Source organism: Dermacentor variabilis, chromosome 4 (assembly GCF_050947875.1).
Source record: "Dermacentor variabilis isolate Ectoservices chromosome 4, ASM5094787v1, whole genome shotgun sequence".
NCBI lineage: Eukaryota > Metazoa > Arthropoda > Arachnida > Ixodida > Ixodidae > Dermacentor > Dermacentor variabilis.
In genome coordinates, this window is record NC_134571.1 from 212,065,241 (window position 1) to 212,209,419 (window position 144,179).

At 46.4% G+C, this 144,179-nt stretch overlaps 1 protein-coding gene and 1 pseudogene across 1 annotated transcript; both read right to left on the bottom strand.

Annotated features, from left to right (window-relative positions):
- Positions 1-6,593: 6,593 nt before the first annotated feature.
- LOC142578514 (uncharacterized) lies at positions 6,594-51,404 on the bottom strand. Its single transcript, XM_075687891.1, has 4 exons — positions 51,319-51,404; positions 36,283-36,424; positions 17,392-17,543; positions 6,594-6,923 (listed from the first exon to the last, which is right to left on the bottom strand). The coding sequence occupies exons 1-4, from the start codon at positions 51,402-51,404 to the stop codon at positions 6,902-6,904; spliced, it is 402 nt and encodes a 133-aa protein (XP_075544006.1). The 3' UTR covers positions 6,594-6,901.
- A 10,605-nt stretch (positions 51,405-62,009) lies between these two features.
- On the bottom strand, positions 62,010-117,816 carry LOC142580103 (cytochrome P450 4c3-like; annotated as a pseudogene).
- Positions 117,817-144,179: the final 26,363 nt, after the last annotated feature.

Consider the following 144,179-nt stretch of genomic DNA (forward strand, 5'->3'; position numbering starts at 1 on the left):
AACATACAGGAATTCTATAGCATTAACGAGAGGGCGCAGGTCTTGATGTGAAACTTAATAAGGGGTGCAAATTGAAGGTCGTACACGTCTACGCCCCTGCATCCAGTCATGGTGACCAGGAAGTCGAAAGCTTCTATGAAGATGTGGAATCGGCGATAGGTAAAGTCAAAACAAAATACACTATACTGATGGGCGACTTCAATGCCAGGGTAGGCAAGAAGCAGGCTGGAGACAAGTCAGTGGGGGAATATGACATAGGCTCTAGGAATAGCAGGGGCGAGCTGTTAGTAGAGAGTTTGCGGAACAGAATGATATGCGCATAATGAATACCTCCTTCCCCAAGCGGGATAGCCGAAAGTGGACGTGGAGGAGCCCGAACGGCGAGACTAGAAATGAAATAGACTTCATACTCTGCGCTAACCCTGGCATCATACAAGATGTGGACGTGCTCCGCAAGGTGCGCTGCAGTGACCATAGGATGGTGAGAACTCGAATTAGCCTAGACTTGAGGAGGGAACGGAAGAAACTGGTACATAAGCCGATCAATGAGCTTGCGGTAAGAGGCTAAATAGAGGAATTCCGGATCAAGCTACAGAACAGGTATTCGGCCTTAACTCAGGAAGAGGACCTTAGTGTTGAAGATATGAACGACAATCTTATGGGCATCATTAAGGAATGTGCAATACAATTTGGTCGTAACTCCGTTAGACAGGATGCCAGTAAGCTATCGCAGGAGACGAAATATCGATGGGGGCGAAGTGCGAAAACACCCGTGTGCTTAGATTTAGGTGCACGTTAAAGAACCCCAGGTGGCCAAATTTCCGGAGTCCTCCACTACGGCGTGCCTCATAATCAGAAAGTGGTTTTGGCACGTAAAACCCCAAATATTTAAGGAGACGAAATATCTGATCAAGAAACGCCAATGTATGAAAGCCTCTAACCTTAGAGCTAGAATAGAACTGGCAGAACTTTCGAAGTTGATCAGCAAGCGTAAGACAGCTTACATAAGGAAGTATAATATGGACAGAATTGGACATGCTCTCAGGAACGGAGGAAGCCTAAAAGCAGTGAAGAAGAAACTAGGAACTATTATGGAAGAGAGAATAGACTAGAGAAATTCGAAATCCCACAAGTAACGCCGGAAGAGGTGAAGAAAGCCCTGGGAGCTATGCAAAGGGGGAAAGCAGCTGGGGAGGATCAGGTAACAGCAGATTTGTTGAAGGATGGTGGGCAGATTGTTCTAGAAGAACTGGCCACCCTGTATACGCAATGCCTCATGACTTCGAGCATGCCGGAATCTTGGAAGAACGCTAACATTATCCTAATCCATAAGAAAGGGGACGCCAAAGACTTGAAAAATTATAGACCAATCAGCTTACTGTTCGTTGCCTACAAAGCATTTACTAAGATGATTGCAAATAGAATCAGGAACACCTTAGACTTCCATCAACCAAAGGACCAGGCAGGATTCCGTAAAGGCTACTCAACAATATACCATATTCACACTATCAGTCAGGTTATAGAGAAATGTGCGGAATATAACCATCCCTTATATATAGCTTTCATTGATTACGAGAAAGCGTTTGACTAAGTCGAAACCTCAGCAGTCATGGAGGTATTACGGAATCAAGATGTAGACGAGCCGTATGTAAAAATACTGAAAGATATCTATAGCGGCCCCACAGCTGCCATAGTCCTCCATAAAGAAAGCAACAAAATCCCAATAAAGAAATGCGTCAGGCAGGGAGATACGATCCCTCCAATGCTATTCACAGAGTGTTTACAGGAAGTATTCAGAGACCTGGATTGGGAAGAATTGGGGATAAGAGTTAATGGAGAATACCTTAGTAGCATGCGATTCGCAGATGATATTGCCGTGCTTAGTAACTCAGGGGACCAACTGCAATGCATACTCACTGATCTGGGGAGACAAAGGAGAAGGGTGGGTCTAAAAATTAATCTGCAGAAAACTAAAGCAATGTTTAACAGTCTCGGAAGAGGACAGCAGTTTACGATATGTAGCTAGGCACTGGAAGTGGTGAGGGAATACATCTACTTAAGGCAGGTAGTCACCGCGGATCCGGATCATGAGAATGAAATAATCAGAAGAATCAGAATGGGCTGGGGTGCGTTTGGCAGGCATTCTCAGATCATGAACAGCAGGTTGCCATTATCCATCGAGAGAAAAGTGTATAACAGCTATGTCTTACCAGTACTCACGTACGGGGTAGAAACCTGGAGGCTTACGAAAAGGGTTCCACTTAAATGGAGGACGACGCAACGACCTATGGGAAGAAGAATGATAGGTGTAACGTTAAGGGATAAGAAAAGAGCAGATTGGGTGAGGGAAGAAACGTTAGTTAATGACATCTTAGTTGAAATCAAGAAAAAGAAATGGGGGGGGGGGCATGGGCAGGACATGTAATGAAGAGGGAAGATAACCGATGGTCATTAAGGGTTACTGACTAGATTCCAAGGGAAGGGAGGCGTTGCAGGGGGCAGCAGGAAGTTAGGTGGGCGGATGAGATTAATAAGTTTGCAGCGACAACATGGCCACAATTAGTACATGACCGGGTAGTTGGAGTAATATGGGAGAGGCTTTTGCCCTGCAGTGAGCGTAACCAGGCTGATGATGATGAAATCAAATTCCAGGAGCCTTTCTGCAGTGTACAATGTACAATCTTTCTAAAAGTGTACAATGTATTCGCTTCGTGTTTACAGTAGGGATTCTCAGCCAATTATTTATTTTATTTATTGAATACTGTCAATCCCGTCAGGGATCGTAACAGAAAGGGCATTCAAAAAAGTACACTGACATACAAACATGACAATAATAACGGTTTGGAAATACACATTAATATACAGAATAAACTTATACATCAGTAGCAGTAAAAAAATATACAATCAGGTTCACGCTGCAAGATTTGGGTTGGGCAGATAAATGTGTTAAAATGCAAAACAAAGGTAGTAACCAAGTGATACTGACAATAAACAAAAATAATTACTGAGATGTAAGTAGATCGTTTTCAACAAGCATGATAAAAGCAGTTAGTGATGAACTATTAACAGAGCCCACGTTCAAAGTGTTCCAATCGCGTATAGTCTGTGGAAAGAATGAGTACCTGAAAGTGTCAGTGCGGAATGAATACTCGTTTAGTGTGTGTGGGGGGTTATGACGTGTTTTCCTCGTTTGAGATTTCGTTATGTATCGTGAGGTATCCAGATTTAGTTGATTATTTATGAGTTGGTAAATGGTTTTAAGGCGCGCTAGTTTTGCTCTGTTTTGGAGGGTTAGCATCCCGGCTTGTTTGAGTAGTTCTGTCGGTGAGTCTGATAGCCTATGTTTGTTAAAAATGTATCTGAGTGCCTTTCTCTGAACGCCTTCAAGTTTTTTGATCAGCTTGTTAGTGAAAGGAAACCAAACTACGTTTGCATACTCTAGTACCGGTCTGACAAATGTTTTATATGCTAGTAACTTTATATCAGATGGTGCTAGTCTGAGGCGTCTATTAATGAAAAATAACTGTTTTAGTGCGGTTGCCGTGACTTTGTTAACGTGGGCATTCCATCTGAGGTCAGAGGTTAGTATTATGCCTAAGTATTTGTATTCACAGACAGAAGCGACAGGGATGTTGTTTAGTGTGTACTGAAAGAGTGATCTGTTTTTTCCTAGTTACAGATAATACAACAGATTTATTAACGTTAATAGTCATCTGCCAATCTGCCACCATTTGGTTACTGATGCTATGGCGTTATTTAAAGCTATATGGTCGGCGACAGAGTTAATTTCCTGATATAGCACGCAGTCAGCGGCAAAAAGTCTAATGTTGTTAAATATGTTAGCAGGAAGGTCGTTTATAAAAATTAGGAATAACACTGGGGCTAAGACGCTTCCTTGTGGTACACCTGATGTGACATCAGCTGTTACGGATTTCTCGTTGTTAATTTCGACAAACTGAGTACGGTTAGTGAGGTAATCAGTAATCCAGTCTAAAATTGGGCCAGTTCCTAAAGTTAGTTCAAGCTTCCTAATAAGTTTTGGGTGTGACACACGGTCGAAGGCTTTCGAAAAGTCTAGGAAAATAAGGTCAATTTGTTTCTGGTGATCAATAGACGTGGTTACGTCATGCACGAGTTCAATTAGTTGAGTAACGGTAGAAAGTCCCTTTCGAAAGCCATGCTGGAAAGGCGTTAGAATTTGGTTATCTTCTAGATAGGTTGTTATGTGCTTTAAGATGATGTGTTCAAGTAGCTTGCATATTGTGCTGGTTAGTGAGATTGGTCTGAAGTTTGAAGGATCTGATTTGCTTCCTGATTTATGTATTGGTGTTATTTTCGCTGTTTTCCATTCTTTAGGAAGGGTGCAGGATGACAGGGATTTGTTAAAGAGTATTACTAAAAACTTCGCAATCCACTCGGCATATCTGCGCAGGAATGTGTTAGAAATGTTATCAGGCCCCGATCCTTTTTTAGTGTCTAAATTTAGCAGTAGGTTTAAGACTCCAGTTTCAGTCACAGTAAGGGGCCCTAGTTGCTTGCCGAGGCAGGGGCTATTGCGGGGTGCATTTCCATCGTCTGTAGTAAAAATGGAACAAAAGTAGTTATTTAGCGTGGTTGCAGTATTTCGATTTTCCTCCGAGGACGGATGACTGTCATTGTGTACTTTAGGATTTAAGTAACGCCAGAACTTCTGGGGAGAATCTTTTAGGAAGTTTGTTAGCGTATTTGAAAGATAGAAAGTTTTAGCTATTTTGATTTTAGATTTTAAATCGTAAGTGGCTAATGCTAATTTTTCGGCTGTTCGTTCTGATTGGTGGCGTCGTTGCGTTTTTTTCAGTCTCCGGACCTTCCGTTTGGCATGAATTACAGTTCGAGTAATCCAAGGATTATTCTTTCGCGTTATTTTAGTCTTAGTAGGAACGAAATTAGTAATACAATATGATAGAACATTTTTAAACCTATGCCATAGAATTTCCATATCGGTATTAGTGTCATCTGAGAGTTGATGGAACAATGATAGCTCTTCAGATAATGTGTCAAATATGCTAGTGTCGTCAGCTCGGCTGTAGTCAGGAAATGTTATTGTTCGGGATGAGGGTGTAGTGTAATGAAACGGGACGGAACACATTAATAGTTTGTGGTCAGACAGACCTTCAAGTACTTCTACATTCGCGTCATGATAAGGGAAATGATTGCTCAAAAACACTAAATCTAATATGTTAGAGCTAGTTCCTTGTACACGGGTAGGTTCTGTTACGATCTGCGTGAGGTTGAAAGAAAGCATCATATCGAAAACAATTTCCGCGCAAGGTGAATGATGTTGCAGTGTACTCCTGTCGATATCAGGAAGATTGAGGTCCCCTAGAAGTATTAGTCTGGTGCTCTTAACATGACGTTGTATATAAGTACATAGTAATTGAAATATGTCTGAATCGGAACAAGGGCTGAGATAAACGCATCCCACTATGATATCGCCACTAGAAAAACAGAGTTTGCAAAAAATCGCTTCCACCCCTTCAACTTCAGGCATTGTAAGGAAAGGGACTTTATCTTTTATTAACAAAGCCACGCCTCCACCACGTGTCGGTCTGTCCTTACGAATTATAGAGTAGTTTGGGGGAGTTATTTCAAAATTGTTAATGTCTTTTGTTAGCCAGGTTTCCGTAATGGCTAAGAAGTCCGGCTCGAAACCCTGTAGTAATGATTCAAGGTGACCGAGCTTGTTGACAATGCTACGCGCATTTATGTTCATGAAAGTTATTTGGGACGTTGCTGGCGGCGTGGGCGAAGGGTTCGTGCTTCTGTGTCCTGGTTTTTTGTTTGGTTTGAAGCACTTGTAACAAGGCACACGTCTTTTTTTACATCGTCCCAAAAATATAGCTCCCCGTTTATCTTTAGTTTGTCGTAAACCAGAGAGACTTTATCGCCGGAATTTTTTTTTGGTTTGCCGTATTTCCACAAGTTTCTTCTGATGTCGCGAACGGGGGGTGAAAAATCTTCACTGATGGCAAACGCAGTCGCCTTTAGTTTGTGACAATTTCGCAAAATTTTTGCTCTGTCCCTGAAATCTAGAAGCTTCAGTATTATTGGCCTTGTTTTGTTTTCTTCCGGCCTACCTAACCTGTGAATCCGTTCGATCGCGACTTCATCCAATTTCAAGGAATCTTTGACAACCTTTTTATTCACAGAGCGCTCCAGGGACTCGTTATTTTCATCTTCTTCTTCTGACATGTCATAGATTATGAGATTCGACCTTCTGGAGCGATTCTCGAGGTCGTCTAGCCTTAGTTCCAAGGATGACACCACCTGCTGTAAGTTGGTTACCTGTTCCGTACATGAGGAAAGCTTGCCTTCTAGGAAACTTAAGTGCTCTAATTTGTTGTCGATTGCTGTTAGTCGTTCTTCTTTTATTTCTTTTATATTCTCTGCAATCTGTTTCAGCTGTCGTGAAAGTTCCGCCATATCGGTCCAGGGTTAGTTTCAACATCGCCGGCAAGCAATAGTAACTTTGTTATGTACACTACGTCAGACATTGTATCGAGAAGTACCGCAGGGCACGGCAGCACGACAGGACAACGCTCGCTAGAACGAAAGCATTTTCCAAAACGCTTTCTTACCTGCACGAGGAAGACAAGCGGATTATTCATCTGTGCGCAAGCCCAGCTGCCGTGCCCTTTGGGTTGCGATGTCTCGTTGACAGCTTTTATAGTCCAGGTGGCCCGCAGCACCGCTTCACACGACTGGTAGACTGCACTGTTGCTGCCGCTAGGAGTGGACGATGGTACTTCACGGAAACCATCCGAAGATAGTAGTATCGTAGGCGCCGAACAACTGTCATTCTGGCGCAGAAGCAGATGGGCGGCTTGGAAGTGTTGACACGGTTGTTGGTTTCCCGCCAGTATCACCAGCAGGCTGGCGATGAACTGCACGAGGAAGACAAGCGGATTATTCATCTGTGCGCAAGCCCAGCTGCCGTGCCCTTTTGAACCTTCAGTAGAGCTAAGCGTGACTACAAGCTAGGGCAGTTAATCTCAGACTTCGCAAGCCTTCTTTCGTCCAAAAAGGCTACGAACCCTCAACCTTTGGTGCTGATTAAAGCGAAGGTAATCAAGTCGAAGACAATTAAGCTGGTTAATTACGGCTCCTGCGAAATCACTCCTAGGAACTTTGGTGGGAGTCGTACCCACCAACTATGGTACGTATCGAATCCTGAACCCTAGGTGAGAGTCGAAGCCCCAACCTTTCGTGACTGAGAGCACAGCCATCCCGCGGTGGTGGCAATGCTTTTCCATTCATCCACGATGGAATAACTAAGTTCCTCTTGAATTTTTTTAGCCTTGTTTGTACCTTGTCGTCATTGTCGTCAATTCGGTACAGGTTGCGTATTTGAGTGTCGAGACAATAAGGCAGCAATGCAGGAAGGATAAAGGACACAAGAACATACACCTGAAGTGACGCGCTTCACTATAACATCTTAAGTTTTTATTTCCTCAAGGAGCGCCAAAATGTTCTTTCGTCCCAGGTTAGCGTCCGACAGGGACTCAAATGTGCCAGCAGCAGTACCTTTTGACGCCTGTTGGCCAGCAACACCATCATAGAAGGCCATCTGAGACAAACACGCCTGCCTTCGCTCCCGTCTCTTCTGCCCACGCTTTCTTTAAGCTTTCGTCCGACCGCTGCTGGGTTCGGAGATTTCGCTCGCCAAGAACCTCGTCAGTGTCTGCGTCATCGGCTGCTTCTGCTGCCTCCCCCTCTGATGTGGACACTGCGGCTACGGGTACCTCCTCTGGGCGAGTCTTGTTCACACATGCGCAACTCCCACATGGTGTTGCGCCTCTGGCGCCTGGTTGCTCAGGCTCCGGTATTCTATATACCGATGCGTATTCCGCGTTTTTGTTTACGCCGGCTGCGCGCAACGTCGGTTCCGCATGGCTGCTTTCCACGTCAACGAGTAGCTCCCAGTCTTCTTTAGAAAGTAGACAATGGGCTTCGGTAAGCTTGTCTGTTATTGCGCAAACGATCGATCTGCACGACGCCGGGGCATTTACGAATGTTGTATGCTTCAGGCTAGCTAGCTTGGCCTCGACCGTATCGTCGAAAGCTGAAAGGAGCTTAAAGTACAAACCCCATGCAAGCGATTTCTCACGCGACCGCGAGAAGCGACGCGATGGAGATGGCTGTCGCGTTCGCTCTTCGCCCAGAAGTTAATTTTTCCCGACAGTTCCTGAGCTGCATAGGAAACGAGGCTCTCTTTAACAATGGAGACCTCGCTGCCAGTGTAGAGAATGGCGACTATGGGCGTGCCGGCGCACTCTAGCTCGATCTTCTGAAGCTTAGACTCGTACCTCTCCAGACGACAACGGCGAGTTGACGCGAGCCACCAAAGCTGTGTTTTCGTCATCCTCCGAATGGCCATCGCCCGTGTCCGGCTCGCCTGCTAACACTTTTCGTGCTCGTGCCCGTTGTTCTGGTTTATGTGCCACATTCTGTACCGGTCAGGGGCAATCTTTTGCTTGGTGCCCTTCACCTCAGTATACATAACACAGCTGCCGTTTGCTGCTGCTGATCGTCTGTCGTGGGGCGACCCTCTCCTGCTTGGTACTATTTGTGGCCGTGTTGCATGACCCTTGCCTTTCGCCTGCTCGAAAGTCTTAACACGCGCGAGATCTCAACCGGCCTTAGCCAGCCCTCGCCTTCGCGTAGACGTACGTATCTTGAACCTTACGAACCCAGGCTAGCCTTCATACAGTCAGCGAAGACTAGCTGAATGACCTCGTCTTTTGACTTCGCTTCTCTCGAGCGCAAATAATAGTCAAAGAATGTACGAAGAATGTAAGTAAACTATGCACATGTTTCATCTTTTCGTTTTGCGGCCGTCTCGAATCGATCAAGATTTTCAGAAGGGGTGAGCATCAGTTCATTGTGGACAGCCGCCTTGACCGCATCGCATTCGCCGCACTCGTCCTCGATGACACGGCGAACCAAGTACCTCACTCCGTCTACTAACACTGGCATTACCAAATCAACGCATCTCTCCAACGGCACGTCGTACGCTGTCAACATGCAGGCCTCATCAAACGGCAGCGGTATACGTCCGTATCGCGCGGAAGCTTGAGTTCCTTGAGGACCCTTCCGCGTTGGACGGTACACTCTTAGTCTGGATCCACATAAGATCCACTTAGTAGCTGGAACTTATTTGCAAAAATGTTCCAGTTATATATAACCACGTTCCGCATACGTTAAGAAGTAGGTGGAACAGTGCACCACATAGTTTTACTCATTAATTATGTGGATCGTCGTTCAACATAAGTGTATATGAAACCCTGTTCCAAATAAAAGGGTTGCTTCATTCACTGGAACGTTGATCTACATAAAATAGTCATGGCTCTAACCTGTGCGCCGTTCCAGGTATTTTCAGACCTGCTTTTTATATAAAAACGTGTTCTAATAGACGGTTAGGAAACTGTCTATGGGTTCCCACTTCTGCAGTATTTTTGCTTTCCGTTGTCAGTACAAACTGAAGTCATATGCCAAGCTGGCTGATGCATTGGTGTCAGAAGGAAACCACCGGCATTGTTTTGACATTACAGCCTTGGCATGTGGCCTGCGGTGATACCAACAATTGGAAAGTAGAAATTTAAAATTAAATAATGGGGTTTTACGTGCCAAAACCACTTTTTGATTATGAGGCACGCCGTAGTGGAGGACTCCGGAAATTTCGACCACCTGGGGTTCTTTAACGTGCACCTAAATCTAAGTACACGGGTGTTTTGGCATTTCGCCCCCATCGAAATGCGGCCGCCGTGGCCGGGATTCCATCCCGCGACCTCGTGCTCAGCAGCCCAACACCATAGCCACTGAGAAACCACGGCAGGTAAGTAGAAATTTTAGCAGCAGCGTGGTCCCCGACAGTTCCCGACAGTTGCCTATTAGAGCACAGTTCAATATAAAAGTAGGTTTGAGGTACCTGGAATGGCACAGTGGAAACTTTGGCTTCATCTGCCGGATCCTGTTCTGGCCTTTAGCTGCATGTGAAAGAAACAAGGTACCTAAATTAAAACACCAATGAAACAAATTATTACTCTGCTTTTAAAGATGAGTAAAATTTATTGAGTAGCTGTACTGCATACACTTAAGACACGTTTATCTCAAATTTCATAGAAAATGACTGGTCAACAATGAACAAACACCAAAAAGAAAAGAGACTAGGCTTTAAGTGGCATTCAAGCGTATGCCCCTATATTAAAAAAAAGTGGGTAATAAAAATGGCCCGACACATAAGTGCACCACATGCAAATAACTTTGCACATCGGCTGTGGAAAAAGAAACATTAAACAGGGCTATAGAATATGCTGGCTTATCACAGGAAATAAGGTAACTCAAATGCGCAAGTACCCCTCTGCTATTTACCGAGTTTGCGCATCCCCGTTCCAAAAGAATTCGGTACTCTAAGAATTATACGAAAACGGCATAAAACAATGGGCTTACACAGTTGGATTATCGCAAGGCCAATGAGGAACGTAGGGGATAAGTTATTAAAGGTAAAGATAGTGCAAGCCAAAGTAAACAATAAAACATTTGCACACGAAAACTAGCCAGAAGCATGTGGCAAATATCACAACAAATACATGACACTTGGCAGCAGTGACAGCTGATCGGCGCAACGTTAAAAACTTGATCCCTGCACTGCAGATATCACAAACCTTGCTGGCCACCAGGAGCCTTGGTCTGCTTGCGTCGCTTCCTTGACGGTTCTTCCGCTGAGGACGTCATCAGGACAAGCGGTACAAAACCCGGCTGCCTTCGCTGGACCGACACTTGGCAACAGTGACAGCTGATCAGCGCAACGTTAAAAACTTGATCCCTGTACTGCAGGTTGGTGTGCAAATTATACATGCTTTGTAACTAGATAGTTTATGCTGTCGCTACTGCCTTTCTGTATTGCTGTGTATCTCTTGTACATTTATTATACCTTCTTTCCACTTGTACTGTTCCTCCTTTGCAAAGGCATGAACAAATCTACAACTGAAAGAGAAAGCCGATGCGAAATCCGAGAACTTGTGTGCTGAAATGAACTCTCTCACGGACAGCGTTAAAATTACGAGCGCTGAATTTGAGGACATGAAAAATAGGCTTAAAGAAGCTACAGAAGATAGATAAGCCTTGAGAAAGGCGAATGAAAAGTTACGTTCTAAGTGCAAGGAAAATGAAAACGTTATTCAACAACTTCAGAAGAGGGTTGTTCAATCGGAGCAATACTCGCGCAGGTCCAATATAGAAATCAAGGGACTTGTGCAACAGGATAATGAATGCGTCACTGAAATTGTTGGGAAAATTGGTGATGTGATAGCTGAGCCCATAACTCCTTCTGACATTGAAGTTTGCCACCGTGTGCCCACCCGAGAAACTGGCAAATCTAATATAGTTGTCCAGTTTAAGAGCAGACAAGAGGGACAGTGTTCTTGAAAAAGCGCTGAAGGCTAGGTTGCGAAACAATCAGGTTGGAATTCCTGATGATACCAGAGTAGTTAATAATGAGCACCTCTGTCCCACCTTGAAACATCTTCTTTCGCTGGCATTAGCAAGAATCGTCACTTACAGAGCATACATAGACGAGGGACAAAAAAGCACGACGAAGACCTTTTGTCACTCGTCTATGTATGCGCTGTAAGTGACGATTGATACGATGGAATATCAACTAGCCCGTACCCAAACCTTGATTAGCGAGAAAGCGCGAATGTCAGTGGCGCTTTGTCTGGACGCGAAATGGGAAAGTACTTGCACGCAAGACTGAGGCCAGTAGTGTCGTCCACATTGCCTCAGAGACTGACCTTCAAAAGACCGCCTAAATTGCAGTGTCTAAAGAAGTTCAACTTTGCTCTCTTTTTACTACACGATGTATCGTGAGTATAGCTTACCAAGTGAAATTGCTCTGCCTGCACACGCAAGAAACATTTCTGCGCTTCACGTGAATTCACGTTCGCTTGCCTAAAAGCACGGCATACTACGTTTCTAGCCGAGTTTACTTTTCCATTTGACATTCTCATGTTCTCCGAAACGTGGTATCAGGAACACAGTGAAACGCTGATGGTTACACCCGTTTTTGTATTAATCGCACCGATAAACGTGGGAGCGGTGTAGCATTGCATGTCAAGCGCGGCATGCAGTGTGATGTGATTGAGGAATTCACCTGCGTCACGCCACATTACGAAGTTCTAAGCGTTAAATATGACAATAATCTGTTTGTTGTGGTGTGCCGACCACCTACTGCTAATATATCTAATTTTTTAGAATTTACTGAAAAGCTGTTAGAGCATGCTACTTTTCACAATTACAAAGTGCTTCTTGGGAGTGACTTCAGCGTTAATGTACTTGATGAAAGCGCTCCAACTCGTTCAATAACTAATGTAATGAATTCTTCCGGTTTCTGTAGCGTTATTACGACGCCTACTCACGTGACACCGTCTTGTCAATCATGTCTCGACAATTTCATTGTTAACGCTGGCGCAGATATATACACAACCGGGACTATCAGCTATGATATCAGCGATAATTGTCAAATATTCATAATATGCTCATTTTATATTCACGAAAGAATTTTACCTGATACCACGTTCAGCCACAGATGTTTGTCAGGCGAAAATATGGAACACTTTCGCGCACTTGTTTTGTGCACAGACTGGTCTTCTCTTTACAACAACAAAGATGCTTGTGAAGCGTACGACAAATTTCTGTCCATATTCAGTCGCCTGTATAATTTGTCTTTTCCGCTTAAAATAGGAAAGGTAAAGAAACGCATTAAAATGCCGTGGGTGCAGCCACATCACGTTAGAATGATTAAAAAAAAGGATGTTCAATAAATTTCTGCGTGCGGGTCAGCAAAGCTATCTTGTTGCATTTAGGAATTTAATGAATTTACTAAATAAAGAACTGCGAAAAGCTAAATCAATCTATTACGAGAGCCATCTTGAAGCCGGGAGAGAAAAAAATCCAGAAAAGACTTAGACAATTATCAATGATGCAATCAGACAGGGAAATGTGAATCGTAGTTTGCGTGAAATAACCATGAAAAACGAAAAGGTTTCGGGCGTCCTTTTAACCGAGTGTTTGAAAAAACACTTCGTGAACATGATGGCATCATCAAAAAACGCGGTCAGTGGTACTACTGTTAAGAGATGTACGCATAGCATTTTTCTCGAGCCGACTGACGATGCTGAGATTTGTCGTACATTTTTCAGCTTAAAAAAAAGAGCAATGCTGTTGATCCAGACGGCATTCAAATCAGACCTATAAAATGTGTAATCGATATAATAGCAGTCCATCTCGCATTTGTGTTTAACCTTGTTATGGAATCTGGCCATTTCCCAACAAGTATGAAGAAAGCAAGGGTGTCGGTTATTTTAAAAGATGGGAACCAAAATGGCCTGGCGAATCATGGGCCCATTTTAATTTTATCCGCATCTTCTAAGGGATTATAAAAACTGATTTCTGCTTCACATTAACGATTTCTTTGCGAAGAATGACATTATGTCTGATTGTCAACATGGATTCCACCCGGGCAGGTGAACCAGAACAGCTTTGTTACGCCAAAAAGAGCTAATAATTAATAACATTGATGCGGGAAAACTAACGTTGGGTATTTTTATTGATTATAGCAAGGCATTTGATCGTTTCAGCCATCAAATTTTAATAAGCAAACTAGAAGTATATGGTATCCGTGGCGTGGCAAATCAGTTCCTTCAATATTATCTGTCTGGGCGGATATCTGTTGCTATCGAAAAATACTGCTCTTCCTATAGTGAAATTAAATCAGGTGTGCCCCAGGGTAGCGTTTTGGACCCGATTTCGTTTACTATCTGCGTAAACGATATTGCTGAAATAGTAAGTGACACATCCATTGTACTAGACGCTGACCATACGAGCCTGTTTGTCTCTGGCAATGATATTGATGATCGGTTACAGAGATCTCGCAGTATCCTTCCCAATTTGTCGAGTTCGACTCGTGATAACGCGCTAACAATTAATAGCTCCAAATCAAAGGCCATATTATTCAAGCCAAGAGGCAAGCAGTCTTATTGAAATCAAGAATTATTGTTGGATGGCGCGCCCATTGAGATTCTAACCAAATACAAAGTATTGGGCGTTACGCTTTCAGAGGATATGAACTGGACATATCACATTGAACTAGTTATTAAATCATTGTCATCTGCCGCAGGTGCATTGTCCCGTTGCCGTCATTTTTTTCAAGAGAAAGTGAAGTGACAAATAAATTATGCCTTGTTTGTATCGCATCTGAATTATTGTGCGCTTTGATGGGCGACCCCCACGAAATGTAATCTTCATGCTTCATGCACTTCTTCAACTTCAAAAACGAGCACTTCGACATGTAGCGAATGTACCTTATCTCCATTTTACTGCGTAACTTTTTGAAACTTATAACACAATTCGAGTAAATAACCTTTATGAATACCGGCTACTGTATTCTTTTTTCCTCGGCTCCGGAAATTTTAAGACATTCTAAAAAATACGCCACGACTTCAATATGAAAGTAGTGATGCGCGTACCCGTGGCAAACACAGGTGGCTAGTACCATACAGGCGTACACATTACCTCATGCAGCCGCTAGGACCTACACTACCTTCACTGTTAAATAAATTTCGGAAAGAAAATGTTATCATAAGTACCTTGACTAGAAAACAGATTAGAGCGTATTTTTGTAAACGTGTTTTTAAAATGTAATCTTTGTAATTAATGTAAATGTGAGCCATTGTATTTGTATATCCTAATAGATTAGTGTTTCCATATTTTGACTTACTGCTGCCATGTGAGGGCCTTCAGGCACATTCAAGCTGTATGTCGCAGCTTTTCGCCTGGAGGACCCCCAACAAGTTTTGTCGGAAATAAAACATTTGATTTGATTGATGCACACTAGGAAAAATGTGGTTGTCAGATCACAGATGTACGTATAATACAAAGCTAATCCTGACCAAAACACTTTATAAGCGCTCTGAAAAAGCCTCCCACGCGAGGCAGGTTACTTACCCCAGCATTGTGTAGTTTAGGATAACTCATCTCGACCATTACCATGCTTATAAAACTTTTCGCACTAAATAGCTGGAAGCATGTTACACATTTCCAAAATTCAACAAGGCAAAAGCGAAATATAAAAGTAAGAAACTCTGGAAAACAAGCGAGAAATTTTTAAATAACCAAACAACTCAGCCTTGAAAAATACGAGTGAGATATCGTAAAAAAAACGAAAAAAAAACAAGCCCGCCATGAAACGCACGGCTGACACTTTTCCCTGGCGATAAAAAAATTGCAAAAGAAGGCACGACTTCACAATGTTGAGTTATGCTTTAATACATTGCATTAGCTTTGTATTATACGTACATCTGTGATCTTCCAGCGGACATGCCGCTTATACCTACCAAACATTTAGCCCGTCAATATTAGGCCTGACTGCTTCAAGTTTTTCAACAGACTTTACCTTAAACGACATCAAGTCACGGTGAAAAGGCTCACTCTTCACAACTGTCTGCACAAGTCCCAAAAACTGTCCAAAAGCGTATTTATTTATTTATTTACTTATTTTCAATACCCTAAAGGCCCCGAGAGGCATTACATAGGGGGGGATACAATTCACACATGATATTGTAATAAAAATGACTGAAGGCAACAAGCACAGATTTCGGTAGAAGAAACACTTTGTAAAAGAAAGATGAAAAAAAAGAAAAAAAAGAGGAAAAAAAAACGAAAAGTAATTTGGGCGAGAGTACATGGTACAATTCATATTTGCTGTACATGGCACTTTTCAACAAGGCACAAGTGGCAGGTGGGTGCGGGTAAATGGAAATTTAGAAATTATACATATATGTAACACAGGCCAGTCAAGAAGTGGCAGTTGAACATTTTATACATTTAAAAATGTGCGCAGGGCTGATTGGAAGGCAGACGGGTCAGTGATTGTTACAATATCTTCAGGTAGGGCGTTCCATTCGTTCACTGATAACACGAAAGGGGAATTTTGGAATTTTTTGGTCCTAGCAAATATGGGAGCCACTTTGCATACATGGTCATTGCGGGTGGACAGATAATGGGCGGGTAAGATGGGTGCAGATGAAAAAGATGAACCACTATAATAAAGGGAGTGAAAAAAAGACAGACGGAAATATTTCCGTCGTGTGTCAAGATCCGGAAGATTAAGGGTCTGTTTTAATGCTGACACACTTTGATATGGAGAGTAGGAGCGCAAAATAAAGCGGGCGGCCTTATTTTGAATTGATTCGATGCAATCAGAAAGGTTAGCTGTGTGAGGGTTCCAAATAATTGAGGCGTAATCGAGGGTTGTTCTGACAAGGGAGATGTATGCACGAAGTCTTGTGTCACTGTTTGCAAGGTAAAGACGGCGTTTTAAAAAGCCAAGTTTTTTTATTGCCTTGTTAGTAATATGCTCAACATGCATGGCCCAGCTTAAGTCAGATGTAAGAATAACGCCCAGATATTTAAAGGAAGAGGTTCGTTCGAGTATGCAATTGCGTAAAGTGTATACGTTAGATGGAAAGGTTAGCTTGGAAGAAAATGTCATGACCTTAGTTTTCTCTGCATTAATTACCATCTTCCATACACGACACCATTCAGCTAATGTGGTTAAATCTTTTTGTAATTGGGTATGACAGGTTTAAAATATACAGTCAACAGCAGGATGCCTGCCTTTTCAGGTGATGATGCAGGTGGTAAAGCCACAATGTTTTCCTTGCAGGCAATTTTGAAGTTACCATTCTCTTTCAAAATGCATAGGCCTATAGTGGAGACCTGTTGCCTAGTTCTTGTGCCTTTAAAGAAAAGATAAACAGCAAATTTTACCTACACAATGGCTTGAAATTGTAGTGTTCGTGATGATACCCTTTTTATAAAACTAATAATTTATTTCGCTGATTTCTAGGTTTCCTTTCTTTCAAACCTGCAAAAGGTGCCAGTGTGCGCAAAGATTTTGAACCATGCCGGATCGATGATTGCTTTGTGTGATTGGAATCGCTGCTTCATTTCTGGAAAAAGTGTTACGTTTTTCTGGTTGAATGACCTGAACAGCAATCGGCTTTTCCAGCCTTGAGGGATTTTAGTTACCAACCAAACAATATATTAATCTTTGCGCATTTCATACTTCATGCACCTTCCCACTACAAATAAATGTCCTCTTTACTCCATTATGTGCTTTTCAGTGCTGTTATGACGCTCAACATAACTTACAGGTAAAACATGATTTAAAAAGTCTGATTTAAAATTCACCTTGCCATAATTTTTTAGGTATTTTGTATACGATACTACAGCCCTGAAGTTCTTTTTTTATTTGTCCCTTTCCATTCAAGATATCAGAAAGTGCCGCCTTACCGTAGTAAAAACTGCAGCACAACCTTGTTGGGTCGAAGAAATTCTTCAAGTCCCATGAGACTTCCCTGGTCCAAAATTTCTTGCATTTTGCTTAGCTTGGCCTCCACAACCTCCACTGTGTCTCTAAACCTTATTTCTGCTTCAAAGGCAAGCTGAAAGAAAGGAGATGCACATTCAATGATACTTTATGGCCCACTGAAACAAAATCAGGCCCTAGGATAGCTTCAAATACTTTAATTCGGCTGACCTATACGATGAGAGGAAATATCACCTTCAGAGAACTGCTCAAGCAGCGGAGTTGATTCTATGTTCATCTTGACTTAGATGAGATCTTTGAACATTCATTGTGATAGGAATGCTTTTTCACCGGTGTTAAAGGTTATAAAGTGCGAGCCGGTCTGTGTAAATGAGCACTCACTTTTTACCTTTTACCTTTTACCTCAAATGCTACAGACAGAGCACAGCTGACTAAACATAAATCACAGCTTACAAAATAAAACACTCTTAATCTTGCACAGCAGGCCCACACGATTTGAAAAAAAACATGAATGATTTTACCACGTCAGCATTTAAAAAGTACGATGGCAAATCATGTGGTGCATTAGAACTGCAGGCCTCTGCAGTTGCGGCCAAAAGCATTTTCATTCGCCCAAGAGCCATACAGAAGGGGTCCCTGACCAAGTCCTCAATTGTCTAGGCCAAAAAGCAAGGCAGATAAGTAAGTAACTGTGCACATCAGCAAAGCATAGATTATAAAATAAGCTACGTTTTTGTGATTCCGACAAACCACACATAGTAACATCCATGAGAAAACGCCTGACGTTAACACTTAAAATGGCTAAATGCATTCCACCTGATCGCAGAAAATGTATGCACATAAATGAAAATTTATAGCATAGTAGATGAGTTGGCAAGCAGATCATCAACCAAATAAATGCGAAATTCTCCTGTCTGGAAGCTACAGCCTAAATAAATGATGGTGAGGCACCACACAGGAAGTAAAGGCATTGAACCAATAAAGCATTTTCATTCGAGAATCTCAAATTGTTTTGCGCAAGTGCAGTTTCCGAATTGAGTAGCAGCACAGGCATTACATTCCTTGTCTGCCACAGCTGCGGTCAATAGGCTAAATGCTTGGACTTACAGCCGGCACAACCCTCAATACCTGTTAACATCTAGTATTTGCACAAGATATCTCACTTTGCCTGCCGAAAAATGGTTTACCAATGCAAGAAGTAGCACGTGGTTGCTTATAAGCGTAATATCATCAGCTAGAACTTTCACCATAGAGGTAACTAACATGTTGTTAGGCAATGTTTCAACAAGGCCTTTGAAAAATGAAATTGTCACCTTCAGTCCAAGTAGCGCGTCAGGACAAGGGATTGGGTTGCTGGAAGCATGGTAACTTTCTGCAGGCTTTTAAATACTTTTTTCATCCGAAGCAACCGCATTTTCCTCGTTACACTCACAGATTGCATGAATGCCTTCTGAAATAACATGAGTCAACGTTGAAATACATAGCGATATGCACCTCACATGGTAGTGGCCTCTCCAGATTATGCAGGAATCGAGTGCTCAATGTGGAAGGGTTATAAATCTGCCATTATACATATAACATAACAAAATACATAACAAATGTATTCAGAATGTGTTTTTAATGCTGCTACCATGTATAAACATTGCTGTTCAAGTCACAGGATGTGAAAAGTTTTGTGTTGCGGAGCAAAATTTATTTTGCAAAGGTGTGTCCACCTCAAATCTTATCATCTAGGTAATACCCTGTGTCGTGGCATGAGTCAAACTAGAACTGCTGGTGAGTTAAGCTGCTGCATTAGATTCTCACATATCATGAAGATTGAAGATTTGATCGTTGGATCACATTCTGTGGTCTGGTCAATGTATTTGTACAGAGGAATTAAACCTTATATACCCGTCCAATACTAATCTAACACTAGCGTTGCTTATGTGCTCCACCTGTATTTGGGGGTACCACTGATTTATACCACTTCGTTTAACAGCAGCTTGCACTGGTATGCCACCCTGACAAACTAAATCAACCAGTTTACAGGGCGATGGCAAACATTTGTGAACATGGTTTGCGACTACTTTTTACAACATAATCGACATTCTCAGGGTAGCAAAATACTAATTTAGAATTTATTACCTATTTATTCTTTCTTTTACAGCCCGTTTTAAGCACAAATTGACGAATTAAAAAAATCAATATATCAGTGGCTTGTTTGGTCACTGAAATTAACTGAAAAATTGATTAAATTTCATGTTCGTAATAGAACTGCAGGCTTTTTCTTATGAACACAAATGCCAATGTACCTTTAAGCAAGTACCGTGTGAAAGTAGGTGCCCCGTGACACTGCAAATCGAATTGTGTTAAACAGGCTGCAGTAAGCAGGGACCGAAGAAAGTGCGAAGCAATCAGTTTAAAAGACCTTTGCTGCACATTGAGACAAAAATTACCGGAAGCGCGCTAGTGTTTGTAGTGAACTGTGCGGCACGCCAACAGGATAAAATATTCGATGGAGCAGATAAACCGTGGTCACGCTTATGGGCCACGTGAGCACCTGGTGCACTGGGAGTCGAAACTAAACAAACTGAGCTGAGACCTAAACCACATTAAAATCAGTTCCTGTGAGGCCCAGAGAAATGGCAGCAGCTCTTTAATAATTAGTGGAGCAAAAAAAAAGCTGAAAATTTTACCTTTGAGTTACTGCCACAATGTTACGGCAGCAACCATGTAGGACATGTCCGCAATGCCATAATATTACAGTACGAAGCCTCAAAGGGTGAACATAACGAAAATGCAAAATATTAGTCATTTTAACCACCTGCTGCATCTAAAACAGGCTGAACGTGAAACTAATGCCAGAGATGGTAGTTCTCAAAGAGCAGTGAAAATACCGACGTTCACAATGAATTCATAAGTTAGCATTTACTATGATGAACACTCATATGAATTGAGTCGTGTAACAATTAAAGTACTAACTTACCCAACCAAATTAAGATCTGCATTTTTTTTTCCAAAGCCTCTTGCCTCAAACTGCATTTCTGGGAAAGTTTCCGCCAACGTGATACCAAAAGCTTCGTGCTGCCACCTTCTGACTGCTGTTTTTGTACTGTTGATCAAGTTGTTTTCACTGAAAAGTTGTTTGACAACTGATTTGTAATGCAACAATGCCACAACAAAGACAATCGAAATTCCAAAACTGATGGTGCCTACTTACTTCAAGAATGTAATCATTTCGTCTCTTAATTGGTCTTTCATGTGCTGCCTTGTTTCGACAGGCAAATCATGCCCATTCATAAATGGGTTCAAATAAGGTAAATATTGCGGTATGCATTCCTTGTTCCATTGCTTATCAGTCAGTGTTTGCCCTCTAGCTTATAGAAAAATAACCAAACATCATTTATGCTTTTATTCGCACACAAAGCACTACAAGGCCTGAAACTGATTTATTTATTTATTTAGAAAATACTGCAGGCGAAGAAATGGTCGAAGCAGAAGTGGGGTAGTTACAGAAAAAATGTACAGGCGTGGCAAAATAAGAGCCAGGTCTATAACATAGTAAGGTAAAAGATCAGAATCAAAGTTCACAATAATTTTCAATAGATTTTAGTATGCTCCCGGAATTAGAAGTATGGTGCGGCAGGTTGTTCCAATATATTACCGTACGAGGAAAAAAAAATATTTAAAATTGTTAGTACGGGCCAAGAGAGAGGTGAAGTTGTGTTAATGGTATAGTCTTGTGGGACGCGAAGATAACGGAGCAAGTATGTCTGTTAGGTCTAGAATACAATTTTTGCAAATAGGTGGAAAGAATTTTAGTCATTTAAATAACAAATTATAGTTTCATTAGAAAGAGCAAAAAAAGGACTAAAGCATGTTCTTGCTTTCACATTACATCAGTAAGGTCTGGGCATATCCTAACAAATCACAGCACCTGTGGGCATGTTGGAGCAGCAGGGATGCAGCCGGCCATAAACCCGTCCCTTTTCTTGGTGCAGTTCGCTGCACTTGCGTCGGGATGGACCAGCTGCCCGACGGTAATCAGCCGACTTGCTGTGACGCTTTCAATTTTGCACTGCGCAACTGCGTCACCGGACCAGCTTCACGGAACCGGAATGACGTCATCCATATCTGATGCATTGTCAGACACCCAATGCCCTGCTTCGGCGTCTAAGGCTCGATGCGCAATACCGGAGATGTTCATCTACGCATGAGTTCTGCTTCTTCATATTGATGCTTCACTATCGTCAGTGCCATCAGACCTACGCGACTATTTAAAACGTCAGCTGCTAGCTGAACCTTCCAGGGGGCATGTTCGAGCAGCAGGGATGCAGCCGGCCATAAACCCGTTCCTATTTTTGGTACAGATTGGTGAAGCTCCTTCTTGTTATTGTAAATAATTGAACAATGGGTTTCTGGTGCTCCTACCATGCCCCAGTGTTTTTTACACCATTACTTCTTATTGTTTCAATGTTATCAAGCTGCTAATATTGTGTGGGAACACAGAAGAAAACCCTGGACCTGATGACCTGAATTTACCACCGGAGTTCGGCGTTGTTGTTAAAACTATTGCTGTACATGTTGACTCGCGTCATGAACTAAGGGTAATGATTGACGACGTCAAAAAAAGTCAAATCGCCCTGGAACAAACTGTGTGTGGCATTAACGCTAGACTTGCCATCGTAGAGGACCGCGTAAATAATTTAGATGAGTGCCAAACTAATGGCCTGCAACAAGTAGTTGTGGACACAGTACGCGAAGAAGGTGCCGAACTTCGGAGCAGGCTAGATGATTTTGAAGACCGCGCACATAGGAAGAACCTAATTTTTTACGGTCTTGCTGACTCGTCAAGTCAATACTGGGCTCAATCGGAAGAAAAAGTTAAAGCTCTTGTATTCAGTAACTTAGGTATGCAGTTATCATCTGACAGTATATCTCGAGCCCATAGATTAGGAGCATATGTAGCTGCTAAATGTCGACCAATAATTGTAAAATTTACAGGCTTCAAAACAAAAGATGCTATAATTTCTTATCAGGGCAAACTTAAAGGATCAGGTGTAAGCATATTTGCAGACTTCTGCAAGGCAACCCATAATTGCCGAAAGAAACTTACCGAGTATGGCAAGGCAAGCGGACAGCCCATTTCCTTGCGACACAATAGGATGTTCATCAACAAAAAATGCTTCATGTACTCCTCGCAAACCAATAGTGTACGAAATTCCCCAGATTGCAGATCGTTCTGCGCTTTCCTCAATCGCTTCTACGTCATGGCAGGATAACCCGCCAAAGAGATAGCACAAGTCTTTTAAGAGGGGCGTGCCTACCGTGGGCAACATATCTTTTGTCTTTACTAACATTAGAAGTGTCATTCACAAACGAGATGATTTGTCTTCTATCAGTGATGATTGTGCTGCAGATGTGGTTGTACTGGCAGAAACTTGGCTTTCAAGTAAAATTGCTGACAATGAAATTTTACGCTGTCACAATGATTATAAATTCTTTAGATCTGATCGAAGCGGAAAACGCGGTGGTGTGCTTACTGCAGTATCAACGCGTCATTTCTGTCAAGATATTCCAGCCATATCTCCACTAGAAATTGTGTGCACATGCGTTCGTTTCAGACGTCACGAAGTAATTATTTGTGCCTGTTACCATGCGCCTCAATCTTGTTTCACGTTCTGTGATTCTTTATATGACGCTTTGAATAACATTCTTGTACGATACCCAAATTCTCCCCTTCTAATTTTAGGTGATTCTAATTACCCAGTTATTTTGTGGTATTGCAGCCATGACTTTATTTGTACGTATACTAATGAAAGCTCTGATTTTGTTAATCTGTCATGATTTCAATTTACCCAATTAGTAAAAAAACACAGGCGAGTTACTACTAACTCATCAAACGTGCTAGATTTAGTCCTTACTTCAATCCCAGATGTGATTTCAGCATTGACATATTTGCCTGGGCTAAGCGACCATTGTATCCTTCACTTTCTTTGCAACTTTCCTTTCGAGCGAGCGCCACAGCACAGCAAAATCACAATTGATTATGCTAGAGCGAATAACGCTGCTATTGACGTCGAAATGTAATCTTTTTGCGAGTTGTTCCTGCGCTTAATTCTACACGTATAATACTGTAGAAGAGAACTGGGCAATATATTGTTACGTAGGAAGATGCAGACGAAAAGCTATATACAAGAATATTTACAGGGAAATATGCCGCACTTGGCCGAGAGGCAACAGCCTGCGCTAGCCTCTAATCGTCGTCGTCGTCTTCACACTGCTGGCCTCTCCGTGATCGCAAATACTGTTTCGTAGCACTACCCCGGCGGCAAAAGCGTCGTCCCGGAGCCACTAAAGGCAGGACTCGGAAGCAGTGTAGTAGTCCTTGAGCCTACTGACGTGCACGACATCACTAGATGCCAGAGTAGAGGACGAGGTTGAACGTACAGGAGCAATTTCGTACGTCACAGGCGTCACCTGGCGCAACACGTGGTAGGGCCCTGTGTATCGCGAAAGGAGCTTCTCTGAAAGTCCGACCTGACGAGAGGGCGACCACAGGAGCACGAGCGCACCAGGCGAAAACTGTACGTCACGGTGGCGGGCGTTGTACTGACACTGCTGAGTGGTTTGCGAGGCCGTCAGTCGAGTACGGGCAAGCTGGCATGCATGGTCGGCGAGGGCGATGGCGTCGCGCGCATACTCGCTTGTGTAGATCGCAGCAGGAGGAAGTGCCGTGTCTAGGGGCAAGGTCGGTTCGCGACCGTAAAGTAGACAAAATGGAGAAAATCCGGCGGTGTCGTGCCGGGAAGAATTGTACGCAAATGTGACGTAAGGAAGGGCAATGTCCCTGTCGTGGTGGTCCTTGGAAACGTACTTGGACAGCACATCGGTAAGAGTACGGTTTAACCACTCTGTCAGGCCATTGGTTTGAGGATGGTATGAGGTAGTCAGCTGGTGTTGAATTGTACAGGAACGCACAATGTCGGCGATAACTTTCGAGAGGAAGTTACGACCACGCCATGAAGCAAGATAATGTCACGCAATAGGAAGTCCGCAACGTCAGTGGCGCAACTGGTAGGGAGAGCCCGCGTGATAGCGTATCGGGTGGCGTAATCAATTGCGACGGCTACCAATTTGTTCCCGGAGGATGACGTGGGAAAGGGACCGAGGAGGTGTAATCCAACACGAAAGAACGGTTCCACAGGGACGGTGATCGGCTGGAGATGACCGGCAGGTAGCACCTGACGTGTTTTTCGACGCTGGCAGGAATCACAGGCAGCAACATAGTGTCGGACGGAGCAAGCGATACCAGGCCGATCGAAGCGGCGGCGGACGCGGTCGTACATGCGGGTTACCCCAAGATGTCCAGTAGTGGGTGCGTTATGCATCTCAAAGAGCACAGTCTGTCGTAGATGTTTTGGCATGACAAGAAGAAGATCAGAGCCGTCAGGGAGGAAGGTCGTTCGGTACAGAATGCCGCCCTGGAGGACATATCGGCGTACGGATGCGTCGGTAGCTGTAGAGCGCAGACGCTCGATGAGTGCTCGCAGCAAGAGGTCTCGGTACTGCTCATCGGCGATGTTAGGCAGACACAGAGAAAATGCCGTTGGCGGTAATACTCTCGGCGTCGTCAGGCTCGTCGACCGGGTAGCGAGACAGGCAGTCGGCGTCCTTGTGTAGTCGGCCAGATTTGTAGATGACAAAATACGAATATTTTTGGAGGCGTGAGGCCCAGCGACCAAGTCTTCTTGTAGGATCTTTCAGTGAGCATAACCGGCAAAGGGCGTGATGGTCTGTGACAACGGAAAAGGGTCTGCCATATAAGTATGAGCGGAATTTCGCAACCGCCAAACTAGGGCCACACAATCACGCTCAGTGATGGAATAGTTGCGCTCCGCGGGTGAGAGGTGCCTGCTGGCGTGAGCGATAACACGGTCGTGGCCGCGCTGGCGTTGTGCCAGTACTGCGCCAATTCCGTGACCGCTGGCATCAGTACGGACTTCGGTAGGCGCAGAAGGATCGAAATGGGCCAGAACGGGAAGCGTTGTGAGAAGATCGATTAGATGCGAGAATGCAGAGGCCTCGTTATCGCCCCACTGGAAAGGGGCGTCTTTTTTTAAAAGCTCGGTTAGTGGTCGTGCTATGGCGGCGAAATTTTTCACGAAACGGCGGAAGTACGAACAAATGCCGATGAAGCTGCGCACATCCTTGCCACACTACGGAACAGGGAAGTGCATAACAGCATGGATCTTGCCTGCGTCCGGCTGCACTCTATTCGCGTCAACGAGATGTCCAAGGACGGTAATCTGGCGACGGCCGAATTGGTCCTTTCATGCGTTGAGTTGCAGACCGGCTCGACGAAAAACGTCCTGTACTGCTGAGGGGCGCTCGAGGTGGGTAGCGAACGTTGGGGAGAATACTATAACCTCGTCCAAGTAGCACAGGCATGTGGACCATTTGAAACCGTGAAGAAGGGAGTTCATCATGCGTTCAAAAGTGGCAGGAGAGTTACATAGACCGAACGACATCACTTTGAATTGATAAAGACCCTCGGGTGTTACAAAAGCAGTCTTCTCATTGTCGAGATCGCCCACGGCAATCTGCCAGTAGTCGGAGCGAAGGTCAATAGAGGAGAAATAGCGTGCACCGTGGAGGCAGTCAAGGGCGCCATCAATCCGAGGTAGGGGATACACGTCCTTTTTGGTTACCCTGTTAAGGGGCCGATAATCCACGCAAAAGCGCCATGAGCCATCCTTCTTTTTTTACCAGTACAAAAGGTGGCGCCCATGGACTACATGACGGTTCAATAATGTTCTTGGCAAGCATTCTGCGAACTTCGGCGTGAATAACTTGACGCTCAGCCGGTGACACTCGATACGGGCGGCGATGAATAGGAGGGGCAGCGCCGGTATTAATACGATGTTTAACAGCTGTAGTTTGGGCCAAAGGACGATCGTTAAAGTAAAAAATATCGTGGTTGGAAAACAGAACGCGGTAGAGCTCACGATCATGCTCGGACGGTATGTCGGGCGCAATCATTTTCTGTAAGTCGGCGATGGTACAAGTTGCCGATTGCGATAGTAGAGGAGGACCGGCTGAATTGTCGTCTACTGCAATAGATGCTATTGAGTGATCCTCGAATGAGCAAAGCTGGGCCAGAGACATCCCGCGTGGCAGTACTTGTGTCGTCAAGCCAAAATTGACTACTGGCAGGCAGACGCAATTCGCCGTAATAGATAAAACTGTATTAGGTACTGTGATCCCGTGTGTAAGGAGGACGTCTTGTATAGGAGCCGCCATGTAGTGGCCGTCGGGGACGGGTGGGGATGACACTAAGTCAACGTAAGTCAGTGCCGAAGGTGGCAAGCGAACGAAGTCGACGGAACTGAGGCGACTGGGGTGTGGTTCAGCAGGATCCAGAACAGGCAGGTCAAGGCGGAGAGTACTGGCGGAACAATCGATGGGAGCAGAATGTGCGGAGAGGAAGTTTAAGCCGAGGATGATGTCGTGGGGACACTGGGCGATGACTGTGAATAGCACGATAGTGGAGCGATCGGCGAAGGAGACGCGGGCGGCGCAAATACCAATTACGAGGGCTGTTTCGCCATCGGCGACACGGACAACAGGCGTTGTGGTTATTTTCTTCAGCCGGTTACGAAGGTCAACACTCATCACCGACAAATGCGCCCCAGTGTCGATAAGAGCAGACACAACAACACCGTCGACTCGCACGTCAAGAAGGTTCAGATGAGTGGGCAACGTCAGTAGAGGATTTGGCGGCGTAGGGAGCAATGCAGCGTCACCTCGAGGCGCTGCATCGTCTAGTTTTTCGGCTGGGAGTGGCGTCCGAAAGGAGTCGGCGAATAGGAGTTACGGGGCTGGGGGGAGCAAGATTGTCGTCGTTGGGGCGAAGGCGAACGAAAATAGGGGCGGTTCGGCGCAGGAGAATCCGTGGCGGCATTATCGGAGCGTGCGGCATAGGGACGAGAAGGGCCACCTGGGGGGCGAGGGTAGGCAGTGTAAGTACACCGGGTCGGGGAACTCCAGCGACTGCGACAGTGCCGAGAAATGTGCCCGATTCGATGGCACTGAAAACAAATGGGCTTGTCTTCAGCACTGCGCCATTCAGATGTTTTGCGGTAACGTGGTGGGTAAGAAGATGTGGGACGGGGCGGAATCGAAGAAGCCTGGTGGGTATCAGGGCGATGGGCCGAGCAGATGGTGTGAAGACCCATGTTCTCGAACTCCTGGCGGACAACTGCCTGGATCAGGGAAACCGTGACTGCAGGTGCGTTGGTGGGGCTGGAGTCGAAGGCAGCCGGATAGGCGGCCTCGATCTCACGCCAGACAATCCTTGTAACATCGCCAGTGGTGTTGGGACGAGGAGCGTCGGCACAGGAAGAGGTCGCTGGAGTGTTGGGCAGACGGCAAACTGCTTGTCAATATTTCGGCTTTTAGCGAGTTCCAGGCGGCGGCACTCCTTTAGAACTGCATCCAACGTCGCCACGTTGTTGAAAACGAGCAAGTTGAAGGCGTCATCGGCAATGCCTTTGAGGATGTGGGAAACCTTGTCTGACTCAGTCACGTGTGCGTCAACTACTCTGCACAGAGCCAAGACGTCCTGAATGTACGTGACGTAGGGCTCCGTTGACGCCGGCACGCGGCCGGATAACGCCTTCTGCGCGGCAAGTTGGTGACCGTAGGGGTTGCCGAACAAGTCTCGGAGCTTTTGCTTAAGCGAATCCCAACAGGTGAGCTCATCTTCGTGCGTCGGAAACCAAACTCGAGGTGTGCCACCGAGGTAACAGACTACGTTGGCGAGCATGAGGTAACAGACTACGTTGGCGAGCATGATAGTAGGGTCCCACCGGTTATTGTGGCTAACGTGTTCGTACAGGCTGATCCAGTCCTCGACGTGTTCCCCATCTTTGCCCGAGAATGCGCCAGGATCACGGGGAGCGGGAAGAGTGATGTAGGTCGTCGAAGTGGCAGCAGGTGTCGGAGCCGGCGGAGTCGAGTTGTCGTCGCCGGGAGCCATGAAGGAAGGCTCGATGTACCGTCCGCTGTGAAGCTCCGTGACAAGGTACAGGGAACGTCCACCTCCGCCAGATATGTTACGTAGGAAGACGCAGAAGAAAAGCTATGTACAAGTATATCTATAGGGAGATACGCCGCACTTGTCCAAGAGGCAACAGCCCGCGCTAGCCTCTAATCGTCGTCGTCGTCTTCACACTGCTCGCCCCTTCGTGATCGCAAATACTGTTCCGTAGCAATATAAACAGGAATGCTTTCCCTTATTGAGAAATATGTGCCTTTGCGTAAAATTCATTCCAAATTTCTCTCTCCTTGGTTCACTCCACTGCTCAGCCTTCTACGAAACAAGAAAAAAATATATACAGAAAAGCAGTATCAAGTGATAAGGCTGGGTGCTGGGCACCTTATCAAGATTGCATCTCTGATTACAAGCGTGAACTCGAAGCGGCCAAGCGCCATTTCTTTTCAAGCACTCTTCCTTCGCTACTTGGAAATAAACCGCATAAAATTTTTGGAAGTGATTAGCGGTAAACCGAAACAAGATATCCAACTATCTGATGAAACGGGGAACGTCATACCATCTGATATGTGCTATGTTGCTCTGCATAACGTATTGAAATGTTCGTTTTCTGATGATCAGTCTTTTTCATCACCAGTATTTAATAGCCCCTTGTTTCCCACGATGGATCCCATAATCATTGACTGGGTTGGAATAACAATACTCATCTAAATCTAAAGGTATGTGCACCCGGCCCTGATGAAATAACTGCTCAGTTTTTGAAATGCGCTGTAACCCACTCGTCTATCATTTCATCTAAACTTTCAGGCAGTCTTTAGAATGCGGTGTGCTGCCAAACGACTGGAAGGCGGGGAACGTGGTGCCTATTCCAAAACAAGGTAGCGCTTCATGTGCTATCAACTACACACCCATCTCGTTAACCAGCATTCCCGGGAAACTTCTGGAACACATCATTTTCTCTAATCGCGTGCTTTTCCTTGAAGCTAACAACTTGTTTAGTAAATATCAGCGTGGTTTCCGAAAAAAAATTTCATGTGAAACAGAACTATTCATGTTTACTAATGACCTGTTCTCATCTCTAGACCGAGGTTCTTCCATTGATTGTATCTTTTTAGACTTTGAGAAAGCTTTTGACAGAGTATGCCACCGTCTCCTCCTTCTGAAATTAAGCAGACTGAACATTGACCCTTATTTACTTAAGTGGATTGAATGCTTTCTCGACAAACGAACTCAGTTCGTATACGCTCACAATGCCGTTTCACCAGCCTGTTTCGTCACTTCCGGTGTGCCACAAGGCTCGTCCTTGGGCCTCTCTTATTTCTTATTTCCATTAACGATCTGCCGGAGAAATTGACGTCTAACATCCGTCTTTATGCTGATGGACGGTGTTATTTATCGTGAAATAACTAACCCAGAGGATTCCTTTTTACTTCAATCTGATCTTAACAGCATTTCTTCGTGGTGTAACCAATGGTTAATGAAATTAAATGTCAACACATGTAAAATTTTCTCGCGATAGTTTTGTTTCTACATCCTCATACAAAATTAACAACTGTACTCTGTCCTCTGTCACTTCCTATAAATATTTAGGTGTTCACATTACTAACAATCTAACATTACTAATTTACTTACTAACATACTTACTAACATTACTACAACTATTTATAATGATTCACCACATCTCTCTGTAACGCCATCAGGCATTGAGAGTATCCTAAATAAAATAAAAAAAATAAACAATGACAGAGAAGGTTTGCTAGTGATTACATTGTATATAACTTTCTCAATGTGGCAGGTGGGTGTAGTAGCGAGAAAAACAGCGGAGAGAATTGATAACTGTATACAAAAACAGCGGCCATGGGAGAAGAAATTTCTCCTTTGTGAGAACTGTCTCATGCCCAGTCTCCCTTAAAACAAAGCAGGATCATACAGATCATACTTAATGTCAGGATCAGACTGCCGCAGCATTAGCACGTTGCACAGAAAGAAATCTCGGCTTGAGACACGAATAATTGTGATGATCTTAAGAAATCCAATGCCCCAGAAGAGGTCCGAGTCATCATCACGCTTTGCAGTGCCACCTGAACGTTTTCGCACATGACAGACTCCAACGAGCTGCCCACAGATCCAACGAGAGAAGCCGGGAGGCCCACTCGAACAAAGGCGGGCGTCAGCAAAAACAGCTCATCAGTAATGGTTCCACCATCTCGATTTAGGAAACCACTCCTTGCCTCACCATTCCTATGCCACATAACATGCGACAGGTTGAGTTGGTGAAACTAGCTCACTGAGAATTTTGAAGTTAAAGATTCGAATGATTTTGGCAGGGCATTTTTGCCTTCGAACCTCATAGTCAAGTGATGGTAACCAGGACCATGCTGTCTTATCTGTTTCGCTAAGTGGAGCAGCATGTGAAACTTTGATGTGAAACCAACATCACCATAGCAGGCACGGTACAGCTTCTGATGTTTAACAACCTCTGAGTCAAGTTCACCGACTGCTGCAGCACTCACTACTGTCGATATTACTAGCTGGGCAATTTTACACATTATGATGTAGCACCCAAATGTTGAACCCATGTTATTGGTGGCGACAATCTTCTCCATCAATAAAGGTAGATGCAGCATGAGGATTGCCGTTGCACTCGCTGATGACACTAACGTGACGGAAGCATCAAACAGCCTTGGGTATTCACTGGAGCTGATTGCCTTGTCAAACTTAAATTTAGCTGTTGCATCATTGAGTTGTCTCCAAGTAAAACTGCGTCGCTTTTATATCTGGTAATGCAAAAAACATGCTTATTTTCTTTGGAATAACGCCTTCGAGGAGTTCGAGTTCGAGTTGCAGTTGCCGGGAAGCGTTAAAAGCAGTCAGGGACCTTGGAATACTATCTCGTTCCACTGTTGAAGGTGAAGTTTAAGCGTCCTCCAAATTTTATGCACCAAGCATGGGAAACTTGAGAGAGAATGATGGAAGTGGGCCGTCCACCCGAAATGCAGACTCAGCCCTCCTAAAGAAAAAGCCTGGCTACGTGCCTGACTGAGCTGTAACACAGATGTTGCCCTTATACGGGCAAGATCACATGAGGTTGATCACAACGTCATTTGATTTCATAATTTGAGAGGCATTTGCAAAATTCTTTGACTGAAATCACAACATAGTCAGTATACATTTTTTAATTGTTCATGCTTACACCGTCACAATCAAAAGCTGTTTTGCTGTTTTCAGGTAATATGCAGAAAAGGGTCCTGAAACTCAAATATCTAGTAGTGGATAAAATGGAAGACCAATGCAGCGATGTGAAAGCTCTTTTACAAACTGCTTACACAAGGGGAACACAGAGAGGTCACGGCGTTTATCCATCACAGGCAGAATCCGTTCTCTGCTACTCACAAGTTGTTGTGGTCCCCACTGAATTTTGTTAACACCGTAACTTTCTCAAATTCTTCCTGCTTGTATGTAGTACAAATGACGAGGACAGAATTCCTTATTTTAATGCAGTCAATGAGCTCATTATCGACGGAGAAGCCCTTCTTTGATTCTTTTGAGCAACTTGTGCTATCATCATCATCGTTAGCCTGGATATGCCCACTGTAGGGCAAATGCCTCTCCCAGACTTGTCCAACTACCCGGTCATGTGCTAATTGTGGCCATGTTGTCCCTGCAAATTTCTTAATCTCATCCGTCCACCTAACTTCTTGCCGCTCCCTGTACGCTTCCATTCTCTTTAAATCCAGTCCGTAACCCTTAATGACCATCGGTTATCTTCCCTCCTCGTAACATGTCCTGCCCATGCCCCCCCCCCCCCATTTCTCTTTCTTGATTTCAACTAAGATGTCATTACCTAACGTTTGTTCCCTCACCTAATCTGGTCTCTTCTTTTCCCTTAAAGTTACACCCATCATTCTTCTTTCCATAGCTCGTTGCGTTGTCTTCAATTTAAGTAGAACCCTTTTCGTAAGCCTCCAGGTTTCTTCCCCTTAGGTGCGTACTGGTAAGACACAGCTGTTATACACTTTTATCTTGTGCGATAATGGCAACCTGCTGTTCATGATCTGAGAATGCCTACCAAACGCACCCCAGCCCATTCTGATTCTTCGGATTATTTCATTCTCAAGATCCGGATCCGCGGTGACTACCTGCCCTAAGTAGATGTATTCCCTTACCACTTCCAGTGCCTGACCACTTATCGAAAACTGCTGCCCAATTCCGAGACTGTTAAACATTACTTCAGTTTTCTGCAGATTAATTTTTAGACCCACCCTTCTGCTTTGCCTGTCCAAGTCAGTGAGCACGCATTGCAATTGGTCCCCTGAGTTACTAAGCAAGGCAATATCATTAGCGAATCGCAAGTTATTAGGGTATTCTCCGTTAACTCTTATCCCCAATTGTTCCCTGTCCAGGTCTCTGAATACATCCTGTAAACACGCTGTGAAAAGCATTGGAGATATCGTATGTCCCTGTCTGACGCCCTTCTTCATTGGGAGTTTCTTGCTTTCTTTATGGAGGACTACGGTGGCTGAGGAGCCGCTATAGATATCCTTCAGTATCTTTACATACAGCTCGTCTACACCCTGATTCCCTAATGCCTGGATGACTGCTGACGTTTCAACTGAATCGAACGCTTTCTCGTAATCAATGAACGCTATATATAAGGGTTGGTTATATTCCGCACATTTCTCTATCACCTGATTGATAGTGTGAATATGATCTCTTGTTGAGTAGCCTTTACGAAATCCTGCCTAGTCCTATGGTTGACAGAAGTCTAAGGTGTTCCTGATTCAATTTGCGACCACCTTATTAAATACTTTGTAGACAACAGAGAGTAAATTGATCGGTCTATAAATAGACCGATCATCTTAAAGTATCTTATCCATATTAGTAATGATATTGCCGGCTTTGCTTCTGGCTTTGCCGGCTTTGTCTGGGCAGGATGTTTTTTCAAGCTGCACTTGCAGCTTTTCTTCCCTGTCTCCCCCAATCTGTTGGAAATAAAGATATATTCAATTCAAAAAACGCATGCATCTGATTGTTGCCTATTCCTAATTTCTTCTTCACTGCTTTTAGGCTTCCTCCATTCCTGAGAGCATGCTCAATTCTATCCATATTATGCTTCCTTATGTCAGCCACCTAACGCTTGTTGATTAACTTCGAAAGTTCTGCCAGTTCTATTTTAGCTGTAGGGTTAGAGGCTTTCATACATTGGCGTTTCTTAATCAGATGTTTCGTCTCCTGCAATAGCTTACCGGTATCCTGTCTAACGAAGTTACCACTGACTTCTATTGCAGATTCCTGAATGATGCCCATATGATTGTCGTTCATTGCTGCAACACTAAGGTCCTCTTTCTGAGTTAAAGCCGAACCTCTGTTCTGTAGCTTGTTCCGGAATTCGTCTATTTTACCTCTTACCACTAACTTATTGATCGGCTTATGTACGAGTTTCTTCAGTTCCCTCCTCAAGTCTAGGCTAATTCGAGATCTTACCATCCTATGGTCACTGCAGCGCACCTTGCCGAGCACGTCCACATCTTGTATGATGCCAGAGTCAGCGCAGAGTATGATGTCTATTTCATTTCTAGTCTGGCCATTAAGGCTCCTCGACGTCCACTTTCGGTTATCCCGCTTGCGGATGAAGGCATTCATTATCGGCAAATTATTCCGTTCTGGAAACTTTACTAATAACTCTCCCCTGCTATTCCTATAACCTATGCCATATTCCCTCACTGACTTGTCTCCAGCCTGCTTCTTGCCTACCCTGGCATTGAAGTCGCGCATCAGTATAGCGTGTTTTGTTTTGACTTTGCCCATCGCCGATTCCACGTCTTCATAGAAGCTTTCGACTTCCTGGTCCGCATGATTGGATGTAGGGGCGTTGACCTGCACGACCTCCAATTTGTGCCTCTTATTAAGTTTCTCAAGAACACCTGCCACCCTCTCGTTAAGGCTATGGTATACCTGTATATTACCGTCTATATCCTTATGAATCAGGAATCCAACTCCTACTTCTCCTCTCTCTTCTACGCCCCAGTAGCACAGGACGTGCCCGCTTTTTAGCACAGTATATGCTTCTTTTGGCCACCTAGCCTCACTGAGCCCTATTATATCCCATTTACTGCCCGCTCATTACTCCAATAGGAGTGTGAGACTCGTCTCACTAGATAGCGTTCTAGCGTTAAGCGTTGCCAGGTTCAGATTCCCGCGACTTTCTGGACCCAGAGATTCTTAGCACCCTCTGATGCGTCACAGGTCTGACCGCCGCCGTGGTCAGTTGCTTTGCAGTTGCTGGGGACTGAGAGGGCCGGAGTTTGATTGCTGTATTCATATAGGAGGTTGTGGCCAAGTACTGCACCAGGGTGGTCAGTCAGGCTCTGGTGAGGGAATGCGCTAGCGGTTCTAGTGACCGGGATCAGGCTGCACTCCAGGCCCGTTTATCAACACGATTTCTTTTTAATCCGATGGAAAATTGCGCGGCACAGGTATTCGAACCACGGTCCTCTTGCATGCGAGGCGGATGCTCTACCTCTACGCCACCGCTGCAGCTTTGCGCATTCAGGATACCTTAAACTCGAATATTCTTCACTCTGTTTCCAACAAAGGTCTTCATTTTTTCTAGGCTTGAATTATTCCACCCAAAACAACTGATAAATCCAACCAATAACATGGTCATATGCACCTGCAAGTTCCTTCCAGTGGCATAACTTGGTCTACTCTCACACTTCCAAGATTGTCTAGTTGCGAAAATTTCAGCATTTTCAAGGATGCTAGTTGGTTTGGGCATGTATAGATAATTTTTGCAAAAGGCAGTTTACATAGCAATTTTGTTGTCCTGTTCAGTGCTGTCAAAGTTGTGCATACAATATGCAGGATGTCCCAGCTAACTTGGACCAAGATTTTAAAGATACCTAAGAGCGCTAGATAAATCGTACCGACTGCATAGTAGCCGTAGTCTTATGTACTTACGGCAAGTATCTTTTTCATCACGAAGTAATGCTTAATTGCTTTTAATTAGCGAACTTTTTAATGACTGATTGAATCGCATATATATCAGTTATAAAGTTGTTGGGCACCTGAAATAACCTCCGAATCAAGCATTTATTTAGTGCTCAGCTTTGCCTCGTTGGTGAGAAAAACAAAAGCGCGTGAAACATCCAAAATACGAAATAGAGAGGCTCTCGCGCGCCACTACTCAAGAGCTCCCAAGCGAACAGCCACGCATACACGGCCTGACTAGCGGCGGAGCTCGATAAAGAGCTTCACGCTATGTGATGGTCGCGGCATCAAGAGAACATGCCGCTGACGCATTGATAAGCGTTTCGGAGCCTTGTACGATGCGGCGATAAGAGAATGCAGCCGTTTATGTTTCAATGGTTGCTTGTAGGCGCTTGAGTAGCGGCGTGCGAGTGCGCATCTATTTCGTATTTCGCGGGCTTTTGTTTTTTCTTGGAAGAAACAACCAGGACCACTTCAGCACAAAATAAATGCTTGATTCGGAGAGTACTTAAGGTGCCCTACTACATTTTACTTAATGTTCGCGATTGAAGCAATAATTAGGGAAGTTCACTAATTAAAAGCAAATAAATAATTAATACTTCGTGACGAAAAAAATACTGGCTGTAAGTACATACGAAAGCCGCTACGATGCAGTCGGTACGATTTCACTAGAGAGCTTGGGTGCTTTAAAAATCTTGGTCCGAGTTAACTGGGACACCCTGTATATGCAAAACGCACGAATCCTTTCACGTTATTAGAAGAAAGTCTGACGTGCACTCGGATAAAAGACAACGTAGATGGACAAAACAAGTCACCTTGTGCCCACCTTTTTGTGTCTGTGTCCGCATGTGTTTTTGTGTACCTCGGAGAGGAAGACGTGGCCTCTGTTACTGAGTAATTCCCGAGGGGCTACATGGCGAAGGATGATGTGGCGCAGGAGAAACCAGGTGACGTCACGTGCAGAAGCGCTGGACGAAGGGGAAGTTTCCGCATATTGCGTAAGAGGGTCGGTGGCCACGATTACCCAGCGATTGCCGTCTGATGTGGTTGGCAGAGGTCCATAAATGTCGATGCCTACTCGACCAAAAGCACGTGCTTGGCAAGGCAAATGCTGCAATGGGGCGGTTGAACGACGAGGGGGATCTTTGCGGCGCTGGCAAACGAGACAGGAGCGGACATAACGACGGATGAATCGATACATCCCTCGCCAGTAGTAACGAAGGCGTAAGCGCGCGTATGTCTTCAGTGCACCTGCATGCGCGCACTGGGGGTCGTCGTGGAACGTCGCACAAGTATCCGAACGCAGATACCGAGGGATGGCATGCAACCATTTGCGGCCGTCCGGGAGGTAGTTACGATGGTACAAGAGCCCGTCGCGAATGGAGAAGTGATGTGCTTGGTGACGTAATGCGCGATTGGTAGTGTGTGTCGATGGGGTGAACAAGAAACTCAGCACGGACACAATCCATGGGTCTTTCTTCTGCTCTAGAAGAATTTCCGTGGCAGCAAGGGAAGACTCGGACAATGAGGCCTTCAGGGAGCTAACCTCGTCTGCTAGTGACGAACGAGACAAGGCATCCGCATCCGAGTGTTTTCGGCCAGAATGGTACAGCACTCCAATGTCGTACTCCTGCAGTCGAAGGGCCCATCGAGCAAGACGACCGGATGGTTCTTTTAAGGACGGCAGCCAGCAAAGCGAATGATGATCAGTTATCACGTCAAATGGGCCGCCATAGATATACAGACGGAATTAGGTTATGGGCCCAAATTATCGCCAGATATTCTATTCTTTTTCTGTTACAGAATTGTTCGATTCAGGTTTAGTGAGTACACGACGGGTGAAGGCGACGACGTACTCACCGAAGCGAGCCTTTCTCTAAGCGAGAACGGCACCAAGGCCGACGCCATTGGCATCCATGTGTATTTCAGTTGGAGCGCTTGGGTCGAAATGGCGCAGGATTGGTGGTGACGAGAAAAGACGACACCGCTGTGTGAATGCGGCATCGCATTCCGGGGACCAGGTCGAAAGTTTGTGGCGACCACGAAGAAGCTGCGTTAAAGGTGCTAATATGGTTGCGAAATTGCGGGTGAAATGGCGGAAGTATGACGCTTACCCAGTGAAGCTGCGCAGTTCTTTCTAGGTCGATGGTCGCGGAAACTGGGTAACAGCTTGTAGTTTCGCCGGATCAGGGGGTACACTTTCTTTCGACACGACATGGCCGAGGATGACCAGCTGCCGGACAGCGAGCGAAGCGACACTTCAAGTTAAGCAGGAGGACAGCATCGGCGATGCACTTGAGGACGCGTTCAAGTCGAAGTAAGTGGGAAGGAAAGTCCGGTGAAAAGATAACGATGTCGTCCAGATAATACAGACATATCTCCCATTTCAGGCCGCGCAAGATATTGTCCATCATTCTTTCAAATATGACAGGCGCGTTACACAGGCCAAATGGCATCACGGTGAATTCAAATAAATCGTCAGGTGTGAAGGCCGTTTTTGGACGGTCTGACTTAGCCACTGGAACCTGCCAGTACCCGGATACTATGTCTAAATGTGTGAAGAATTCGGCACCTTGGAGGCAGTCTAGCGCGTCGTCAATACGGTATAACCCGCCGTGGTTGCTCAGTGGCTATGGTGTTGGGCTGCTGAGCACGAGGTCGCGGGATCGAATCCCGGCCACGGCGGCCGCATTTCGATGGGGGCGAAATGCGAAAACACCCGTGTGCTTAGATTTAGGCGCACGTTAAAGAACCCCAGGTGGTCAAAAATTTCCGGAGTCCTCCACTACGGCGTGCCTCATAATCAGAAAGTGGTTTTGGCACGTAAAACCCCAATTATTATTATTATTATTATCAATACGGTATAGTGGATGAACGTCCTTGCGGGTGATCTTATTGAGTGACCCGCAAGACAGCGCTCGGGAGAATCCAAGGTGCCCAGCGGTTAGATCGTCATGTAGGGCATGGAGTACTTCTGGACGCAGCGCTGACGGAACAACAAGAAGGTAGCCGGCGTGTACTGGTAAGAAGTTCTCCTTTACAAGCAGGTTGTTTAGTAGCGTGAACGAATACAATCCGCGCCTAAATGCCCTAGGAACTACGTCGGCGTTCACTTCCAAATACTCGACGAGACCTTTTAGCTCCAGGTCTGCTCATTGTTGTTTAGTGAAGTCTTCAGCGCTTATTATTCCAAGAAAGGCGTCGTCGTTGTCTTCCGGCGGGAGATCGATGGTGGCGCGAGATAGGCAGTCGCCGTCAGAGTGTTTTCATCCGGTCTTATAGGTTACCGTGACATCATATTCTTGCAGTCTAAGGCTCCACAGCGCCAGCCGTCCTGAAGAGTCTTTGAAGTTAGCTAGCGAACAAAGCGCGTGGTGGTCGCTGACGACTTTCGATGGCCTGCCATATAGGTATGGACGGAATTTTGCTGTAACCCAAATGATGGCGAGGCATTCCTTTTCAGTCGTAGAATAACTGCCTTCCGCTTTTGACAGAGACCGGCTAGCGTAAGCTATCACCCATTCAAGTCCGTCTTTCCTCTGGACCAGGATGGCACGGAAGCCTAGGCTACTGGCGTCAGTGTGGATTTCGGTATCGGCGTCCTGGTCGAAGTGCACAAGTACCGGCGGCGACTGCATGTGTCGTTTGAGTTCTTGAAATGCGTCCGCCTGCGGCGTTTCCCACTTGAACTCGACATCACATTTAGTTAGATGTGTTAGTGGCACCGCGATGCGTGAAAAGTCCTTGACGAAGCGCCTGTAGTAGGCACGCATGCCAAGGAATCTACGCAATGCCTTCTTGTCGATGGACTGCGGGAAGTTTGCGATGGCAGCTGTCTTCTGCGCGTCGGGGCAGACTCCAGATTCGCTGATGACCTGACCTAGGAACAAGCTCATAGTAAGCGAAGCGGCACATTTCCGGCTTCAAAGTGAGCCCTGATGACTTGATTGCCTCTAATACTGTCGCAAGCCGCCTAAGCTGATCGTCCAAATTTCCGGCGAAGACAATAACGTCATCCAAGTAAGCAAGACACGTCTGCCGCTTCAATCTTGCTAACACCGTGTCCATGACGCGCTGAAACGTTGCAGGCACCCAGCACAGTCCGAATGGAATGACCTTGAACTCGTAGAGGCCGTCTGGTGTGACGAAGGCGGTCTTTTCGCGATCTCTCTCTTCGACTTCTATTTGCCAGTAGCCAGACTTGAGGTCCATCGATGAGAAGTAGTCAGCGTTGCCGAGCCGATCCAATGCGTCGTCTATCCGTGGAAGGAGGTATACGCCCTTCTTCATAATCATGTTAAGTCGACAATATTCGAAGCAGGAACGTAGGGTTACGTCCTTTTTTTAAATTCGAAAGCATGTCCTTAGGCCTAATACAAATGATGTTAAAAATGCACAAACAGATTCGACTCGTGCAAAAAATCTAGGAGTGAACGATGATGTGGTCCATGAATCCGACGTTTAAGGTCGGGTGGGCGGCCAGGCCGAACGCCTGTTGCCCGGAGGTGGTTGAGACGGCATAGATGAAGTCCTGGGCACGCCTATAATAGGCGTGTCACAGTCACATTTTGGATTTCTGTGTTACAAATAGGGCACGATGCGCCGTAAGGACCATGGTACTGTTGTGGCCAGAGAGCAGTCACAGACGGGGTGAGCGCGACCCCGACACGTAGCCTCCTTAACGTAACCTCCTCTGGGCGGGTCACCCCACCAGGGAGGTCTGACCCACACGGAGGTATGAGAGCTCGTGTGGTACGTCGGAGATTTTCCTTTTCCCAGATCAGTCGTCCACAGGCGTCTTCAGGAAAATGTGGAAGTCGGTATGTTATAATCTGTGGGTGGGTTGCCATATCTGCTTCAAGGAGACCCGGCAGGGCTGCTCGAGGCACCCACTGGACGCCTATGAGGATATTCCTAGTGACAGCAAGACGGTGAATGCTATCTGAGAATAGAGTGGACCGAGATACCCTACGTATGTCATGGATGGCTTGAGTAGAGTCTGCGCGAATGATGAGTTGAGAGTATCGAGCATCTTGAGCAGTAGGTAGCAACGCGGCCAAGCCGTCTCTTACGGCAGCAAGCTCGGCAAGGTAGGCCAGTGGTGCAGGATCGGCAACATACGAGCACATCTGGCCTGCCTCTGGTATCAATGGACCCACGAGAGCAGTATGAATCATGGTGCCATTAACACATCAATGTATGCTACAAGAGTCGCATCGTCTTGATTATCATCGGCGCGGCGAAGGCGGGAAACTTGGGCATTCGCCTGACGAGGAACCGGGTTTCATAGGGTCTCGGGTTCCATCGGGTCTCAGACGACCAAGAGGCTTATTGTCAGTTAATTGTACCGTTTTCCACGGAGCTACATCGGGTCTCATAGATGCTGCATTGTCTATTTCGTGTCCCATGTACTAGGCCAGTGAAGCAGCCGAGCAGTAATTTGATGGCTTTAGCGCGCGCACGCATCGACGGTGGTGTACGAATTCGTCGATAGTGTTGAGTTGGGACTCGGCCTGTAGGGTTGGCAGCGAAGTGAGACGTGGTAGTCCCGTTATGGCCCGCATGGCTTCGTTATTATTGACCTTAAGGTGAGCTCATTGTGCCTTTGTGAGGTGACGAAACTGGACTCTGTAGACGAGTCTTGGTTGCAATACAGAACGGACAAGAAGGCGAGCCATGTTGGTGCTCGCTCCGCCAGATTTCTTCGCAATCCGACGTATCAACTGTAGCGTTTCTGCGGCCTGTTTCTTTGCATTCTTGAACCATGCTTCCCCAGACCCGGAGGAAACCATTTCAAGGCCGAGTACAGGGAGAGTTGAAGCCTCGTGTAGTGGTTGCTGATCCATAGTTAACTGAAGAGGCCGGAGTGCCAGTAGACGGCGCCCATACTTGTTCGCTACTGACATGTACGTCGTCTTGTCCTTGGAAATTTCAAGGCCTACCTGAGCACACCAGTTGAGCGTCACGTTTAGGGCCTCTTAGTGCGCTTGTTCTTGGTGGCAGATTTCCGGATCAACTGACCACACAGTGCTGTCATCTGCGTACCTTATTCACTGTGCGTTATGTATCGTCGCTAGCTTCCAAGCTAGTTGTAGAGAGCAATATTGAAAAGGACTGGTGCGAGCACAGATCCTTGTGGGACACCTCGATGTGCGACGAACTGACCTGCGGCTTGGCCATCCAAACGAATGGAGAAGGTGCGAGCGCTCAGGAAGGCTTCGACGAATGTGCAGACCCGGCTAGGGAACGGAAGCCAATGGAGAATTCCGACAATTGCTTCGTGACTTACATGGTCGTACGCTCTACGAATATCCATTGCCAGAATGGTGCGAATTCTTCGGAAGCGGCCTCCAATGAGAACCATAGAAGATAGGTACGCAAGGCCATCCTCTGCGCCTAGATGAGCACGGAATCCGATTTGGCCAGGATGATACAATGAGTACGGCTCGAGCCACCTTGTAATACGTGTGGTGAGCATACGCTCCATCAACTTGCCTAACGTTGAGGTTAGTGCTATTGAGCGCACATGAGCAATATTATCTTGGGGTTTTCCGGCTTTGGGAATAGGGACCATTTCTGCATGCCGCCAAGAATCGGGGATGACTCCTATAGCCCAAGCTTCGTTTATGGCCCCCAACAGCAGTTCGAGAACCATGCTTTCCGTGTTTTTATAAAGTTCATACGGTATGCCAACCGGTCCTGGTGCCTTGCATGGCTCCGACAGGTCTATTGCCCTGAAAATTCCGCCATAGTGAAGACAGCTTGTATACCCTCGATGTCTGAGAGCGTGGGCGGCGTGCCTGCGTCCGCGGGAAGGCAGTTTTGAGCAACCAAAGGAGGCGGTGCTGTGTCCAAAGCCGGAAAAAGGTGTGGGCGACAGTTTCTGCGAATACTGCTAGTGCCTGGCCCGATGCTAACAGAGCGCAGGCTGCGGGTTCTGGAGGGTGCCGACCACGTTCCATTACTCGGAAGATGCGCCAAATAGACGCATCGGACGACGAAGGTCCGAGAGAAGAGCACCAGTTCATCCAGCGGCCACATTCTAAGCGGCGTTTATGGCGCCGCGCTACTGCAGTTATGCGTTGGGCCTCTAACCGAAGGATATTTGATGCAGGGTCACGTTCTGATGCAAGTTCTGCTTGGCGGCGCGACGCCCAGAGACGCAGAAGGTGCAAATGAGCAGGAGTTCGCGATTTATCAACCCACGACGTACGTGTTGCCTCAACTAATGCCGCCTTAAGACAATGGGACAGGTGCAGCATGGAGTTGGATACAGTGTTTTATGGTACCGCCCTGTATCGATCCCAGTCCACCACTCGACATAGTCGGCAGAGGCGGCCTGTTCCACCCGAAGATAAGCCAAGGTGAATCGGATGGGCCGCTACCCTAGCAGTCGGGTCAACATGACCTCGAGACGGTCGCCCTTCCTAGCCACCAAGATAAGTCCGGTGAGTGTGGCGGCGCGCGAGGTTGGTCACGTCGACGAGTAGGCACTGACACATTATTAAGCAGAGTGAATTGGGCGTCCATAAATGTGTCCAGCACACACGTACCACGCGCACTGGAAATAGCGTATCCCCATGTGATGTGGGGCGCGTTAAAATCTTCTGCTACCATAATGGGGCAACCAGGATGTTTCTGCCTTAGGTGCGCCAACCAGCCGAAACACAACCGAGCCGCACGACCGCTGTAGGGGCGGGCATAGTACGAAACAAGGATAACGTCCATGGGTTGGAGACGAACCATTACGGCCACGACTTTCTGCCATGAAGTACACTACTGTGAAAGATCAACGTGGGTCTGATGAAGAGTGCATATTACGTAAGCTGCCGCCTTTCCTGGAGGCACATCGGGCGTAGCACTCCTACGATCCAACATTGAAGGCGATGAGTATGCCACAGATTTTCAAATGGGTGGCAGTCTATTGGATTCTTGAAGCAGTAGAGCCCAAACACGCAGCTTCCCATAACTGAGACGCTGACGCAGCTCTCCGACGTTCCCCGCGATGCCACGACAGATCCACTGTAAGATGCCTTCTGGCACACTTGAAGACGTAGCACCCATCATAGGTTAAGATTGGCCAGTAGAACCGAGGTGAGATGCTGGAGCTGTTGAGCAACGAAGCGCAAGAGTTCTTGGGGGGAAAAAGGTTTCGACACAGATGCCGGGTTAGCCATATGAGCAGGACTAGACGTCGACGACGAATGCGACGACCGCGCTCAGTCATCACGACGCCGGTTCACTGTACGGCGTTCCTTGAGACGTTGTATTTCCTTTTCAAGGGTGGCCAGGCGAGCGTCGATCTCGAACTCTTCATTTGCCAGAGGAAACGGCATGTCTCCTATCGATTGTGATGCCCGTTGTGGTCGCGAAGTGGACGCCCTAACAGCTGCGCTATATGTAGGAATGGCAGTATCACTTGTTGCAGTGCTTGCTATTGTCACCTGGCTAGCGTCCTTTCCCAGCGAGGCCAGAACGGCGTAACGGTTGCACGCAGCAACTTGTTTCATTGATTGTACTCGAGGGGATCTTGCTGGCTGTAGAGAATGGCGTTGTCGAGCCTTCTTAGTGGCCTTCAACGTCGTAGGACACGTCGTGGAAGTGATGTCGTGATCGTTTGTTTGGCATCGGCCACATCTAAACGATGCTGACGGTTCAGGCTCCATGGTGTCGTCCTTGGGTGGGTAGGGGCAGGATAATTTCATGTGTCCCTGTCTAAAGCAAGAGTAGCAGTACACAACGGAAGGCTTGAACGGACGCGGGTACAGTACGGAGCCGCAATAGAGGATACGATCAGGTGGGGAATTAGCACCATGAAGCGTGATTAGGCACGTACGACCGCTACATAGGTAGCGAGCAGCCACGACCTTGTGTGTGGGACACGATAGTTCCTGCAGGAGCCTCTCGGGTTTTTCGTCAAGGTCAAGGCCATTAACCACGTAGCGTCTTAAATCGGTACCACTGGCGAGGTACGCCTGGACAGGAAAGACACACTCTTCTGAGACTTGTATTTGTTGCATTCAAGCGTCCAGGGCCGCTTGAATGATACTGTTGTGCAGAGTGGACATGTCATATCTAGCACGAGGCTTGATAACCACTTTGTACCACGATGTCGTTAGCGTCTCCGGAGACGTGCATGTCAGTCATGCAGGCACGCGCTGTGATGAGCGAGGTTTTTCGGGGCTGCTGGAGCTACATTTTCATCCGATGGAAGGCCAGTAGCTTCCTTCGTTCTCTTGACCGAGGTGCGCGCCATCACAGCAGAGCTTTTCTGCTCCATGTTGGTGGTATCCATCCTTAGGGTACCGCCTTCGCACGTTGCACTTGTCCCCACGAAGGAGACGCTCCTGACGTGGATGGCATTTGCATCGGTAATGTTCCGCTCCCTCGACGCAGCGGACAACAGCTTGGATGCTCCGCGCCGACGCGGCGAGTGCTGCGGGGGCACTCGCAGTCGCGAAGCCGCGCAAGAACTTGAGCTGGACGAGGCCGCAGGAGAGTGTAGTTGCCGACGGACCTTGTATTAGGCGCCAGTAGTAATTATGAACCGCCAAAGCGGTCCATAAGCAACAGAGTTCCAGTAATGGGGAAAAAACCAGAAACGGGGCGAAAATACGGAGATACGGAAAAAAAAAACGTCCTAGCGGAACGAGCGTTGGAAACGCCCCCCCCCCCCAACTCTCTCGTCCCTTTTCTTTACCAAGACTACAGGTGATGCTCACGGGCTTTTCGACGGCTGGACGATGTCGTCGCGCAGCAATTCGTCGACTTATTGCCTAATAGCGCCACGTTCTCGCGTCGAAACTCGATAAACGCTCTGGCGGAGTGGTCGAGGGCATTCTTCAGTTATTACGCGATGCTTTGCGACTGGTGTTTGTCGAATCCTCAATGACTCCGAAAAACACTCTTTGTATTGTCGGAGAAGACTTCTGAGCTATAGCTGCTTCCTCACGGGGAGACTTGGATATATGTCGAAGTCTGGTGCGGGAACAATGGTCGTCAGGGTAGATGCGGCAGAATCCGAGAGGAGAAACGCATTGCTGGTTTCCACAATTTCCAACATGTACGCGATTGTGCATTTGTTGACGTGCTTGAACTCCTGGCTGAAGTTTGTCAGCAACACCTTCGTTTTTCCTCCGTGCTGTCCAGCGATCCCTCTTGCGACACAAATTTCACGGTTGAGTAGTAGACGTTGGTCGCCCTCGATGACGCCTTCTACGTCAGGGGGTGTTTCGGTGCCGGCGGAAATAATTCTGGAGCGCGGTGGGATGCTACCTTGATCTTCGAGCACACTGAAGGCGCGGTGACTACGAGTGCTCTCCGGTGGTAACGCTTTATCTTCCGACAGCGTTATCGATTTCAACTTCAGGTTGATGACTGCGGCGTATTACTTCAGGAAGTCCATGCCGAGATTGACGTCTCGTGAACATTGTTGGAGGATAACGAAGGCGGCAGGGTAAGTACAGTCATGAACGGTAATTCTTGCTGTGCAGATTCCAGTCGGCGTTATGAGGTGCCCTCCAATTGTCCGAATTTCAGAGCCTTCCCATGCAGTGTCAACTTTCTTCAACTGGGTGGCGATGGGTCCACTCATGACGGAGCAATCGGCTCCTGTGTCTACCAAGGTGGTGACGGCCTGGTCGTCAAGAAGAACGTCGAGGTCGGTGGTTCTTTGTTTTGCGTTACAGGTGGGACTTGGCGTCGTATAACGGCTGCATCGCGTTGACAGGTGGCTAGAAGGTCACGTCTTCAGGTCGTTTTTCATCGGCGTATTCTTTGCTGCCAGACTTCGTCGAGACGGCGGTGTGTCGTCGTTGTTATGTCGTCAAGATAGTCTCTTCGGCGTCTTAGTTGCTAGCGGAGGATCTTCGTCAGTTCAACGAACAGCAACCGCACCTCCATCGGTTGCTGCTTTTACTTTTCCCGGATATGGAATCGCAGACCGGCCCCGGGCTGGGCCAGTGTATGGTCGTTGTTGCGCCGACAGGTAGCGGCCTGGTGACAGCGAACGGTCGTCGAGAGTTTCACTGAGTGGCGGCTAGGTAATCGGCGATGTCACGTGGGCTCTCCTCAAGCTATGGACGCGGTGCGTTGACGGCGAACTCTCTCAGTTCAAAGTCGCCGTATGGGCGTCGGCGCTACACATGGCCGGCTTCTCCGCAGTGATAGGAGAGCGGCGGTGGTCGGGGGCTCGCAAAATGTCCGTCTTCCTCGCGTAGGTGCGCTGGGCGACTGGTGGGCGACTGGGCGACTGGTGGCAGCGGCGGCGGACGACAGAATTGCTACGTTACAGGGCCCTGGCGCGGTCGCGGAGGGGGACCTTGACGGCGTGCGACGGCGGCGTAGGTCATCGCTTTTGGCTCAGGCTGCGGTAACTGAGGTTGCGCCTCATTGACGGTCTATTCAAGGTCATTGGAACAAAGTCCTTGGATGGCGCACTACGGTGTGAGCACCTGGCGGTTATATTGCCCGGTGCGCATTTCCAGAGTTTTCTCGATCGTCGATGCCTCTACAGAAAACTCAGCTACGGTCTTCGGCGGGTTGCGAATCAGTCGAGCGAGAAGTTCTTGCTTGACGCCCCATATGAGGAAGCGGACTTTTTTTCGCTCCGACATTTCCATGTCGCCGTGCGGGAAAAGACGGGCCATCCCGTCCGTGAAGATCGCTATGGTCTCATTGGGAAGCTGTACTCGGGTTTCCAGTAGCGCTTGGGCGCGGTCATTACGCACGACGCTTGTGAAAGCTTGCAGGAAGTCGGTTCGGAACAGGTCCCACGTCGTTAAGGTGGCTTCTCGATTCTCGAACTACGTCCTGGCCGCATCCTATATTTGCGACATAGACACGTCGCAGCTTGTCGTCACTGTTGAAGCTGTTAAAAGTAGCGACGCTCCCACACGTCTCCAGGCAGCTTTCTGGCTCCTCAAATTTGGAACCGCGGAACGTCGGTGGCTCCCTAGGCTGCTGCAGAACTCTTGGGGCTGCTGCGGCTGCCATTGCGGCTGTCGTCTTGGTCATCTCTGGTAGGAGTCCGTGTTCCGGGGGCAGCTGCTGTAGCCGGCGACTCGCTCGATGTTCAGGGACGACGTTGATGTTGTCTTTGCTGTCCGGGCTTGGATTACGGCTTGTCGGCGGCGTCCGGTCGGTGGCGTCCGGCTACTTGTGATATGACTAATAAAAATCGGACCCCTAGGTTAATCCCCTTTCTTCTCGTTTATTACATAACGAGGGTCTCGAATCCGGCAACATTGATGCCTTCAGGTAGCATATGTGGATTTATTGACCAGTTGCCTTCACCCTAAAAATCACGTTCTCGTGACGCCTGCGGCATTAAGGACGTTACACGTCCGCCGCCAAGGTCTCTGAGTGGTGGCGCTGGCTAACACTCGCAGGGTTCTACTCGGACACATAAATACCCAAGAAAGTGGATGGGAAAACGGTGCCGCGGTAGCTCAATGGTAGAGCATCGCACGCGAAATGCGAAGGTTGTGGGTTCGGCTCCCACCTGCGGCAAGTTGTTTTTTCATCCACTTTAATTTACATTAACTTATCGTTTCCTTATTTCATTTATTAAGCACAAGTAATTTCCCCTATGTTGTCCTTGGTGTCAGTGTTTGTTGGCTACTTATGATATGACTAATAAAAATCGGGCCCCTCGGTTAACCCCCTTTCTTCTCGTTTATATATATATATATATATATATATATATATATATATATATATATATATATATATATATATTGACGCGTCTGTTCTATGCAGAAGACGACAACAACGACGCACTCCGTCTAGTGGGTGGCTGATATTGGGCGATGACGAAGAAGACGTGCCTCTGTTCCGTTTGTTTTTGAGCAGGTTGTCCTGTTCTTGAAGAGCGTCTCCCTGTCTTCTGTTCGCGTTGTACCGTGACACTGATGAACGCGCTGCGTACTGAGCCCGCCTGATGCTCCGGAGTCCTTCTGAGAGTCGTTCATCTAGCCCGAACGCATGGTCACCAGTTACGACAACCGCGTAGCGCTTTAGTTGTCGACTGCTAGGTCTTGGCCCGGAATTCTACCCTCTTCAACCGCCTCTCTCGGGGATCTGCACACATCTCGCAATGACCGAAACTAGCCCACCGCAAGCATCCCAAAGTAGCCGGTTTCCCAGTCCACAACAGGTAACTGTTCTGCATCAGCTGATTCCCGATCGCTATCGCGGTGCATTCTTCGAAGACATTGAAGACTGGCTTGACAAGTATGAACGCGTCGCACAGATTAACCAGTGGTCTGAACAACAAAACTCTCCCACGTCTATTTCGCTCTTGACGACAGTGGCCGTACTTGGTAGAAGTACCGTGAAGCTAGCCTAAAGACATGGAATGACTTTCGGCAGAAGATCACGGATGCATTTGCAAGTGCCGACCGATGCGACCGCGCCCAGCAGATGATGGAGCTACGGGTGCAGTAACCTAATGGGTCGGTCACGATGTTCGCCGAGGACATGGCCCGCCTCTTTCGTAAAGCCGACCCGAACATGACCGAAGATAGCAAGTTACACTATCTCATGCGAGGTGTAAAGGAGCAGCTGTTCGCGGGGTTTCTGCGGAATCCACCAGTCACCGTCGCTGATTTTATCAAAGAGGCTACGGCTATTGAACGGGCCCTTCATGAACGGTGCAGGCAATACGATCGACTGTCCACCAGCAGTACAATCAATGCCGCCGGAGGAACTGCCGAGTATCAGAATTCCTTGCGTAAATTGGCCAGAGAGGTTGTCAGAGAGGAAGGGCAAAAGACTCTGACGCCGACATTGGATAGACCGGTAGCATCAATCGCCGAAGAAGTGCGCGACGAAATCTGGCAGGCGTTCCAGGCAGCCGATCTTGAAGATCGCCAGCGTCCCATGACTTACGTCGCCGCTGTTCAATCTCCACCACCCGTCACAATCACACCGCCGTACCACCAGCCTCCGACAGCCGCTCCTTGGTCGCCGCCGCGAGAGGAGGCTTCGAGGCAGGCACCCGTTGTGCCGCTGCAATCACACCACCAGCCGTCGTTCGCCGCGTCTTGGTCAACGCCGCAAAACGACGCTACGGGACGGCTGCAATTTCGGAGAACCGACGTATGGCGCACCGTCGATAGGCGACCAGTTTGTTTTCACTGCGGAGGCGCCGGCCATATTTCGCGTAAGTGCTGCCATCGCGACACATCATTTCGACCTCATCGTCCGTGGTCCTATAGTCGACTTGCAAATGACCATTGTATGCTACACAGCGACGACGTTGCTTTTCGGGACCTCCAATAGCGCACCCGAATGACGAGTCCGTGCCCAATGATAGGTCCGATTTCAGCTGTCGGTCGCGCTCTCCAACCCCTCCACGTCAGATGGCTTCACCTACTGGACGTACTTTTGCTGACCTCCGAGGACAAATGTCGCTCAGCCCACGCCGGGGAAACTGAAGGCGGCGACCTCTGGGGGTAAGGTTGCAGGACCGCCGCAAGACAATAAAATGCCCCCAACACTGCCGCTGGAGAACGCTGTGAAGCCGAAAAACACCGAAGAAATTGTGAGCGCCGAAATTGATGTTTTCGTGGACGGGCAGCCGGTGACAACGTTAGTCTATACTGGTGCCGACTTCTCTATGATGAGTCAGGAACTCGTCCACCGCCTTAAGAAAGTAAAGACACCACGGACGGGACATCGCATAAGGATGGCAGGGAGCCAATTGCTGATGCCTCCTGGAAGATGCACTTCTAAAATTAATATCGCGGATTCTTCTTTCGTGACCGCTTTCATCGTTCTTCCTGTGTGCTGTAAAAATTTGATTATTGGAATGGGTTTTCGGAAAGAATATGGCGCCCTAATTAACATCCTGGATCGCATGGTGACCTTGTGTAAGAGTCCTTGTTTAGTCTACTGCTTATCGCCGCAACACCACTCCTTTCGTCAAACAGAAGACGACGTTGCCTACCCACCTCGATCTTGTACCCTTGTTTCGGTAGCATGTGACGTACCGTTTCATTGCGAAGGCTTTGCCGACAAAATAACCACGTTGTTGTTCACTCATGGTATTTTGGTCGCAAGAGGAATCGTAAATGTCACCGAAGGGCACGAACCCGTTGCAAGTAAATTTTAGCACAGAGCAAAGGCACCTTCTAAAGGGCACGCTGTGGCTTATTTTGACGGTGTTGCGCATGTCCACGACTGCTATTCACTACTCGAAGAAGTGCTTACGCAAGTCCCACCTCCTGTACTTGACGTCAGCACTGCTTTGTCGCCGCAAGAACGAGAACGGCTTCTTACGCTACTGGCCAAATTGAGCGACTACTTTGCGTCGACGTCCAGCTTCTGTCGGACACCCCTAACAAAGCACCAAATAATTACATAGGATACGGCAAGACCAACTCACCAAAACCCTTACCCTGTTGCTCCCAGAGAACGTGAAGCCATACAACAACAAGTGGCAAACATGCTTGAAGACGACGTGACCTAACCATCAATGAGTCCCTGGGCATCTCCTGTAGTTCTAATCAACGAAAAAGACGGCAGCTTGCGTTTCTGTGAGGACTACCGAAAACTAAATCAGGTGACAAAGTCGTGTAGCCGCTTCCTCCGAAAGACGATCCACTCGACAGGCTTTGACACGCACGTTGCTTCTCTGCGATGGATTTAAAAAGCGGATATTGGCAAATCGAGGTAGACCCGAGAGACCGTGATAAAACTGCTTTTGTGACACCAGACGGCCTATATGAAATTAAGGTCTTGCCTTTCGGCTTGTGTTCTGCCCCTACTACGTTCCAACGCCTTATGGACACTGTGCTTTCAGACCTGAAGTGAAAAACCTACTTAGTGTACTTCGACGACGTCATCGCGTTCTCCGCACCATTTGAAGGACACCTTGAACGGCTTGAAGCGGTTCTGCAGTCCATCCGGTCCACCGGCCTTACCTTGAAACCGGAGAAGTGCCATTTTGGCGTTGCGGAACTACATTTTCTTGGTCGCAGTCGTCAGCCACGCAGGCGCCCGCCCACATCCTGAAAAAATTGCCGCCGTCGCACAGTTTCCCGTACCATCCGATAAAAAGGCTGTTAGGCGCGTCCTCCGCCTCTGTGCCTATTAGTGGCGGTTTATTGCAGACTTTGCTCACATTGCGTCGCCGTTAACTCGCCTCACGAGAGAGGTCGTTGCTTTTGTATGGGGCGACGAAGAGCAAGGTGCATACAACGACTTCCGGCAACGTCTCCAGCCACCTCCAGTGCTTGCTCACTTTGATGAGACCGCTCCTACATTGCTCCACAATGATGCCAGCAATGTTGGCTTAGGAGCTGTTCTTGTGCAGCGGCAGGACGACATAGAAAGAGTGCGTGCATATGCAAGCAAAACACTCTCAGGCACAGAGCTTATTGCTCCACAACCGAGAAAGAATGCCTCGCCGAGGTATGGGGGGTTATAAAATGTCGCCCATATTTGTATGGTCGGCTCTTCACAGTTTACAACGACCACCATTCACTATGTGGTTGACAAACCTTAAAGGGACACTAGAGCTTACTATGAAGTCAAGTTAAAGTGATAAAGCAATGCTCTAGAACATCTAAGGCGTCAATATAATCGAGAACAGAACTTTAGTAACCGAGATATTGACGCAAATGCATGACACGATTTGAGACTCCCCAGCGACATTCCGGTACTAGCCCGATGACTAAGGCACTCCTCATCATAATTTATGCCACTAGTACTCAACTACTCGTATTAAAAAGATAATTTCATTAGATTATAAGACGGAAGAAAATGCTGCTTGTCTACTTCGATTCTAAGAAAACATTTTGACGTTACCCTTGACTAGTATGGGTGGTCGAAAGGTTTCGCTGTCGCTCGACTCTGCGTGCTCGACTCTGCGCCGCGCGCGCTTTGGAGTTTCAGTTGTTTCGTTATCGCGCCGTGCTGCGCTGGTTCTGTTGGCTCGTGAAACTTGCATCTGGAACAAGCAGCGAGAATGCCACGTCCATCTGATGTCTTGGGATGCGCGAAAGGACCGCGGAACTTGGCCAATGGCAGTTTCAGCGGCGAATCCAACGTTACTTAACACTGTGTGCCCACGAGTGAACCTCTCCGTTCGAAGTGGTGAAGTGCCGTACCTCTGCCACAGTGCGTTGGAAAAGAGCCGAAAAATTGCATAGTGTGCTCGCTGCATTTTCGTCCAGAGGATTACGAGTTCAACGCCGACTTACTGAAGTCGTGTGGAGTGCCTTTCACTTTCCCGTAGCGCTGTTCCGTCGGTCTTGCCTGCATTCTCCGAAGCGCAAGAACAATTGCAGGTCGAAGACGGGGTGGTGAGTGCGGCATTTGGTTTTCCCGAAGGAAAAGCTACAAATGTGCAAATATGTACAGCCATGACGTACAGTTGCCGTCGTGGTACGCAACGACGCCGGCAGCGCGAGCCCTCAGCAGCAGGTCACGTTCATCAGTGCGTGAATCGCTGAAGTCGAGCCCAGCATCGCGAGCCAATGTATCGTTGTCAGGGTCGTCCATTGCAATGAGCGTCGAAGTTGGCGTCATAAAATAAAGAACCAACTTATCGTGGCGCGCTTTCCCTTTCGCGCTGTTGTCGGCTCTGTCTCTGGCCGCGCGTTTGCGTTTTGCGCAGTAAAGCCGTAGCGCCGTCTGTGGGCGCCATTTTACTCACCGACGGCGCAACGTCACTATGAGACCATGACGTCACCACTCCTCAATCGAAGGACGGATGATTTTAACTGCGCTAGAGGTACGCGGACGCTTCAGAACACATTTTCTCCTAAGTCTCTTCTTCACACGAAACAAGCGTTTCGAGGTTTTTTGGATGGTATTTCAACAGTACACGTTGACTTAACATTAACCTTTAGTGTCCCTTTAAAGATCCTTCTGGACGACTGGCGCCTTGGAGCCTAAGGCTGCAAGCGTTTGACATGACTGTCATGTAGAAGTCGGGGAAACGGCATACGGATGCTGACTGCCTGTCTCGATCGCCGATAGAGTCACCTGCTCCACCTAAAGAAAAATACTTGGCATTTCTTTGTGTTCTCGACACATCCACCGTCGCGCAACCACAACGGGACGACCCTGAGTTGCTTGAACTCATCAATTACTTAGAGGGCAGATCTGCCAATCCCCCTAGAGTTTTCACAAGAGGGCTGGTGTTATTTTGTTTGCGAACCGAAGTCTTTTACAAAGGAAAGTTTTCTTTGACTGGGTCCCCCTATCTGCTTGTCATTCCAACAGCTCTTCGCACGGAAGTACTTCAAGCCCGTCAAAATGAGGTGACTTCTGGTCACTTAGGCTACACGAGAACGTTGGCCAGAGTGCAGCAAAGGTAGTACTGGCCGAGACTTACCACCGCCGTAAAATATCACGCTCGCAATTGCCTGGACTGTCAGAGGCGCATGTCGCCTCCGTCGAAGCCAGCCGGTCTCCCACAGCCGGTCCAGGTTCCTCGAAGACGATTTTATCAAATCAGAATGGATATTTTGGGCCCACTGCCTACTTCTACTGCAGGCAATCGCTTTGTTATCGTCGCACCCGCTATATCGCACGTTACTCTGAAACAAAGGCAATCCAGAGAAGCACAGCAGCCGAGGTGTTCCGCTTTTTCATTGAGCATGTCGTGTTGTGACACGGTGCACCAACCGTCGTCATAACAGGCCGAGGAGCCGCATTGACGGCTGCACCTTTAGATCACGTCTTGCTGCTAAGTGCAACGGCTTATCGGAAGTCAACCGCCTACCATCCATAAAGCAATGGACTGACAGAGCACCTAAGCAATTGAAGACATGCTTTCAATGTACATGGATGTAGAGCAAAAAAATTGGGATGACATCTTACCTTATATCACCTTTGCGTTTAACACGGCTAAACAAGAGGCGACGTGAATGACTCCGTTCACCCTTGTTCACGGACGGGATGTACGAACGATGTTGGACGCGATGCTTCCACACGACTTTGACGACACTGACACGGACGCCGATGGGTTTACCCAACGCGCAGAAGAGGCTCGGCAACTCGCGCGCTTGCAGATCTGCCAGCAGCAAGACTACGACCCGGGCCCCTATGATATTTATCGTAGAATAGTAAGCTATAAAGTCGGCGACAGAGTGTGGGTTTGGACACTCATACGGAAACGAGGCCTCTCCAAGCAACTGTTAAGGCGATACTTTGTACCTTATCGAGTATTGAGTGGGCTTGGCGGCACCGTTCGGCGCACGATGTTAAACTTCGTGCTCTTCTTTGTCCAGGTGCTCGTGTATGTACGCTGGCCAAGCAATGGCACCTTGCCGTTGCTCTTGGATTACCACAGTTCGACAAGCAGCTATCAACCGGTGATGCCTCGCCCGATAGTTAACCTGATGCCTCTACGGACACCATCGCATCACGAGGAAGCGCTGCAGATAACTTCCCGACTGGACCCGCCCTTCGGATTACCAGCGGCATCGATAACATCGTGGGAAACGCTTAAAAACCCAGAACAGCGGCACGGACAGGCCAGTGGGCTTGGCGGCACCGTTCGGCGCACGATGTTAAACTTCGTGCTCTTCAGAAGAACTTGACTTTGGCCTAGTTGGTATTTACTGCATATCATATTGACCGCAAATAAAGACGGGGACAGAGCGAGAGAACACACAAACAGCAGCGCCCGTGCTGTTTATGTGTTTTCTCCCTCTGTCCCCGTCTTTATTTGCGGTCAATAGGATATGTTCGTGCTCTTCTTTGTCCAGGTTAGTGGCAAATGGTATTTCTACAATTGCATAAAAAGCAAACACAACATTAAACAAAAAGTTGTGAAGGGCGTTATCAGGGATATATTGGGCGTTGAGGTACGTTCGCTTGAGCGTATTCACAGAGTTAGCTCTAATAAACAAAATCGAGCACGTCCTGTAATCTTGCGCTTTTATGATTTCACAGAAAAACTTTCAATCTTGCGCAATGCTTTCAAGCTGAAAGGTAGTTCGCTATCAATATCGGAAGATTACTCTGCCGATGTTCGCTAGAGGCGTAGAAAGCTATGGCAGTCAGCCAAAGATAATCGTGCAAATGGTGGTAAAGTTACGCTTGTATTTGACAAACTTAAGGTAAGCGACGAGCTATACATGTGGAATGATCGCGAAAGTAAGCGAGTCCAAGTTGGGCGGGCAAATCGAGACATTGACACGGGGTGTAGTGGTACGACCGCCTGACGGAATGAAAATCATGCCTCACTTTCGTTGCTTTGTTTCAATGCCCGTAGTATCATTAATAAAGTTGATAAATGTGAAGAATGAATACTACTGAATTCTCCAGACGTTATCATCATCACAGAAACCTGGCTCCGTCCTGAAATTCATGATTCAGAAGTAGTCCCCTCCTGGTATACATTGTTACGCACAGATCGTGACGGGCGAGGAGGCGTGGAGGTGGAGTGGCTATTGCGATAAAAAAGTACCTACCCTTCCAAAGAGAAATAGGCATAGCAAATCACGAGAGTACATGGTGTAGGGTTAAGCTTAATGAAAACTCGCTCTTAATAGGCGCTATTTATAGATGTCCAGGCGCGCCAGATGAATATCTAGCACAAGTGCATGACTATCTACAGAGCGTGACAAATTCACGCACTAAGATAATGCTAACAGGGGATTTCAACTTACCGGGCATAAATTGGGAAGACCTAACGGTGGGCACGGAAGGAAAGCAGAGTTCTGAGCAACTTTTGGATATAATGTTCAGTTTTTGTTTATCTCAAATTGTCAAAGAACCCACACGTGTGCAGGGAGACACGTCGTCGCTGCTAGACCTGGCTCTCGTGTCAGGATCATTATCAACAAGTATTAGCATTGCTGATGGTATCTCGAATCATAAGATTTTAGTGCTGACAGTACGCAACACAAATATGGGCCTAAACAGTTATACTAACCCCTCGCGTATTGAAATTAAAAACAACAACCAGACTGCCGACGAAAGCGTAATCGATTACTTAGAGCAGGCACTAGATAATTTTTCAATTGAGTCTTTCGGCACTGTTAATGAGCTGTGGGTGAAATTAAAAGAAACTATCGTGCACTGTGAAAAAAACCTTCATACCTACAAAACTAAAGAGAATTGGGAATAGGTCTCCTTGGATAACACGCCACATAATCAACCTTAAACGGAAATTAAAAACAATGAGGAATAAAAGGAATACCTGCGCAGACATACGTGAACTTTCGCAGGCGCTAAAATCGGAGATCAGAACTGCGAGAAATAAGTTCTTTTCAAATACCCTAGTGAACTTCATGCAGAACCAACCACAAAAGTTCTGGAGGTATCTATCGAAGCCAGAGGATCGTGCTAGTAACTTAGAAATTAATGGCTCTGTTGTAACAAATGAAAAGACTATAGCAAATACATTTAATAATTATTTTCAATCGGTATTCACTCGTTCACCTGTATTAAGCACATCCTTGGCTGAACCTGCCATCGTTATGCCAGAGCTTCTGATAAGAGAGTCAGGCGTGTTGAACTTGCTTTCACAAATTGATACCAAGAAAGCGGCCGGTCCTGATGACATATCTAACACGTTTCTGAGACGATATGCACAACAGTTAACACCCTTCTTACACACCATATTCACCGAGTCGATTAGTACAGCCACGTTACCTGCGGACTGGTTATGCGCAAAGGTTGCTCCTATTCACAAAGAAGGGAAAAAGACACTGGTAGACAAATATCAGCCGATATCACTTACAAGTTACTTTTACAAATTACTCGAGCATATAATTAAGAAAGCAATCATCACACACTTAGAACAAAATAATTTATTATGCCCAATGCAATATGGTTCTAGAAAAGGGTTATCTACAGTAACACAACTTTTAGAGATTACAAAAGACTTCGCTTCAGCAATTAATGATAGGTCACAAATCGATGCTATATTCATTGATTTTTCAAAAGCATTTGACCGCGTTATACATGTTAAATTAATTTAGAAACTTAGGTCTGTTGGAATAGAACCAAAATTATTAGCCTGGATCATTGCCTATCTGTCGAATCGTACACAATATGTGACCATTAATAATAGTAAGTCTGATTTACTTGAGGTGTACTCCGGAGTACCAGAGAGATCAGTGTTAGGGCCACTTTATTTCTTATTTATATCAATGACGTTGCTAATTGTGTTGAAGCAGGCGTGAAAGTTCGGTTATTAGCTGATGACCTGTGTGCGTGATGCTGAGGATCAGAAGCTCCTAAATGCCTCCTTAGATAAAATTACTCAATGGTGTGTAACCTGGGGCATGGATATTAACATCATAAAAACTTTTTGCTTTATCATGATTGCATAAAAATAGATAAGCACGTCCACTTGAAACCGCCACATCGTCATTCCCGTAGAAAGTGCCATGATAAACATATCAGGCAATACGTCACACGCTGCAACACGTTCACATTTTCATTTTTTTCCTGCTACCATTGAAATATGAAACGCTTTGCCCCGGGAAATTATCGGCATGGATAGCGTAGGGAAATTTGTGGAAAGGGTAGAAGAATACCTTCTTATGCTATACCACGGACGTGTTATACTTAGTTATATTATGTCTACTTATGTTTTATGTGTACTTATGAGGCTTACGATTTGTTTGTTATCGGTTGTATCGGATTTTGTATCGATTGCTGTTGTATCGGTTATCATTACTGATGTATAGTTGATAAATTGTACTCCTACGTGTACCGACCCATCCACTCCCTGTAATGGCCGGTATAAGGCTGACAGTAATTTTCAAATAAATAGATAAATAGTATTGCGGCGACTCAGTGGTGCCACGTAGGAGGTCCTTCCCGACAGTCTCAATTGTACGCAGCACCGCACACACTGTTCTGAACTCCTGCACGTTGTCCGAATGAAGCCGTATGTGCGCGAATAACTATGCCAGAGACCCTTACTTCCACCAGCGACATTTCTGGTTTAGCATCGGGGCGATGCTCTTTTAGGGAGGGACAGATGACGCGTGTATTCTATGCAGAAGACAACGACGATGGGGGCATTAACTGACTCCGTGTAGTGGGTGGCTGAGATATTGGGCGAGGACGAAGAAGACGTGCCTGTGTTCGGTTTGCTTTTGAATAGGTTGGTTTTATTGTTCTTTAACAACGTCTCCCTGTCTCCTGTCCGCGTTGTACCGCGACAATATATATATATATATATATATATATATATATATATCTTTGTAGCGAAGAAGAGGAACACCATACAAGGCTCCCTCCAGCGCTGTTCCCAGTAAGCGCCGCGCGTGCTGACTGTCCGTGCCCTGCTCTAATGGTCGGTCCCAAACACTAGTGACTAATAAACGCCTTTACACGTGGTGGAGGTTGCTTCGGCCGACAACTTCAACCTTGGAATTTAGGTCCCGCACCCTACACTCAACCGTGCCTCAAGACGCATCCCAGCAAATGCTTTGGAAAGTACCCATGGCAGACGCCGTTCGGGCGAAGACAGCTTTTGCCAGCCCCGACGGCTCATACAATTTTAACTTAATACCTTTTTTGGGTTTTGTAATGCACCCTCGAAATTTCAGCGCATGATGGACACACGTCTGCGCGGCTTCAAGTGGCACACGTGCTTGTGCTATCTTGACGGCGTTGCTGTTTTTTGCTCTACACTTCACCACCAATCTCCAGCGGCTCCGGTCTGTTTTAACATGTTTAACAAACGCAGGACTACAACTAAACCTCAAGAAGGGTCGATTTCCTGCTAGGCAGCTGCTAATTCTAGGTTACGTCGTATCCAAGGATGTAATTCTCCCCGATCCAGCGAAACTTCGGTTCGTCGTCGAATTCCCTAAGCCAACGCCCGTCAAAGAATTGCGCTCTTTCATCAGTCTGTGTTCCTACTTCTGAGGCTTCATTCGTAATTTCATCGCCATCGTATCGCCCCTGATGGACCTACATAGAAGCAACATAGAAAGCCTCGTCTGACTTCGTGTGATGAGGCTATTACAAAGCTCCGTCGTTTGATAACGTCTCCACCAATTTTGCGCCATTACGACCCGATAGCCCCTACCGAGGTCCATACAGATACGAGCGGTGTTGGCCTTGGCGCTGTTCTTGGGCAGCGCGAAGAGGGGTTTCTTGAATATATGGTGGCTTATGCATGTCGTACGCTTACGAAATCTGAGACCAATTACACTATGACGGAAAATGAATGGTTGGCCTTCTTCTGGACTGTCATTAAGTTCAGGCTTTATTTTTATGGCCGCCCATTTGATTTGGTCACGGACCACTATGTATTATTTTGGCGTCGTCCTTGAAGATCCCTCAGGCCATCTTGCCCGATGGGCACTTTGCCTGCAGGATTACGATATCTGCGTGCTGTGCCGCCGCGGTCGCCAGCATTCTGACGCCGACGCCCTCTCCCGCTCTCCCTTGCCTGACAATAATGCCTGCAGCTCACTACCCCACTTTACAGTTTCTTCGCTCGACCGTACCAACATCGTGCCTGAGTAGCGTAAGGACCATTGGATTACGTCATTTATAGACTTGCTTTCCTGTTCATCAGCACCACCAAACAGTCGCACGCTGCGTCGTCCAGCTCACCACTTCGTATTCGCGACAAGGTGCATCACCGACGCAATTATAAGCCCAACCGGCACCAGTGGTTATTAGTAGCACCTCGCATCCACCGTTCCGACATATGCGCAGCTTGCCACGCCGGTCCACAGTGCGCAAACTCGGGAGATTTCGAAACTTATCAGCGCTTTCGACAGCGGTACTACTAGTGAGGGATGTACAGCTACATTCAGAAATTCGTTCGCCCTTACCCCGATTGTCAGCGCCCGGAAGTCTCCACCCCTCCTCTCACCAGCCGGTCTGCAATCTCTACCTTACCCTACTCGGCCGTTTGGGCGCGTCGACAGTGATGTGTATGGACCCCTTACCCTGACATCTGCTGGAAACCACAGTGTCGTTGGGGTGGTTGACCACCTCACGAGATACTAAAAAATTGCTGCCCTCCCGGAAGCGCGATGTTGCGTCCTTCCTGCTTCGATTCATCCTGCGTCATGAACCATCCGAGGAACTGCTCAGTGATAGCGGACGTGTATTCCTATCTGAAGTACTGGAAGCCATTCTTAAAGAGTGTCACGTTTTCAAGCACAACAACGGCGTGCCATCCTCAAACGAATGGCCTTACAGAACGCAACAACCGTCCGCTCGGCAACATGCTTGCAATGTATGTCGCCTCCGACCATACAAATCAGGACGTCATTCTGCCCTTGGTAACCTATGCGTACAACATCGATACTCAGAGCGCATCCGGCTTTTCACCCCTTTTCTTACTGTACGATAGGCACCCGTCGCACACCATCGCCACGATTCTACCATACCGGCCAGACGCATTTGATTGTACGCTCATTTCGGCCACGGCAAGACGTGCTGCAGTGTGTCGCGATCTCACACGAGAATTTCCCTCCAATGACGAAGAGCACCAGAAGTGCACTCGCGGAGACACCACCTCTGCATCCACCTTCCTTCCTGGAGCGCTTTTGTGGCTTTGTCTCCATCTATCTTTATTAGTTAGAAGTGCCGTCGAAAGTTTCCCGCTCTGAGGCGACAGTATTGTGCCGCCTCTGGCTCAGGTTGGCATTTACGAAGGCCTACTCGTTCCGCATTGGAATGGGGAACACACCCATGTGCGACCCTTGTAGAACTATAGAAACGATTGAACATATCTTATGTCTCTGTCCCCAGTCCTACGTCGAGCGTGAAGCTCACAGCACAGCAATGAACCAGCTGGACTCTAGACCATTTACAGAAATGAAAATCCTTGGACCATGGTCGCACGCGTCGATGGCACAGAAATACACGAAAGCGTTGTTGAAGTGCATCAAGCCGACAGGTCTTCGCAACCGTGTGTAGTCTTTGGCAAACCTTCGAATGTGCGCACTGTGCTCTCTCTATCTCCTCTTCCTCTTTTTCCGTCCCTATACTCATTCCCCAGTGCAGGGTAGCAAACCGGACACGCGTCTGGTTAACCTCCCTGCCTTCCCTCTCTACTATTTCGCTCTCTCTCTCTTCCCCTGAGAAGGAATACAAGATGGCTACCCACGCATCACTATGGCACTGGCGGCTTGGTGCGGCCAGGAGAATGGATTTCTCTGCGTATAATAAACAAGTTTGCGTAGCAGTACGACGCTATCGAGACCTTTCGGCACGCATCCGACATCGCTCTGCCCCCTCTTTTTCGCGGAGGATCTGTTTTAGCTACATCTTTAACGTTCCCTTGCACGATGCCGCGACTTAGCAAAGGGAAGCGGACCAATCGCAGACGCCTGCACGACCCTCATAAGCCGGTTATCTACCTTCACTGCACTAGCTCTGACGCATCGAAATCCTCTCCACTTCTGCGTAGTCCTCGGCTCTTGTCAGCCAAATAGACAAGAAAAACCTTGCTAGGGAGACAGTGCTAATTGCACTCAAAACAAACAAAGGTGACCTCTTATAAACAAGGAAAGCGTTTGATTGGGCTGTTCAAACAACACTGCGGGTCATCATCCGATGCTTGCGCAGACGGTTAGTAAGTTTGATGTGAGGAGACTGGAATAAAATCAGAATGCAATAGTTTTATTTTATACTGCCTTTGAGCTTATTATTTATTGAAATGACAGAAAGCTGCAGATATAAGCGAGGTGACCGTCGCTGTCATATGTTTCATTTATTCGGTCCTTTTGCAGACGTGCTTTAGTCAGCGCGTGAAAGCTTCGGAGGAAAAAATTGTCGCTGAATGCTTTCATTTCAATTTCGTAGGCTCCCTCGGAATAAAGTTCACATGCAGACCACTCTTGGGCCTCAAAACGAGCTCCGCCATGACACGGATCTTGTCTCGATGATGCAGTGAAACCAGCTTGTAGTTTCGAAGGATGTTGGCAATGACGACTTTTTCTTCCATCATGGCAAAACGTTGACCTAAAGGAAAGTAGTGCACAACCATTGTAGGGCAAACACTTTGAATTGATGCTGTAAGCATCGATATGGTTGCAATAAGAGGAAAAAAAGAAGTCCAATAAGAAGACGCTTCAATCCATCGCCGTCCCCGTAACATGCTTTCTCGTGCAAGATCGCAGGCACTGATTGATTTGCTTGGGCGGCATTACCGGAATTCATTGGTTTCACACACAAACGTCCTAGGCACTACGGGTAAATCCTTAAATGTTAGTGCAAGCTACAACGGCAGCCGCAATGCAATGTTGTTCACAGCCACATCGCAGAAGTATGAGTATTTGTATACATTATGTATTTTACTCATCCTTGTGAACCCGCGCCAGCATCAGCCTACATTCCTGTCAACATTCTGTTCGGTCAACTTGCGGTACACCATGCCTGGAAATTATGCACACTATAGCCAGATCAAGCATGTGTTCCATTTTAGACCTATGGCAGGATGGCCCTTATTATCTAGCAGGAGAAATGCAATACATTTAAACTTTGTGGCGTTCACAAAATTGAAACTGAGGGCGTTTATGTAAGGATACCCGTTCCTTCAATCGAATGTTATCAAGTACAGCTATCCTTACAGAGCTAATGCCACAATATCATTTGAAACAGCAAAGTTTAGAAGCTACATGGACGAACGTTTTAGGAGAACAAACAGGAAGGTGTGCAATGCCGCAGAAAACTTCATTTATGACTCCCGCTCACTGAAATGTTGACGTTTCTGTTCTTTCTTTATATAATCATATATAAATTATATAGGCTGCGTCTGACTCTTCAATACCATTGCATATTTTCTGCCCTGGCAAGTACGCTGTTTTTGGGCACAGCAATAAACAAATCAATTCTTCGTTTCATTTATATTCCTTTTAAACTAATCGACAATTAGAGCATTTTTGCCCGCGCTACTCGATTCTTGGCCTATCCCCCTTGGTGGCTGTGTCCCATGGTTTTAGATTACCTAATCATCGTCGTCCTCATCGTCACAATGCGGATGAAAAGAAATGTTAATCAATCGATGTTGTATTCAATAGTATGTGCAAGCACGAAGTGCTCGTTTCTTTAGCACACCATGTGGGTACGTTATTTATTTCACCACGCTCTCCTACATGATGTGCCCGACAACGTTGTGCATCATTGACTTGGCTCAGGATTGTGGTACAATGGTGCATTTAATCAATGGGGTTGTCCTTAAGGTGAATTTGTCGCTGAACATCAAAATTGCAGAAAAGCTCACATTTTGCATTGACACCTCCCCAATGGTGTCGTTATACTTATCTGTTAGTTTCTTTGCCTTTCCTTACCTCCATGTCAGTCATCAGGCCAAAATTAAACGACTTTGGCCTCCCACTCGGGTTCTTCTCTCTCTCGTTTCGCTACAGCGAATCAAGTTCTATGGAACGACACACCCTTCAGTTGCAACCATGCGTTCCTCACTAGCGAAGGACCTTTATATTTATTTATTTAACAACGCACGTAAATAGTTCATGCGATTATTTCATCTTTATCACTCGGTATATGTTCAAGCCAGTACGCGCGGTAAATCATATTTCAGTGCTCAAACGTTTAAAAAGAATACCCAGCCAGGCAAAATTTAAAGTATAGTTCCCCTCCCCCCGGTACAGTAGCAGAATTTAATTTCATGTGCATCTACACCTTCACCTACAGCACGCACGGTACGTCATATTTAAGTGCTTAAATGTAAAAAAAATTAATTGCGCAAAAGTTAAAAATGTTCTAGTGCAGTAGCAAGATTGAATTCAATCGAAGCACATAATAAAGCACGGACTCACCAATGCAGTTTCTCGGGCCAGCAGAGAAAGGAACGAAAGCAAAAGGGTGTCTCCCTTTCACGTTTTCAGGAAGAAACCTGTCTGGAATGAATTCTTCGGGCTTGGGGAATACTTCTGGGTCACGATGCAGGTTGTAAATGCCAACTTGGATGTCCGCGCCTTTCGGTAGCTTTCGGCCAGCTGAGAAAGAAGGTGGGACTACGTCAGGCAGCGAATTCTTGTCATATAACTTCATGCAAAATCATTAAAATGATCCGACGTCAATGGCTATGATGTTGCGCTGCTCAGTTCGAGGTGACGGGTTCGATCCAGGCCACAGCGGCTACAGTTCCAGGGGAGAGGAACGCAGTGACAGTTCCTTAACGTACACGTTAAGAAACCACAGGTGCTCAAACTTAATCCGAAGTCCCCCTCTATACGGCGCGTCTGATAATCAGATCGCGGTTCTCGCACGTAAAAATCCATAATTATGTTATTTATTGAAATGTTTCAGCATCGGGTTATCCGTTCCCCACAGTTACATGAGCGCACATGCAGCTTCCACTGCACATTATTATTATTATTATTATTATTATTATTATTATTATTATTATTATTATTATTATTATTATTATTATTATTATTATTATTAAGTTTGCATACATAGGATAATCACAGAGAGGAGAAAGAGAGCTAGCTGGCCACAGCCACGAGGAGGGGCACAACACCTGCCAGCTCTAAAAGGGAAAAGGCAGACAGAAAAAGAACAGTGAGTGAATAAGAGAGAGCAAGCCGTGGGCGCATGGAAAGTGAAGAAAAAAAGAAGATAAACAAGGTTAGATACAAACACAACAATAAAACATGCTTGTTTGTCACCTACTCATCGGGCGGCGCTTGGCATCTTCTAAATGGTCCATAATTTAGCACAAAATTAGCAGCGTAAAATGTCATGTCATTCATTGTAGCACACGTTAAGCCAAGTCGATGGTAGTCTCTATAATGGGCAGCCTGCTGCGTAGTATAGGAGAGAGATATCAATATTAAATGACCAAGTGTTTCTGTTGCACCTCAGGAAGCAGAGGATGCACGAGTGTCATCCCAATTGTCGGTGCAACCCCTCAGCCACAATGACATCTCATAATCGAAGCTCCAGTAACATACCTCCAAGGCGGCGAGGTAAACCACGCAACGAACGCGTGGAGGGAATGGTCATGCTGAAGCCCGCTTATTAAGGCAAGTGGTGCCGGATCCACAGCCACCATGACATCTCATAATCGAAGCTCCAGTACCATAGCTCCAAGGCGGCGAGGTAAACCACGCCAACGAACACGTAGAGGAAATGATGATCATGCTGAAGCCCGCTTATTAAGGCAGGTGGTGGCGGATCAGCCAATACGTTTGTACTCGAGACCCCGCATGCAGGAAGGGCATCGTGCCTCGCAAGTATGCTAAGCTGTTTTTGCCACACCAGTTAATGGAAAATAGAGGCGAGATGACACCGTCAGTGACGCCGCTGCCGTGATATCCTGGGTGCGACGGCGCATGCGCGGACCGGGTGGCCCAGGACACCGAGTGCGCTTGGCCAACGTCACGTAGATTAATGGAGGTGTACTTTTAGCTGCTGTTGTTCGGGCCCACGCGGCCGACAGTGTGTTGCAGGTCACGTGATCTGCTGCCAGTGCCGGGGCCCCATTTCCGCCGCTTAGCCTTGTTTTGCCATCTGTAAGCCTCCGCCCCCCCACCCCACCCCGCGGTAAGCTCAGTTGGCAGAGGGAACGCGAAGGAAAGCGCTTAGTCAAGGGTTAAATACGCGGACCTGGGTGCTGTTTGACTACGAGGGTTTCTTTCTGAGAGACCGGTGTCCTAGCTTCATTCTACCCTCTGGATCCAAGATGACAACTTGAGTTCTCATGACACTTTTTTCACTTTTCGGCCTTCCACATTACTGGTTTGCCATGTCAAATAAGTGTACTTACTCAAGATTAGCTTTAAAACACAGTGCAAGCATTGTAGATAGAAACGTCCTAAACAACGTTTATAGAACCTTGGTTTTACAAACGTTGAAACAGACGCCGACAAATAGCATGCGCCTCAAAGAATGGTAATTGTACTTGTGTATTTCTGGACATACGGCCCTCAGCATGCTTCTGCACTTGAAATTTACTGTTTTTGTTCAGTAATGCTTCTTTGTACTTCTTTGTGCTTCTTTGTATGTACGATAGTACTCTATCACTGAAGCTTGCTGCTACACTCTTAAAGAAACTTGCAACCTTTGGGGTTTATCTTGTCCCACAACGATAATCGCCATCTGTCTTGCCCGCATTATTTATTTTGAACGCTTCGAGCCCTGTACTTCCAAGTGACGAACCGCTTCCGCGTTATCAGCGTGACACAGCATTCTCGATAGGAAAGAGAGTGCCGAGCTTCCAAGAAAGAAAACGCAAGCGAGGCAGACGACGATTATTGTTGTGGGTCAAATATACACCCCATCGGGTACAACCGTTTTAAGAGTGTAGCACTTACATCTATTTTGCAGTGAAAGCGCGCGATGAGTAGCCGAAGCTGTCTGATACTGACATTCCTGTAATAAATTAAAGAATGAACATACGTCTGATAGGCTACTTTAGCCAAACTACGCTTCAGCAAAGATTTAAAACACTGCTAGAATGTAGTGACTGATTTCCCTTTCACTGCTAGTGCAAACAAACGAACAGCAGGTGAGTAAGGGAAACTGCCAGCCAGAGTCATAGTTTCAAAAAGGAGACTTGTTTTCGTCATGACCACTGACAAAATCGCCAAAATCTCATAAATATCAAGTGTTAAAAAAGCAAACATCCATCTTCCTGTGAACCCTTTCAGACACATTTTCAAAATCCCGCGTGATCTTGAAAAACGAAAAAGATCGAGCACTCCGGTAAACCCTGACATGACTTTATTGTCACCTGAAGAACTTCTGACAACTCCTGCAATGCACTAAGAGGCTCCCTCCCAATCTGAAGAACCACATAGTGCTTGCACGCAGCAGCAGGCAGATGCGTCCTGTCCTTTACGACGTCCACTTTCATGTAGGACATGCAAGACACCCGCCGTAAGCAAGTTCTCCGCGAGGTGCCCTTTCGTCAGTTTGCCTTTGCAAGCTGAGGAAAGGGCTCTTGAAATTCTTTTCAAGTGGATACGGCTTGCAAGCTCACTGGCTACAATACGTAAATTGCAATATGTGCCATAGAGTAATTAACTAAGCAGTTAATCAGTGATTTTTAATTAGTCGAATATGTGTTGTGATTTCTCGTGCTAGTAATGTCCGCCTCTTCCAATAATCCAGCTCTATGACAATAATTAAGCCGTATCTGCACCAGGCGATCTTTCAAAATTCCATAACATTTAAACATGATAACCGTGTATAATTCACATGCATTGAAACGTAGCGCTACATCAGTATAAAAGCTCAGATATTTTAACAAAGAGTTGCCTTGTATATACTACAAACATTTCCTGATTATAACTCGAATAAGTCTTGTTTACACTCGACGAAGTGAGCAAATGCTTTCGAGGTTGCTTGGACTACCATAGCGCAGCGCCCAGGGGCTGATGCAGCAACGACAAAATTATGCCTAGATTTACTTCGCTCTTTTAAAGCATTAAGCCGTCATTTGGTGTCTGTTCTGATTTTCATGAGGGAAGAGGCGTCACGGCCACTCATTGCTTCATGTCACGTCATCTTATGTAGTGTTATGTTTTATTTTATTTTTGTGTTTTCCTTATGCCTTTATTGACCAATCTGTAAATGCTTTTCCCTGAAGTAAACTGACTTCTTTGACATTGATATCTTTAATGACTGTACGTTTGATGGAACATAAATATAACTTTCTTGTTCGTTTCCGCAAGAGAACGGTTGGATTTCTATTTGTGACATTAGCTGTATATTTATTGTTTTCCACAATGGCTCATCGCAATGCCGATGCTTCCTACAAGGCCAACCTGGCCTCTACACTAACAGAGCACTCACTCACACTCGCACGCTCGAATTCTGTCCTTAGGAAAAGGCACATCATAGCATAATTCTATTGGCACACAGTGACCTGCAATGGGCTTCTAAAGATTCTGCTTTGAGAAAAATAGGGAAAAACCTTACCGATCATGATGTCTTGCTCACACGTTCGGGTGATGAATGGAACTGATGGATACAATCGCTGGGACTCCTGTAAGTAAAAACAAAACACTCGAAAAACAAAGTGCGGATAGCTTTATACACATAAAATTTCATATCAATTGGCCCGATCGAACATAGGCCAACATCGGAAGCGAAGTAAAGTAAAAAGCATTTGCAGACACTCAAACTGTCTGTAATGATGCATATATTATCCAAATGTAAAAATAAAAATACGCGAATGTACACGTTCTGGACGCGTTGCACCAATGCGCAGCCATACTTTCTTTTCGGCAGGTAAGACTGGCTTTACTCTTCGTTTTTCCCCTTCACTGAACCCCCGCAGACTCAAGGCTGCAGGCGAGAGCGAATGACCGCTCCCTCTGTTCGGTCCCTGTAAGTGGGACAGCGACGTCACTTAGACGTGTCAAGTGACGTGTTTCAGACCACCAAGAAGACATCGGATTCTGGAACCGCAGGACGAAACACGCGAAACGGCCAGTGTCTCCCCGCTACGCCTAGGGACGGCACCACTTTTTGACTGGGTGAAGCACTGAACGTTTTGAGTGGTGACTTTATTTTAATCTACTCAGTGTAATCAAAGTTCGTTTTAGATGTTCAGTTGCGCTCGACCTTTATCTAGTAGTATAACGGACGCTTAAATCGCGTCAAATGCTACGGCTAGGCCAGCATTGTAAGGAAACGTCGAGGCGGCGATTCCAAACGTGATGTAAAGGTTGGAACTACCAGGGAAGCACCGTCTCTCAGCAAGCGGGAGTTTAAAGATAGTGCTGGCTTTCTTTTTTATTTCAGCACCCGAAGCTTGACCTAAATAACTTTATTCGTTTATTAGAGAGTCAAGAGGTTGAACTGATGCACTGTGCGCGTAGTCTGTGAATATATGGACACGTGTACTTGTCTTTATCGGGCGACACGTTTCACCGCCTAACAAATGTTATGGCACAGCGCAGGACGCGCTTGCATGTGTGGGAAGTTTCTGGAATGTTATCGATGGTTCCATCCACTGTCTGTGACCGAAACTTGTGTAATCTGATTGCATGTGTGCGCGGCGCGAATAATGTAGAACATTGTGGAAGGCGCGCGGGTCCCAGCGATTAGTCTGGAACATTCGACGATTGATCTATAAAAGCCGACGCGCTAGACCCGCTGATCAGATTTTCGACGATCGCCGAGCGTGTCGCCGCTATCGTTGTGCTATAAGTGTAGCCTGTCTTGTGGGCACAGGTTCACCCAATAAAAGTTAGTTTTGCCGTTCACAATATTGCTACTGTGTTCTTCTACGTCACCACCACGTGGCAATATTCTGCTTCAAATAACTCACGCGCACTTAATTTTATTTCTGCTGATGATTTCCAGTTTTCATATCCAATAATAAAGAACTAAATTCTGTTAGGTGAAGCATCAGCTCCTGATAGCGAATAGTTGTGCACAAGCGCAATGCACATTTTGTCATTGTGAAACATCGTTCCAGCTCACAATTGAACACGGACGAGAAGAGAAGGACAACACGAACGCCGGATTTCAACTGAATTTGATTCACGCAGAACAGGGCTTTATGAACACTAGGGGAGGGGGAGAGAGGGGGGGGCTGCTAGTGCACCGGACCACCCAAAAATATTTTCTTGGTGCAGGCGATAATCATCAGAGGCGTAGAAACCAAAAGAAAAAATGAACAGAATAAAAAGTGAAAGTGAGAAAGGTTAAAAAAAACTGTTTTCCACATCACACAAGTACAATCTTGCTCATCACCCACCCTACCTACCTGATTCGACACAGACTTTTGCCCTGAGATTATCAAGTTCTTTATTCCTGAGCACAACAGAAGGAGCACTGACGCAGCATTTGTTTTTATTAGAGATACAAAAGGCTTCAAAAATTTCCCGGCATGTCTGAGTGCTAAATTTACGCAACACACGTGTTCGTTCGGAAAACGCCTTGCATGCTGGCTTGTGTGAGTAACGGCGAATGTGGTCGGCTAAATGACAGGCGTCACTTAGTGACGTATCATTCCTGCGATGCTCTAGCAGGCGTTCGTTCAGACAGCGCCCGGTTTGGCCAATATACCCTTTCCCACCGGCGAGGGGAATACTATACAATACACCAACTTCACATTTAACAAGGGCTTTGATGTGCTTTATTTTGCTGGCTGGCTTCTTCTTAGGTTCGTTCACTAGGCGACAGATTCGTCCCAGCTTTTCCGCTGCTGAGAACACTACACGTACCCCGCACCTGTCGCCAACCTTCTTGAGGCGGTGAGAAACCTGGTGCCAATAGGGCAATACGACAGGGCGCTGTGGCGGGCGTGCGTCTTTTTTCAGCCTGCGCCTCCCACCAACCTTTACCTCGAGAATCTGACTCTCTACAACCGAGGCCATGATTTCTCCGTGGAACCCAGCCTTCTCCAGACGCCTTAAGGCTGTTTCACATGCTGCGACTGCAACGACGAAAATCGTTGCTGTCGCACGCGTCGGAATGCGATTTTTAGAGGGTTCATTTCACATGATTGCGATTTCAACAATGCGACTGATGTGACGCCCAGGGTTGCTTACTGCCAGGTTTCGTGGCACACGCTGAATAATTGTTTTATTGTAATGAATAAAACGTTTACACTATAATATTATTGACTTCTCTTGATTAGAAGCAAATAATATGTACGTTTACTAATTTAAAAACGTTAGGTAAGATGTGTCTTGGAGTGCGCGACGGCGGTTTCCGTAGTTCAGTGCGACATCGCGCACGTAAACAGCTGTTCGCAGGTGGTTCAGCGGTTCTTTATTCTACGGTTCAGCGCTGTGCGTTGTCTTATCTACCTTCTATGACCGTTTCGTTCTGCCTGCGCTACAATAATCTACAAGATGACCTATCGACAAGTTCATATAGCTACCCTCACCGCATATGCAGCATTCGGAATTCGGCTGCCACGAAGTCGTGTCAGCCCAACAAGATCCTCGCGCTACCCGTGCTCGGCGTCAGCTTCTGGAGAAATGATGCGTGTATATTGCCCGTGATTGCGCATATGTGGTGCCTCCTCCTAGCCATATTCTTAAGTCAAACGCAACAAGAAGCACCAACCCGAACGCCCGCGTGTGCCCCTGAACGAAGCCTCAAACGATCTGTGTGATTACGACGTGGAATGAAAATTGTGTTGTGAAATTCAACCTTAGCGCTAGCCTGGTTCGTCCATCGCCGTGCTTGCGCTGCGAATATATATATGGGAGCCCTCTCTAAATATTTCTAAAGGCGCAAAAGCTGACGCATCAAATGTTTCGAGCAGTTACCGTCACTTTTGTAGAAACCTGTACGTTGTAAGATAACATTCTAAAAGTCACGCTTCTCTTCCATTTTGTGGTCCTGTGTCTCGCGCTGGTAGTATACTCGGAAGTTCTAGCAAGAATACCATATTAATACGCGCTATCCATAACGCAGGATCGTAGGCCCACGGCAGGCGCACTTGCCGTAGAATTTTTCAGCTTTCTGCTTAGCCTCGCACGCCTCTCACGGTTAGCCTGTTTTGTGGAAATAAATATTATTATGATATTATTAATGTTATTATATAATATAGTTTCTTCTCTGTAATTTATAGCAATCACCCAGATTTCGTAAGCTAGTCATGCATTTAACCTGTATTAGATCAACAATGTTACGACATGCTTATGGGAGTCATTTCAAACTAGATTGCTCCCAGCCAGAGAAAGTACAAATGAAAGTCTCAATGTTTATTTCAAATTGTTATTCCTAAACAGATTATATTAGCATAATTTTATGCCTGCTTGCATTTTCTGCAATTCAATGTTTAGAGCGGGAAAAACTGATTCCTTTTCTTGCTGTCGAAAGGCTGCTTCAATGTCGATAGCAAGGTATAATTATTCATTTCGAAAGTGCTAAGCAATGACTATATGTCTAAGCTTATCAATGCGTTTTTGTTCCACGAACACAATTAAGTTTTTCTCTCCCTCTCATTGACAGCCATGGAATGAAACCGTTCACTTTCATAAGTATCAGGATGCTAACATTCTGGAGTTTGTCATGAGCATTTGTCTGCATCCTATATGTGCATGTTTGTATCAAGTTCTGGTGTACAATCGTAGTGATCTACACATATTGTTACATTGCAGCAAACAAATTGATTTAACTTTGTTTTCAGATCTACAATGTGGCCATGCAGTAACGACTACTTAATAAGCGAAAAAAAAACTTCAGATTCAGTGTACGTGTTGGAATCGATGTGAAGTGAAGTTTATGTCAAGTGGTCAATTAAATGCTGTTAAAGTAACTGCGATATATACAATGTGTCTTATTTTCATCAATCCAACATGTAATCATTTCCAAGGTTTGCTTATGTACCGCATAGGTCATAACCTTAATGTCATGTAATGTTTATGCACTACACGGTTCACAAACTATTCCTAAATGCAAACGGCAGTTAATGTAGATGCACATTACGAGACATCAACACAGTGACGTTTGTTGAGCAAGGAATGGCGTGAGGTGTATGCAGATGAATGAATGGCATGTGCTTATGTACTTATCTATTTATATACCTCGCAGGCTGCAAGGTTGGAGCATTCGGTAAGGGGGAATAAAAAAGTAGTTACAAAGGAAGAAGGGCACAACATTACGAAAAGAAACCAACATCAAAGCAGCACCAATACAACGCACCAACTAGCCCAACGTGTTTTACTGGCACAACATTATACAATACTTAACAAACAATAACAGAAAAAATTACTGCCCATGCACCCTGTACAGATGGTAAACCATCGAAGCTGAAATGTGCGGCCCTGGTGTTTACCACTGGGTTAATTCCGACCGTTTATTCAACTGTTTCTATATTATTGGTTATGTCTGTGTTTCTTGATGAGGTAACGCACATGTTTGGCTTGGGTTTATCACATTGTTTATTTGGAATGCCCCACATCGTACTTTGCAAGATCACCATCATGGAAAGTGCAATGAGTGGTTCATTGTGTTAATCCAGCGGGTCCATCAAGGTCTTTCTGAATTATGTTACGCATTTGTGTTTTGTAATGCGTTAACCATAATGGTTATGACTCAGTTATGCACTGTAGTTACGAAGTGACACACCGGGGCTGCACATTTCATTTAATTAAATACAGGGACACATTTTTGAACCTATTGGGAAGTCGGATAGAGATTGCTGCATGCGCGCTCTGCTGCTAGAGAGAAACGATGTCACTATCGGTTTAGCCAATGGCCCACCACACCTTTGCTGCAAGATAATAATGACATCATGATCTTGTCTTAACCCCGTTCCCCTCTGTGTGCCTTCCCTGCAATAATAGGTAGATAAATGTATGTTTGAAATACATAAGCATTTCTATGTCTACCCAACAAGAAATTTCTCTGTCCATCATGCAAGACGAATGAAATGGCTCACACCTCCTTAAACAATGGCTCATGCCCCTGCACTAGGGTTTTTGGGATCGGACCATGAGTGTTTTGCCTAGGCATATACAGCTTCACTGTAAAAAGAATGAACACCTTTCTGCTAGAGACCAAGGCGTACTAGAAAGTGAAAGTTTATTGAACATGCCGAGAAAATGCTGGTTGACAAGCAATAAATTGAAGTTACACAATAAGCAGAAGCAAGAACTGATGTGTGTTCATACAGATCCCAGCAGAAAACGCATCCATATCTGAAAGTGTAACAGAGGCCATGCTGACAAGATTCTCCCAGTGTATTTGCATCTACAGCTTCCATAATTTCTCTAGGCAGCCGATCTCCACAGAATTCTAGCTTCTTCCTCTACAATGCACTCTCGACATCTGAGCGTGCATTGTAGAGGAAGAAGCTAGCATTCTGTGCAGATCGGCTGCCTAGAGAAATTATGGGAGCTGTAGATCTAAAAATGCTGGGAGAATCTTGTCAGCACGGCCTCCTTTAGAAATGGATGCATTTCCTGTCAGGAAACGCGCATGAATTTTTGCTTCTCCTTTTTGTGTATGTTCGGTCTATTGCTTGTCAGCAAGCATTTACTCGGTGTGTACATTAAAATTTTGGTTGTTAGATCATCTCGGTTTTCTTGTTCGTCCTATGTGTTCTCTGGTACCATTTGCAGCAAGGCTATTCATTATTTTTTTTAGACGGCAACAAGTCACTTTAATGGCCCTTGTGATGCTTCTATGTACCTTATAAAATCTTTTACTTGGCCAATCTAGCAAGAATGTATAGTGTGAAGCAGTAAGAACAGGGTACGCTAACTTCTAAATAAAAGGTTTATTGTGAAAATGCAGTGATCTATAAAGGTTACCAGAAAGTAGTACAGCAATAAAACCCGATAAAGAATAGTGCTTGATGAAACCAAACATAAAAGCTGGAAAGAGAGAAAATACATATATATATATACAAGTCCAGGGGAAAAACATTGTGATCACCAAGTGTGCATGTGGCTACATTCCAGGAAACTCATTCTTTTTCCAATGGCATGGAACTGGAAGAATGTGCTTGCATAAACAAGCTGTCACTCTGTCTACTGGAATAACAACAGTGTTTCTGGAAAGGTGCTGGCATGCAGGATTCGCAATTGTAATGATTCTTTTCCTGCACTTGGAATGTTTCTGTATTTTCTTTCTGTAGCATCTTTATTTATGTTTGGCGGCATCAAGCACCAATTTTTATCTATCCTTCAAAGATGTCTTTCTTTTTCTGGGGAAAACACGGGGAAGGCGGAAGATGGAAATTCAAGACGATGAGCAACACGAGAACAAGGTGAAAGTAGGAGCCAACGTTTCCACAAGTGGACCTTGAAGAAGACCAGTCCACTTGTCGAAACGTTGGCTCCTGCTTTCACCTTGCTCTCGTTTTGCTCATCATCTTTTTTTTCTGGTAATTTGTATAACTCGCCGCATTTTTACAAATGAACCTCAGTTGAAAGTTAGTCCTCATCCTGTCGATACTGGTTCATGCTATGCACTCTTGCAACATTTGTGTGTGTGTGTGTGTGTGCGTGTGTGTGTGCGTGTGTGCACGCGTGGATTTGGATGTGAAATCGGGACCTTGGGCAGAGGTATCATTCTTCTCCTGTGCAGCCTTATGAATTCATTAACTATAGTGCAACAGAAATACGATGGACAAGAAGAAAGTGAACACACAGAGCGCTTCGTTCTTGCCTGTTGTCTATCTGTTGTACTTTAGCTAATAAGGAATACACACAAACTCATCCAGTTTTCAGTTATTATGTCGGGCTTATAAGCCCCCTTGTGTCCTGGAATATCTGCATGGCTATGTATCCTGTAATTTAATTTCTGGCCATGTGCTTACTAGTCGCGTGTCAGTCTCCTGATTTTCCTGACAATCTTGTGTGATGTGCAGCCCTAGACAGTTTCTCGTGAATTCATGCAGGGTGTTGTGCAGGGTGCTGCTTTGATTGCTTTCAGTTCAGTTTTTCTAGGTGTAGGGTGACCTGGAATGGTACTCACTTATATGGGGTTTAGTTTTATGTAGTGTCATACTACTGTTCAAATGCTATCGCCACATGAGTGTACTATGTGCGCCTGATGTTTGCTTGCATATTCATGATTAGCAACCTCCTCTCTGTGTCTGGCAGTTGCATATAGTCTCCTGGCCTAACTGTTTGCCCCCATATTTCACGGTATGGGCCTGTTGTGTTTCAAGTTCAGGTGCTCCCGACGTTGTTTCTAAAGGGAGGGGTAGTCGTCCTTGCATCTCATATGCTAGCTGGCACGGTATCTTGGGACCAGGTTCTGAGCTCTTGAGGCAAAGAATTTGTGCTGCAGGCTGCAACTCTACTCTGTCTAGGTACTTATTCGTTTGCTCTTTCTCATAGAGGTCTTCAAGCATGGTAAAGCCTGAAATACCTGTTACCCGATGCCTGTATTCGATGAGTTGTCTTTTTTTTGTGCTGCTGGTAATTCATACCGTACCATACCTTGCACACAAGCACAGCATCTGCGATTTTCCATAGTATCCACTCGTCCAGCCCCCAATGATTTCAAGATTATTCTTTTCACCAGGTGTAGAATTTGCATCCAGGCATGGCATAATTCTTTCACCCATATGCTGGCTCTGCTGTCATGGTCTTAGACTAGCTGAGGATTTGTGGATGTTGACTTGCAGGTGCGTTTCTCCAGCTATTGGGAGCACAATGTGCAATCTGGAGCAGTTCTTGATTCTAGTCTTTTTTCCGACGTCGATGTAAGCCGACTTATCAGAAAGCGAGAGGCCAGATTGGCCAAGAAAGATTGCAGTGTTGTCGAGGGCTTGTTGCATCATTCTTGATTTCTGTATAAGATAGCTTTCCCATAGACTGTAATACACCATAGGCTGTAGTGTTTCTTGTAGTATGCCTGTGTTGTTGGTGTGGATGGGCCAAATGTACCTCCAACTCTCACCTGGAATTTTCTGTTTTTCAGAAAGTTACTGTTTAAGTGCTCTACCAGAAATGTTTTGCTCATCGTACCTCTTATTAGAGTAGCATGAGGTACTGCTGTTAAAAGCCTCTTCACTCTCTTCATTCTTTCATAAGCAGTATTACACAATGTCCTCCAATAATGTTTCTGCTGCTTATGGCCCATTCATATCTGCCAGAAGGAAGGAAGGAAGGAAGGAAGGAAGGAAGGAAAACTATTTGGTCCTGCAAGTAGTGATAATTAATCACTAAGCGGGCCGCTCCCACGTCGGGACCGGAAGGCCAAGCCTCACGGCCACTTCGTGAGCCTGCTGGACAGCCCAGAATTGTTCATACAGGTCCGGGCTGCGCAGTGCAGCCTCCCACCTGGACGCATCCTTGATCGCCGAGTCTTCAATTCTTTCGCAAGACCAGAGCATGTGTTCGAGCGTGGCTAAAGCACCACAATCTTGGCAATAAGGCTCTGTATACGTCTCTGTATGAAACATGTTCAGTCTCCGTGGGCAAGGATAAGTACCAGTCTGTAGTAAGCGTAATGTAAGTGCCTGAGCCCTGTTTAGTTTAGGATGCGGCACATTGTAAACCCTGCGATTAAGAAGGTAATACTTCGTGATTTCATTGTATGTGGAAGGGGAGTCTCTGTTCTCGGGGAGTACCGCCACGCCGTTGCGCGGGGCAGAGCGGAGGGTAAGATCTCGAGCTGCCTCATGAGCGGACTCATTGAGATTCGGAGGGGCTCCCTCGATCATCCCAAGGTGAGCAGGGAACCAACATAAGTAGTGTTGAGAAATCTCACATGTCTGTATAATTTTAAAAGCAACCTTAGCCACCGAGCCCTTCTCAAAGGCCCTAACGGCCGACTTTGAATCGCTATATACAAAAGGCCTGCGCCTGCCAACCAAGGCGAGCTCAATAGCCGCTTGCTCCGCGACCTCTGGCCTATCAGTCCGAACGGTAGCAGCGTTAACGAGACTACCCTCATTGTCCACGACAACTATGGTAAACGCCTTTCTCTCCTCGTTAAAAGAAGCATCGACGAAGCCAACCTTCTGATTCTCATCCCGAATGAGTCTCAGAAGGCAAGCTCCCCTGGGCTTTCTTCTACCAACATTTCGCTCCGGATGCATGTTCCTGGGAACAGGCTTGACGTGATACCAATTACGGGTCTTCACGGGAATACCGACATGAAGCTGCGAAATCTTCTCCTGAGGAACACCTAACTCTCTCAGAATATGCTGACTCGTGCTAGTCGTAGAGAGACGCACCATATGCGTCCTCTCCTGAGCCTCAGCTATCTCATCCAAGGTATTATGAATTCCCAGCTGGAGAAGTCGGTCGGTGCTGGTGCACATTGGCACTCCCAACACTTTCTTCGTGATCTTCCTAATCTGCATGTCAAGCTTCTCCTTCTCGGATGGTTTCCACTTGTGCATGACCGCCACATAAGTAAAGTGACACAATACAAATGCGTGCATAAGTCTAATGAGACTATCCTCCTTGAACCCCGTCTGCCTGTTGGCCACCCTCTTCACTAGGCGTACCGCATTTTCCGTCTTGGCAATGATCTTCTGGATCGTCAGCGTGTTGGCGCCATTCGACTCAATAGTCATCCCCAGAACCCTGATCTTATCAACCCTAGGTATGAGATCGCCATTTCTTGTACGAAGCTGAATGCTCAGCTGGTCCACGGGGATCCATCCCCTTGGCTTGCGTCCCCTTCTAGTGGGACTGTACAGCAACAACTCCGACTTGGAGGCGCAGCACCTTAACCCCGTCGGGCCCAAATAATTCTCAATTACATCTACTGCCTCCTGCAGAACCCTTTCGATATAGCCCTCACTACCACCGGGACACCATATGGTCACGTCATCTGCATACATGGTGTGCCTAATCCCCTCAATCTCGAAGAGCTTCTTGGTCAATCCGACCATGGCCAGATTGAACAATGTGGGCGAGATGACGGCCTCTTGAAGAGTGCCTCTGTCTCCAAGATTTAACATCTTTGACTCCAGCTCCGCAACCTTCAATGTAGCATTCCTGCCTGACAGGAAGGACCTGACATAGTCATGAAAGCGCGCGCCGAGGCCAAGATCCGAAATGGACTTAAGAATATAAGAGTGCCGAACGTTGTCAAAAGCCTTCTCCAGGTCCAGCCCTAGGATGGCCTTAACGCCCCTTCCATCTCCATCAATGACCTGATGCTTGATGAGCTTCACTGCGTCTTGAGTCGACAGCCCGGCCCTAAAACCAATCATAGTGTGGGGTTAGACCTGGTTCTCCTCAAGGTACCTTGTAAGCCGATTAAGCACCGCATGCTCGGCTACCTTGCCCACACACGGAGTGAGCGAAATAGGCCTTAAGTTATCAGTGCTCGGGACTTTGCCAGCCTTGGGAATCAGCACCGTGAGAGCTGTCTTCCACTGCACCGGAACCACCCCGTCTCTCCACATAGCGTTAACCTCCCCGGTAAGGTACTTGATTGACCTGTCGTCCAGATTTTTCAAAAGCTTGTTCGAAATCCCGTCCGCTCCGGGAGCCGACTTGCTCTTAAGGTTATGCAAAACCGTGCGTACCTCTTCCACAGAAAAGTACTCATCTAGGGAAAAGTTGTCCTCTCCCGTGTAGGCCTGCTCCGTCAGAAAAGCATCCGGGTCCGCAACAGGAAGGTATTTGTTGGCCAGCTTTTCAACTAGCTCTTCCTCCGAGGCAGACCCCACTGCTTCGTGTACAGCTCTAGCAAGGACGTGCCCCTGACTATCCCTCGTATTGGAGTCGTTCAGCAAACGCTTAAGCAAGCCCCACGACCTCCCATTGCGCACCCGCTCGTCCACCGAGTTGCATACCTCATCCCACTGTTGCCTAGACAAAAGCTTACAGTGCTCCTCAATCAGCTTATTCAGCTCGGAAATCTTGAAAAAGGTTTTCATTGTGCTGTGTGTGTGACGTAGTATGAGCATTCATGCCTTGACATTTATACATCTGTAGAACCAGCTTCCTGACAGAGTACTTGCTATACCTGACTGTGCTTATTTGTGCAATGCTGTTGAACAATACATATTGATGCAATGAATATTTACTCAATCGAATTATCAAGAAAGATGGTTGTTTTACAATTCTGCCCTTTTCTTTCTATTGGTGTTAGATTTTGCATAAGCATGCCCTCCTATGCAATAGTATGTTGAAGTTTTAGGGTTCAATAAAAGGTGATGAACTAAATCTAAGTGCAAGAGCTTTTTTCACCTATGACTCCCATCGAAATGGGACTTCCATGGCTAGCAAATCAACCCCTCGCTTTGTGTTAGCAGCAGAATGCTATAGCCACAGTGGCAGGTGAATAAAGTGAGGAGCAATATGTTTGTCTATATATTTTTTCTTGCCTGCATGTAAGTAAAATTTGGAATAAGTTTGTCATTGCAAAGAAGCCCAGTTTCTGGTCCTTTATTGAATAAACCAGATATTGTGTATAGTTGAAATGCAGAAATTTGTTCTAAAATACTCGGGTGACATGTCCTTGCAAGTAGCATGGTATTTCATTACTTATAAAGAGTAATCACAGCAGATATCGCTACATGGGTTTACACACTAATATATGTGATCACGAACTTATTAGAAACATGGAAGTCATAAATGCTTCTGCACACTTGATCAGCTGTGAACGTGCAAGAACTGCTTGTACTGGCTGACTTCACTGCACAGTATTGATTTACTTTTCTTCAGCGTGTCGTTATATACTGTTTTATCTCCACAAGAACAGGCCGTTTGCCTGCTTTTCGCATTGTCGCACAAGTTTTACATGACGGTGCAGGAGGGTACGTTGTCACGGTGCGACTATAGCAAGCAAGTAATTTACTTAATCTACTAGCTGTAGAGTTAATTACATTTCAAAGCAAGTGTTATTACAGATTCAGTAAGTATACAAAGTCTGCAACATAGTTAATGTTTATTGGTTTCTGTGCAATAAAAGAAAATTGTCTAGAGAATAGTTCTCCAGAGAAGAGGTGCAACTTAACGTGAATGTAATATTTATTCAAGCCACGGATTTAATGCTATTGTAGGAAATTCATTACGATAGCCTACACTTTTGCTCTGTCAAATTTAATAATAAATAAGCTTTCAAGATGCATCGGGAAATTCACGATTGAAAACCGGCAAGAAAATGCAACTGAACGGGACCGCGTTCAGCACAAGGTTGAAACTTCGGGTACTTTGCTGTCTTGTCATTTGCCCTTACCGAGGTTGAAATAATTCAAGCTGCTCCGTAAGCGCGATTTTCGCATGCTACTGAACAAAAGAAAATTGTGACGACCTCGTCGTCTGGTGGGGATTGAACGCCTCCTAGTACTGACAGCTCGCAAAGGCGTACGAAGCAAACGTGAAAATGCACTTCATTTGATACGTAGCGTGTCAACAAACGCATAGAAACGGGAGAATGGAATCTGAAGGACCAGTTTTTTATTCTCCCTTCCCGTACGTACCGAATTCGGCAATCCTCGTCTCCGGCATTGCACTTGTTGTGCGGACGCCATTTTTCAAAACAAACCGGCGAAATAGCTCCGCGATAGCTCTCCGCGCAATTTCGACGGAAAATCGCAGCGATCGCTGCGACGGTGCGACTGTGCGACCAACCGGCTAGTCGCAGCCGAAAATTGGCGGGTCGGCACTGCGACTGCGATTTTCATCGCAAACGACGGAAATCGCACTTCCGGTGCGACGAAAATCGCATCATGTGCAACAGGCATTAGCTGGGCGTCGACGCTCTCACGAACTTGATGTTCGCAGGACTTCTCTAGAGCAAAGCGGATGCAGTTTCTTGCTCTTTTTACGAGCTTGGAGTAGGCCGATTGATCATTAAGAATTTGTTTTTTCGACCGTGGCTTGTACTGACAGCACACGCGCGCTCCTTGAAAAATGAGACACACATCGAAGTACTGGATGCGACCATCCTGCGGCAGTTCGTGCGTGAACTTGATTCCAAAAGCATTGCTGGCAAAACTATCGAGAATGTTGATCATACTATACATAGCCTCTATCCTGAGCATCAGTCCCCTTCATTAGCACGAGGTAATCGTCGACATGTGTAAAAACCTTCAGCACGCCTGCGTTGTAAAGGGACGCTTGAATGCGCTTGTCAATACTGGATAAGAAAATATCGCTTAAAAGTGGCGCTAGACAAAAGCTGCTGCACACTCCTTCTTTTTGGATAATACAGTTATCATTAAAGTGATAATGGTGGATGAGAGATAAAAGAACATTAGCTCTAAAAAATTGTGGGTTGATAACCCAGTCGTGTTTTCGAAGGCCACTGGTCTCGTGTCTTCAATGTGACTTCTATCCACGTGGAAAAGCTCAGGATGAGGCAATGAGTAGAACAAGCCTTCTACATCAATAGAAAAAGCGAACCTCGTTTGACACGAGGTTTAACAGCCAGAAAACTATTCCATAACCTCGGTAGAATTTTTAGCCAGAAAACGGTCTTCTAACGGAATGGTAATAAGGTGCTTCTGCAGATACCTTGAAAAGATGCCCTGCCAGAAGCGCTTCTCAGTGACAATAGCCATGAACAGAACATATTCCCTGTAGGTTTTTACAGTAAAGAAAACAGTCAAATACACTACCTCGGCAGCGTCGATGCTCTTTCTTATTTTTTCTAGGTCAACTCTTCACACAAAACAATAGCCTTCAATGTCCTTAGCTAACAATGTCCTTAGCTAAGGTGTAGACATTAGCTAAGGACACATTCACAGCGACAAAGTTTTTTGTGATAGCCTCATTTACCTTCTGTAGGAACAGAGCTTTTGGCATCACAACAAAGCCGCCCTCTTTGTCCTCAACTAATAAGGCAAGATCCTTGCTCTTCAAGTAGATAACAGTGAATCTGACGGGTAATTTTTGAGCAAGAGGCGCACCTCTAAGTTGCAAAGACTTTACGCCTTCAGCTATACATCGCTCGTGTCCATCAGAACTGGCTTCCGCTGTCACATTTGTGTCTATAGACAGCATTCGTACCGGTTCTTCTTTAGGCTCGATACAAAACTTAGGATCACGGCTTAGCACTGCTACAACCTTTTCAGGCAAGTGACACTCACCGATGCGGGTAACTTGCTTTGGTGCAACCTGCTGTCGCACTTGCGCTTTCTTCAACGCACACACATTTGTAAGACACATGCTCCACGAAAGTTCGAAAGTTTTTGTAGCCTTACGGGTCAGCGTTCGGAAAAGTTGGTCACCATTTTGTCTAGGCACTAACGAAGGGGAGTATGTGCGCAGGTAGTTCTGCACGTGTCTGATCTTTCGCCACAGCTCGGAGCGCATAATCTTAATTATCCTTCTTGAATGTCGGGCAGACGGGAAGCACGGCGCTAACAGGGCATGAACACCAGGTATATCAAGGCGGTGATCGAGAGAAAATGTGAGTTCTCTTGCACAGCATGTGGTCACTGCTAGAAGGTTGACATGTTATCGTAGCCAGGCATGATTATATACATATGTTGTGAGACAAGGTCCAGGCAGCCAGTCTCTTGTTTATTCTCCCGAGTGAGAGCCCCACCACCAGACCCCAAAAAGAAAGCGGCGTCTATGGTGGATGTCGGTGAACGGCCGTAAACTAGGTATAAGGGTGAGTACCCCGTAGTTCGTTGGGTAGCTGTCTTGTGAGCAAAGGTCACAGAATGTAAACCTTTGTCCCAGTTGTCATCGTTTGGCCCAATATCCATTGATATCATATCTGCTAGTGTGCGAAAAAATCGCTCTCTTAAGCCACTTGTTTGAGGGTGATATGCGGATGTCGTCTTACGAACTGCACCACAATCTCTGAGTACTTCGTCGATCATTGTTGACATGAATGTCTTGCCGCGGTGGTTTGATAGTACACGAGGTGCACCATAACGCAGCGCAATGGCATCTAGAAAGAAGGTTGCAACATCGGAGGCCGAACTAGAGCCTAGAGGAGCGGTCTCTGTGTAACGTGGGAGCTGGTCAACAGCTGTCACGATCCATCGATGACCTGCCGGCGTTATGGGCAGAGGGCTGACTAGGTCTATCCCAACGATGTCAAATGGTGTTTGGGACATGGGATGGGCTGTAAAAGCCCAGTAGGAGGCGAAGTCGGTCGTTTTCGCCGTTGACACTGGACGCAAGAAGCGACGTACTTGGCCACAAAGGCAGACAAGTCAGGCCAAACGAAACGGCTCCTAACCCGGTGGTCTGTTTTGTGGAAACCCAAATGGCCAGCAGATGGGTCGTCGTGAAAGGCTTCAAGGACTTGTGTGCATAGCGAACGTGGAAGAACAGGTACCCAGCATTGTCCGTCGGAGTTGTAAATGTTGCGGTGCAGCACATCGTTGTCGAGCTTAAATAGTCGCAGTTGTCGACGTAATCTGCCATTTGGTGCAGAAGTTGTTCCGCACAGGCGGTGGATAATGTTGTTGCAGTAGGAGCCACAACGTTGACACGAGGCGAGCTGAGGGACGCGATTGGAAGATAACGTGCCAGTAAACACTAGAGGTAATAGTGACTTAGCGTCATCATCAAGTGGCGAGCAATGGAGAGATTTACTCAAAGATAATAGTGGCACCGGGCAGCGAGAAAGATCGTCTGCATCTTGATGTTTTTTCCCTGACTTGTAGACAACATCAAAATTGTACTCTTGTAAGCGGACCACCCAGCGACCAAGGTGCCCAGACAACCAGCATAAAGCGTGGTGGTCGTTATAACCGTGAAGTGGCGTCCATAAAGACATGGTCGAAATTTTTGTATCACCCACATTACTGCGGGACATTCCTGCTCTGTGATCGAGTAGTTCTTTTCGGCAGCCTTTAATGTGTGGGTGGCATAGGCAACAACTCTCTCTCGTGATGTGGTATCACGGTGTAGAAGGGCAGCACCAATCCCATGGCCACTAGCGTCGGTGTGCAAACACGTTGGCGCGTTCTCATCGAAGTGACAGAGGACAGAGTCGGTGGTTAACGCTTGCCTGAGGGCTTGGAAAGAAAGTTCGCAGTCGTTTGTCCAAGGGAAAACAGTGCCCGACGTGAGCAACTTGTGCAGTGGCGACGCCATGGCAGCAAATCGACTGATGAAGCGGCGGAAGTAGGATGCCAGGCCCAAGAAACTTTATAGCTGTTTTTTTATTTTTAGGGCGAGGGAAGCGAAGCACGGCCCTAACCTTGTCGGGATCTGGTTGAACGTCATGTTTGATGATAAGGTAGCCCAACACTTTGATGTTCTTTCTGGCAAAATGACATTTCTTTGTGTTGAGTTGGAGTGCAGTGTTGGAAATGCATGTGACAACTTCGTCGAAATGCTCCAGGTTCTCACGAAAAGTAGTGGAAAAAATAACGATGCCATCTATATAGCACAGACAGGCCTTTCACTTAAGGCCACGTAAAACTGTGTCGATTCGATCATGCGTTGAAATATTGCAGGAGCATTACATAAACCGAAGGGCATGACGTTGAACTCGTAAAGTCCGTCTGGTGTTGCAAAGGCTGTCTTGCCCTTGTCCGCTTCGTGCATGGGGATTTGCCAGTACCCAGATCGGAGGTCGAGACTTGAGAAATATTCTGCACCCCGGAGGAAGTAAATGGCATCGTCGATCTTGGCATCGGATATACGTGTTTGCGCGTCGTCTTATTAAGGGCTCGATAATGGGCGCAATATCGTACAGAGCCGCATTTCTTGCGAACTAACACAACAGGAGACGACGAAGAACTGGAAGATGGCCGGATGGTGTCTCTCGTTTGAGCATATAATCAACGCTATCCGCAATGATTTTCCGTTCTGCGGAAGACACGCGATATGGGCGGCGGCGTACAATCGAACTGCCTTCGGTTTCGATGCTATGTACTGCGACGAAAGTGCGTCCCAGAAGCTTAAAGTGAATGTCAAATAAGGTGCTTTGTTTTTGCAGTAGTACCAGGTCTTTTTCTTGTGCAGCAGTCAGATCGGGATTTATCGCGGCCGTTAAAGCAGCGGTAGCAGTATGACCATCAGTTGTGGTAGACAAAGGCGGTGGTTCGGTGTGAAGCGGTACCGGCGAAAGAGGTTCGGTGTCAGTAGAGCAAGTGACAGTAGTGCCCTAGAAGAGCACAACTGGCGAAGAAGTAAGGTTACGAGCAGCGACGAACGCTCTACCGTCCTGAAACCGCACCAGGCTAGGAGTAAGGCTAAGCCCACTAGAAATGCGGTGACCGCTCGGTGCAAGGAACAACAGAAAGCTGAGTTAGTTGGTAAGGATTAATTATGCAATGGCGCCGAGTTACTTTCTACCAGGAGTGTTTAAAGGTCCGCTGCGAGGCCCTGGAAGACGGTCGTCGTTGGAACCGCCTTTACGCCGATTGGAACAGGTTAGCCGAGCAACGCGCGTACTTCCTGTGGAGGATGAAACTTCCTGCGCTTCAACAAAGTAAGAGGAAACACCTTTCTAATAATTCACCGTGAAATATCGTACTGGTTCTTGGAGACGCTATCGTAAGTGCTACCCATTGAAAAACTATTGCCTTAGGTCCCAAGCACTGTTTTAAGCTTAACATAAAACCAGTTGACGTTTTAAGATACCGCGCTGCATAACCAGGTTCGTCCCGGAAGAACGCTCGCGCTATATTTCAGATTGCATTGCAAGCATTAAACAGACAAATTCTCATTTTAAGACCTCTGACGCAGTCCCACCGTTAGTTAATTACCTTGTGGAGCATCAACTTAGACCAGTAACATCTGACAAGGAAGGTTATTTCGTAATTATGCAAGATGAAGTTTTCAGAAAAAGCGATTTCAGTCACAGAAAAGAATTTACAGCCAGCAAAACTCAAGCCCTCGGCAGTTAAGCAACGTGCGGTTCACCTCCTGTCAAGGCATAATCTTGATAGGGTTATCTCTAATGTCAAGAAAGCAAAATCCCTCGTTTTAGAACTTTTTCTGGGCGAAGACCCGCAAGCAAGAAATTCCTTTTTGTGCTATAGTGTCAGAGAAAGGAACGTGGCAGGTCTGTGTCTCTGATTACCTACAGAACTGCTTAGCTTCACTAGTTTTTTCAGATCCCTTTTGCTTGCGTAATTCTCAGGCACTAGTTCAGTATTTGAGAGAGGAAAATCCTGGTCATTTTACAGCTTTTAGTATGAATATCGAAAACCTGTATTACTCCTTGCCGCATGACGAGTTGCTAAATTCCGTAAATAAGTTCATTAAAGAACAAGTACAAGAGTCGGTTTTTATTGACAGGTGCGGTGTTTCCACAGGAGCTTTTCTACAAATTCTTTCAATGTACTTAATGTCAACGCGGAATCGGTGGAGAGATGGCGTGTCTCTGCAGAAATCAGGCATTTGTATTGGCTCCAATGTTTCACCCATTCTTAGCGATATTTACCTAAGGTTGACAGCTGCTTAGAGAAAGCCTTAGGTTATTGCGTTATCAATATAGTTCGTTACGTTGATGATTACTTGATTTTCTGCAATAGGGAAGAATTCAATTCCGCTGTTACCTTAGTAAGTGCACAATTTAAACTTTATGGAGGAGGATTAAAGTTTACCAAGGAATTTCCTCAGCGACGCGTAATTCAGTTTCTAGACATTTCCTTGGTCTTTGAACAAAATCACGTTTGTTGGCAATACTCCCCAAGACATTCGAAGCCTTTGCTAAACTTTCAATCCAAGCATTCCAAAGTACTAAAAAAAACGGAATTGCCATGTCGTGCCTTAAGTCTTCTCTCACCAGATCCAGCAAGCACAAAATGAGTGCCAGTTTTAATGCACAGGTCCGCCGCCTATTATAAGCAGATTATCCTAGCGTAACAGTGGCCACTGTGGCTGAACCCCTAAAGAAGTCGGTTTCGAGGGGGATGGACGTGATTACAGAAAGCAGTAATAGCAAAAAAAAGTGTAGTGGCTATTCCGTACAGTCATTCAGTACCGCACAGGCTTAAAAAAGTGGCAAGTAGATATGATATTAATGTTGCTTTCACTGCTCCCAATAAGTTAGGTAAGATATGCGCTGCCATGCAGAGGAAAAAGGAGCTGATAAAAGGCGGAAAAAGAACAGATATTGGTCCAGTGAAGCACAATAAGAACAACAGTTTTACTGATTGTCGTATGGGTATGGTTTATAAAATTCCCTTTAGCTTTGGCCAGTTGTACGTAGGGAAAAGGGGTGGTTTATCAATCAGAGGCTAATGGAACACAAAAGGTCGTTAACCGGTAGATCACCTAATCTTTCCCTACATTGCCAAGATTGTAACTGCACGCCAGAGTTAGATGAATGCACGATATTGTACATGCACAAGAATGAAGATGCGCGTCTTATGATAGAGGCATGGCACATCTATAAGGGTGGAATGGCGTGCGAGAGTCAACCTTCGATTACTTTACATAAGGAAGAGATGAAGTGCCTTAAAAGCTATCCCTAACGTAAACCGGCACATGTACCCGACTGACACGTGGTGATACCATTACAGAGCTTGCGCAGATGGGTTTTGTGTCTTCTTTCTTTTTTCGCCTCAGTGCTGCCTTCAGTTGATAGTCGGCGTTCGTGTTGTCCACTTCTCTTGTGTCCTGTCTGCACGCCTCACCTTTTTTGCTTAATTCAAGGAAGAAATCACCATTAACAATAGTGTCGGAAGTCAGTGTAAGAATATGCTCATTGCCCTCGAGAATGAAACACTCGGTAGACGTGACGAAACAAAGGCTGTAAGCATCGTCAGCGGACGCAGATTCAGTATCCGTCATATGAATAGTTCCCTGACGGCAAGAGATGAAAGCTGAAGCAGAGGACAGGAAGTCCCATCCCAAAATCATCGCGTAGGTACACGGGGACAGCACGACAAACTAAATGTGGTGCTGGATGTCCTGAATGAAAACACGCGCAGTGCAAACACCGGAGGGCTGAACAATTGCTGCATTAGCACAACGAAGGGGAGGACCAATATACGGTGTCTTCAGTTTTCTGAAACTTGAACACAAGTCAGTACTAATAACGGAATGCGATGCACCTGTATCAATGAAGGCTTCCGTTCGGACACCTTCAACACACATCAAAAGTACATTTGAGGGGCGCTCCCGAGGAGTTTCACATTGTCCACAGGATGCAGCTATTCCTCCTGAAGCTGCACCATTTAGTTTTCCGGGCGGTGATCGAAAGACGAAGAAGCCGGTCGAAGAGGGGAAGATGAGCGCCGCATCGGTGATGGAGAGCGACGACGCGGGAAACGCAATGAACCGGCAGCGTTGAAGTCCTGTGGAGATGGAGAACGTCGTGCATAATAATCGTAGTACGAACGCCGATGTTGTGGTACAGGGCCAGGAAACTCATCCCTTTCAAAACCGTCATAGCCACACCTTTCAACTTGCTGACGGCGTCGGCAAATCCTTGAAATGTGGACACGGATCCCGCACTAGTATCAAACCGGTCGAGGCGGGCTCCATGCATTGTAAGACGGAAGAGGTGGTGCTCTTGTAGTGATAGGATCCAGGGACACGTGCGGTGCAGGTGCCTGCTGTGGTGGCTTCTGGAAGTGTGGCACTATAGAGGCAACCTGAGCGTAAATTGGCGCAGGGAAAGGGTGTGGGCTCGGGATTTGTGGGCAGGTCACGGCAGCTATCTCTTCCCTCACGATATGGCGTAGGGCGCCACCAGGAGGCGTCGCATGAACCTCAGGAGAGCTTGACGAAGCTTGGGCGTGCAGTTCCTCAAGGATGATGGAGCGAATCAAGGCACGTAGCTCGCTGTTGTTGGATGCCTTGAAATCAGATGTGCCAGGGTGTAAGGGGAGCATATGAAGCTCATCGAGATGCTGACACGATTGATGATGTCTGCGACGGTAGTGGCGTTAAGCACTACAAGAGCATTGAATGGCACAGTCCCAATACCCTTGAGCAGGTGGCGCACACGGTCACTCTCTGCCATCGAGGTGTTCACGCGGCGGCAGAGGGCGAGCACGTCTTCTATGTACGAAGTGTAAGACTCGCCCGAGTGGTGAACACGCTCAGCAAGCTTCTTCTTGGCGATATCGGAGCGGACAGACGAGTTCGCGAAAATCTGGCGTAGTTGGTGTTTCAAGGTGCTCCAGTTGACGAAGTGGAGCTCATGCTTGTAAAACCAAGTTTACACTACGCCGCTTAGGTAGAAGGCGATGTGAGCAAGTTTTGCTGATTCGTTCCAGTGGTTAAAGTCACTTACGCGCTTGTGTAGCTCCCACCAGTCTTCAACGTCGTCACCTGAGAGTCCAGAAAACACCGGTGGATCCTTCTGAGGGGTGGTGACCGTCCAAGAAGGGGTTCCCGCAGGAACAGGCATGGTGGATGTCGTGGTATTGGTCTGTTGGTCTTGAGACATGGTCTAATGCAGTTGGTAGAGGCGGTGACCCGAGCGGAGCTCCAGGGATGTAGCGTATGTGAAGCTGGAGAGAGACCGGAAGCGAGAGGACGAAGAAACCAGATAGCACACTTCACCACTTGTGAGACAAGGTTTTGGCAGCCAGTCTCTTCTTTATTCTCCCGAGTGAGAGCCCTACCACCAGATCCCAAAACGGTGATGATGAGTATGTACAGGTGAGAATATGAAGCATATGAATAATGCTCACTATATATATATATATATATATATATATATATATATATATATATATATATATATATATATATATATATATATATATATATATATATATATATATATATATATAGTACGTTCTTTCCGAGTAATGTTGTAAGTTAAGCACTGCTACGCCTCTACGCTTTACAGGAAAAAATAATTTTAATTATGGGGTTGTACATGCTCAAACCACGATCTGAGTATGAAACTTCCATAGTGGGGGACTCCAGAAATCCGGACCACCTGGGATGCACACCAATCTAAATACACGGGTATTCTCGCATTTTGCCGTCGTTGAAATGCGGCGGCCATGGCCAAGATGCAATCCCGCGACCTCATGCTGAGCTGCCCAAAACCATAGCCAGTAAGCAGCCACGGCGGGTTCAGTAAAAACGAAACCAATTACAAGTGTAATTAGTTGACTTAAAAACGTACGCAATGCTGCCAAGCCCGAGGGCACGGGATGAAAACTCGAACGCGGCGGCTGCATTTCCATGGGGCGAAATTGAAGTACACACACGTATCACGAATCGGGTGCGCGTTAAAAAACCACGGGTGGTCAAAATTATTCCGGTGTCCCCCACTACAGCATGCATCATAATCATATCGTCGTTTTGGCGCGTAAAACCTCGAAATGTAGTAGTTAATTACAAAACTACCCACAAATCTAATTGATTACACTTACATGTAATTCGGTACGTACATGTCTGGCGCTTTGGTGCCGCTGTTGCCTCAATAACCACCAATTTCATTCTTTGTGTATGCTTGTGCTGTTTTCCTTTCTTCAAATTGAGTAAGGACGGAACATTTTGTGGCTCGTGGCGCTACCATGCACCCAGTCAGCGAACTCAGGCCGATATCAGCACCGGCAAAAGAAACGCGCTTATCAAGCGTCACTACTACGGTCAACAACTTGCGCACTCCTACGCCACCTTGTTGGCACGAGATCGCTATTTCAGCCAAGCAGCAGCAGCAGCCAACCGTTGCTTGCGAGGAACATAGATACGCACAGAACACTCCAGCGCGATGCCGCGCTCTGCCGAGCGCCAGTGCAGATTCGTGTCGTCTACTGCGTTGCTCGGTTGCATCAAAGTTGCATGCGCTGAATCCAACTCCACTCGCAGTAGTGTTGCACTTGCACGAGCAGACTCGCAGCGACGAAACCAGCCTTGTGTTAGCCACCCGCAAGCAAACGGCTCGCTATATCCCTCGGAAGCAAATGAACCGCATTGCCTTCAAGCAAATTGTTCTCTCTTGAAAGCAATGAATTTTTTTTTATAATTACTGCCAGCCTTCACAGAAGGCCTTCGGCAGGAGTGGGACGTACATAGCAAACAAGCAAAAATGCATAACAGGAAAAAGAACGAGCTTAGCAATATGTGAATCAAGTAAAAGAATACGCAATCTAACAAGACATGAATATTAAAAAAATCAGACCATCAGCCCGCTCGGTGAGCTGGCCTGTGGCGAAAAAAGTTGGTCGAATGAACTGCACATCGGTACACTGTTCGTACAGTAGATGTGACGAAAAGTAAAAACAAATTTGGTACCTTTCTTGAACAGCTGGAGCTAGCAAGAGGAACAAATTGCTTTTCCGCGATCAAAAACTTTAATGGCGTCTATTTAGTTCATTAAGGCCCAATCTGGTGAAACCGCCGGCCTTTTATATGCTGCACACAAACACAAGGCTGAGTTTTCCATGACAGCGATGCACTACTGAAGCGGCATTCTTTAGAGTGCAACACTGGCTTGCCGAACACTAACAGACGATCCGAGGCCACGTTATCAAGCGTCAATGTGCATGCGCAAGCTTTATTCGATGCGTGGCCACGGTGGTTACAATGTCACTTCATGGAGCCTGGCCGCCTGGCCGCGCGCTCGCGTGTTCGCCCGAACTCTTCTCATCGCTGCACATAGGAGGTGAAGGGCTTCGATGCCAGTGCCGAAGCGGAACAAGATCATGTGCTCTGCACAGCAGTGAACGGACCTTTAATTATCAGCGATGGCTGCATTTTGATTTAGCAAATGCTTTAATACCGAGAACTGCACCCTCGAGCTCAAAAACAAAATTTTTTAGAGCATTTGACCTTTAAAAGCAGACTGTGTTTCTAAAGCGACTATATATAAGTAACGTCACCAAGAACCTTGCAAGACACGTGACAAGGTTCCACTGACCATCTTAGTTACCGAGTGTTTCTTTTTATTTTATAGACTATACATTTTTTTTTACAGATCCCCTGTGGCAGATAGCGCAATTATAGTTTTTGGGCTTGGTTACTCGAAGAGGTGGGTAGAAAAAACAAAACAAGCTTGTTGCTCTTGATGCCCGCAACATCAGTTGTTTTTACCACATAGGATGTCTAGACTCTTTTTTCTTGTTCATTGACTCAGTGCGTACCTCCAAATGTGCGCGAAACTGTGCTCTCTCTTTTTGTCCCTATACCCCCTTCTCCCAGAGCACGGTAGCAAACCGGACGTGCGTCTGGTTAACCTCGCTGTCCTCCCGTACTTCTCTTTCTCTCTCGCATATTTCCTTCTCGTCCCCTTAACCCAACGCGGAATCACAGAAAAGGATCCTGTTCTGCCACTAGACCTCTTCACCTCTCTTCTGAACATTAAGTCCAAACACCAAGTCCTCCCGCTATCATAGACGAGTTTGCATTACAGGCAATAACGGCAGTCTTACTACAGACATTACAGGCATTAACGGCAGTCTTAAATCCTACCTTTAGTGCTTTCACTTTCGTGGAATGAATTTGAACAGATTCGTGAACTAAACCACTTAATGGGGCAGTAGTATCAATAATTCAAGCCTCCCAGGATGCTGCACTTTCAGCATCACTCCGGTGCTTTTCAATTCAAGGCTGCATCGACCGTTGCCTGCACAACCCTGCGTGGAATGCATCTATTTATTGTCGTTTAGTTTGATCTTGTGGAAACCCTGAAAACTTGAAATCAAGGTCAATTAATCGAAGTCTCAGCCTACATTTCTTAAATGATTCACGGAATCTGGCAGTGGACGCATACGTACAGCATACGTCTTCGACGGACCACGGCACTGAGCCCGGAGCGCTGCATTCTGAGCAGCAGAATGACTGCTTGTCATGCACTATCGATCATACGGAAGCCATGCCGAACATGCACTGATAATTGAACGTATGATATTTTCACAAAGCTCCTCACCTTTAGGCAGCATTCCATATATTTCATTTGCTTCAAGTCTTCCGAAGTGATAGGTCGGGTCTGGTTGTCGCCAAATATGGTGTCCAGTTCTTGGTGCATGAGTTCCTGGTGCTCCGAGTACAAACCAATAAGATACAGAGCCCAGCTCATTCCCATGGATGTCGTGTCGTGACCCTTTAAATTCGTTGTACACAACATTTTACATAAGACAAACAAAAAATAACACAGCGCTGTAGCAAATAGTACAGGCTTTATCAAAGGGTTTGTTTAATTAGAGAACTGCTTTTTAATCTCCACAGAACATAAAGCGGCGACATTAATTTCTCTTGGCAGTCCCACGAACAGTCGACGAATGGCACAAGCCACAATACAGAGCTGAATTTCTTTTGTTACATCATGAGCTAGTCACCTTTAGGCGTCTTCCACGCCCCCCCCTCCCCCCCCCCCAATCATTATAGAGCAATACAACTTTCCGCTCAGCTTCGTCAAGAGGAAGGTATAGCTGGAGGCCAACTCCGGTCCTTCAAGTCAACGACATGTTAAAGCGCAGAAATGCTCTCGTGAGATCAACGTTGGACCAATTTGAATTAATTTTGTTGTATATGAGAAAGGTAGAGTCTACCAAATATATGAAACATAATTTTGATTTAGAATTTATTACATGATATCTCTTTTCTGAAACATTGCCGCAAATGAACAAGTTTCAAAATAAATGAACCACGAAATTTACAAATCCGTAACTCTGCAGCAAACACAGATATCGTAGTTCTCTCAAGTGCATCTGTTAGAGCACCTAAAGTGGGCAGGTTGGACGTACGAGCTTAGAGCTTACGTGACGTTTTTTGCAATACGCACAAACGTTTTGCAAAAGTCCTTCTACCAAATTAGTCATATATTTCAGAGCGGTGTATGATGCATCAATTCTGTCCTCTTTATATGTCCCAATTGGTACAGTTTAACAAATTCTGATATATTCATGTATCGCTGAGTTTCACAGCTAAAAATAAAGTGCTTGGGTATTGCTCACATTTCAAAATCTTGAAAAATTTGTGAAAAAATAATTTAGATAAGAAATCTGCTTGTTACAGTAAGTATATTGCAATTTTTCTTTTAAATGCAACAAACCTAATTAAATTCGGTGGAATGGATGCCGAGGAAAACGCTTTCTTCGTTCCCATGTATTCAGACAGAAGACCCCGAGATAAAGCTTCCCCTTAATTGCTTGCTTATAGGAAAACATGACTAGCAGGAGTCGAGGCCAAATTAACGATGTCACTCGTAACAGCGTACTCACGCTTTCTCCAAACCATCCCAAAAAGAGAAAAAAAAATTTCCAGGCCAAAGCTTCAATGTCCGGTCAAAATAGAATGACAGCGAAAGTTGTGAAATCAGCGCCACGCTCTCCGCGCAATAAGATGGCACGAGCTTGACTACATATTTCAGGACAACATTCATTTGGGCTAAATGGTGCATACTTGAATTAGTAAGGAACAGCGCCAACTAAGACGATCACAAGTGGGGAGAACGACACAGGACAAGCGCCAACTTCATCTATCTTTATTCAGCGAAAAATCAGCATATATAAGGAAAATCACAGACATGCGCACAATGACCATAATGCATCATCTGCCAAACCGTTCTAGATAGGACATTTCGCTTTTGAAGAGGGTCCCGGAAGTATCACTAACACAGTTTTTTTTCCTCACTGTTTCCTCACTGTGATCGTCTTAGTTGGCGCTGTTCCTTCCTAATTCGACTACATATATCGCCATGTTAGACATTTACGTCGATATGGGCTTCTTGGACGCTTTGATACCGTGTACAATGATCTCATGCTTGTACACAATGCCGTGAACAAAGAACTCTCATGTTTGTGCTTCTGCACAAATATGATAGTTCTGGGCTACCGGATGCGAGGGGCGGCTATAATTTGCACGCGGCACTCCTTTCTTACCGCCGCAAGTTGTCCTATCACGGTCAATGATAAGCTTTGCTGCTGCTGCCGCACGGATTTTCAAGCCACTCAGAAGAGTGCAGAATGGTTCTACAACAAAACAAAAGTTTAAGATAACAGTTGACCTTAGGTATGCTTGTTAAAGACAAAAAATCTATGGGCACCTTGCTGAGGTAAACTGCGATATTCGAAAGCCTATCTATGACTGCCTCTTAGGCACGTACCCAGGATTTCTTTCTGGAGGGGGGGGCGCAACCCAAGATAACTTTTCTATGCAAATATCAATAGCACAAATATCAATAACGCCTACCATTCGCCATAAAATCGCACACACCCACAAAACAGAAATGAAATAAGGTGTATCTTACAGGTACGCCTGTGCGATACATCTCTCCTTTACTTGGCAAACAAAGAACTACGTCAAATGGACTCGCGCAGGGAAGAAGCGCAGGAAGAAAACTGCCAAGAAGAAGTAAAGAAGCGAAAGTGTAAAGATTGCTTTAGTAGAATAGAACCTAAATAAACAGCAGTTGGCAACAAGGGCACACGGACCGGATCGAGTTCTGTTACTACGCCAGGCAATCACATAAGCACACAAAATCGTCGTCATGCGGCCTTTTCAAAATGGCGTTGTACTTGATATACCTCCGGATCATCTGCTATTCTTAAAGAGTCTTTTCATCGCGAAAGCAAGGACGTGTGCAACCGACATGGACAAAGTGTATGGAGTCTGAGCATTTTACTTTTCAAAAGTCTGCGGTGAAGTTCATTTCACTGGTGAACTCGTTTTACTCATAAAACTTCACTGCCTACTGAAGTGAAACTTCCCAAGAAATAGTTGTAGTGAGGCGAGCATGTTATTTCGGTTCAGTAAAGAATTAGGCATTCGCAATTCCACTATAATAGGCGAGAGGAAAGGTATAAAATTACGCGCTAATAATTTTATTTTTGTAGTTGGCCCCTTATTTGGGTAACAGGAAAAGTTTGAAGTACGAATTATTTGCACCATCGCGGAGGAGCAGTCGCTCGCGGTTATGAGGGCGTGGGCGGGGCTTCATTGCAGTCTTAAGTTGTATGCGATTATAGTAGCGTTTTTTGAATTAGCTCTGGAAGAATTATTTTAATTCTGGCTCTTACAAGTTAAGTGCCACAACCGACTCGTATTGTTATTTGAGAAGTTACGTAAAGATGCGTGGCCGCCAGTTGCGCACAACCGCGTATGGCGCAAGAAGCTGCGATTCTACACGTACTGCGCCCACCGCAGAGGGTTGAAAAAACACCTAAATAGGCACAGCAAAGAAGTGGCTACGTTAGGCGACTCTAATGATAACTGTAGAAGCGTCATTCAGGGGCCGAATCTTATAACGGTTCGGTTGGGGAACCGTTCGTTCGGCCTCGCCTGATTGGCCAAAATTTTGGTTACGTCACAGGTTGTCAGATGCAGCGGGGCGGTATCGCAATTAATGAATACGTGACGCATCTGTCAATCATCTTCAAAGCGAACCGGGCGGAACCGGCGAAGGGGTAGTCCGCTTTGGGTTCCGTTCCTATGGCTTGGCTGTTGGCTTGCAAGCCTGGCCGCGCGCGCCGGTCGCGCGACCACGGAGACACGCGGCGTCGCACGCGCGTGCGTTGGTTGCTTTGGAGGATGTGTTGCTTGCGTTCGTCGTCTGCTTGGCGTTGCTCTTTCGGTGCCGACCAGGGCTGGAAGTGTGATACGCGTTCGAAGAACTCACGGATAATGAGTTGGACCGCAATTGCCGGCTTTATAAGTAGACCTTTTGCAGGCTACGCTATCATATGGAGGAGACTCGGGTGTAAGCGTACCAGTGGTCATTCCGCGCAGAGGAAGGAATATTGCGCGCTGCGGTTCATCGCCACGGCCTGCAGCTCCCGGAGGTCAGTCGGACGCGAAGTATTAATCGAAATGGCCTAGATCTATGCGGCCGACATTGTCCACAAAGTTGCTCTCGCAATTACTGTGTTGGCAGGTAGAAGGGCTGGGTCAGCTTTCCCGTGACCTCCGCTTCAAAGTCAATGCCAAGGAGATATTTGCATGATGAGATCGAATTCCCAGTGCTATCGCCAGCGTGAAAATCTAGCAGATCGCCGTTCAGCAGTCAGAAGGGTTCAACCTAGGCTGGTTCATCGCTTCCTTCGTTCGGCTGATAAAACAATACAGTCAGGAGGGGAAGATATTCTGGAGATCTCTTATTTGGCTGCCCTTTTTTCTTCAGTTCGGGAGCGCCACACTTTGTTCCTGAATTTCACGGCACAGCGAGCACCGTGAACACCGTACTCTTCGATTTTACCTCGCGTAGTCAACGCAGGGTCCGTATATCGTAATGTTCGATTTCAAGTCCCACTGCTTCTATCACGCGACGCGCCGTAGTGCAGATCGCCGGGATAGCGGCAGCACGGCGGCGAGCGAGTCATGTCCGAGCCGATGATGAAGAGCAAAAAAAGAAGGAAAATTGATATAGTCGGCTAGTAAAGGTGTCCCTAAGAACCAGTTCACGGTTTTCTCGCGCTCGCTACTTAAGAATTGCTGGCAGTGCGTTCCTGTTGCGTGCATCGTGAGAGCTCCTGGTAGCAGACGACAGAGCGCTGCGCTCTGCCAACTCATTTAAGCTTGCAATACCGCCTGTCGGCTGAGAATGAAAAAGAATGAAATGAATAAATTATTTGTGCATTGCGTAAACGCCGGGCACCACACGTTTATACTTCAGAACTTGTCGTATATTATTTAATTTATATTTTACATTAATTTAGCAAGCAGAAACATTCTGCAATTCCTCGATTAGCTCGTGATATGACGTACACTTCAAAGGTGGCACCGTCTCATCTATCGATCGCTTCCTCCCCTTCTTGAACCACCGGTTTGGGAGCGGCACATCTAGTGACGTAAGCGGCGAAGCGAACGGTTCGTATTCCGAACCATTGGAATGGAATGGAAAACTTTATTGATTCTTTTAAGGTTTTAGCGGGTCGAGGCCGAAGTCTTCGTTCTTGAAGCTTGGGTCCTCTTCAGCCATGGATGGGCCCCTAGTCCAGGGCTCCACTGAGCCGGGCCGCCTCGCGCGCGTGCGCTATAAGAGCTCTTTGAGCCTCTAGCTCGCGGCTGGTGAGCCAGCTCTCCCATTGCTCCGCACTTGGTGTTTTGTGTTTGTGGAATGCCTGGTTTCTTGTACACTCCCATGTAATGTGGTATAATGTTGGTTTAGCTCCACACCACGGACAGGTTGCGCTATACTGCGTGGGGAACATCCTACTTAGTATTGTAAGTTTGGGAAGGTGCCCGTTTGCAGTCTCCGCTATCCTGCGGCCTCCTCCTTTGTTAATGCTTTATGTGGTGGGGGATATTGATATCTTAGCCCCTTATAGAGGTTTAATAGCTCTGAATAGCTGTTCCCGCAGTTTATCTGTGGCCCCTCTGGGGCGGTTGACGTCCCTGCTCGGCTGGTCTGTCTGCCCCTTCGTTGCCCCTGATCCCTGCGTGGCTTGGTATCCAGATAATGTTATGTGTGGGTTGTCCCTCAGCGATTGGAACTCTGCTGAGGATCATCAGCGCCGTGTTACTAATTCTGCCTCTTATATAGCTCCGGCACGCCTCTTGTGAATCTGTCAGAATATTTAGGGATATTCCTGTTCTATAACCTTCTTCCGCTGCCAGTGCGACAGCAATTTCCTCTGCCTCGGTTATGTTCCGAACCATTAAAAGATTCGGCCCCAGAACACACGGAAATTTCCTCCACTTCCGGCGGCGTTTTCTCTACTTCTTTTTTTAAATAAGAAGATGTGGATCCATAAATATTTTCATAAACAACGGTTAAATTTGTTAATTTTCGCTTTTCATTGCTGTTTGGCTGTTGCCTTGGCTCTCTGCCTTAGTAGATCGCTTAATTTCTCGAATCCTTGCGACTTTTGTTTCCAGTTAGCAATTTTGCACGAAAAGAGCTGTACAATTAGGGAAAAACCAGACGAGGTAACGGGTGGCAGTGACATTGCCTATGAGTTTAAGGGTTATTGCAGGGTATGATGCTGGGCGCTGTCTCGCATTATTTTATTTTCCAACTTATCTAACCCTATTCACGGGTATATGGTTCCGAGGATCTGTCAGCGTCGCGGCAAGCCGTCACTCGAGGAAATAATGAAACAAAAAGAGATGTTAAACGCAATTAGCATTTTTTCTAGCCGCAACTCGTTCCACGTGCATACAGACCAGCTCACCACGGATTGAATCCCTTTCCTAGTCCATGGATCAGTCTAAGCGAAGAAGATTGAAGTAACGAAGCAACAGCGATGCACGTGACTATTAAATAGACGGTGACAACTGAATGTATCTCGAGTTAATCGCGCGGGCGCCGAATTAATGACGAAACTGGCCTTCACACGCCAGGAGACTCCAATAACTACCTCCATCCAAAAGGAGTGAAAAAGGCAGCAAAATGTTGACCACCGAATAGCTGTCGCCTCAACATTGATTTGGCGGCGCTTTAGGAATGTGTGTGAGAATTGGTGGGCGTGGGCGGGGTGGGGGGCTATGCGTCTTAATTTCGGGGGTGGGGGGGGCGACCTGTGAGGGTACGTGCCAGCTGCATCTGTTGCTGCTGTCTGAACTGTTCTGCGAACGGACGCCGCCGTGGCAGCCTGCATGGGATGCAGTCACAGCCATTTGAGCTGGAAGATTTGTCGCCAATGTGCGCGCACCTCCACGCACTTGTCTGCGCTTTCCCACACGCCCACTCGCACGGCGCTACTTGCATGGCGCCTCCACTTTGCTCCTGTGGCCGGTGGAGCCTCCTCTCCTTGCTCCCCTCGCCGGTGATCATCGCTTTCCTGCGTCCACCACGGACTGCTCCCGGACACTCATGAGGCACTAAAGGCTTACGCATTAAAAAAAGCCGCACTAAGATGTCAAAAATTACGTAACGCTTACTTGACCGATCATAATTTGCTTCTAACGTCCAGAGGTGAGAACCGTTAGAGTAGAACACGACAACGCCAGACTGACAGTGCTGTCTGCGCCGACTGCTGATAACCAGCATTGCTATCGGCGAGGGCACAGAGTTCTCGGCACTAGGCCTGCTGCCCACAGCACGAGTGAAAACCACTTCTATCGTTCACATTACGGACGCAGCCCGCTTTCACACACACACACACACACACACACACACACACACACACACACACACACACACACACACACACACACACACACACACACACACACACACACACACACACACACACACACACACACACACACACACACACACACACACACACACACACACACACACACACACACACACACACACACACACACACACACACACACACACACACACACACACACACACACACACACACACACACACACACACACACACACACACACACACACACACACACACACACACACACACACACACACACACACACACACACACACACACACACACACACACACACACACACACACACACACACACACACACACACACACACACACACACACACACACACACACACACACACACACACACACACACACACACACACACACTCACACACACACACACACACACACACACACACACACACACACACACACACACACACACACACAGACACACACACACACACACACACACACACACATATATATATATATATATTGCGTGCTTGCTTAATTCTGGAGGGGTAACTTCACGTCTGGTGCGCAGGCTACAAAAAATAATAAACACGCTTCCATCTATGTCTTACGCCCGTAATGTAAAATCGCGGTTTTGGTATGCCCTGGTATGATCACAGCTCTAAACACCCTCAGCGACAAGTACAACAGACAGTGCGCAATACTAGATCCCTGGACATGCAGTCCCGTCATGAAAATGCTTTGTGCTCTGTGCCTTTATACCAGGGAATAGAATATAATGCAATTATCCGCCCCACCCCATCCTCCCAACCCTCCATAAAAAGGAAAAGAAGCAGCCCTGAACCGGCCACCATGCACGCCACCCTTCCCTTCAATAAATATATATTGTATTTTTTTTCCAGCGTATGATCTCGTCCTCGACCGGTGTATATAAGTAGAAGGCGCGAATGGTTGTGCAAGCCCTGCATTACGAGCTGCTAGTAAAATATCTCAGCTGTACCGTGCTGCGTTCAGTAATATGGCTAAAATTTTGAAGACCTTTCTGAATGGCACAGAAGATGGCAGCGAGCTCATGATGGTACTAATTCGAAATGGCCTTGCGAATTACGATGTATGAGGATATGTACTGCACCTCAAACATAAAAGTGTCCATTCTTCTCGAACATCTTCCTCGGTAAAATTTTCAGGGTCCTTGATGTGTTCTCGGAGGAGGATATCGAGGAATGGTTTCCTGGTCTTTCCTTTCACGCCGTAGATGTCACTTTCCAGAGATGCTTCCTCGAGAGACTCTTGTAGCTCGGGACACGACAAAAGTTCTTTCTTTCGCTCACGGATAACCTGCAAAATTACACCGGGTGGATGTGGTACTACAAACTCATTGCATAGCTAAAGCCATTAGGATGACAGGCAAAAGAAACAGAGGGCTACTTAACAAGTAATAAGGACAAGTTGAAGTTGGACAAGAAGAATAGTAATAAGGACAAGTTAGTCTATGTTTACGGTGAAAATGCTGCTTCGCATGTATGCGTTCATGCTGCTTTTTTATAATGATCTTCAACGAACTCTTTGAAGCTCTCACGAGCAGCAATTTTCTACGTTATGTCACTGCACGACAAAGGAACAATGGAACGAAGGCCCTTCTACCATCATTTACCACAGTTCCGAATCAGCCTATTGCATCCTATTTCAGCTAAGTTCCTAATCTCATCACACCACCTAATTTCATGTCAACTTCGACTGTATTACCCAACCCATTGGAACGCTTTGCATTGCTATAAAACATCGTAGCTACCAGTAAAGTAGTCAGATTTTGTGTGCTCTCTTTTGCATTACTTTCTGCTCGATACACTTCGTGCCTTCGCGCAGGATCTTACCTACGAAGACAAGTTACATCTACCAGAAGTAAACCTTTCTTTGGGAATTGTAAGCTTCATAGCTGCAGCACGTTTGTAGCGGCAGACAGTACATGTTAAGCCTGTGCGCATGAACCTATGATGTGTGTTCTGTTTATGAGCTTGTGTGTGTGTGCAACTAATGTTTAGTAAAAAAAATTTAGGACCCATAAATGAAAAAGAAAGCACTCCCATGTCTGATCGTTCATGTAAGTAGGCCAAATTCTCTTATCGCCATGACTTTGTAGCTTTATGTATGGCTGATCACATATCGAATACTTGAGCCGTACGAGTGCAAAGATCACCGTCATAAAGAAGTTGAACTGTTCCTTTAGAAATAATAAAATCCCCTCAACTGTCACATTCTCTTTACCGAAGGCTTCCCATATATGAAATACACGCTACTGGCCTAAATTTTGCGGCGCGGATGTTTAATTATTTCGCGTATGGCACTTGGCCACTTCTTGGATATTCAACGCCACCAACTATAATCAGCGATGTGACCACGAAAGAACGGCGCCGCGTTAGACATTGTCAAAAGGCACAGACGTCAGCGTAAGAGATGAAGGAACTGGAGCAGTCGCCTACAATGAAGTGCCGTAATGGGCTTTGTGCATTCATTGTGGACTAAGACTCTCTTTTATATTTTTAGTGCATAGTCTCAATGAAATACTTGGCAGAGGAAGTTGCAGTTTACGCCTTAGGAAGCGATGGCGTATGCACATGCGCAACGTGAGAGACAATTCAATAAATAAATGCCGCTACGAGACACCTATGAAGTTTCTTGTGTTGCCATGCGTTGCTTCTTGAGCAGTCCTGTTCCTGGCACGAACACACATCAGGCATTCCTTTCTTTTAATGTTTTTTGTCAGATAGGGTAGCAAGTAATTACGAACGAGCATTGCATAACTTCAGAAGAAAGTTACTTATATTTAATAAGCGAGATTGCGAGCTCCAGCATAGCTGAACTGCAACCGCATGTAAATGTGTATCAACGATAGTGAATTAATATTTACAGCGTGTATTGACATGGAAGTTGACGGAAACATAGTGCGTGTGGGAACGTAGTAATACCCCCTTTAGGTGGCAATTCATTCGGCCCGTTGAAAATTAATGTCAGCCCATTTCTTGCACATTCAGAATCATCAAAGCGCGCAACTGTGAAGGGATTGAGCATTTTCAATTCTTCAGTGAGTTTTATCAAGTTTACAGAATGTGTACCCCATGCGAGGACCTTTACAGCACTTTCCAATATGAGAGCGTCAACATTTAATTTCAGTATACTTGTTAGTCGCCTACGTAGCTTTTTCGAGAATACGTTTGACTTAAAACACAACGAAAAACAATGAAAGAAGTGAACCGCGGTTACATGGATACATACTAACACAGTGAGCAGACGCTTGGCCAAATACCCCACTAGGTTTACTAAAACACTTTGGACATATTGTTTTAAGTTGTACCACTTTTAAATATAAATATATTAGGCAGTGCTTTCGTTTTTGAAGAACTATCAATTGGCGTGCACAACTGTGCACACAGCCCCTGAAGAGGATATGAATGAGCGTTGAACCCATTATTATTATTATTATTATTATTATTATTATTATTATTATTATTATTATTATTATTATTATTATTATTATTGATTTGAACACGTATATACATATATACAAAGAGGAAAAAAAGGGAAAAGCTGCCACTGAAAGGGGCGCTGCTCTTCACGACGGAGGGAAGAGAAACATATAAATTGCAAATAAGAAGGAAAGGAAAATAATGGAGCAGCACGAGCAACACAGATCATGCAAGGGCGCCGTACACAGACGCTCGATGAAAACGACGCGCATCCACAGCCAAGAACCAGCCTTGCCAGCGGTCGGAAAGAGTAGCTAAAGTTCCAAACGGAAGGCGTGGGCTCTTACGCATTTGCACAGGGCGATCTGCAGTGACCTACCGTCGTCAGCCAATGAACGGAGATAATGCGAGCACCTGACCTTTCTCATGCATTGCGACTTCGTGGAAGAAGTGTACTTGCAGTTGCAATGAAACGAATGAGAATCGCAAATTCACCCTCGAAATTATCGCGTTCATTTCACCAAGAGTGAGATATTTGGCTTGAATCAATGATGTGACACGAAATGTATTCAACGCCTGGCGCTGCGGATATGGCGTTTCATTCGATGAGCAGCGAAGGTGTTGGCAGGACAAAAGTCTTATAGGAAACGATGTTACGTCGACATACATTCAAACGCAATAACAAGAGCGACAATATCACGCGGAATGTTACCTTCAGAGTAAATTGATGAAGGTCTCCAATTTTCTGATGGAACAGCCTACCAGGCTTTGAAAGACGGAATATGGCGTCTATCCAGTATAACGGTGACTCTATGCGCCGTGTGAAGCTGTGACCAAGCCTGTGCACGTGAAAAAAAAAACTGAGCTTTGTAATGTCCACATCGTTATTTTTTTCGTAAGTTCAGCATGACAGCATAACTAAAATGTACACGACACAAAGTTTGATTAGCGATTAAAAACACTTACACTTGGATGGCTTGAACATAATCCGAATGCTGGTTACTTTGAGCATTGATCGTATAACCCATTATAGTATCTGAAAATGAAAGTTTTAATTATCATAGCTATATAAAAATGCCTGATGTCATGACTACTGTGAAACGTGAGAGCATGTGGCGTGTATAGATGTATTCATACGCATCAGCCCTGCACTAAAAAAGCCTTCACTGTCAATAGGACGCACGACAACACTGTGGTATTATCGTGCACTTAATCTAGTACCTTTCCGCGTCAGATAATAAGGTAAGTAATGCGTATATCAGAGAATGCTAATCGTGGCGCTCCATTTGCCGCATTTATGTTATGTAGTGGTCAACTGTACAATTTACTTTCTCAAAAATAGTGGTGCTGCTATATTATTCCTGACTCATTTCATTCGTGGGAGCATAGTGCATCGAGTGGGCAGTCGCGCGCAATTTTGCGTGTATTCGTGGGCTTCTTTCACGCTCGAACAAAAAAAAAAAAAACACTTTTATGTAGCACACATTGAGCCACAGAAACCTGTATCGGGAGTTTTTAATGTTGCTCTACAATTTTATTATTGGCACTTTTCATCTAAACATAATATTTGAGAAGTTGATTAATTAATTAAGGCTACTTGCGTAATTAGGCGGAATGTAAGAAATAATTAGAGTTTCTCCAAGCGACAGCAAACAACATTACCTTGGTGCTTTCCAGCTACGTGTCATTTGCATATTTTTAAATCTTGGTGCATGATAGTTGGGACACCCTGTATATTATTTTTAATAACAGTTGCACTTGAAGAAAGTTCGTGTAACCTCGAAGAATTGTTCAGTGAAGTGGCTGCCTTATATAAGTGTTTACGAGAGCTCATAGGGTAGGAGACAGTTCAGTTTCACAGCCTGAGTCCCCTCGTACCACCAAGATTCTGGTGTCTCTCAGATGAGCCCCGCGACAAGCGGATTCGGTTAACGCATCAGGGAGACATATATGTTTTGTGCGTATTAAGTCGCACAAATGCACATCAATAAGAAGGGTCATTTAACGCAGCTGAGAAAGTTTAAGTACACGAAGATAACACCAAGAAATCTTTTCCTCGCACCGAACGCGATTGCTTCTCGGTTAGATTTCTTGTTTTAATATTGGCTGTAAATTTGGGGGTGCGGCCCTCTCTCGGGTGCATCCCTTACACGGATTTATACGGTAAGAATGTTCCTTCGTGTAACTTTGCTATCACTAACATGGCTTCACTTTCTCGAAGAAACTGCTGCCTTTTCTTTTACTTTGTGTCTAAGTAGAAGCACTGCTGCCCATGACTGCTATTGATTATATTTTCGAGTGAATCAGGCTTGGCCTCATTTCCGTCACTGTGTGAAATATATATGTACATTTATGACATCTGTATGCAAGTGACGATGTTTCCGTTTCTAATAAATGTAAATTATTGGAAGAGGTTTTTTTATAAGTCGTTAGCACTGACTACTGGACACAGAAATAAAACTGAGACACATATCATTCATGGACATTTCAGACGCCGTTGGTAAAGGAATCTGCCGAAGGGGTCACTGAAGTCTGCAGATTTATTTTCAGGATGCAGAAAGCAGGCAAAGCAATTGGAAGCGAGGTGAACACACATCAACATATTCATTCCCTAGGCATAGTCAATCCAATACCATTACAAATAATTGTTAGCTGGCTACCTCCTTCTCTTTAAAAAGTATCAGAAACTTTGTCCTGTGTATATATTTAACTATATTTTGTATGTGCATGGTATTCACAGTGGAAATTAGAAACAGAAGATGATGAAATGAAAAAAATGCGCATGAGGTAGCCTGCCGCTGGTGCTTCTAATGTGCTTGTCCTCCTATTGTCAGGATTTGCAGAAATAAAGAGAAAGTATGAATTAAAAGCCGCGCACGTCTGCGCCAACAATGATGCAGCAAGTTTTTTAGCCACAATAGAATTTTGAGTGAAAAGCTAGAGGCAACTGAAAAGAAACCTTGAACGATGTGGGTAACAGAACTCTGGTAATGACAACCCGCTCCCGCCCCCCGTCCGGGACACTTCAATGGTTAGTTCGATCCCCGGAACATCCCCGTAGTCGGCGCATATGGAGTATATTAGTGCTAACACTCCATTCGTAACACTCCAGCTAGAGCCTCCTGGATTTTCAGTGTGGCTTGTTAGATGACAGCTGGGAGCCCAGACCTTAGTCAGCAGTGACCTACTACACACAACTCGCCCATTGCTCTCGACAGCCACGCACGAGCGAATGTGGACGTCATCAACGGCCTGCCCACCCGCGCAAATGCACCATAACTGCGAATCCAGTATTCACATCGGCATGGCGGACGACTCCTGACGACTGTGGTGACTTCGTACGGATCTTATGTTCTCTACACTTTGAAAGCCATCTATCAAGAGGCAGCAAGTAGCACTGCGACCAATTACTACAATTAACAAGTCCTTGTTTGTGGGTCACGCCATTGTCAAGGTGCGCGCAACGTCGGATCACATGGCTTGAAGCCTGTCATTAACTAGATGTGGCCTCTGGTGCCACAAAGAAAAAGAAAAATAGAAGGCCGAAAGGAAAGCATCAGAACGCTGCCAGGAATATTGCAGAATATTGCAATGAATACGGCAAGTGATTCGTCCTACGATCGTGTCGCTAAACACAAAAGCAGGTTTTGCAATCGGTAATCCTAGTTGCTAGATGTTCTCACAATCTATACGCTGAGCAATCTATCCTAGATATGTTTACTCTGAAGCTGCAATGGTACTAATGGATGAGAATTTGGTAATCGCAGACGGACCGTACAAAACAGATTGATTTCCAGCTAAAAACAGCAGGAAGTGATCGTAATCACCATAGCATGCGATCAGAATAGTTGTTGCAAGGTAGAGAGAGAGAGAGAGAGAACAAACAATTTTATTAGGTGAATGCAGCTTTGGAGAGGCGTCCTCATACCAGAATGCCTTGAGCTCGGGCCGCGTCCTGGGTCCTCGCAATCAGCCGTTGCTGATCCTCGAGGTCGGAGTTGGCCAAGGGTTTCCCCCAAGGCTCGTTGGTGTGGTAAGAGTTCGGAGGATTTAATGGTGCCGCTGTGCAACCCCCTAATATGTGCCTGAAGAACCATGGCTCTGCGCAGAAGCGGCATTGCGTAGAGAATTGTGCAGGGGCTATGAGGTGATTTCTGGTTAGGTTGGGGAATGTATTAACCTGAAGAGCTCGGAGGAATCGCTCCTGCTCTGTAAGTAGTGACTTGTGTGGAGGTGCATATGTTCTGCTGGTTAGCTTGTAGTATTGTGTGACGTCTTGGTACGAGACTAGAGGGTGCATGCGCTCGGGTGCGGATTCCTCGGCGTCGGCTCAGTGGGTCAAATCTCGAGCCACGTGGTTGGCGACCTCGTTGCCAGGAACGCTGTCATGAGCTGGCGCCCAGATGATCATGATCGATCTCGTTGGCGGCTTTTTGTTGGTCTGGAGCGTAGTGGTATGAATTCTGCCGCTAGCAAAGTTGCGGCACGCCTCTTGGGAGTCCGTCACTATCGGTTCAACCTCTGCTTGGGAGAGCGCGAGAGCTATGGCCGCTTCCTCGACTTGGAGGGGATTGCTTCGTGTGAGCCAAATGCTGTTCCGATGTTCTTTCTTGACGACTACGGTGGTTGTTGTGGCTGCGCGTTCTGGGGTAAGACCCCGCGTCCGTGTAGGCTGTAGAGGGTAAAGTTACGTATCGCTTGTGTATGGCCAGAGCCCGGTCCTCCCTTCGCTCTGCGTGATTCACTGGGTGCATGTTGCGCGGTAGAGGACGTTCGGTGATGTTGCTCCGGATGGCATGGGGTAAGCTCACAGTCTGAGGCGGCGGATGGCTGAGAGGGGCAGAGAGACCCAGGCGTAAGAGGATGGACTTGCCCGCTTCCGTAACCGCCAGTCTTGTTCGCTGACTGGATAAATGCGCCTCGATCAGCTCCTCGGCCGTGTTGTGCACACCTAGTGGTAGTAGGCGTTCTGTGGACGCACTCATCAGCAGGGCCATCGCCTGCCTTTCTCTGTGTTTCACCCTGAAAGTCTACCGCGATATAAAGCCCACTGCAAAGCTTTGTAACGTAGCAGCACGCAAGGTGAGGCGGACGAAAAGCAAAAGAAAAAAATGTTCTATTACGAAAGGTCAGACGACGACAGACGACAAGCCTGTATGCAAGCAGACGCTCTTTGTTCTCTTGGTGTTACGAGAGCGGGGAAGGGGGGGTCGGGAGAGGCGGGCGCTACGCAGGCGACACAGACGGAGCAAACCTTTAGAAGCCATTCCTACCTTATCTGATAGAACATTGCTCGCGTACGATATAGAACGGTCGGCCGGCCGATCTGCAATTGCTTTTCTGTCTCGAGGCTACAGTTCCTTCAGTCGAAGGACAAATTTCGTAACGCATGACATCCGTACATACCTTGCAAAGCACTAAGCACTATAGCCAGGGAAGATGAAACAGAATGTATACATGTCGCGCGTGCTTTATTTCAGGGCTTGCATACGAAATGCCTTAAGGCGTTGTTATGGTCCATAGAAAAAGGATAAGGACCCCCTTCTGAGGGGCGGTCGCTGTTTATTATATATATAGTTGAAAGAAGAGACGCACGTAGGAAAAATAAAAGAACTTTTTACCAACCTGCGCGTACACATGGTGGTGGTATTATATATATATATATATATATATATATATATATATATATATATATATATATATATATATATATTATATATATATATATATATATATATATAAGAACATAGTGTGTGACCACAAGCAACGCGTACATTCAGTGGCGTCATGAACACCAACACGTGCATTGACTCAAGTCAAAGTCAACGAACACTACCGTGAACAGGCACATACAGTGCCATTAAGGAGAAAAAGACGAATGAAAGCCAATCAGGTATAATCCACACGCCAGTAGGTATATACATATATACATATATATATATATATATATATATATATACTAGGCTAAACATGACGCACATTCATGCTTGGCACGTTTAGGATTTCAGAGCACTGACATCGCGGCGCGGAGGCTGAAAGTAACTTGTTTTGAACTATTTCTTTGTGTATGTGTCATCTCTTGTGAGTCGCACAAGAAAAAAATATTCCGCACTCAGGTACTAAGTCAGAGAGCGCGAAACCGCGCGTTTCCATGGAACGCTCCGCAGCTTTCTCGTTGGATGTATTTACTTGCATTTACGACTTGCGAAGCTGAAAAATTCGCCTTGACTATTTATGTTTATTGACAGAATATAAAAAAATTATGTGACTTTCTCTGCGGAGTGGCCAACATGCTTTAATCTCGTTTCACTACAGCAGACCAACACTCACAAAAAATACATTTGCTAGAATTGGCTGAAATGCCCTGCATATTATTTTACACCCTGGCAGCAAAAATGTAGAACGGGTATCTTTCCACCTGTGTTTTATTTAAAAGCTACAAGAAATATTGGCTGCCACTCTCTTTGTATCGTGTAACAAGTGAAAGGACGATAAACTTGCGCCACCTCATAGTACCCACTCATATAGCATAATTCTGTAACGCCAGCCTTTATATCAAGTGCCAGTGAAATCGAAGTACTATAGAAGTTGAACATGCGCAAACTGTATTGCTACCAAGCCTTCAAGGAAGAAATCTCGCTCTTTATTTTCGTGAAATATCATGGGTTAGGTTATGATTTGGCACTTGTCCGGAACATAGGGGCTAACATGGGGCGTGCAATAATTATAAGAACTCACCGCATATAATATCTAAAGCACAAAGGGTTACTAGAGGAACGATGTCGCAGGAACGTTCTTTTCCAAGCTGGCCAAGTTTGTGCACCAACACTTTGGACTGTTCATTGACGGCAGGCAGAAAGTCCTCCAGGATTCGAAAATGGAACGCAGGCGTCAGAAGTTTCCGCCGAGAGCGCCACTTTGAGCCTGAACTGTAAAAAATAAAGCTTGCTTTACAAATATCAGGTGACAACGAAAATACTTGCTTTCTCCTGCGGAGCGTTGCATCCGCCTGAAATAACAACGATACCCTTGGCAGCTATAGCGCTCCTGCTGAAACAGCACGACACCCTATGATTTGAGATGAACGATTTGGTTCACTGTTCTGAAACGATGGTGTTATAGGAGAACGTAGGTTCACTTCCCCTATGTTACTTTGTTCAGATCAAGTGCTGCTCGTTAAATTTTTACTTCGACATAAGCGCGCTAATGTACATTTCTTTCCTTTTTTTGCTTTTTTTCGACGAATATGTTAGCTATTTCTGCTGCGAGTCTCGTTTTGTCATCCGTGCTTGCATTTCTTAAAGAAAAAGCAGTGATGCGGATGTAGTAAACGCACAAATGTCATTCATGCGGGGATACTGGGATATATATTACTCTGACATGGAACCAAACAGTAATGTGAATGAGTTCATAGTGTTGCAAAAAGCACTGCACGAGGCGGGACAAGAAATCAGCACTCAGGAGTGAGCCGGTTTGACGAATGCGACAAAGACGCCAATGCCTCGCCGCGCGCCCGCACGCATGCGCGGAATGCCCCACAGGCGATACAGATCGACGGCTAGCGAGCTCTGTGAGAACTGCGGAAACCGCTTGTCCAATGGTGGGCTGTGGTGCACACCACAACCCAGGGTCGGTCGGCTCTCACGAGAAAGAGTACAGAAGCCCAAACAATTCCAGAGTTTCCTCTACTTCGCAGACGCCTTCTATTTCGATGCGGCGCCTGCTGGGGGTGTCTAACAATAAAAGATTACTCTACCGCCTCACATACCCCATTTGAGCTATTATTAGCTGTTGAATACAAATGAGCCGTTTCTAAAAGGCGACGCCATATATAAAAAAACCCCAAATCTGTTGCAAATAAGTTTTCTTATTTTCAAGAGTCAACATGGAACTTTAGTCTGTTGACGAACCTCCAATAATATGTGGCTGATAAGCCATTTCTCGTAAGGCCCTCAACAACGGCAAACCTTTCGTTTTATTTTAGCATGACTCAATTTGCTGCCTACTTGAAAGGTAATAAGGGCTGCATATGTGTTCTGGAACGATAATAAGTTTCAAACGTAAAGTAACTAAGGTTCAGCTGAGGATGAATGCTCCAACACTTTGAGTTTTCTTATTTCCTTTTCTTTTCTTTTTTACCCTAGCTTGTAGTGTCATTTTGCCATCACTGAGGGTACGTTGATCAGGGGCGTAGCCACGGGGGGGGGGGGGGCTTATGGGGCTTCAGCCCCCCCCCCCCCGAAATTTTTTCGTGCTGTCCATGCGCCGCCGGCCAAAACAACCCCCGGCGCCGGAAATCATGCTCGATTTTGTCTAGAATGTCCTTTTCACGTCCGAAAAAACATTTTAGCGCGAACATTGCAAAATCGTGCTGGATTTCGCGGCAACGCCCATGCACCGGTAATCACATAAAGCAAGGAGGCCTATCCAAGCACAAAGTTTCAAAGGCTTTTTAATGGCGAGCGAGCTCGTCATGGCATCTCGCTGAGGCCGTGGAATGGGGTGCGCTTGGATCTCAATTCTGACACTTTATGGCTATAACGTTCTAAGAAACTTTTGATGCGAAAGTTGCATTGATATTTCCAAAGTCGTGCTTTAGATTTTCAATTCCGGAACTTTGTGGGCTTAATGTTGTTATAAACATTTGACGCCAAGGGTGCAATGGCTTTTCTAAAGTCTTAGATCGGAACATACACGAGACAAGCCAAATCAAACAAGTTGACAAAACACGCAGCGAGATACGATGAGACGAAGCGTTGTGGTGGTTTATTGGTGCCGTCATGTCGAATGAAAAATATCAACATTTCTTTTAACCTACGCCAAAGCATCCATGTCAAGACACTAAAGCCAGCCAGGGTAACTATTTTTTCTACTTTGGCTTTTATTCGTGAGGACGCATTGAGCCTCTCAATTTTTTAAATTCTCGCTACCCTACCCGCGGGCTGCCAGAGCCAGCCAGAGCGCATGCGTTTTTCTTGTTTTGCCCCGAAACGACCGCGCGGCGTACTTCGGTGCGCGTGTGGTTTTCTCTGGCCGAGTGAATTTTCGCCTGGCAGAGTTTTGGACGCCTTCTGGCTATCACTGTGATCACCGCCATCACTGTGAAGACTTGACGGATTACACCGTGTTCGCTTGAGCGCAACCTCTCCGGAATGTCTTGTCTCGCCTATGTAAAATATCGAGCACTATGCGTATGGTTCTCAGTGGACCAAGCGTCTCACGTTTTCTTCGATATTCGTTCGGTAGCCACATTAGGTGCCCAAAGTAGGCATTGTATTGTCACCCACATACTTTCCTTCGCGTTTTTTTTCTTTCATTTCGATACCCCCGCCCCACAAAAGGAAAAAAGAAAGGATACATTGTTGCGGCGCAGCGAATTGTCGCATGGTGACAGTTTGTTACTTCTTTTGCGGAAAGTAATCGGCCATGGCACTCCTCGGTTGCCGGATACTATTATGATATTGTTATGATAGCAATTATATGAAGACTCCAGGCTAATTCCTGCTGTCACCGTCACCCTCACGTTTGTATGAAGTGTCAGGGCAATAACGTCGTGACCGCGCGCCACATGCTGTATGTGCGAGTGAAAAAGTAGGGGGGGGGTGGAATGGGTGAGCCGACGATGGTGGCTTAGTCTTGCGTGCGCAAAGGAGAAAAGCGGGGAGCAAGCGTGCCGCCTTCCATCGCACGCGATACATCGGACAGAGTGGGTGGAATGGGGGCGAGATCTACGATTCTGTGAATCTGTGATTGCGCGGCATGTTTATTTGCCTTGTTTGAGGCATTATATACAGTGACTTTGTCTTAGATACGTAAATTTATTGGAGACTTATACGTATATTTAAATATCTTGTTGGGAGGTTTTGTGCATACGTGCAGTGAATGTCGTTTCCAGTGACACTTTTTTGCCCTTTATCAAACATTTGTATTTTTCATTGTATCTTCGCATTTCTAATGAACGAGGGCGAGTTAAAAGAAAGTGAGCCTACCCACCCCGCGCAATAATGGTTCTTTTCATTATCTGCGAGGCATGCGCGAAGCACACAGGCATCTTTCATTTACAAAAGTGACACGCAGATGTGAGAGTAAATGTTCTTTAATGCTCTCATACACTGGATTGAACATGGTTGTATGACGTAATGGACATTTCAGAACTTGATAAGTGGGAAGTCGTGAGTGTTGTGACAGCTGAAGGTGTTTCCCAAAAGGAAATTATTCGCCGTATGGCTGCCGTGTACGTTGAACATTGCATTTCATTGGCCACTGTGAAGCATTGGAGCAAACGGTTGAAAAAGGACGTGAAAGTTGCGAAGACGATCCAAGACCGGGCCAAAGCCATCGTGCAATCATCCCCAACACAAGTGCAAAAGTTGATGAGCTGATGAGACAAGAACGGAGGATAAACATCGATGAACTGGCAGAGCGTGTGACCATCAGTCGCGCTTCGGTTCCCACCATAATTCATGAACATCTTGGTCATCGGCTCTTGGGTGCGCAATGGATGCCCAAGATTTTGAACCACCGCCAGAAGAAGGTTCTGAGCTGCCTTGACTCATCTGATGCGGTATCACGATGAGGGTGACGACTTCTTGTCTGCAATTGTGATCGGGGACGAACCATGGTGCCACTACTACGAGCCTGAAACATGTCAGCAAAGCTTACAGTGGAAACATTCGAATTCACCGCCCCCAAAGAGAGCAAAGGCCGTCATTCCCGCCGGAAAGGAGTTGTTTACCATTTTTTTTGATCGTCAGGGGCCATTACTGATAGAATTTTTCAAGCCGGAGAGACTATCAATCATTTCCGATATTGTGAAACGCCGGATCGGCTGCGTGTAGCAATCAAAAACAAGCGACGTGGAAAATTGACAAATGGGGTCATCTTGTTCCACGACGTGGCTATGGTGTTGGGCTGTGTAGCACGAAGTCGCAGGATCGAATGCTCGGGCCCGCCGATGCTCGGGCCCAACTCCGACGCGGCCTATTCAAATAAATGTAAAACGCACAAACGCTTTTCTGAGATAACCCCTGGAACACTTTTAATGGAATTTGTTGAATTTGAGAAAGTTAACTTCTAGTATCTGTTGGAAACGGAAGTTTGATTTAGGGCCTGAATTTTGTTCAAAATATTTTGAAAAATTTGAAAGTGCGAAAAAAATAGAAGCACGACGTTTACAAACTAAAAGCTCTTCATCAAAAAGAGATATCGCGGTTCTTCAAACGGCATCTATTAAAAGAGTCAAAGCGGTCAAATTCGGTATCTCAATTTGTGTCGTACGTGAATTAGTTACGTGTTGCACAAGGGTTCTGCAAAAGCCTTATTTCGATAATGCTAAATTGTTTGAGATTCATTTGTAACATATCAATTTTGTCTGCTGTAGATGTACTATTAGATGCGATTCACAGAACTGTGATATTCTTTTTCATTGTTGAAGTACAGATTTTTAAACGTGATAGTTTCGTTTTATGAAAATTTGAAATTTGTGCGTATCTCTATTAAAAAATTTACAACTCAAAGGAAAAATTCGAGACCCGAAGACAGTAGAATTTAAGTTTTTCTTTCAAATGCAACAAACCTCATCAAATCTTGTGCAGTGGTTGCCGAGAAAATCTAATTCACCTTCTACATGCATTTAGATAGGAGCATTCGAGATAAAGCTTCCTCTTAAGGAGGAGGCCAAGCTGCAACGTGAGCCCCCCCCCCCCCCCCCCCCGGACGAAGTTTCTGGCTACGCCACTGAGGTTGATTACACAGTGAGGCGAGGGAAGTTGCGAACATTTACAATATCAACTAAATAAATTACCCATACAACCGACTGCCATATTCGCCGTGGTGGCTTAGTGACTGTGGCATGGTGCTGCTAAGTTCGAGGTCGTAGGTTCGGTGCTGGCAGCGGTGGCCGTATTTCGACGGGAAATAAATGAAAGAATGCTCACGTACTTATATTTGGGTGCACGTTAAAGAATCTCAGGTGGTCACGATAATCCGAAGTTCCCTAGCATTGAGCAACTCATAATCAGATCGCAGTTTTGCACGTGAAAGCACCGGTATTGCAAGTGCTACTTGCGCGTACGCTTTATGCGCCCGAGCACGCGTAATTTATGAGCATGGATTATTTTTAATTTTTCAGCGTTTTCACCGATGCCGAGTGTTGCAAACTGTTCAAATGAAGGCGAAATGCCGAATTTTACAGATTTTGCAACAAGGTTTCTAAATGAGTGCAGCTGCTTGCACGCATTGTTGTGAGGCATTCACCCTCCGTTAAACTGCGGCAAATTTCATCGATATACTAAGCAGTGCAAGAAAACCGCGCGCCACAAAGTACATACACTGTACAATATAAAAAAGAAAGAAAAAACCTGAAGGAAACGAAACCACTTCAGCGCGCGTGAATAGCGAAGGAGCTGTTAGATAGGTGATGCCTGATGAGATAATGCATTGTTTTTATTGAGTATTGATTCGTTAATTTAACCTTCCCTGATAAGGCTGGCAACGAAGTTTGACATTGCGGGGATGTTAATCACAGAGCATGCATATAATGCAAGACGTAGGAAGGTGCGACTATACAGATATCCCCCATGCATATTAATTTCACTAGATGAAATATCTTTACATAGCAATAAACAGAAAAAGTTTCACACAAAATTTCGTCTGTTTAGTAGCAGTGTGCTGCTATAACGTCGTTTTAATCTCCTCCCATTCTCTCTTTCTGTTTTTAGCAAGAAAAGTTAGTATGCACGCAATAAAGAGTACGAAACGATAGAAGAAGCATTTACCTTGTAAGAAGACCAGTTCCAAGCCATGGCCCTAAAAGGTCGTATTCATGACCTTTCTTAAGTATTGTAGTACTTGTCAAAAGTTCCTAAAAAAAGTAGAACCTTGAGACTTACATCACTCACAGTGATTTCGGTCACAATATATACTGATATTATAATTACCTCAATATGATCAGCTTTGAACACTGCTAGAATGGGATGAGTAGCGTCATAAAATCGAAGCATGCCATGTTTCTGGTACATCCGAGAAAATCCGGCGGACAGCTGGAACAAATCTGTTAGCAAAAACAAAAGACAGCTCATAGAGGCGCACACGTACAGAATCAATATTGGTGCCTCGTTGGCTTACGCAACGCGACACGGCTGAATGTGATTAACGCTGAAGCCACGCAGTGTGATCAAATCAGCCGGCGTAGACAGAAGATCCAATGTTAACGGATGTTACGGTTTCCGCTAGGCGATGGACGACTGCGCCAGCTGATGAAACGATAATAGATGGAAACCGAGGCAAATTGCCAGAAGCAGGACGTGCCACTACTGCTCGAGGAAACGCGCGAGTAGTGCGAGAGCTTACGCGTTCCGACGTCCAAACGATGCGCCTCCTTGGAAAGGGTCCGATGTATCGACCATGTGGTCAGCATGGGGATGGGCTCCGTTCGCCCGGGAAACTTCTCCATGTAGACCATCGTCTGGCGCTGCTTCTGTTTAATGTAGTACAAGAGGCCGACCAAGCAGGCAAACGCACCGACAACGACGGCCCCGCAATAGAGCGCGAATGATGCGAGTACTGCCGGCAGAACATCGCCAAGCCAGTGAAAAAAGACAGCACCCATGGCGCTGCTTGCCGCCTCGCAGCTGGAACCAGACAGCGAGGCGGTGAAAGGAGCCGGCTTCACATCGTCATTGAGCTCAAGCGAAATTCCGATAATGCATCCGTCAACAGGGCAGGCGCCACACGTGACACGCATGGGCCACGGTGCCATTCGCGGAGGCCCTTGGCTGATATTTTGCCTCTGCGCGACGAAAGATTGCGCAAGATGGGGGTTAGACACGTGGGATTGAGGCTCCCTCCTGATTCGGTCGGTCGAACTACGCAGCCCGAAGCGCCGTGCGGCCGATAGTAGGTGGTGCTCGAGTTAGCACAAATTCATAGGGTAGGGGACGGCCCAGCGAAAATTCAGCCCCAGCCAGAATCACTGATGATTTGTGATCGAGAAATTCATTACGCAGCCTAGCTGGCATGGACGTTTTAAAGAAATGGTGCGAAAAAGCGTCGAAACGTGCAAATCATCCTAAAGCGAAGCTGTCGCGTCGTAGTTATAGGTTGATTCGTGTGGTAACCGTCGCGGTACGAGCGAAGACGGCAAACGCTCAGCAAAATAAATAAATAAATAAATAAATAAATAAATAAATAAAAGGAATGAAAATCAGCAAGAAAATACAAAATGTTGAAAACAATGAAAACAGCCTGGACGAGCCAGCCGGTTAGTTGAACATGGAGAGTACCCTCGACAACTGTTCTTTATTTTTTTTTAGACCTGTCCATGTCAATCTCATCACAACGCTATGCGTTTACTTCCGACATAAAATGGAACGCCTCCTCATACCTAAGTATACCGAAAAAGGCGCCAGTTCTCGCACTGCCGTTTTATCTCATGTGTACGAGAAACGTGTGAAGGTTTAGAGGGTCAAATTCCGCGACATCACTTTTGGAAATGCGAGCGTTCGTAACTGTTACGTTAGCTGCTTCTTTAAAAAATCACGGTGGGAAATGTTTTTCTGATTATGCGCTTAAGTTTAGAAATACCACGTGCTTCTTTTCTTAAAATCGGAATCAAATTTTTCGGAAATCGGCTAGCAAAAAGCATAATTCTACTGTCTGAGTTTTATTACCACAGGAGGCGGACAGTAATTGTTGGAACAATCGCTATATATACCTAGATAATTAAAATATTTAGTATAATTTAATATACCACAGTCGTGGACGCAGTCATGGCCCAGTGGGTTGGACGCCGGGCTCGGCTGCGGGATGTGCGTGGTTCCATCCCCACCACCGGACGCGCAGAATTTTCTACGGCATGATGCGCCCCAACCAGCGTCCGGCTTTGCAGGATGCGTTGCTTGGGAGAGGTTCGTACAGACCGCAATGCTTGCTATGCAAGAACCGAGACAAATAAAACACCATGCAAATCGAATAGGAGTCTGGCGGTCACATGCCGCCAACTTCCCAATAGGTGGGTTGATGGTGTAAATGGTATTAAATAACTTTTAAAATTAACAGTTCAGGGTAAACGTCGCAAGTGAGGGAATGAAGCCGGCGCAGCAGTTCTCAGCGCAAGTCCAATTGCCACGTATTTTAAAACGCGCACCAATGTTGAGATGAACACGCTCAAACTTGTGACGAAGTGCACTGCTGTTCCGCTTCTTTTAACAAAAAGTCTTTTTAAACAGTGAAGGACAAGCTTACCTAGAACACCCATGCATTTGGTAGCACATTTTGGCATCGGATATCTAAAGATTGGTGACATTTTCGGAAATACGCACATCTAAGTGAATAGGCATGGCGAACTCATCAGCTGTAATTCCGAAATCGCAACAGGCACCTTAATGTTGTTTCGGGAAGCTATATTTATTGGTGATTCTTTTTTTCTTATAATTATTGATTACTTATTATCACTTTCAATTTATCGTGGAAATTAACTGCCACCATTGGGAGTAGGGAAACTCAAGGAGCACCATTGCGCTAGCAGCCCATACGCATATATATAAAAAAAGAAAAATCTGTTCAAACTCAAAATTAAAGAAAACTGGTATTGGCCTCGAGCTCCACCACTGGAAAAGCTAGGAGGGATCACGTGGACATAGAGGCCTCGTCGGCTGCTTCGGGAGCGCCGAAGCGAGCTGAAAACGAGTTTCCCACTACGAGTGTCTCCTTTACAACGCTTGAAAGCACTACAATAGGTAGTGGCTGCCTTTGAAGGCGCGCAACATGGTAGGCTACTGCTCGGTGCCGCAGGGCCGGACGCACGTAACGGAGGCCGTTGTCAGCCTTATCCACACGTAGCCGCAGGACAAGAAGCGCGTGAAGCTTGGCTCGCGAAACATAAAACCGGCAAACAGTCATCGGCTACAACTCGAGTATGCAGCAAGCACACACGCGAGGAAGATTTCTGCTACGGCGTCGGGTCTGCGATGTTCGAAAAACGCGCAATGAGACGCTCGTCCGAGTCTGCTGCACGACTGATGTCATGACGGTTTGGTCTATGAACTTGTCGATGCTATAGATACTGGCAAGTTCAGTGGAGTGGAAAGGCAGCGGTAAGAAGCACATTTAAAAAAAGCACGGCATATGGTCATGTCTGTGTTATGAATTAATGCACTGGATTACAAAAAAGGAGCAGCGGGAAATTGCACGCTGAGAACATCGATAAGCACACAGTGCGACGCAACTCGAGAAATAATATTGAAAGGTCAAAGAATTTAGAAGAAAAAAAAAGATTGAATCGTCGCGATGGTCCATCACAGTCCCTGTAGCGTCGAAGTCTCTACAATGAAATTATTTTTGAACAGCTCTGTTAGCTCCCACGCAACAATGGTTGCTTGTATACTGTCAAATGCTCATATTCTGCGGCCTAAAGCTCATGGCATGGTGCGAAAACTGCGCGCGCAGAGAAAGCGAAACAGTGCGCGGACGAGCATGCAGACGCGCAGTCGGTCGCTGCGAATCTGCGCGATCGCTGCATTGAGGCGTCATTCTATTACGCTCCATTTAGTTATACAAACACTATAAGAACATATTTCACATAGGTTGCTCTCAGCGTTTACCTACCTTTCACGCAAGAAGCCGGTTCGGGAGACTCCACCGTGGCGACCGCTCGCAGTGGCATTTACTGTACGTATTCGGTAAACAGATAGGGTCTGTAAACGATTGTGTGCTTTCAGTTTGCCCAAGATTATTATTTAGACAGTAAAAAACTTCTCTCGTTTCGAAAGTACTTACAGAAATGTCCGGGAGAGCTCGCGCGTGGTTTTTTCAGTGAGCGCTGGCAGCAAAACCTATGAGGATCGCGCCGCGTGATCCCTCATACTACGCCAGCGAGGCGCTTCCGATAGATGGCGACTCCGTAACTCCTCGCCGCCAATATCAGGGGAGTTTGGCACGTATGCGTGCTCTCTGTGTTCACTTAGAGCTGTGACCCCGGAATCATGGCTTTCCATGGGCATACCCTTCCTGCTTCGCACATTCGAGCGAGTGGCACACATGCAGACACATCGTCTTGTGCACAAGGAGAAAGTACATTCTTGCGTATGTTACTCGCTCAGATACCGAACCTAACGTTGATTCGACTTGTAAACTTCGACGTGAGCGAAAACAAAACAAGAACAAAAATGTCAAGGCAGGGTTGTGCGAGATAGGTGCAGCGAAGTATACATATACCGAACGTAGAGCCAGCGAGCACAGCAAGCGACTCGGCTACCTCGACCGAACGAACTGTAGCGAATGTATCCTCAGATAATTATGGCGTCGGATCTTAAAGATGCAACAAAATATCGGCGTCCGGCTCGTTGTATAGTTACCGCTCGAACGACGTTGTGTGGAGCGGCGTGGTACTGAAAAACCACCAACGACGCTTCGCCCTCTTTCGCTCCCAAATGGCCACTCGCAGAGCATTCGCGCCGCAAGTGCGCGCTGCTTTGACTGATGGACCGTGAGTCAGTGCGCGACATGACATCGCAAACGAATATTCCGCGGCCTCCAAGTTTTCTTGCTGTCCATGGCCCGTGTGGCGCTGGCACTTTGCACGCAATCCGTTGGCAGGAGCAAGCGGCGGTCGGCAAGGCGAGGCTATGTAGCTTCAATTCACCTTCATTTCATCTTCTCTCATTCTTTTAAATCAACCTAGATAATTACAACATGTTTGGTGTGCTCAGGAGCAGGAAGGTCAGCGTTAAGTTCTCCAAATACTAATAGACAGTATTTGTTACAGCTTCTTGCTATTAAGAGGGCCCTGCAACGCCTCTTACCGACACAGCTAGCTGTTTCTTAGAATCACTATTGCTCTCTCGCACCTCTCTTTTCGCGACAAATGCGATGTATGGGTCCTGGTGGCAGCATGTAATGCCCGCTACTCTCCTCCACCTACATGTTCTCCTAGGGAGCGCTTATGTAGCGCCAACATTTTTAACATGCCTTGCTATTTCAGTCAACAAAATAACGTGTCAGTGCTTTTGCCAACGCTTCCTGCGCTGCCGTTTGAGAAATGCGGCAAAATTGAGTAGGCACGCATGAGTAAAAAAAGATATGGTCTAATTTAAATTAATTTCATTTAATTAAAAGAGTGGACTGATTTTGCGTGCTGGTCTTTCAGCTGCAATTGTACTTCCCGCAGCTCGTTAGCGCTCAGGCCACCTTGAAATCAACGATTGCATTTAATTTTATTTCGCAAGCCGCTGGCGGCCGTGCATTGTCAACACGGTGTGAGGCAACGAACTGGGACGGTGACAAAAGCTGGGAACGCACACGTAACTGTAGTCGGCACAGGAAGAGGCGTGTAAACACGAAGCCTAAAGCCGGACCCGACGCTGTTGCCGACGCTTACGTGGTCACTGCTGCGTCCGCTTTACAATGAGATGCACAGGTTCAGTCGGACTCGCTGTCGTTCGAAAGCATCCTATTTTTCCGTTTGACGGTGTGGAAGGAGAAAAAATCAGGGTCAGTATCTTGTTAGATGATAACGGCCGGCGTGCGAACGTCGGCCAATTGAGAAACGCTCTCACGTGCAACATGGGGTGCGATCGGAGATGGTTGTTCGGCGCATTCGTTCAGGTACCGGTGCGCGCGATTGGCTTACTCCGCGCCGACGTCGCGAGCCGCGGGGCGCGGCCATGTTTTTGGTGACGTCAAATGAAGACACGCTCCTGTAAACCATCCTCCCACCGAGCATTTCGTCTGCTAGGCGCCGAACCCGACGGGAGCTGGGAAGTTTCGAGCGATCATACGACTTTTCATGGCGCGTCTGCTGGATTGGATTGGATCTAACCGGCGGCTGCGGCATGTCACGTTTGGATCCAATCCATAGTTTAATTCGAGAAAATGGCGCTTCCGTTAGGAACTTATGCTGTTGTGCAGGCGTTTTTAGAGGAAGGAGGAGAGCGGGTGGCGGTGCGAAACGCGTTGTATGAAATGGCAGAAAGTGAATTCCGGCGTCGTTTTTGTTTCTCGAAACAAATAATTCGTTGGTTGTACAGAGAAATCGACACCATTATCGGTGCCAGCGAGCCACTGGAATGTTGTCGCTGCCTCTTGAAAAGTGCGCCGCTCTTCCCGTCGTTTTTCTTTCTTTTTTCTTGTCGCTGTGCGCTACACCATCTAGGGACGACGCAAAGAAACTAATAGTTATAAATTGCAGTATACACACGTACTACTATTTGAAAACGTGTTTGGGCTTGAGAAGAAAAAATACATTTTTTAAGATAAAGATTTCATTCATTTGGAAGATGAGAAACATGTTGTTTTGTAGTATATACTGTCTGCAAGCAGACGACAAACGACGGAAGTAAGCTTCCGGGGAGGTCACCTCTTTCTGATTGGCTGCTCTCTCCGCCCCGCTGTCACAAATTTTGCATACTGCAACTTTGTGACGTTGCAGCAACCGAACAGAACGCGTATCGAACAAAATATCTCTGATCGCGCCCATGTTTTGTGAATACAGGCAGAAGGGGTCATACTCACAGATATATTCGATTTTAAAGGGCCCTTCGCCAGGTTCGGTCATTTTAAGCAGAAAAGCACAGCGTATACATCCCGCGCTGACGACCGTGTCGGCAGAGTATTACAACGCTGCGTGCCCACGACGAGAACAGCTGAAATTTCAAACCAAACGCCGCGCTCTCTCCCTCACGAAGAATCTGCGTTGCCATCCAGAATGTCAAGGTCACACGCGTGAATGCCTTGACGTACAACGCATTGGTAGCTACGTCACTCACCATGTCACGTGACTTCGGTTAATCGTCTAATGCGGAAGGCGCAACGCCGCCGCGTTGTCAATGCACCGCACAGGAAAAAAAAGAGAAAAAAAAGAGCCGCGGTTAAACATGTGAACATGGGCGCTATGCAGGATGCGGGGAGTTTCTCGTTCACTCGCGTTTTAGCCGAGTTTGCTCGACGGCAGCCAATGAACGGAGATAGCCTGGAACGCGCGAAAGCTGCAGGCAAAAAAAAAAAAAGTTGTCAAGAAGCCGTGTGTGACAACATGAGCGCACCCTTCGCGGCACGCTGCTTCCACGTTTCAAGCGCAGAGAAACGCGCCAGCGCCGCGTATTGTTATCAACGGATTATCGCAGCTTAGCAATACCGTAACTGTTTCGCTGTCTGTCTGCACACTTGTCGTGAGCCGCATGCCACGCCTTTCCCGTGCGCGTCAAGGGTGTGCCTCATTTCTCGGGCACTATCTTTCTATGCTCCATCGAATGCGAACAGGGTACATGCGGCACATTCTTGCACCTACACTTTCGCTCAAACGAATACGTTAAAATACAATAAATAAAATGACAAACATTTCTATTTCTTTAAGTATCTGTTTTTCGTTTTGAATGCTACAAATTTCTGATGACACACGGAGATCGAGCAAATTATTCAATTTTGCACTTCTTGCTGCGTGTGGCGGCAGTGATGCGAAAGATTAGAAACGAATACATTAAAGGGGGTCGCACGCACGAGGGAGTTTATACGGTGAGAAGTCGCCTAGGGGCGCTGCAGCGCTATTCTCAATAAAGTCAGTCATCACCACTCTTTTTCTATTAGGGGAATAGAAACGCAGCGCCGCGGTATGGCTGTTCATCGCAGGCGCTTCACTAGATTATTAAGGCCCCCGCTTTACCAACTAAAAACAACGCACTAGTCATAGATACGGGAGCAACGGCTGTCGCTGCAAAATGGCGGTACGTTATTTTAGAGTCCGTAGCAGTCCGTAGTGCCGCAGTTCAGTGAAAATGTACCAGTTTATCTTTGTGCGCGAAGCCTCTGCGATGCATTGCGAAGTGCGTGCTTCCCAGCGACACAATTCATCGCTTGTAATCGCTTGCCCTGTGAAAGTGCCCCTGAGCGCATGTACGCAGTATTTGAGTGTTTTGTGCACTCCAAGGTGCTTGCGGATTACCTCTGCTGCAGCCAGCAGCGATCGCAGATAGATGTCGTAACGACACCGCCACAATCGCATTTTGGCAGATGAGGGCTCTTCTGTGCAGTTGTGAAATGAGACTTCGAACGGGGGAAGGTGTTGGAACTGTTGAGTGCGCAGTGCTTGTGATGGAAAAATGCCATTGCACTGTGCCTAGAAAAGCGAGCGATTCTCGGACGCTGATCGTGCTTCCGACGCTGTGTCTCCGATACATCACCGATGACAGAGCAGCCATCTCAAACCACTGCTGCGATACGCACTCCTCGGCATCGTCGTCCCCCTCGGCGCATCGACGCCTTGCAAGCAGCTACAGTGACGTGCTGATAATTATTTAATGTGCGCTACGTCGCCACAATGCAGGAAGTGAAACCGTGCTGTGGGGCCATCTCAGCCCGGGAAGATATATGCATAAGCCAGCGACAGTCAACGCTTTGTGTTTCATAGTGGTGCTGAGTACATCACCGATGACCGTGCGTTGTTCGTGTTTTATGTCGGCGGTCAAGATTGTTGATGCCTCTCAGCTCGGCACCGCGTCGCTGTTGCCGAAAAATAAGTTGGGCGTGGCCCAACCGTGGTGGGTGCGCGCACAAGAGTTACATGCCTTGCGCGGGGCGTGACCTCTGGCTTTGAGTGACAGGCGAACTCGTGCTAAACTCGTACATCGCGAAACCCATGGCGAAACCCCCTCTGAGTTCAACTCGGGAACATGGCGGCGGTAGCAGCAGCCTTGTCATTGCATCCAGCGGCAGCAAGCGTCAGTATGACCGTCTGGACCCGTTCACGTACATGACCGCCGTGGAGTTTCAGCGTCATTTTCGCCTGTCTAAGACATCAGTGCGCTGGCTGTGTGCCGAGCTAGGCTAAGACTCTCGTCTGTGGAGACAGCGTGGCGGGCTTCATTCGCTCACCGTCGAAGAGCAAGTCCTCAGCGCCCTCCGTTTCTACGGGACTGGGAGTTTACAGTTAGGCAAAGACTGGTGCAACGCGGTGCTCCCCAGACGACCCCACACAAAATCGACTCCTGCCACGCACGGAGGTGACGTCACTAAATGTCAACGTCACATGCGCACGTATTTCCGTTTTTTCGAGGGCGCGTGGTTTGATTGCTTGTTCGCACGTGACATTCAGTACGCATCCCGTCAACCGCGCTTGCGGGTCGTGCTTTTCTGCTGCCGCTGGTGCTGGACCCAAGGCCTGGTTCTGCTGCATCCTCGCAAGCCTTTGACATCATCCTTTTATATGCGCGAAAGCTGCTTTGCAGGGTTATTTAATATTTGCTAGCGTTATTTATATCTATTCCAATAAATATTTTGATGGTATTTTGATTGTGTTTGTCGCGTATTTGCCGATCTTGCTGTCCTTGTTCGCGACTGCTTGCTTTGTTCAACCCTAGCGCGGATTTCTCGGATTCAACGTATATATATAGTGCTGACGAGAAGGTAGCCTCCTTTCGTTTGTGAAAAAGCTCAGATTTATTTTCTCGCAGTCTTTTTTTTCTTCTAGGTGTCATTTTAGATTGCACTGCTTGCAACATGACACGTGTTTTGGTTGCCGGTGACTCGATGGTGAAATACGCGGACCAGTATTTCCCATCGCGTCGTAGTTTGTCAGTCAGTGTTGCCGCGCATAGAGAAGTAAGGATTGAGCATTTGCTGTCAATGATAGCTGACAAGCTAGCTGGTTTTGATGTTGTCATTGTGCGCGTTGGCACTAACAACACTGTTGACAGTGTCAGCGTGTGCATGGACAAGTATCGCCAGCTCGCTCAGAGGATCATTGAGAGAAATTCCATAATGCATGTAGCTTTTTCTGCCATTCTTCCTCGGGGGCAGAATCAGTACAGCTCATTGGAAGCTCAGTCCTCATGGTTGCATGACCTGAATGATAACTACAAAAAGATCAACACTGCCCTGATGCAGTACTGCCACGAGTGCGGCTACACATTCCTGGGTGGTCTCGTGGACAACTGGCCCAGTTGCTTGAGCAGAGATGGTGTCCACCCGAGCCGCTTTGGTAACAAGGTGCTGGCAGACTTCCTGTACCAGGGGGCCTTCACCCTGTCCATCCATCTGGAGAGAAGCCGCATCCAGCAGTCCTACAAGGAGACCCAGGCACCTTCTTCATGGACCAGTTGGACTCGGCAGGAGAGCATCCCTGCCATCTCCGAGGCTCACTTCCCCCGCTTGCTTTGCATATTTTAATTTCTTCGCAAGCAGCAAGTGGACCTTCCACAGCACCAGCTCCTGTCTGGAAAGCCAGCACTGCTCCCTTGAAGAGGCCCGGCACCAACCAGCCTACCAGAACCCTTCAAGGTGCTGGATTTTCATTTGTTGGCGTTGTCCGTGTCCGTTACAAGGGAAGCAAGGCTTGGTTCACCTGGGACAACCTGCCTTCCCCCACTTTCCATGGCACAAGTGTACCAAGTAGGGGAAAAACCGAGGGCAGGTCTGCTGAGCCAATGATCCCTGGTCGAGGTGCAAGCACCACTTGTGTCTGGAAAACTAGGAGAGCCACACAAAAGCATGAGAGCGCTCCTGTTGTGTGCTCACCTGTGGGGGAAGGAGAGGCCAGTGCTCAAGAAGCAGTTGTGCCAGAGGCTGTCTCCCACTGTGGCGACAGGGAGTGGAAACTGGTAGTATGGAGGAGGAGGCGGAAGGCTGCAGCATTGCAGAAGCAAGAATGGAGCTGTGACCTGGCTGCAGACAGGAAAGGCAAAGTTCTTGCTGTGACAGCTGGCAAGTCCTTGAAGTTCGCTTCACCTTTGAGAGCAGTTGTAAGCCAGAAACAGACATGCATTGATAGTATAAAGTCTGAGTCTGCTCCTTCTGCTGTCTCTGGTAGCAAGCTTGAAGGACAAGCCAGTGCCCCTCATGACGCCATTTGTGATAGTTTTGGCAAGGTGCAGCATGTGGCTAGCAGGCAGAATAAAGACTGCTTGGTAGTTGCTATGGCTGAGTGCAGACCTGCCATAAATGGTGTTCCAAATGAGGTCATTGTCTGCAAATGCTGTAGGTCAGAAACAATGCAAGATGGAGGGCAGATGACGACCAATCATGGCACAGAGGCTGGTTACCTTGACAAAGCTGCGTGCATTGCTCCCACGCCACGTAGGTGCTGTGAGGCTGCTTTCACATCCAGCTGCAGGCCTGCCAGCTCTGATGCCAAGGCTGTTTGTAAAGGAGCTGGTGCTAACACAACCAGAGTTAACCAGAGTTCTTAACACTGTCACTTTATTGCATGGTGGAGGCAGCAAAGTTTATTTAAATGCAACATTTAATAATTTTATTTCTTTTAGGCAAAGCTTTGATGAATGGTGCAGGGAGGGCAAGCACATAGTCACAATAAATAGGTCTCATAGAAGTCTATTTGCAACAAAATCTAAAGAGTTTGAGTATATTAGGTTTTCATATAGCTGTGTTCATGGTCGTGCTATAACACCAAGAGGCACAGGAAAGCGATCCAAGCAAGTACAGTGGTACTGGTTGCGAAATGTCAGTTTCAGTAAGCCTGTGCAAATCACCTACTCCTCACTACAAAATAACCAAGTTGCTAGCTAAGCCTAATCACGCCACGAAGTATTATGACTTGTATCCTTAAAGCAGGCTTCTAAACGATGCAGATAAGGTAGAATTCTTTGGTTTTGCCAAATGTAATATTGGCCCAAAGTATTTTAAGAATTTGGTCGAACAGAAAACGGGCAAGAAATTAACTACAAAAGATGTTAACAATTACAAGCAAAGGTTTTCTATTTCTATTCGCAACGGGCAGGCTCACGGAGAAATGGTTTTAGAAAAAATCGACACCTTGTTAGCAAATAATCTAAACTGGGTCATTCACTATGAAAAGAACCAAAGTAATAACCTGCAATTTGTGCTATTTCAGACAACGCACATGCGTGAGATTTTGGAAAAGTACCGAGAGATTTCATTTATTGATGGAACATATAAAGTAAACATTGAAGGCTATATCTTGTACTCTATATTGGTTGAAGATGATGCAGGTCGTGGGAGAACTGTGTGTTATGCCTTTTTGCGAAATGAAACGACTGAAATTGTTGCAGGCTATATTTGCCAAGTTTGCAGAGTTTAACCCGTTTATTGTATCTGCTTGCAGAGTAGTCATGGTAGATAAAGACACGAACGAGCTACGCATTTTCACCAAGATTCTTCCTAATTCTGAAATTTTGTTGTGTACATGGCATGTGCTGCAATGCTTTCAGCAAAAAGTCAATGAGAAAGCTAGACTGCAGCGTGATCAATTACTCCGTCTGTTAAAAAAATTGTTTATTCCTTCACTGTACAGGATTACTTAGACAGGCTTGCTGAGCTCGAAGGTATGGCGTCTAAAGATTTTATTTCTTATTACATGCAGAACTGGCACTCCTGCAAAGAAATGTGGGTACATGTATATCGGCAGAAACTTCCTACATTTGGTAATAACACGAATAATCGCAATGAGTGTCACAATCAAAAGATTAAAAGTTAACTCACTTCAAGCATGCATTTGGTTCAAGCCAAAGAAGCATTAGTAAGTTATTTTTGGAAGGATTTCTTATCTCTAAAATTTTCCAAGTTTAAGGAAATGAAGCTGAAACTAAATGTAAATGATGTCAGTGAGCCATTTCAACTAGACTTGGCCTGTAATTGCACTTCTGAGGCCACAAGTAACGTACTTGAGCAGTATTAACGGTTTAAAGAAGTAGGTTATCTGGTTACTTCCACTGCTAATTCTTATGTAGTGGCTTCAGCAAGTTCTGAGCACAGTGTTTCATTATGCCTGATGCGTTGCATGTGTGCTTTTTATAATCAGTACAGTTTGCCTTGTGCACACATAATAGCAGCTCGCCATTTTGCCCAGCAAGACCTTTTTGACAAAGCATGCATACCGGACAGGTGGTGTAAGGATCATTTCCTGAGTGACAGCTGCATGGTCTCAAGTGCCACACCAGTGGTGACAAGCAGCATTCAGCTGCTGCCATCTGTGAAGCTCGACACTGCTCAAGAAAAGTATTCTTACACCTACAAGAGGCTTTGTGAAATGTCCAAGACTGTGGCTAATGTATTATCTAATAGTGGTGAGAAGGAGCTAATGGAAAAACTTGCGTCATGCGAGGCATTCTTCAGAAACTCAAACACGTTTCCTAGTAATCAAATTACAGTTAGCTTACAAGGTACACCAGCTCCATTACCCCAATTGACTACTACAAGCAGTTGCAGCATTCGAATAGTACAAAACTTGTTGTACCTTTGGTAAAAGCAAGAAGAGGACCGCCAAAGAAAGTCAAAGCTGTTGAGCGCAAGTTTTTGCCATCGCAAAACCAAATGGTAAGCCTTGCAATGGTGACAGCAGACATGTTAAATGTCTGCAAACGCTACTCTCTTTCAGATGCCGGTTTAAATGCTTTAGTACAGGGCACCTCAATATCAGACAGCGTGATTAACGTAGCACAATACTTGATTCATGAAAAGTTTCCTCACTGGGATGGCTTTCAAGATGTGCAACTTAGCCATCGTTTACTATTTACTAAAGTAAAAAGCCCTTTTATTCAAATCTTGCATGCCCGAAATCACGCTGATGAAAACACAGTCTTTGTATATGACTCAATTGACCAAGGTACTCCTTCTGATTCCATCAGGCAAATCTGTTACATGCTAAAATTGCAGTCACCAACGCTGACCATTTGCACTAAAGGGGCACAAAAGCAATGCAACACGCTTGACTGTGGCTTGTCTGCAATTGCAAATATGTATTATTTAGCATCAGATAGGAGACCAGAAAAGTTAAACCTTAGAGTATGCTGCACAGACATTTGCTGAAATGCATACAGAAAGGCAACATGGAAGATTTTCCACTGACAAGCTCTCCCACTACTCGTGTGCGGCCAAAAGACTGTATTTATGAGTTGCATTGTGTATGCAGGCAACCGCTGTATGGCAGAAAAGTACTGTACATTTCTTGTGCATATTGTTCAAAAACCTTTCACAGGGAATGCCTTCGCCTTTTACCAGATAATATGGATAAAAAAGTAATTGTGTGCTCTAACTCATGTTTGGCTAGTGCCAAGGAAAAAATCCACACTTGTAGTACGTAGCATTTTTCTCTTTGAACAGCTTTAGCCAAACCTGACTATATCAAACCAGCATAAAGTGAATTATCCTGTATATTGCACTCACAAAACTTCCTGACTGATACTCATGCAAAACACTCACTTGTAACAGAGGCCTTTTTTTCTTACTTTTTTTTTAAATTGTGCCTAAATGTTGGAATACTCGGAAACATACCAGCAGTGTACTTCAAGCAAGCTCCTATCGAGTCTCTATTTTGAGTGACTGGCAAGCTGTTTAAGGCTAAAGATTGCTGTCTACTATGCATGGTTTTGTTTACAAAAATGCAGGTAACTCTGACTTAATTTTTCCACTGAGGACAACAAATTCGTGTAGGACAAACACAATACAAAAGTTTGTTTCCTTTCGTTATAGGCGCGTTTGGATTTAAAGAATTACCTGATATAATGAACCTATTTTTAGTGCATAGGCCAGTTTGTTATAATCGGGTTTCAGTGTATCTACAAGCTACCAGTAGACACTGACACAAACCGGTGATGTGAAACTTTTATTGTTCCAGAGCCCCGTTAGCAATATGCCTGTATACTTCAATGCTGTTAAGAGGTTTATTTGTTCATTATCAATGCCTTAACTTAGATCCATTAGCAGCTGTGCAACTGCTTTATGGTTACCTGTGGCATAGGGATTGCTAAGGCCCAACCACAAGGAACAAGTTTCCAAGATATTTTTGGCCGGCTATTTGATTTGACGTGGGCACAATTCAGCATCTAGAGCATCAACCCCAGCATCTCATCGTTCTTGACGATGGCAGCTAGCGTCAACAATCCGCCAGGAATGTGTTTCTTGTGGTTGAAGCTTTAATGTGGGCAGGTTCACTTTGTATTATTCAATTTAAAAACCTGACCAATCTGCTTCTAAGTAGTAGCAAGTATTTTGGATATTCAACTGTGTTACAAAATTTGCTTGCTATTGGTCTGGTACTGCTTTAGCAACCGAAATCTGTACTGACATTGCCCCATTACCTTCCCGTTGCCGCAAGTCTCTCGGCGGAGCCTGACCGCTACAGAGCGCGTTCTCGGGTTGCGGATAGAGAAAACTCTTTTCATGAAGCTGCGCTAAGCAGCTTCATGCAAGACAGGCACTTGTGCCCGCGGACCAACAGGCTAAAAAATTCCTCAACAGCAGCACTCAGGTTGTCACAGTGACATGTTCATCTCAGAGTGCAAGTTGAAGATTCTTTTTAATCCGTTGTACTTCACCTGCGTTTTTTCCCTCTTGTACAGGTCCACTGATGTACCAGCTGCATGCATTCACACTACCATCAAGTCATCAGGAGCGTCTGTACCTCTATCTAAATATTACACTATTGTTTAAGATGGAAAATCAGACTTGTATATTTTGCTGTAATGGTTCTGCCAATAAAAGATTGACTATACATATTTATTTTCTTGCAAAGCTGGCATTGTGTATGTAACAGGCCAGTTCAGCATATAAGCTATAACTTCTTTTTTGCAGATGCATAACACTCACCTGCTAAGAAACCAACTTGCACTGCATAGTTAATATGAAGCACAGAAGATGATTGTGCACCATCTTGAGTGCCTTTGTGTTCTTATTTAGGAGTATTTTGCATCAGCTATGCAGCACAACTTGGCTTCCATGTTCAAGAACAAACTAGCCTACACACAAGTTTCTTTTTGCACTAACTACGTTAAGCATGTGCCAATTAATTCCTAGGCAAGTCTTTAAATACTCCTCCTTGATCAGGTGCTTGCCACTGTCAAAATTGAGGCAAGGTATAGTTTTGTCTATAATTTTTATTGGTCACGAACACAAATGAACAGAGACAGCATTTAAAAAATTCATGCTAAAGAGCAGCACTCTATAACAACCCAACGCTCATGTCCAGATTACACTGTTTTGCAATGAACTCGAAAAGTACAACACACATTTACTGTTCGATTGTCTTTCACTGTTGCATGGGTGATCAAGTATTGGACCCTGTACCTCATCTGAGCATACTTTAAAGAATTGTAACACAATTCAGTCATCCAGATTACATTTTTGCATGCACTATGCATACATTTTTTTCTAGAACATTTTCTGGGTATCCCATAGACATTTCGCTGCAAGACTTGTGCGTATTACATGGATGTTCAGTAATCGTCTAGAAAAGGGCATTTTGAATGTTACCTGAAAACAGCCTCAATGTTAATTCAAAGTTATTCTTAGTTTGTTTGACTCAAACAATAGAGCACATTTTTATGGTGTACGACAGTGTAGCCCATCTAAATGTTACTTTAATGTAGCAGAGAAATCTGTGCTGATTAAAAGAGCTATATAAAGGTAACCTGCTTCACTACATGAAATGGGTATGAAAAGGTGACATATCTGAGGGATAAAAATAATTTCAAGTTCACAATTGGTATAACTTGGTGTAGAGCACTCACCTAAATAAACCTTTCCATGCTTTGTTCAGATACTGACTTTCACTACACTATAACACTTTTGAGCATGCAACAATTTTCAATTAAATAAGTAGCAAAGTGAAAGCTCATTTGTATTAAACATCTAGAGCAAAAGCTACAAATTAAATGTGGTGTACATGCACAACTTAAGCATTTCGTGATTAAGCTACTACAAATTTATGGCTTTTTATTATTTCGCTGCAGGCTAAGCTAACCAATAAAAAACTAAGACTTGCACAGCATGTTTTGCCACATTGAAATTCATATCACCCTGTTGTTTGAATGCTTTAGGTCACGAGTAGCTGTTCCAGGTACTCTAAGGCTTCCACCATAAAGTGAACCCGTATGGCTTAAAGTGCGTTTTCTCTGCACCAAGAAAGAAATGTAAATAATCATGTGAAAGCTACTACACACTTCTTTCCTTGGCATTTCAGAGTTGGTAGAGCACACTAAACATACACGTAGCGCAAAAATTTATTCGTTGACTGCCCCACTAAACATCCTACCATGCTGCGGTGAAACTATGCACTTGACTCACCCCCTTTCCCCCGTGCCTAACCGCATAGGTCATGTGCAGAGCGTCACAAAATTCTGTTTCGAGGATTCTTTGCATGTGCTAATGTTTCTCCAGCCATTGAGCATAAGTAAATTAAAAAACTAGACTAAAACATAGCACTGCTGTCTAAGTATGTAATAGGTTGTGATGATTGTGACATTTCTATGCATGTGTGATCTTGCACATACTCATTTATCAAAGTGACGTTCCTGTAACTTGTACCTCTAACAAACTTGTGATATCATGCACACTGTGACACAATCGTACGCACTCAACCCACCTCCAAAGTGGGTGAAGTACATCCATAAGGCTATAAAGCAGTGTGTGGCTGTTGGTGGTATGGAATCAGTCTTCTAGCAAAGCGGCCCAATGTTCTAACCGTTAACCCATAATTGCACATACACTTCTCTTGTGCCAAAGTCACTCTTTGAAACATCTGGTGCGTGCAAAACGTGCCAGTTTCTCGCATTCTTCCCTCTTGACAGCTGGTACTTTGAGATGATGTGTTAGGCTGCACTGCCTTTGGGATCAGGCTACATTTTCTGCTAGATCCTTCAAAGCGGTTGAAGTTCACCTACAATGCTATCACATTCAAAGTAATAAACTAACATTGTCCCAGTAAAATCCCATTAGTGGGTCCTTGCAGCTGTTTATATTATGCATTAATGTGTCATGCTCATCATATGCCATGCTATCTCTTAATGCGTCAAGCACCTAGAAGTGACACTACTATGTTCTTTAAGTCCAACCTTTCACCTGTCTGCCAATCATGTATGTCGGCATTATGAGCAGAGAAGAAATCATGCTCACTCTACTGGCACACCCAGCTTAGCCTGCTCAAGCTTAGTGGAGCAAGGTCTTGTTAATTCATCAATGTATTAAAAACTCCTTCATCAAAATGTGTTCACACTAAATCAGGTGTCACACTTTCAGAATGAATGGCAGGGTGCGAAGTGGAAGAATGTTAGTAGAACAGTCACGATACCACTTTGCTTGAGCAATGTTTCAGTAGAGCTAAAACCGAGTTCAAGCATGCCTAGTGCATCAATTAATTCAGCTTTCACTGGGAACGACATGACAGGGTGTGAGTGCAAGCAGAACAGAGAAATGAGTTGCTGCATCATGCTGTATGACATGGTGCCACTGTGGGCAGGAGGAAGTGGCTTCATACAGAAGAAACGGTTCAACGAAGGATTACTCGGTTGCATGGTGATGGAGCAAAAATAGCGGCCGAGTGCACCCGCGTCTAGGGCAAGCTGCCTCGGTGTTCTCCGGTTGCGGATACTAGAACTGAACACGTTGCACCATCTGGGGCGGTATGCCCCATACTATGAAAGAACTCAGCCATCAGCATGAGCATGGAGTTTTCTATTAAACTGAGTACAGGGACTTCCCTTGCACCACACATCGGTGCACATTTCAGTGCCAACACCCAACGCGCGTAGATTCAATGTTAGTTTGCAGTGGCGGCGCTGTGGACTCATTGATTAGGAGCAGCAATAACTATTCGTTACTACATAATAAGTACAAATTTTTTCGGACGCAGTACCAAATCCTGCACTAGAAATGCTGTTTGCAAAACGGGCTACTTGTCCATCCAGACGCGGAACAGTTATAGCCAGCCGAAAGCAGACGCACTTGCTTAGATACAAACATTGTAAAACTCGTAACCTCATCGTGAAACTCACCGTCAGACTCATCATTGTTGAAAAGCATTAAGAAGCGACTCTCACGCTTGAAATTTAAACAACGCGCATAAGAGACGCGAACTCACGAACACTACGATTCGCTAGGACATAAGAGGATTGGATTGACTTGCAATGCTTGCCCGGATCTCTTTCGTACCTGAACAATGTGGGTGTTACCACTGGTTTCAGCATTTCATTTGTTTATTATTACGCGCCGGTTCTGCTAGAAGCGGTGTCAAGCGAAAGTTCTGCGATATCGCTACCTGCTTTGCATATCCAATGCTCGGTCAGCTACGCACGATGCACCGCGCCAATGCACATCATACATTACGTTTTCTAGGTCAGTCATTGTTCACGGCTTTTCAACGCACATGCCTGCTAAACGCTTTTCCTGTGAGATAATCACACTCAAGTCTTATGTGAAGCGTAAACTCGAACGTACAGGCTCAATTTACAGACGCATAATAAAACATTCGAAAAAGCGCCGGCTATGGCTGATGACTGCTGCTGCACGCTTCACAGCGTGATTACCATTCACTCTGTAAAGAGCACTCATTCATTCATCAAAAGAAACCTGCACAGCATTATCATTGATCTAGAAAATAGCCTATGCCTGTGAAGCTGCGCGCTCAGTATGAAGTTTCATTGCCTCTCGGGGACGAAGAGAAAGAAGTGCCCAGAGCTCACTTGTGCTCTGGGCCTCTCGCTGTTATGAATTTTTTTACGTTCTTGCCATTTTCGTGAGAATCATTGCATCAAGGATAAGTAAGAACATGTTCCCATGACCACCTGAACAAGGTCAGTCGTCTACTTCATCGCTCATTTTTCGACGACGTGCCTTTGGAAGCTCGGACTAGCTCGATCCCTGGGAGAGCTCAACGCCAGAAGCCATAGAATCTGACAGCGAGCACACCGTAGTCATGGGCCGCCGTATGAAGAAGATGTGCCGTATGTCGACTGAGGCGACTTCATCGCATCAGAGTGCGCAAGAATCCTTCATGGTTTCTTACGTGCCGCTCTCGACGTCATACTGCATTAACTCCCTCAGCAGGCAGTTTCTAACCGAATATTTTGAAAGTGTGGCCCCTGGGCAAATCAACGAGATCAGGATCAACGCTCGCAAGAACATCCTGACAACAGATGTAAAAAATTCCGTAATACTTGAGAAGTTAAACAACATTCCACAGTTGAGCGCAATCCCCGTCCGCTCCTTTATTACTTACGGGAAGGAGACAACAACTGGAGTGATTTCCGACGTGGAGCTTGAAATCAAGGATGCGGACCTCAAGAGTCTCTTGAGGTCATCGGTGCGCATTCTTGAGATTCACTGCTTGGGGCACTCCCGATGTATCAAGTTAACATTTGCTTCTTCGACATTACCAGCGTCTCTCAAAGTGGGCTACGTTATACGCCGAGTACGACCATTCGTTCCGAGGCCTATTCAGTACCGGAAATGTCACAAGATAGGACACGTGAGCGCCGTTGTAGAAGCAAAGCCACCTGCTCGCGTTGCGGCGGAGAGCATGGTACCACTGACTGTGAGGCGTCCTTATATAAATGTCCCAACTGTACTGGCTCTCACGAAGCGACTTCGAAGGAATGCCCGAAGATGAAACAAGAGGTTCGTATTCTTCTAAAAATGACCAGAGACCAATCTTGACGTAAAGAGGCTGCTCAATCTGTTCGACAAAGTGACCAACGCTCGCGACAGAAGCACCACAAAACCATTTCGGGAGAACCACCTAGCGTGGCACAAGTACCACGACCACCTCTGCCTGTGCGAGTATCGAAGACGGTAACGGCGTCTACCGATAATACAAGGTCTACGAGAGCACGCGGCAAACATTCACCTCCGCCGGCTGATACAGACACGGAATGGCCTTTGCTGCCCTCTAGGCCCACGGCCATGCCAGCGGCCACTAGCGGTCCTCTGCGCCATGAAGCCAAGAATTATAGAGCCAATGAAACCGGTGACACTACGGGCAAGCAAGGAGATGAACACAATGAGAAGGACAATGTACAAAAAATGCTGAAGCACCTAGTGGAGTCAATGCGCGTGATTCTCGGGGGTCTCGAGACTCCGGCCGCTAAAAGTGCCCTACTAGTGCTCGCCGTGCTAGAGCCGCTTATTGCAGGTCTTTATGTGCTATAACGATTTTGTTTGGCGCTTGTGCTGTTCACGCAGGGGAGGCCCACACACCAGTTTCGTCCTAGTGCCTCTATTTTTAAGTTCACTCGAATTGGTGACTACAGACTTGATGCGAAACCTGATTGTGGCTTCATCTGTCGTTTGTCGACCTGATAGTGCCTCTATATTTAAGTTCACTCGAATTGGTGACTACAGACTTGATGCGAAACCTGATTGTGGCTTCATGGACGACATTTGTGAATGTTTATCATCAGAGTGCTGAACTTGCTTTCACCTTTGCGCATCCTTCTTGCTATGTCTTCATCATCCCTCATCACATTTTTATCTCCCCGTTCCCCCTCCCCCTGTGCAGAGTAGCAGGCTAGAGCACCTTAGCTCAGGCCGACCTCTCTGCCTTCCTTCAATTAAATTATCTCTCTTGCTTCATTGCCTCTCCACACATAATTAAACGCTTTAGTGCATGAAATTCTGTCAGACCATGCGATGTTATAGAATTTATGAAGCTTCACAGCCCTACACAAGCGTTGAGGTTGTAGCGGCAGCAGCACCGGCGTCGCACGAGGGATGACGTAGACGCTCGCGTCTACACGAGGCTCGAGCGGCTGGCGCTCCGGCACGGGCTAGCGTTCCGAAGGAGATCATTAAAAAGAATGCTACGCTAAGAGACAGACTGTCGGTTCTTCCTCTCCTGCGAGAACCCGAGACTTTAACGGTCTACGTGGTCGCTCGTCGCCACAGTTTGGTGACTCCGGACGTGATACTGCCATACGCTCCTGTGGTAGAGACGACCATGGACCAGACCGACGCTACGAGAGCTCAAGGCCAGAACCCATCCGAGGAACGCGGTGAGCCCTCCTGTTCCGCCATCGCTGTCCGCCTCCCACAGTACTGGGACCAGCATCCTTCGGCGTGGTTTCTTCAGGCCGAAGCGCAATTTCAAGTCGCTGGTATCCGCTCTCAAGCCTCGAAGTTCCATTACGCCGTCGCAGCGCTATCACCCGCCGCCATTGACGAGGTGGCAGATTTGCTGAACTCCCCATTGTCTGCCGCCGCCTATGACGATCTCAAGGCAGCACTGCTACAGCGCACAGCAGCTTCACAACGTTCTCGCATCCAGCAGCTTCTGTCCGCTGAAGAACTCGGCGACCGATGCCCTAGTCAACTTCTTCGCCGAATGAGCCAGCTGCTCGGAAACAACGCCAGATCCATCGACGACACGCTGTTGCGCGAACTGTTTTTGCAACGACTCCCGGCTAACGTGCAGATGGTCCTGGCGACAGCCTCTACCATGGACCTTACCGGACTTGCCGCTTTGGCCGAGAAAGTCATGGAAGTAGCCACCCCCACCATCGCAGCCACGTCACCGTCTCCGGGTGACAATATAACCGCTCTGCAAACTCTTCCCTGCTCTTCCGCAGTGCAATCTCCGCTCGACTCCTTGTGTGAGCGCCTGGAACGCATCATCTGTGGAGCGGAACATCGCCGCGCGTCTCGTCGCCCACGCAGTTGTAGTTCCAGCAGATCAAGACGCACGGGCACCCAAAATGAAACCTCAACTACAGCGCCTGGCGTTTGCTACTACCACCGCCGTTTTGGAAACGACGCTCGTCACTGTCGGCGTCCCTGCGCTTGGCAGGGAAACAGGCCGGCCGACCTCTAACGGCGACGAGTGGTCCGGCCCAGCACACAAGTCGCCTTTTCTACGTGACGGACAGAGTTACGGGACAACGATTCTTAGTCGACACAGGTGCTGACGTCAGCATTCTCCCCGCCCAGCGCTCCGACCGAAAAGCGACTCCTGTGTCGTTTTTGCAAGCCGTCAACGGCACCAGGATTCCAGTTTTCTCGTCACGCTCCATCATGCTAAACCTTGGCCTTCGACGAGCATTCCGCTGGATCTTCCTGGTTGCAGACGTCCGTCATGCAGTCATTGGAGCAGACTTCTTGCATAACTACGGACTCCTTGTGGACATCCAACGACGCCGTCTCATGGACTCCGTGACCCAGCTATCCGTTCCCGGCGTCCCATCATCAGGCACATCGCCCATAGCGCATATTTCTGCCATGTTGGACGAACCTTTCGCCGCGCTCCTACGCGATTTTCCCACTTTGACGCGCCTGCCGGACTGGACGCAACCGGTACAACATGACGTGTGCCATCACATCGTCACCTACGGCCCACCGGTCTACTTCCGACCCCGGCGTTTGTCCCCGGAGAAACTCAAGATCGCTCGCGCGGAGTTCGAACACATGCTGCAACTTGGCATCATCCGCCCTTCCTCCAGTAACTGGGCATCACCACTTCACATGGTGCCTAAAAAGATGGGAGACTGGCGCCCATGCGGCGATTACCGGGCACTAAACAACGTCACCGTTCCTGATCGCTACCCTCTACCGAACATTCAGGACTTCACGGTAGCGTTGCACGGTGCGACGATCTTTTCTAAGATCGATCTCGTTCGCGCCTACCATCAACTACCGGTCGCTGAAGAAGACATTCCCAAGACCGCCATCACCACACCCTTCGGTCTTTTCGAATTTCTCCGCATGCCTTTCGGTTTACGGAACGCGGGCCAATCCTTTCAGCGTTTCATCGATTCCGTCACCCGAGGTTTGCCTTTCGTTTTTGCATACATTGACGACCTTCTCGTCGCAAGCTCTTCGGCAGAAGAACATCTTCACCACTTGCGGTTGTTGTTTTCACGCCTTGCCAGTAAAGGAATTGTCATCAACGCCGCCAAGAGTGAATTCGGTCAACCTGAACTCGAGTTCCTCGGTCATATCGTCGACGCTAACGGCATTCGACCACTGCCTTCCAAGATTCGCGTCATCGAAAACCTTCCCCGACCGACCACACTCACCAAGCTTCGCCAATTTCTCGGCTTCGTCAATTTCTACCGCCGATTCATTCCCGAGTGCGCACGACTTATGGCTCCGCTAGACGCCCTCCTGGTAAACAAACGCCAACAAGTGCTTCAGTGGACTGAAGAGGCCACCGACGCTTTCACAAGAGTCAAGTCTGCCCTCGCCGACGCCACGCTGCTTAGACACCCAAAGCCAGACGCACCCACTGCCATCATGACCGACGCTTCCAACAACGCCGTTGGTGCCGTTCTGCAGCAATTCATCGACAATGCGTGGCATCCACTTGCTTTTTTCTCCAAGAAACTGAAGCCTGCGCAGTCCCGCTACAGTGTGTTCGGCCGTGAATTACTCGCTGTTTACCTGGCTATCAAGCATTTTCGCCATTTCCTCGAAGGCCGTGCATTCACTGTCTTGACGGACCACAAGCCCCTTGTGCACGCAATGAATCGTTCGGCGTCCTGTTACTCGCCCCGCGAGGTTCGCCACCTTTCCTACATTTCCGAGTTTACAACAACGTTCCGCCACATCGAGGGCACCGACAACGTTCCAGCCGACGTCCTCAGTCGTGTCAATGTCGTTTCCACGTTGACATCGGAACCTTTCATCATCGAGGCCGACTTACTCGCCAGTCAACAGCGTGATGACACTGAACTTCGTACACTCCGGAATTCTTCAACGTCCCTGAAATTGGAAGACGTCGTTGTGACCCCAGATGGTACATCCGTCGTCTGCGACACTTCTAACGACACACCTAGACCATACATTCCGGCATCCCTTCGCAGACGTCTATTCGAAACCGTGCACAACCTGTCGCACCCTGGCATACGCGCGACACAGAAGCTCCTTTCCAGTCGTTTCGTTTGGCCTCGGCTAAATGCGCAAGTTCGCGACTGGGTTCGCTGCTGTTTGTCGTGTCAACGTTCGAAGATCCAGCGTCACCCCATTCCGCCTGCCAAGTCTTTTCTTCCACCGGATGCTCGTTTTGACACCATACACCAGGACCTCGTCGGCCCTCTCCCACCCTCGAAAGGCTACTGCTACATACTGACATGCATCGACCGTTATACACGGTGGCCAGAAGCTACACCTATATCTGACATCTCAGCGCCCACTGTTGCAGCAGCTTTCATGTCTACGTGGATCGCAAGGTTCGGCTGCCCATCCACAATAATCACAGATCGCGGTCGGCAGTTTGACTCAGCACTTTTCAACGAGCTACTCAAACTACTCGGAACGACACGTTTTCGCACAACTGCTTACCACCCTCAGTCCAATGGACTAGTTGAACGTTTTCACCGGCATCTCAAGGCTTCCCTTATGGCACATGAATCGCCGGAGAAGTGGGTCCTACATTTGCCCCTTGTCTTACTTGGCATCAGAGCCGCACTCAAGAGTGACCTAGGTTGCTCCTGTGCTCAGCTAGTCTACGGCACCCACCTACGCCTTCCATGCGATTTCTTTGTCGCCACCCCCCAAACGCCTATGCCATCACCTGCCGACTACGTTGCCGAACTGCAAGCTTTCTTCAGCCAGATGCGCCCCGTGCCTACACGTTCACAAGAAGCAAGGTCCCCGTACGTTTCTCCAGCACTCAGCTCTGCTACCCACGTTTTCGTGCGTAACTGTGCCATGCGGAAGCCTTTGCAACCACACTACTCCGGGCCATATTGTGTTCTAGAGCGTCGTCCGACGACGTTTGTTGTCAGTGTCAACGGCCGATCAGACACAATTGCCCTGGAACGTCTCAAACACGCCTACATCGAAGCACCCGCGCCATCAGCTCCACCAGTATGCGACGCGAACCTGCTCCATCCTACGCCGCCGCCTGCGCACGTGACACCCAAGACCAACGCCAAGACACGCCGCGTCACGTGGACTTTCCATCGTTCGTCGAACTTTCCTCCTCTCTAGGGGGGGAGCCCTCTGTAGCGGCAGCAGCATCGGCGTCGCACGAGGGATGACGTAGACGCTCGCGTCTACACGAGGCTCGAGCGGCTGGCGCTCCGGCACGGGCTAGCGTTCCGAAGGAGATCATTAAAAAGAATGCTACGCTAAGAGACGGACTGTCGGTTCTTCCTCTCCTGCGAGAACCCGAGACTTTAACGGTCTACGTGGTCGCTCGTCGCCACAAGGTAAAGCCCTCGACAGACGCAAACACATCGTGGAATCGAACGAATGACTCCACAGTGCGCTTGTGCTTAAGGTGAATGTAACCAATTGCTTCCGCTCCGCTCAAGATGCCGTCTCAAAGCGTGAAATTCGGTCATCTCGTGCGACATAATTACAAACTTGTCGAACTTCACGGCACTGCCAAGCGTTGAGGTAAAGGCCTCGACAGACGCAAACACATCGTGGAATCGAACGAGTGGCTCCACAGTGCGCTTTGCTTAAGGTTAATGTAACCATTTGCTGCCGCTCAGCTCAAGATTCAGTCTCAAAGCGTGAAATTCGGTTATACCGTGCCACACAATTACAAACTTGTCGAACTTCACCGCAGTGCCAAGCGTTGCGGTAAAACCCGCGGCAGAAGTAGGGCTGCATGAAATAGCATGAAAGCACAGGTGGCGCTTTTGCGCGTGATGTGAAGTGAAAACATTTTGTGCCACCCTGCAGAAGTTTGCATCTCAATGTGTCTCTTTCAGGCAGACCAGGTGATGTCGTTACAACTCCGTCAAGCTTAACAAGACTACACAAGCGTTGCCATAAATCTTGCAGCAGAAGTAGCTAAGGTATTAGTAAATTTAATTAATACATCGGCAACGCTGAGCGCCCACAGTGAATGCAAACATTCATTCTGTCATTGCACGCATGTCTGTGCATAGCTTCTTGAAACGAAGGAAGTGCTGTGAAATGCAATATTAGTTGTATCAACGTTTACACACGTCACTGCAAAACTTAAGGATTCTACGGCTTGTGTGCTTAGTCAAAATACAAAAATAGTGAATCAATAAAAAGTGTTTTGATTCTTGAGATAAATGAAAACATTCCATGCCTTTCTGCACACAAATCACAGCATGTATAAAAAAACGGAAAATCTCAAGGAACTCCTAGTAGATATGTGCAACTTTAAGATAATAGCATGTATGCCAAAATAGCATCAGCTGTCAAATTTAAGAAGTATCTTTCAACTCCTTACAGTCTGTCACTCCCTTTGTGCAAAGCACTGTGAGCTCTCTCTGCTGCAGCCTTCTTGGAGCACCGCTCTTTTGTCACTTCGTCAGAGCCTCTGTGGAGAAAAAAATAAGACAAAACCAATTTTATACCTGAGCTGGCTGCCAGCCATCACTACCATCTAGGGGCCCCCAATGCTTGACATGTTGTCAAGCAAGCGTCACTTTTCAGCTGTCCCCTGCCTCCAAGCAATCTTT

Bases quoted from the DNA above. Each gene is read 5' to 3' on its own strand.
- LOC142578514 (XM_075687891.1), bottom strand. From the start codon at position 51,404: ATGGCACTTCTCCGGTTTCAAGGTAAGGCCGGTGGACCGGATGGACTG. The intron at 17,544-36,282 runs GTGGGCACAAGG...CCTTTCTTTCAG, and splicing joins GCGGACACAGACACAAAAAG to CTTGCCTTTGAAGCAGAAAT. The intron at 6,924-17,391 runs GTAAGGCGGCAC...TTCCTCGTGCAG, and splicing joins GTGCTGCAGTTTTTACTACG to TTCATCGCCAGCCTGCTGGT.